This window comes from Enoplosus armatus, chromosome 5 (assembly GCF_043641665.1).
Source record: "Enoplosus armatus isolate fEnoArm2 chromosome 5, fEnoArm2.hap1, whole genome shotgun sequence".
Classification (NCBI taxonomy): domain Eukaryota; kingdom Metazoa; phylum Chordata; class Actinopteri; order Centrarchiformes; family Enoplosidae; genus Enoplosus; species Enoplosus armatus.
Window position 1 is genome coordinate 23560608 of NC_092184.1, and position 141125 is coordinate 23701732.

The 141125-nt window shown below is 42.8% G+C and overlaps 11 protein-coding genes across 16 annotated transcripts; 6 read left to right on the forward strand and 5 right to left on the reverse strand.

The window, feature by feature from the left end:
* Nucleotides 1–11123: 11123 nt before the first annotated feature.
* On the reverse strand, nucleotides 11124–14684 carry LOC139285241 (histone H3.3A). Its single transcript, XM_070905763.1, has 4 exons — nucleotides 14570–14684; nucleotides 13433–13576; nucleotides 13063–13216; nucleotides 11124–12676 (listed from the first exon to the last, which is right to left on the reverse strand). Exons 2-4 carry the CDS (start codon nucleotides 13558–13560, stop codon nucleotides 12548–12550), a joined length of 411 nt encoding a protein of 136 aa, XP_070761864.1. The 5' UTR covers nucleotides 13561–13576; nucleotides 14570–14684; the 3' UTR covers nucleotides 11124–12547.
* Nucleotides 14685–15191: 507 nt separating this feature from the next.
* LOC139285289 (histone H3.3A) lies at nucleotides 15192–18509 on the reverse strand. Its single transcript, XM_070905828.1, has 4 exons — nucleotides 18405–18509; nucleotides 17320–17463; nucleotides 16623–16776; nucleotides 15192–16531 (listed from the first exon to the last, which is right to left on the reverse strand). Exons 2-4 carry the CDS (start codon nucleotides 17445–17447, stop codon nucleotides 16403–16405), a joined length of 411 nt encoding a protein of 136 aa, XP_070761929.1. The 5' UTR covers nucleotides 17448–17463; nucleotides 18405–18509; the 3' UTR covers nucleotides 15192–16402.
* A 589-nt stretch (nucleotides 18510–19098) lies between these two features.
* nop53 (NOP53 ribosome biogenesis factor) lies at nucleotides 19099–25943 on the forward strand. 2 transcript variants are annotated; one of them, XM_070905894.1, is made up of 12 exons: nucleotides 19099–19319; nucleotides 20131–20207; nucleotides 20293–20395; nucleotides 21037–21239; nucleotides 21962–22017; nucleotides 22158–22253; nucleotides 22517–22618; nucleotides 22719–22880; nucleotides 23570–23745; nucleotides 25028–25094; nucleotides 25508–25584; nucleotides 25697–25943. In XM_070905894.1, exons 1-12 carry the CDS (start codon nucleotides 19114–19116, stop codon nucleotides 25755–25757), a joined length of 1386 nt encoding a protein of 461 aa, XP_070761995.1. In that variant the 5' UTR covers nucleotides 19099–19113; the 3' UTR covers nucleotides 25758–25943. The 2 variants fall into 2 exon arrangements, with proteins under 2 accessions (XP_070761995.1, XP_070761996.1); XM_070905895.1 differs by having other exon boundaries at nucleotides 19114–19319; nucleotides 20131–20233; nucleotides 20316–20395.
* A 4325-nt stretch (nucleotides 25944–30268) lies between these two features.
* Nucleotides 30269–49248, forward strand: LOC139285666 (gap junction delta-2 protein). Its single transcript, XM_070906275.1, has 2 exons — nucleotides 30269–30348; nucleotides 48399–49248. Exons 1-2 carry the CDS (start codon nucleotides 30278–30280, stop codon nucleotides 49246–49248), a joined length of 921 nt encoding a protein of 306 aa, XP_070762376.1. The 5' UTR covers nucleotides 30269–30277.
* Nucleotides 49249–74136: 24888 nt separating this feature from the next.
* dmac2 (distal membrane arm assembly component 2) lies at nucleotides 74137–78753 on the forward strand. Its single transcript, XM_070906417.1, has 6 exons — nucleotides 74137–74154; nucleotides 76241–76431; nucleotides 76859–76939; nucleotides 77380–77519; nucleotides 77706–77868; nucleotides 77956–78753. The coding sequence occupies exons 1-6, from the start codon at nucleotides 74137–74139 to the stop codon at nucleotides 78128–78130; spliced, it is 768 nt and encodes a 255-aa protein (XP_070762518.1). The 3' UTR covers nucleotides 78131–78753.
* Nucleotides 78754–79340: 587 nt separating this feature from the next.
* Nucleotides 79341–86410, forward strand: sirt2 (sirtuin 2 (silent mating type information regulation 2, homolog) 2 (S. cerevisiae)). Its single transcript, XM_070905450.1, has 16 exons — nucleotides 79341–79469; nucleotides 79644–79690; nucleotides 79877–79925; nucleotides 80239–80349; nucleotides 80483–80524; nucleotides 80629–80735; nucleotides 81204–81260; nucleotides 81405–81473; nucleotides 81561–81690; nucleotides 81800–81859; nucleotides 82104–82159; nucleotides 82254–82330; nucleotides 82614–82665; nucleotides 82778–82845; nucleotides 84060–84126; nucleotides 84938–86410. The coding sequence occupies exons 1-16, from the start codon at nucleotides 79454–79456 to the stop codon at nucleotides 85076–85078; spliced, it is 1149 nt and encodes a 382-aa protein (XP_070761551.1). The 5' UTR covers nucleotides 79341–79453; the 3' UTR covers nucleotides 85079–86410.
* Nucleotides 86411–87518: 1108 nt separating this feature from the next.
* rinl (Ras and Rab interactor-like) lies at nucleotides 87519–96080 on the forward strand. The gene is made up of 10 exons (XM_070906116.1): nucleotides 87519–87698; nucleotides 90604–90715; nucleotides 91291–91363; nucleotides 91668–91756; nucleotides 91867–91949; nucleotides 92557–92788; nucleotides 93531–94235; nucleotides 94357–94674; nucleotides 94767–94898; nucleotides 95474–96080. The coding sequence occupies exons 1-10, from the start codon at nucleotides 87519–87521 to the stop codon at nucleotides 95917–95919; spliced, it is 2370 nt and encodes a 789-aa protein (XP_070762217.1). The 3' UTR covers nucleotides 95920–96080.
* Nucleotides 96081–105259: 9179 nt separating this feature from the next.
* On the reverse strand, nucleotides 105260–114834 carry meis3 (myeloid ecotropic viral integration site 3). Its single transcript, XM_070905549.1, has 12 exons — nucleotides 114823–114834; nucleotides 110894–111033; nucleotides 110392–110566; nucleotides 110249–110299; nucleotides 110107–110157; nucleotides 109573–109722; nucleotides 109268–109376; nucleotides 108671–108816; nucleotides 108025–108101; nucleotides 107066–107124; nucleotides 106891–106977; nucleotides 105260–105459 (listed from the first exon to the last, which is right to left on the reverse strand). Exons 1-12 carry the CDS (start codon nucleotides 114832–114834, stop codon nucleotides 105260–105262), a joined length of 1257 nt encoding a protein of 418 aa, XP_070761650.1.
* A 7897-nt stretch (nucleotides 114835–122731) lies between these two features.
* On the reverse strand, nucleotides 122732–127786 carry prss16 (serine protease 16). The gene is given in 12 exon segments (XM_070906558.1): nucleotides 122732–122803; nucleotides 123091–123245; nucleotides 123345–123524; nucleotides 123623–123764; nucleotides 123970–124134; nucleotides 124564–124683; nucleotides 124778–124825; nucleotides 125061–125138; nucleotides 126028–126151; nucleotides 126523–126652; nucleotides 127057–127156; nucleotides 127547–127786. Coding segments are annotated over 12 exon segments (1554 nt in total).
* A 3786-nt stretch (nucleotides 127787–131572) lies between these two features.
* On the forward strand, nucleotides 131573–132424 carry LOC139285858 (lysophosphatidic acid receptor 4-like). The gene has a single exon (XM_070906529.1). The coding sequence runs from the start codon at nucleotides 131573–131575 to the stop codon at nucleotides 132422–132424; it is 852 nt and encodes a 283-aa protein (XP_070762630.1).
* A 3800-nt stretch (nucleotides 132425–136224) lies between these two features.
* LOC139285137 (integral membrane protein 2C-like) lies at nucleotides 136225–140532 on the reverse strand. Of its 5 annotated transcripts, none has more exons than XM_070905618.1 (6): nucleotides 140316–140532; nucleotides 138513–138643; nucleotides 138139–138331; nucleotides 137474–137584; nucleotides 136686–136836; nucleotides 136225–136521 (listed from the first exon to the last, which is right to left on the reverse strand). In XM_070905618.1, the coding sequence occupies exons 1-6, from the start codon at nucleotides 140406–140408 to the stop codon at nucleotides 136430–136432; spliced, it is 771 nt and encodes a 256-aa protein (XP_070761719.1). In that variant the 5' UTR covers nucleotides 140409–140532; the 3' UTR covers nucleotides 136225–136429. The 5 variants fall into 5 exon arrangements, with proteins under 5 accessions (XP_070761719.1, XP_070761717.1, XP_070761718.1 ...); XM_070905616.1 differs by having other exon boundaries at nucleotides 138139–138327; nucleotides 138512–138646; XM_070905617.1 differs by having other exon boundaries at nucleotides 138513–138649.
* Between the last annotated feature and the right edge of the window lie 593 nt (nucleotides 140533–141125).

The following is a 141125-nucleotide window of genomic DNA, read 5'->3' on the forward strand; positions in this document are numbered from 1 at the left end:
CTGTAAACAGTACATGTTAAAGGAAGAGAGAGCGGTGTGTATTTTCCCCCGTCAAAACATTTTTTACCCATTTTTCATGCCATTTTCCTGATGCTGGTGTCCCACCATCACTTCACATGTCCCCTCCCTTACTTCACGCCACCTTTCCCAGTGTGCCCCCTTGCTCCCTCCACTCCACCTCTCCTTGCAGTTTGTTATTCTTGCTGATCTAATTTAGAGAATGTCCCAAATCCTCTTAGTGTCCTGCTCCCTCAGCGCAACACTAAGTGAATTAGACAGGATTACTGTCTCCCTCTTCCTCCTTCTCGCCCTCTTCTTCCTCCTCCTCTTCTCCTTCTCTGTGCTGTCACTCTCCCCTCATCATCCCACTTCCCCCTCTTCATCTCTCCACTTGCATGTCCATCTTTCTCTGGACATTTCTCTTTTCATCGGCAGGATTAAAGCCTTCTCCCTCTCCAGATGACAAATTGGTTTCAATGTTCCCCCGGTGACAGATGCTCTCGCAGGCCCAGTGCATCATGGGACATAAAGTATCGTTAATTAAACTTTGACCTCTTGCAAATAAAAATAGAAAAAAAGCCTGACATAACACAGATGAAGTCCACCAAACATCAGGATGTACAGCGAGTACAGGGAGATGAAGTCAGTGAAGAAATAATGATTTCTATTTCTTTCTACTTTCTGCTCTCACAATAAACAACAATGCCAAAGGTGAGCCATGTTTCCTCGTGGTGTTGACTGTCTCGACACGACCTTGGTTGGCCAGCAGGCTGGAGGAACCCCGGGCCCAGTCAGGCCATCCAGTTCCAGTTTCATGCCAGTGTGATGTAGTCTAATCTGTAGTCTGGCTCTTACAGGTTCACCCTGATCTCTGCCGTGCCAGTACAGGGTCACTTTAGGATCCCCAGTGCTTACAAGGACAAAAACAGTGTGATGCAAGGCAGATCACTTTGTTCTGGATCAGGAATCAAACATGCCAAGAAACAATCAAAAGTGGACCACAAAATCAAATGGACCACAAAACTGCCAAACAGCCCTGTGGGACCCTCTGAAAAGGTACAGAGAATGAATACACAGAGAATTGTGCATGAGACGAGCTGAGGTAGTAAAAGATACAAGCAAATGAAAGTGTTTGTCAGTACTCACAGAGGTTTGTTAGTACTCACAGAGGTTTGTTAGTACTCACAGAGGTTTGTTAGTACTCAGAGGTTTGTTAGTACTCACAGAGGTTTGTTAGTACTCACAGAGGTTTGTCAGTACTCAGAGGTTTGTTAGTACTCAGATGTTTGTTAGTACTCACAGAGGTTTGTTAGTACTCACAGAGGTTTGTCAGTACTCAGATGTTTGTTAGTACTCACAGAGGTTTGTCAGTACTCACAGAGGTTTGTTAGTACTCACAGAGGTTTGTCAGTACTCACAGAGGTTTGTTAGTACACATGGAGGTTTGTTAGTACTCACAGAGGTTTGTCAGTACTCACAGAGGTTTGTTAGTACTCACAGAGGTTTGTTAGTACACATGGAGGTTTGTCAGTACTCACAGAGGTTTGTTAGTACTCACAGAGGTTTGTTAGTACTCACAGAGGTTTGTTAGTACAAACAGAGGTTTGTCAGTACTCACAGAGGTTTGTTAGTACTCACAGAGGTTTGTCAGTACTCACAGAGGTTTGTTAGTACACATGGAGGTTTGTTAGTACTCACAGAGGTTTGTCAGTACTCACAGAGGTTTGTTAGTACTCACAGAGGTTTGTTAGTACACATGGAGGTTTGTCAGTACTCACAGAGGTTTGTTAGTACTCACAGAGGTTTGTTAGTACAAACAGAGGTTTGTCAGTAATCACAGAGGTTTGTCAGTACTCAGAGGTTTGTCAGTAATCACAGAGGTTTGTCAGTAATCACAGAGGTTTGTCAGTAGTCACAGAGGTTTGTCAGTAATCACAGAGGTTTGTCAGTACTCAGAGGTTTGTCAGTAGTCACAGAGGTTTGTCAGTAATCACAGAGGTTTGTCAGTAATCACAGAGGTTTGTCAGTACTCAGAGGTTTGTCAGTAGTCACAGAGGTTTGTCAGTAATCACAGAGGTTTGTCAGTACTCACAGAGGTTTGTCAGTAGTCACAGAGGTTTGTCAGTACTCACAGAGGTTTGTCAGTAATCAGAGAGGTTTGTCAGTACTCACAGAGGTTTGTCAGTAATCACAGAGGTTTGTCAGTACTCAGAGGTTTGTCAGTAGTCACAGAGGTTTGTCAGTAATCACAGAGGTTTGTCAGTAATCACAGAGGTTTGTCAGTACTCAGAGGTTTGTCAGTAGTCACAGAGGTTTGTCAGTAATCACAGAGGTTTGTTAGTACTCACAGAGGTTTGTCAGTACTCACAGAGGTTTGTTAGTACACATGGAGGTTTGTTAGTACTCACAGAGGTTTGTCAGTACTCACAGAGGTTTGTTAGTACTCACAGAGGTTTGTTAGTACACATGGAGGTTTGTCAGTACTCACAGAGGTTTGTTAGTACTCACAGAGGTTTGTTAGTACAAACAGAGGTTTGTCAGTAATCACAGAGGTTTGTCAGTAATCACAGAGGTTTGTCAGTACTCAGAGGTTTGTCAGTAGTCACAGAGGTTTGTCAGTAATCACAGAGGTTTGTCAGTAATCACAGAGGTTTGTCAGTACTCACAGAGGTTTGTCAGTAATCACAGAGGTTTGTCAGTACTCAGAGGTTTGTCAGTACTCACAGAGGTTTGTCAGTAATCACAGAGGTTTGTCAGTACTCACAGAGGTTTGTCAGTAATCACAGAGGTTTGTCAGTACTCACAGAGGTTTGTCAGTAATCACAGAGGTTTGTCAGTACTCACAGAGGTTTGTCAGTAATCAGAGAGGTTTGTCAGTAATCACAGAGGTTTGTCAGTACTCACAGAGGTTTGTCAGTAATCAGAGAGGTTTGTCAGTAGTCACAGAGGTTTGTCAGTAATCACAGAGGTTTGTCAGTACTCAGAGAGGAGGGATCTAGAAGTAGAGATGTGGTAGCAAGGTACAAGCTCACCGGGGGGTCAAGGAGTCACAAGATAAATCTGAGGGGTCATGAGATGATTGACAGAATCAGAACCAGAAAAACCGCTACACAAAATTAAGTTTAATCTGACTTTTATCTGAATTGCTTCCATTTTTGTACCAAATGACTGGATCCTTCACCTCTTCAGGCCTCTGAACATGTGATAAAGACAAAGAGCCCTCTTTGGTTAAACAGGTATTTAGGTATGTTTTGATTTACAGCTTATAGATACTCTTCAAAGTATATTACATCTGACAATTTGTATTTAACTCTGCGTTTGCTGGTTGTAATCAACACCTGCATTAAACACATAGATAACTTTACTGTAAGTAAATTGACTTTGGAGCTAAATTCTCAGAACAGTTTTGATGTACTTATACTTTACTTTATTTTTACTTTACTTTATTATTTTCATTTAATGCTACGTCACTCAACTACATTTCAGAGGCAAATGTTTTACTTTTTACTCAACTATATTTGTTTGATAACTTTAGTTACTAGTTACTTTTCAGATTAAGATTAATTTTACAAAATCTAATCAACAAATAAATGAGGATGCAATATTATAGATTCAGGTAAAACTTTATTGATCCCTGGGAGTAAATTCATAAGCTATCCAGCCGATAAAGTACATTCAGTGAAATTAGCTCCATCTTTACATCCTGCAACATTAAAGTGATGTACACATTAGTGCATAAATAAATCCAATAATATAATAAACATTATTCTGAAATGGGCCATTCTGCATAATGAGTACTTTTGGTACTTTTTGGTCATTTTAATGCAGGATCTTTACTTGAAACAGAGTATTTTTACTCTGTGGTATAACTACTTTTACTTAAGTAAAATATTTCAGTACTTCTTCCACCTCTGAACACTGAAAACATCAGCCTGGAAGCTATAAATTGTCTTTAAAGTCTGGTTATTTACTTCACTACAGTTAAATATATGAACCACTTCATTTTCACTGTGTTGCCAAAAACACTTCTTTTTAATATAGCAGCACTGCATGTACAGAGAATGAGAACTTCATACAAAACAAGCATGAAAGCCGGATTTACTGATTTAGTGCACGGTGCATATATCTTTCATCTCCTGCAAAACGATTTTACAAATGTTTTATTCTTACAGAGCTCCACTTTGTCAAACACACTTTACTGCATTTAGAACATCAGACACGATGACACCAAGACCTCTGCATTGTTCAATCCCCCTTTTAGAGTAAACCCCAGCATATCTTCACCCCCCTGCTCCTCTTTCTTTGTTTCAATCTCTCTCTATAGCTCCCATCTCTCTTTTCTTCTCTCTCTTTCTCTTCCTCTCTTCATCTGCAGGCCATCTGAACCCCCCCCCCCCCCTCCCACTTCTTTTCCCTCACTTTCAATAATTCCAGCATTGCCTCTCTTGCTCGCTCGCTCGCTCGCTCGCCCTAATCCAGCTCTGACCTCAATCCCGTGATGTAACGGATCATGTGATGTGTGGAGAAAGAGAGAGAGAGAGAGAGAGAGAGAGAGAGAGAGAGAGAGAGAGAGAGAGGAGGAGGGGGCGTAAAGTGGGGAAACATGGTCTAATCCCTGATGCTGGAGCCACAGACCAATCACAAACTGATGGGGTGGGTGGGAGGTGGTGGTGGTGGGGAGGGGGGGTCAGGGGGTGCCTCCATTAACTTACAAAATATTAGTCAGACACACACTGATGCATTCACACACATACCAGCACACAGGCACACACACACACACACACACACACACACACACACACACACACACACACACACACCCCTTCTGGAAACAACAAGTCAACATGTTTGTTTCATCTCTTTACATGCCAGCAACAAACACATCAACCAGTCTGTTTATGACGGACAGACACACAAATATTTACTGTCTGCCATTAAATATATATATCTTGCATAATGTGCAAATCCTATGGATCGAGAATCCTCTGGATTTACATAAAAGGGCCCTCACAACACAGTGGCCATTTGGCTGATTGTCTAAATATCGTGAAACTTGACACAGACCCACATAATATACTGTGAATTTTTAAACGTGAGCAACTAACTTATATTATGGAAGCACTTTTCACCAAATATGAGTCGTTATGTATAGGTATATAAGATAAGATAATATCTCATAATTATGATATAGTCTTTAAAAAATACTGAATAATAAACTTAGGTGGTGGATACTTGTTTCAGGTGTCATAAATGAGCCCCCATAAAAATTAACATTAAAAATATATATATGTATGAATTCAGCCGACATGTACTTTGAGTTCTTGTATTAACGCCTCAGTCAGACACACACAATAAGGAAATAACATGTTCACTCTGATATATGACTTGGGACTTTTTCAGTTTCACAGGGCCTTTTCTTCCATTACAGTGTCTGACCTGGGCTCAACATTTAAAGAAATATTTGTTTATTAATATTCTTTTAAGTCTTATTGATAACAAGTGAACAATCAGGGGTAATAAACTGAAATGTTGTGCATGTTGAAACGTGTTTGCTCAGTGTTCACTTGTGTTTCTGCTTGTGCCATGTGTGCCTTGTGTAGTGCCATAACTGGTCGTCAGGGGGCGCTGTAGAGACGCGAGCACAGTGACAGAGAGACAGAGAGAGTTGTTGTTTTTGGTAGCAGTGTGACCAGAGAAGCACATGGCCTGCTAGACACAGGCCAGTACACACACACACCAGGACACACACTGGTACAGCACACACAACTCACAGCCACGAACAGCAAGCGAGACTGAACTTTGGAATGACTTGAAATTAATAGAATAGGTCCAAAAAAAAGAGAGTTTTGTTTATTGTTCCTTGACTGTGATGTTCGAGCTTCTCTTTGCAGAATGGTTTGTGTTCAGAGTTTGACGCTCGAAGGCTGTTTTCATATTTATCTGCTGACGGGGGAAAGTACGAAGTGACGATTTGCATATTAATAGATTCTGAGGGAGAAAGATGATTTTTTAACCAGGTTATCAATAAAGTTTTTATATCAGACAAATTGTTATTCGAAGCAGAGATTTCTAATTTATTTGGGAGAGGAAAATAACAAATAACAGTTTGCCAGTATCTTCATATGTTTAGATTTTGACCCCCTGACACCCCGAGCTGACTGGTCCACGTCTGTGGCCGACCGTCGGTGCTCGTTTTGAAATACAGGAATAAAGACGCCTATTATAGTCGATTATAGTTATTTTCATACTGTCCGTTAGCTGTAGTCTCTGTGGTGTGTTCAGGTGCAACTTTTACCAGAAGACCCAAGACACAAAGCATTTAGTCATTTAGCCTTTTGTTGTCAAGGTTGTGTGTTGTGTTTTGGATTTTTACAGTTTGGTACATTTGCATGAGGTTTCACATTTTGCAACCCCTTTACTCTGGACTGAGCTGTTGGGAGGAATGACGAGCGGGAGGCATGTGTCTATTTCTGTGCTGCACAACACAAAAGATCAACGAATTATTTTAGCACATCGGCTAGCTAGCTTGTTTGCCGAGTGCACTTGCATTTAAGTAGAAACACACACTGTACAAACTGCTGTTGTCCTACAAACCCTGGGCCAGAGACACACACTTTGTGAGAGGGTCACTTGCTAACCCTACAAATAGCTCAAAGTGTTAAGCAACTTTTAGCTTGTTTTGGTTTCCCGAATGCGCGTAAACTGTATGGTTACGTCTTACAATATCCCCAACGTCTCGTCATTACCTGTAATTCGTAAACAGGTAAAACAGATAAAATATATATAACATATAACTGTCAGTGTTTTGTTAATAGCTACACTTCTTGTTAAACTGTGTATGTGGCTCCATTGAACCCTGATGTGCTGCTAGTTGACGACCAGGTTGTGCTAATGGCTAAACATGTTTAATCCCTGGGCGCAATTCCCGACTCCCTCCACGACCCCCGCGGCTCCCCCGCTCACCATGTCTCTTTGTGCACTAGTACACTATGTTAATCTCAGTGGTCTGAACCCACTCACCCCCCCCCCCCCCCCCCCCCCCCAGCCCCAGCCCCTCCCACCATGACTGCAACCCCCACCACCCACACAAAACCTCCATGTCTTTCCCATTTACTGCCAATTATCCCACCTGGACTTTGTCCCTTCACTCCGGAGGGACTGGTGAGGGAAACCCCATCAGTTTACTCAGTGCTGATGTTAACTACACAATTATTTAGCTTTTTATTTGTGGCAACATACCACAACATGGGTGTCACTTTGTGTATTCCTTCCAAAGACATTACCTCATGATATCCTTATTGACTTTGTGTTGGTCTTCCAGGTTTTATCTGCTGTCAACATTTGCCCCTTACTTTAGTCCATATCAATTTACTGTAAGTTCATGACTGCAGTGTTGTTTGGTAGGCAGCCCACACCCTTAAGGCCTCAGTATGCTTCAAACAAAGTGCTTGTCTGATCTTCAAACAGTCCGACAGTCCGACTGAGTTTGACCTTCTCTCGACACAACACCATGAATGCCTGCAAGGAGAGATGGGCAGAAAGTGTGTGCTGTTAAATCCTTATTTGTTTGATTGATTGCGTGTGGCCATTTGGGAAAAGTATAAACACTTTTGCCTTCAGACGTGTTTGATGACACTTTGTATGACTCTAGTTAGTTTCAAACATAACCCGGCCTTGAGATCACAAATCTGATAATCATGACCTCTTAAAATACATTTGGGAAAGTAATGAGGGCCTGAGCTTTTTACAAACTGTACATGATTACTGAGTGCAACACCTTCAATGCCTTCAAGGAGGGACTGTCTGAAACCTTATCCACATTTGTGTGATTCATCCTCCAACCCACCTCTGCTATGTACAACCCCTTCAGGATCAGAATCAGATATATTTTATTGATCCCCGGGGGGGAAAATACACAAGTCTTCAAGCGGCCATTTGGAAGTGGTATACTGTAAACACCACGCTTTTAAATGTGTATGTATGTTTGATAGTAAGACCTTGTTTGTGTGAAGCATACTGAGGCCTTTATAACACAGTTGCCTGCACCTGGAGAATAGTTATGTTCACATTCAACCTGCAGTGGAAGATTTCCAGAAAACTTAGGAAGGTGCATCTTCTTAAACAGCCTTGTAAGTCTACCTGTCTCTGTTCCTCCACCCCAAATGTACTCAGCCACGAAAAGTACTACAACTCCTCATTCCACTGAGGTTTGTTAACCACGACCCCCCATCCACCCACCCACCTTATACTGTACATCTGTGCCTCGCCCTTCTTCCCCTTCTGTCCTTCTCTGCTCCATGTCTATAAGCCCCCTGCCTTCTCAGGACCAGTTGTGTACTAATCTGGGGTCGACCTCTCAACCCACCCCCCTACCCACTCCACCCCCCCCCCACCTTCCCCCAACACACACACACACACACACACACACATCTCTCTCTCTTCCTCAACATCCATCCACCTCTCTCTTCTACCCACACCCCATCTCTCCTCACCCATGCCCCCCCCCCCCACCAATCCCAGCACTGTGTTAATCTGGTGCTGGTCTGACGGTCAGCACTTTGAGCGGCAGACAGACAGATTGGCTTTAATCCCCTGAGTGCCACAGATGGAGCGCCACTATGCAGACCTTGGGGAAGGCAAACGCACAGTTGTACACACACACACAAATACATACACACTGAAACACACATGGACGAAGACATACAATTAGAAAAAAATAACCTTGCACGTACCTCAGATGTATGAACATGTACGGTCCATTATATGCTCAAAAGTAGGGCAGCAAACTGCTAAAAGTGGTGCTGATGAGTGGACATGATGCTGTAAAAGCACACTGTCCTCCATGTTTCTGATGAACAAAGCAGATGTACACATGAGAAACAAGAGGGGCTCATGTTGCAATCACTAAAGTTTGGTTTTCTGGCTGGTGATGATAGCTTTGATAACAGAGGCCCCTTATTTTACTTATTCTGAGCTCCACTTTTAAGTTTGCAAAATGAAAACTCTGTGGAAAAGATATTTCCAGGTTGTCCCCACTAAGCACGACAATGCAATCATCATAATTCATAATTATTCAAGCTTATTTGGAACAATAAAAGCCTGACTCTCCTACTCCCTCATACCGTTTCTCACAGTGTTTGGGTCCAAATCCTGAAAGAAACGGTTCTTTGATATGCTGCAATGTAATCCTGCAGTGAGATTAGCTAAGGGTTAGCTGTTTTTTTTATCTTTAATCCAAAGAATGAAATTATTTCATGTGTAATTATCTGGTTAACTGTGAGAACCCAGTTTTCGCTGCAATCTGGAAAAAATGTACGTTACTGAATACAAACGAGAAGAGAAGAGAAAAGAAGAGATCACATTTTATGAATTATTACATGATTGGCTCGTCGTTTTCATATCAGAACTGTAAACTTTCTCAGATAATATGTAATAAATGAAACACCTTTGCAATAAGATGGATGGTGTGAGGCTGACCCTATTTTATAGTATATTTAGGGTCACAGTATCCATGGTAGATGTAGACATGTAAACTTGATCAAACCCAAAAATACAAGTAAAACCATAAGGATACTCAGAGCTCATAGACAATTCCAGCATCACTACGTCTTGTGTGAAAAAACGACTGAAACAACATTCAATAACTGAGCCTTCTTTCCTCAGAAAGATCAGATTTATTTGACCGATTCTATTTGTGGCTCATTAATATCATTTCAACTATCAATCAGAGGTGACACCAAACTGAACTGTGATTCCCAAAACACTTAACCGGATGGAGACGGAGCTGACCCCTCACCCCGAAGAAGTGATTGTTTGTGTGTGTGTGTGTGTGTGTGTGTCCACACCACTGTGGCTGTGGTGCCCATTCAAAACAACAGGATTAAAGGCTGGTGTTTGATTAGATGTTTGTTTGTCTAAGTGTGTTTCATTGTAATGAGTATAGCTGAGGCCACAGTGACATGGGTGAATATGTGTGTGTGTGTGTGTGTGTGTTTCATTGTAATGAATATGGCTGAGGGCATGGCTTTATCCGTTTTAATCAAGGAAGTAGAAGGATGAAATGAAACACTGATGAGGGGAATGATGTCAACCCAGAAAAGGATATTAATTGTAATGCTGGAGTCTCACATCTGTGTGTTTGTGTGAAAGACGGGTACATTATCCAGAAAGAATAGAAAACCGGATAAAGACGTCTCTTCTAATTAGTGTTGTATCATCAATTCCTGTAACAATTTGACTTAAATTTAGTTTAATGGTCAGACATGTAAATGAAGAAGTGAATCATGTTCCATTAGTAGGATAACAAAGGCGGGAGGTGGAAAATACATTTTAGTTTGTGTGTGTTTAAGGAGGAGAAAAGCGAATCCACTCGTCTAATACAAATAACAACACTGTCCTAATTCACTGTGAGCTAAAGCACAATTCAACGTCAGCAGGACGTCCATTCCTCAGCTTGAAGGAGTTTTTAACCAACACAAACATGGTGTTTTACTGCCATCTAGTGGTAAAACTGGCATCACTGTTAGAGCAGGGCTCATAGGAGTTTTAGGCTACAGAAGATACATTAAGTATTTAAAATTATTTACTGATCTGGGATTCTGGGTCATGTTATGGTAAAGGAACCTAAAAGCAAGAGTGCTCTTTAATTTCATAATATTTTGACTGTCTGGGAGGTTGTTCATGGTGTGTGAACATGTACAGGCTTGTTCCAAACCTCAAAATATTCCAGACTTGCTTAGTGGCTCTATCAGAATGTAAAAGTATGTATTATTCATTGAGTTCCTTTTACACAGAGCTATGGCTTAGTGGCAGCAATGTTTCAGCTTTATTTTGTCGTGCACTGTTTGAATTGAGGAACCATTTTTTATGTACGTGGGTCCAAATGTCCGTTCAAGTCTATTGCTGGTTATTTACCTGATCTTTCTCAATGCCAGAGCCTCAAAAACAAACTGTTTTACAAGGAAATAGTAAAGGAACAGTGTTGTATGGCCTTTTTATTTTCAAAACCATTGTCCAATTGTAACTTTTCTCTTAACTGTAAATATCATATTGTTATAGAACATTATTTGTATTATTATAATAGAAGTAGGCGTGATAAAACAGATGAAAGTACTGAGACGGGATTGTGTGTAACATCCATTTATTACCACCTTATATGACAAATCTGGAAATTACAAACATTGTTTAATTGAAACATCATCCTCAACATTTCAACAACAAAAAAAAGAAAATTAAACTGAGCAAAAAAAATAAAAATTAAGTTAAAAGGGTGACGAGTCAACCTGAGAGACGGTATACAGACGATCAACTGATCCGGAGAAAAAAACCCAGAAGCAACGGGGGGACGTATACAGAAAACATGACCAGTATTGTTTGTCATGTAACACTGATTTACAATACATTTTCACATTTTAATCAGTTATTTTGTTTTTAAAAAAATCATTTTCACACTTTGAGAGCTTTTTGCTTTGGAGAACATTACAAACCTTTGTCATAAAAAGGTTCTTTATTAAAAAATGAGCCACTGCTAAAAAAAAAAAAAGAGGATCTGACACCATACTTGAGCTCTCAAGCTTTGGCTTTAAATTATTAGATGAAACCAATTTGAACACCACAAAAACAGGTGAGGTTAAACTCTTCTGTCAGTTAGGAAAAAGAGTGTCTACAAGAGGATCAAACTTTGGTGCCAAAACAAGTCAGTAGCTTCACATTTCAGTAGAAAAATTTGTTTTTTTTTTGTTCTCTGTAGGTGTTTTAATCTGATTTATCCCCCCATCTCCATGTCATCCACAAATAGTTTGAAGTGAGAAAAAAAAATTCTGTGCATGAGACTTTTTTTTGGAAGGAAAAAAAAAAAAACACCCTAAAATGACGAATGACAGCAATGATCAATATGGTAATCGTAAATCAACTTCTCCAAAGATGCTGATGGATTGTATACAATTTGCTGTGGTGATCAGAGCCAACACTCATGCAGACACATACAGGGACAGAAAATCCAGCCTCGGCCTTCACGACAAGAGACTAACGTTGTCGTCTCTGCACATTTCGGAATGAGGCTGGCAGGGGATAGAAAGCAGAAGAGGAGGACCAGGTAAGTTCTTCTAGCACCCTGCTGCAGAAAAGAGACGAGAGTCCCCCAGCAGACAAATACCCATCCTCTCCTCCTGTCTGTCCCTCCAAAATTTGCATTGTTCTAGTCCTTGTTTTTTCCTTATTCTATCCACAAACCATCCTCTCCCCCACAGAGTCAGGTTAGAAACAGTGCAAAGTAGGAGACGTGTGCTTGAGGAGATCTCATCACCAAAGTGAAGTCGGTACATGCACAAAAAGATAGAACCCTAGAAGTCTGCTGCTGAGAGCACTAAGAAAAACACGACTATACACTTTATCCATAATATAATCAGTTTTCCTCTACACACTACTAACACAGGGAGGGAGGGAGGGAGAGAGGGAACAGGTGAGGGGCAGAGGGATGGAGAGACAGACTGGTGAAGGAAGGGCAGGAAGAGGTGAGAAGGAGGAAGACCAAGAGGAGGAAAAACATTTAAGCGCGCTCCCCGCGGATACGACGTGCCAGCTGGATGTCTTTGGGCATGATGGTGACACGTTTGGCGTGGATGGCGCACAGATTGGTGTCCTCAAACAGACCCACCAGGTAGGCCTCGCTAGCCTCCTGCAGAGAAGGACAACGGGACATGCAATAGTTGTCAATAGAGATAAAATGATAAATTGTTTGATAACTGTATTATGGGCAATTGTCATTAGTTTTTCTTTTTTTTTTTTTTTTTACACTTGATTAACTGATCAGTCAGTAAAGAACACCTGCTTATATGGATATGACATACATTTAGCACATTCTGTACATATATATGCACATTAGTAGTATTTTATAACTCTGCTTTTTCTATGTGTAAATGTGCTGTCATCACTTCACTTAAAAATTGTCCAGCCTTTGCCATATCATATTTCACGTACAGTTAAGTGTACACATGGGATTCACTAATTAACAATCATTAGCCAACTCTGAGTGCATAGTGTGGATTAGATTGTAACACTGACCTGCAGAGCTCCGATGGCTGCACTCTGGAAACGCAGATCGGTCTTGAAGTCCTGGGCGATTTCTCTCACCAGGCGCTGGAAGGGCAGCTTGCGGATCAGCAGCTCAGTGGACTTCTGATAACGACGGATCTCACGCAGAGCCACGGTGCCAGGCCTTCACAATATGTTAAAATAAAATGTCATTGTGTGCATAAGATATAGGAAGAATAACTTTTTTATATCAACTACATTAAAAGTCAAACTACACAAAGCAGGACACATGATTTTGTTATACTCTTTTACGTTCTAATAACATTTAAATGTTTTTTTCCTATATAATTTTATCCCTACATGGTTAAGGATTTCTGTCAAGCCTAAAACACTTTCTTACCTGTAACGATGGGGCTTCTTGACACCACCAGTGGAAGGGGCGCTCTTGCGAGCAGCCTTTGTGGCCAGCTGTTTACGTGGGGCTTTGCCTCCAGTGGACTTACGGGCAGTTTGCTTGGTACGGGCCATGGCTACTAAAGATCACCTGAAGAAGATAAGGATAAAGATTTCAGCGGTATTGGTTTAGTATGCGCAAGACATTTCATCATCAAGACTTCCCCTTTTAAGTCTTCTGATTTATTGCACTCTCTTTACTCTGCTTACTAAGAAAAATGCTTTAATTGCAACATTAATGCAAACACAGAAGCAGACAGAAAGTAAAATATTGCGTCCGTTACTGTATTTTGATGATCTGATACTTCTACACTCGAGGTGAAAACCACTGTTGTGTAAGACGCTTCCTAAATAGTGATTATTAACCCTCTCAGAGGCTCTTGTGTTTTAAAATATAAAAGATACGTATTATATTACACAGGATTTTAAATTGGAACAGGCAACTTGAATTAAGTTAACTTTTTGGGGAAGTAAACATACAAGACATTCCCTATCGCAATCAGCCGGACAAATATCAATCAAAGATGAACGGCGACACTATTGGCTGGCAGACAAATACGTCTCTGGAAATATCACGTATGAGCCAATCAGCAAACAGAGTCTTTAAACTAGGCGGACCCTACAGCTGCCTTCCACTGTTGCTGGGCCCGCCTACCCCGCTCTGATGATGGCGGCGGTTTGATGCGCAAACGGGATAAAGACCCAGGGCAGAAGAGCAACGGAGTAGCACATAAACAACTTCAATTTTACAAATATCCGCTGTTCCAGCGTAGCGGAAAACGAGAGAACAACACAGAAGACATTTCAAGGAACTCATAGATACTAATAGGAGAGCTGAACGGTCCCTAACGGCTGCGTAGAACCGAGCTAAACCGGCGCATAATTTGAAACAGAATTTCCCCTCATCTGAACGGCTGCAGTAAAGACTGCATTTCACTGTCGTTTCGACAGCCGTGTTTGTTATTTTGCCACACGACAAAATAAAAGGTTTTTCACTGTTAAATGTGCTTACAAATAATAAAAAAATCAACTTAAAAATACAAAGTTCATTCACAAACACGGTGAGATATTTCGAGAGGCTTACCTAGGGAAAAAGTGAGTATAAGTCGTGAGAAATGTTTCGCTTGTCTCTATTTTCTTCTTCGTATCCACAATGGGAAGCAGCGTCCAGCGGGAAAATGGCCGCCGCGTCAATCATCTGTCCCACAATGCAACAGTGTTCACAACAATTCAGTGGTCACTTTCAAGAGTTTGACACACGCCGGTCAACGCGGTGTAATTAGTTTGACTGCGTTTTATTAAAAGGCCTATTTATAGAACAAGTCGGTGCTTTAAATTCTGACCAGTTTGACGGGAATTGCAGATGTGCTGCTGCTGTGTAGCCGTTCAATATGAACGTGACTATTCGGATAAAACCGAAAGTTTGACATTTGGCGTTGAAAAGTTAGTCGTACATTTTAGTGGTTGTTCAAAAGCGGTTTGAATGCGTTGTAATGGATAACAATGATGTGACAACTGCTAAAAGTATGTTTAGAAGTGACTTTTTAAAATAAAAACTCAGGAAAACACACGAAAGCGATGAATCTTCAAAGATGATTGTTTGCTGACCTGTATGTTGTTTTTTTAGATACCCAACTTATTTATCAGTAATGTCCACAGAAAAGTCAAGTTGTTTTGGATTTAATTTACAATAAAGAGGGTTTCAGTGAAAGTATGGCCTTTTATTTTATTTAAATATCCAAATCAGCCCAAATACTCAGGTGCATTACACAATTGAAACTTCTTTTTTTAGTAAGTATATGTTTATTATAAGGATGCACGATAACCGAAATTTACTATATGTATGCGTAAGAATGTGAATTAGGGCTGAAACTAACTTATTCTTTTGTTTACTTGTGAGAAATGTCCATCATCGGTGACCTCAAATTGTTCAAAACTCAAAGAAATTCAGTTTACGAACACAACGACAAACAGAAAATCCTCAAAACTGGGATTAGGGACTGTTTTACGCATTTGCTTGGAAAATTATAATAGATTATCGAAGTAGTTGCAGATTAATTAGTCCATCAGCTAACCGTTTCAGCCCACATAGGAATAGTATTATATCTTATTTAACCACAAGAATCTGTTTATTATGTTTGTATGTGAATTTCCGGAGTACAAATATTTTGCTTTTAAAAATGACTGAAAACATAAATCAAAGACACAGTAGAAAAAAAATTAGGTTACCATATCAACCTGAGAGAGGAACAAAAAGTCAAAACATTACCTGGACATAATAACGTGGCTGAAAATCAAAGTATGATCAACATAGGTCTGCTACATATATGCCGCTTGTAATCTGCCAAAAATGCAGTGTCATCTTAGCACAATGACGTTTCTAATTGACAACCAGAATCAAACTTTTGTATTTTGATACATTAAACAGTAACAGTAGAAATACACCATTATTGTAAAAAAAGAAAAATCACTACTTTTACAACAAATTTATAATAAAAAGAAAAGGGAAAAAAAAATCAGAAGACCCATTATATCAATGTATATGTCCGTCTGAAGATGAAAATGTCTCAACCTTAATGCTATTTCCTATGCTCAATTAAGATCACACACTATTCTTGGCCTCGCAAAAACACCTTATTCATATGTTCATACAGATAGGGCATCCCTTTGAACTAGCTAATAAGAAGTGAGGAGTGTAACTGTGATTCAAAGTTTCAGACATACATGAAGATATCTCTAAGGAAACTCTGCTACTAGTAGCACCAAAGAAGACATGATCACACATTTTACGGTTATCACAATCATATGATATATATAGAACCTCAAACCAAACTACTAACTAAGTATAGAGGAAGGAAAGGGATAGAAAGAGTGGTGAAGGGACAAGAGGACAGCAGATAACAAATCAGAAAACATTTTAAGCGCGCTCCCCGCGGATACGACGTGCCAGCTGGATGTCTTTGGGCATGATGGTGACACGTTTGGCGTGGATGGCGCACAGGTTGGTGTCCTCAAACAGACCCACCAGGTAGGCCTCGCTAGCCTCCTGCAGATTGCAGAGTCAAAACATTGGTGTTTAGTTGAAGTGATGATAAATGTTATTAGGTTGATAATTTTCTGTGGTGAGTGCTGCTGACCTGCAGAGCTCCGATGGCTGCACTCTGGAAACGCAGATCGGTCTTGAAGTCCTGGGCGATTTCTCTCACCAGGCGCTGGAAGGGCAGCTTGCGGATCAGCAGCTCAGTGGACTTCTGATAACGACGGATCTCACGCAGAGCCACGGTGCCAGGCCTGGAGGGGAGAGGCAAAACTAAACATAAGCAAAATTTGGGTGCAGCTGGATTTGCCTGCTTTTGCAAAAAGCTTAAGTTATGTTATCCTTCTTGGATTTCAACAGAACACATTACTGTTCAGAATCAGAATCAGAAATACTTTATTGATCCCTGGGGGGGGGGGTTAGACTTTCATCTTGTTCACCTGTTTCATCTTCACCTCACACTTCTGCATATTGTTGGTAACTCCAGTCTCAGTCAGTTTACTACTAGTAGGAGTCTGAGAGAGACCATGGGATATGATATCAGCTCCAGTCAACAGTCCAAATGCACAATACACATAGATTACTGTGTTCTGTGACAAAGTTTGCCAATAGAGTTGACAGCATTAGTAAGAGATATAAAATATGTCCCCAAAGAGTTTCCTGGGGCCTGGAGGGAAACTACTGAATCCACCTGTAAGTCAGTTGAGTTGTACTTTACATCCACATATGCAACAAGGGGCATAAAACTGTAGCGTTTACCTGTCCAACACAAACAGAAGAACTATGTGAGCTCTCACCTGTAACGATGGGGCTTCTTGACACCACCAGTGGAAGGGGCGCTCTTACGAGCCGCCTTTGTGGCCAGCTGTTTACGTGGGGCTTTGCCTCCAGTGGACTTACGGGCAGTCTGCTTGGTACGGGCCATGGCTACTTAATATCACCTGAGGGCACAAAACGAAGTTTGCTTTGGAGAAGTGACTACACAGCACTTTTAGGCACATGTTCAACAGAATCAGGGTACAGGATGTGAAGGATAAAAATGTAATTTCTCAATTGTGTTTCATTGAATTTAGAACTTTACATCAGCACGACAGACTCAACTCTTCAGTGAGTCTGAGTTTTACAAATAAATCGGCATTGGAAGCGTCATTTTTTTTCAAACTATATCCCAGGCAGCTTATGCAATGACTGTAGTAGAAAGGACAGCGAAGGAATCGAATCATAGCACAGCTCTTTATCGTGTGAACCAATCACTTTCTTTATATGAGCCAGTGGGGCGGGATGTTGTGAACCTTTCGACCAATCACAGCAAGATGATTGCCCAAAAAACCCCGCCCCTTGCGCATAGACTCTGGGTTCGTTCGTTTCTTCACAGTGTCCTCCCCGGTCGCGTACAAGCCTTGTTTTTTTATTCAGAATAAGCTATTTTGAAGGAAACCAGGCGACCCCGCCCACACCGGCTGCCCGGAGTCCGCAAACCAGCGCACCTAAAGATGATGGCTGGCTGCTGGCTAGAAGAATGTAAACGGGAAGGAAAAATCGTTGTAGCAAACGATGAGGGTGATGATAAAAACGACGGAAGAATAGAAAAACCGCGGCATGAAAGTGGAATATAGTTTTTGAAAATGACACTAGACATGTCAGGGGATCAATTGATGAACAATATTTTGTCAGATGACCCCTCACTTTAGGCGCATTTCCGAGTCAAATTCGACCAGATCACAAATGCCTTTTAGGTCCCCGACTCCCCGAGCAGGCAGATAATAGCTCGACTGCTCTGCGTTTTCTTTTTCACCGAAAATAAACGAAAAAACACGTCCATCCGAGAACTAACACCACATTAAATGATAGATTAGAGTTTTATTGAAATGGTGATACTTACCTTTGAAAACTTAGTGAAAGATTGCAGCTTCAAAATGGGAATTTATTCTTGAGTCTCTAAAGCGTTGTTCTCGCAATAAAATGAAGGGACCAAAAAAAAGGAAAAAGAACATAGGAAAGCAACAGGAGACACGTTTCCCATGATGCATTTGGGAAAAACATATTACATACATGCAGCCACATGATAAACAATTGTATGACCGCATCCACGGGCAATGTCGTGCAACAAGTTTTTCTCAATCTTGATTATTGACAGTTTTGTTAGTTTAGGTGATTATTGTTGGTGTTTTATTAAATGTGTTTTACCTGGAAATTAAAAAAAAGGAAACTGAAGCACTCTCAACATAGGAGAGAGAATATAAAGTGACTGACATTTAGTCTTTCAGACTTTTAATGCTATATTTACACATTTAATTTTATTTATTATCTAATGTATGTAAAAAATAGAATTTAAAACCGACATAATAATTCTCTGCATTGTTCTGAATATCACACAAAACTATGTAAATATACCCACTTTGCTGAAAATAAAAATAATTATCGTATCCCTATAAATTATGATACAATGAGAAAAAAACAAATTTAAACTTTTATTTATATGGAGGCAGCTTTTGTAGCAGTTACACTGTCAGTCCTGCAGGTGGCGCCGACACCGTCACTGCGTCGCTCTCCAGCACAAAAGAAGAAGGAACGCGTTTCTCTTCTCCAACATGGCGGCGGCCAGGAGGTTGAAACGCGTGGCGTCTTCACAGCCAGGTTTTTTAAATTTTAAGTCCACTTCAGACCCTGCAGACTTGCTCAGCAGTCGGAGAAAACGTGTGAACAAGAATAAGAAGAAGAACTGGAACAAACACAGCGACATAAATGATATAGACGCGTTTTTACAAGACGTCAGGCACCAGGAGAGGACCACAGGGTGAGTTGAGTTAGCCGTAAGCTACCGACGCTAACGTTGAACGAAAACTCAAAAAAGTGTCCACCACGAGGTTTTCCTGTGATGCAGGATATTTTGTGGATGTTTTGCCGGTTTACGTCCAGTTGTTTGACGTCGCCTCCCTCACATACGCGCACGTGTATCAGCGATATTTAAAACGTCGCTTGTGTTTATTTTCGGTAGTTTGGTCAGTCCTGTTTGTTATGACATTTTGTTAATATTTTCGAAAAGATGTCGTTCTCGGTGACGGAGACGGTGTCACAGGAGCAATGTGAAATCAGAGGGTTCAAGTTGCTAAACAACAAGTCCAGTCCACTAACGTAGTGCCGAGGCTGAGGGCCAGTGTCCAGACAGTGCTGGTGATGTTTCTCATGAACCCCCAAAATGTGTCATTCATGTTTATTAAGTAGGACTATCAGTACAACTGTTGAAATTATTATTCAATTATTTGACTGATAGCGTTAATGGGCAACAATATTGACCAATCAAACCTTTTTTAATAAAGTAAAAATGAAAAACGTTTGCTTCTTCCACATCAGAGGTAGCATTTTAATATCTTGGGGTTTTGGACTATTGGCCGGACGAAACAAGCTATTTGAAGACGTCACCTTGGTCTCTTGGAACTTGTGATGATTTGTCTGACGTTTTGTACAGTAAATGGTTAATCACAAATTACTCAACAGATTAGTTGCTCATGAAAATAACTTTTAGTTGCAGATAAAACATTGTGAAAAAGCAGCGTCTTCAGTTGTGAGTCTAAATTGTGACATGATGTGATCTGTATGTATTTCAGGGGTCTGCTGTCTGAGAAGTCAGATGACAGTTTGTTCTTTTTGGATGTTGGACAACCAAAGAAAGCTGAACAGAAAGGTAAATATCTAATTACACAACCTTGTGTAAATACATATGTATGTAAACGTGTGCCTGGATCTAAATAATCTGTTTCTCTGTGAAGAAGCAGATCCTGTCGAGGGGAAGAAGAGGAAAGGGAAGGCGTCGCGTCCTCTGAGGATAGACCTGATCCTGCAGCACGACTCCCTCGTCCCACCACCTAAAGAGTCAGTATCCACGGCAGCCCTTTGTGCTTTATCCTTCAGCAAAAGTGTTATTTTCGAGTATGTGTGAATCAGACAGTTCCGTATGTGTTAAGCTGATTTAAAGCGAGTAGTAACTGTGAAGTCAGTGGACGTTTATTTTTTGAACCACAGCCCTACATGCTTGTATTTAAATAAGTCATAGCTGGATATGCCAGTCATTCATTTATGTGCCAAATGTATTGGAGTAACAGGGTTTTATAGTAAGCAGACCACTTCCATCACAGATGAAGTGTTTGTGGGCAAGATGACCTCTGACCTGACTGGAGGAGGAGGTTCGGAACCTCGTGTTTATTTATCTGTTAACTCAGAAGATTTTATTTTAAATATATTGGAAAATCAGCCTATGCATTAGTTTATTTGAATGTTTGAGTGTGTCCAGTGATGATCTCATCCTTGCGCTCCCAGTATTTCCTTCATGGGAATGTGAAGACAACACATAGGAGCTCAGGAGACTGTTGTGTAAATGGTGTCCCGGGATCTGAGGATATGCAAACACGCATCAGTCATACAGGCCTAAACATCTAGTGTTTATGCTTCGACTCCTCTCCATCATTTCCTCCTAACTCGCATAATCAAATCTTGTACCTTTCTTCCCCCCCCAGTGTTCTGGCCTTTCAGCAACCTAATGCCAGGAAACTGCGCCGCATCGCCCAGAAGGCAGAGCAGCTGGCAGCCAAAGGCGTGGTGCCACGGAGTCAGAAACGGCTGCTGAACAGACGGCCGGTCGACAGGACGGTCAAGAAGGCTGTGACGGAGGCCAACAACAACCCAGACAGAGAATATTACGACATATGGGGACAAGAGAGTGAGTTTGGGTGCTGTGTGTCTGTCCAGTGATGATCTCATCCTTGCGCTCCCAGTATTTCCTTTTGTGGGAATGTGAAGACAACACACAGGAGCTCAGGCGACCGTTGTGTGAACGGTCATCTGGGATCTGAGGATACACATGTGGAAGTAAAAGTATAGAGTTCATGTTAAGATTCAAATGCTAAAATAGGGATGTTGGTCATGAATAGATTAAATATCCATTACAATCTGGTAAGAACACATTCATCTAAAATGTGCATCACTTGCACCTCGGGTCCATCCATGTGGGAGTTACAGGCTAAACCTGAGGTGCCCAATCAGAGCCTGAGATATGGGCACGATGCAAGTGGATGCATATTTAAAGAGTTCTTCAGCTAAACTAAGACTCTTGCGTCTGCCAGCTGGTGGTGATCAGGGGGATCCAAAAGAGAAGGCCACCAGGGTTTTATTTTATTTTCTGAATTGGTGGATGTTTATTTGGAGTGCCCATTGCGATACACAAGGCCTGATGTACTCATGTGAAATGAAAAATTTAGGTCACCACAACTTAAATATGCATTTCCCTCCTACAAGTTGAGGAGCCCAATCTTTCTGGCAGCTGTACAAACTGAAAACTTAATGTGACTTCTGCACTAACATTTGCTGCCAAGTCCTGATCAGCTCTCTTGAGCACACTTTAACGCTCATGTTTGAAACCATTTTTTTTTCTTTTTAATGTAGTCAAAGATGCAGCCGACCCCTGGTACCTTCAGCAGACGGGCAAGAAGCGCGTCAAGGTGAGAATGTTTTATTGTGACAGGTTGAAAAAGTACAGTGTGCTTTAATCCAACGAGCTGCCAGCGGGGGGCTGATGTTTTCTGTTGTATGTGTGGCGGTTTGAGTTTGGCTGAAGTGGCTGCATCACTTGTTTTGTCAGCGTCCAGAGAAGTTGAATGAGAAGCCGTCTGTGCTTCCTGCCGTGGAGGTGATCGCTCCTGGAGGATCCTACAACCCAGACTTCTTCTCCCATCAGGTGAGTCCCGACACTACAGCCCACAGACTTACCCATGACAAGGAAAATATACATTGAACAATTCATCGTTACTCATTAACAAGTGATGCTAAAGCTTGTACAACCTTCTTATGACCTAATTTTTTGAGTTTATCCAGTACAAAAGCAGTTAATCAATGCAGATTTATGTTATTATTCATAGTCTTGTTGTAATGACCTGCTCTGACTGTTGATCTCTCCCCTCTCCCCCCTCCCTCCCTCCCTCCCTCTCTCTGTGAACCCAGGCCTTGCTGCAGGAGGCCCATGAGGTGGAGGTCAAGAAACAAAAGGAGGAAGACAAAATAGCGAAACAGCTTGCTGTCAACAGAGAAGACACAGCAACCGAGGTACAGAGGATTATTCCAGCTCGTCCGTTGTCTTTTGGTTTGTTCTTAACGATGTTTGGATCTTTGATTTTTATCTAACGTGTGTCTGTGCGTTCTGCAGGAGACGATCTTTAGAGAGCAGGTCGAAGGCCTGGTAGACGAGGAGAACGAAGAAGAAGCGGCTCCTAATGAGGAAGAGGGGGACGGGGCAGTGGGAGCCATCGTAATGGCAGAAAAGAAGACTGAGAGACAGAGGAAGAGAGAGAGGGCAGACAAAATTAAGGTACATACACAATTCATACTTGACCCATTTTAGAGACAAGTTGAGTTTCTATTCATAGAAATCACTTTTATCTCTTCTAGAAAATCTCGTATTTCTACAAATATAATGAAGAGTTTTGATAAAGTGACTCTTGAAACTGAACAGTGCAAGATTTATTCATCAGGTTAATCAATATTACCTTTTTATTCATATCAGATTTTATGCCAGGAGCATAAGATGTTGTGTTTATGACTCCTGAAGTGGAAAGTTGGAACTTGAAGAGAAGCATGTGAAGAGTTTCTTTAAATTTTGTTTGTCACATGTGAGAGTAAATTACATTTTTGGACAGAACAATTTGAAGACATTTCACTGTTTTCAATCAAGAAAACACGTATTTATGAATAATGAGAATAATCACTGGTTACAACTCTATTTTAAGGAACATTTAAACTTTTCAGAGACCATTTTGGAATTGCAGAGCTTGCGTTTTTGTATTCTTTAAGAGCAAAATGTTTGATAACCTCCTTGTAGCAAAATGCTTTTCATTATTTAGATGGATTCCCAAACTAGTAAACCATTCAAAATAAACAATGTTGTAACTTGTGAGTGTCAATTGTAATGGCTTCCAGCAAGTGCTCTCAAAACGTTGACATATTGTCGTTGCTCCACTGACAATCTAACAATCCCCTTTCTTCCTCTTCCCATCCCAGGAGCAGCGGCGGCTGGCCAGCAGGCGGAAGACGGGCCAGCACCAGCAGCTCTTCCAGCTTCGCTCCATAAAGGCCTCCATCAAACAGCAGGACCAGAAAACCAAGGCCAACCAGATGCAACGCAAGGCCAAGCAGGAGGCCCAGAAAGCTCAACCCAGACGCCTCGGCAAACTCAAGTACACACCTGACACGCTCCTCACACCTGCGTCCACATGTTAAAGGGCTACTCCTGTGATTAAGTGTTGCACTTTCTTAAAGCTGGAGGACTCGCACGAGATGGGTTTAAAAAATGGTCAAAGACTTTTAGTACGAGTAAAGCTCCAGAAATACCTACATTCCCTACCCTCCCTGCCTAAATGTCCACTTCTTTCAAAAGCCACACCTTCAGTTTATAACGCAAGCTTTCTTTCTGAAGCCCAAGATAAGCCTGATGACATTTCTCAGATTTTACAGCTCCCTTTACAGCGTAAAGCATTATCCAACTGTACCGGCACCATGCTGCTGCTCACAGGCTGAACGGTGCTCCTCAATCTGGTGGTGTCCCTTTCACGCTGTAAAACCCACGTGACGTGCCTGTTTTTATTCCCAGGATTATCTTTAATATCTGCTGGGGAAATAAAACCAGCTTCTATGTCTCTAGCTTAGCTGCGGTTTAAGGTTTAGGACCTGTGTAAACCCGTGTTGTCCAGAATAAAAAATCTCATGGTCTGTTAAACTTCATTTCTGTGTCCTCAGAAGCTTAAGTTTAAATAGTTTGGTCTAAATCCAGCTGTGTCCTGTAGAAATCACTTAAACGCCACTAGAGGTCGTCAGATCTGAGGTTTAACTTCTGCACCTACTGCAGGTGTTGATTAAGAGAGGAAGGTCTTCAGTGTGTCAGAATATGATGATATAGAAGCAGCAGCAAGTTGAGCAAGGGTCATGTATTTCGAGCGGTCAACACAAAACAATTCGAGAAGTAACCTTATAACTTATAACAGTATTTGGTTGTCAGAGCTGAGGGGCCTTGGTGCTGAATAAATCAATAAAAAAAATATATATATATATATAAATCACAAATTATAATGGAGCCAAACCACGGAAGGCTTTAAAAGTAACATCACAAATTTTAAACTGAACTCTACGGGGAGCTGATATAATATAAACAGAAATATGTAAGCCTGTTGGGAATAAGAGACAGGATTTGGGATAAAATGTAATTTTCCAGGAGTACGTCTCAGTTTGATGTTGTGCTAATGTTATTTAAACATTTATATTTTTTAAATAATTGACTCAAAAGTTTAGCGTCCAAACTGTTTGTGATTTGTCTTTCACACTAAGTGTGTTCATTGTCAACAATGTTTTTCTTAGAATAATGAATGAATGATGAGACCGTACGCAAGTTTTACAGATTGCAGATCAGTATGTAGATGGACCTCCTTTTATTTATGTTGTAAACATGCCGGTCCTTATTTGCAGGTTCCAGGCTCAGGACCTGGAGGTTCAGTTGAGCGACGAGCTGGCCGGCTCCCTGCGACGACTCAAGGTACTGCTCACCGACTGTTCCGATGTTTGCTTGCTCATCCACTTTGACCTTCGCCAGGGAGGACACAGAGTCTTTATCTGTAATGAGTTTTGCTTCATTTAGTTGGTGTTTTATCTTCAGCACTCTGTATTGTCTTATTCTAAGCTTTATCCTATTCTGTAATACTGTGACGACCCACTTTGCCCCACAGGGATCATTAGTTTCATATGATCTAATTGCCAGTGGAACATTCCCAGCTCTCCTCTCTTATCTCCCGCCATTATGTCTCTGAATAGTTCTTAAATCCGCCTTTGTGGTGTGAATGGGATTTTATAATTTGGGTGGGAATTGAGTCAAAAGCAGAGTGACATGTGTCTCACGTGGATTTGTCTGGCCCTGTCTCTCCCGTCTCACGCAATGCCGCAACTCTGCAGCCAGAGGGCAGCGTCCTCAAGGACCGCTTCAAGAGTCTGCAGAAGAGGAACCTGATTGAACCAAGAGAAAGAGCCAAGTAAGGACTTCAGCCTCTTGCGTAACAGCTCATCAAAGGCTCGCAGTGATGTACAGATTCAGGTGTATATTGATTTTTTTTTAAATGTGCTTTTCTACCCCCCGTCTCTTAGGTTCAAGAGGAGACATAAGGTGAAGTACGTGGAGAAGAGGGCTTTTAGAGAGATCACTTAGCGCCGACCCACGGACCACAGGAGCTGAACACCAGAGCAGCATTTAAAACCACAAACTCACCATAATGGAAGTGTGTAAATACAACTTAATGACTGTTGAGGGCCTGTTTGACCCTTTCAGACGATTACTGCCAACAAATGAATATGTCACATCAATGATATAAACTGAAATGAAAAGTGTTGGGCATCGGTGCTGTGTATTTCCTGTACTCTGTGTGTGTCTCTCTTGCATGTTTGATATCGCTCTCATATTCATATAATGTCGTTTCAGTGTGCATTATGTAACAGGTCCCCGATCAGGAGAAGGTTTTCTAAGGGTTTATAGTATACAGCGGAGGCCAAGTGTCAGTGTGTCACTACTCTGCTCGTACATGAGTAAAGACTCGCAGCTTAGGTTAATAACAGGGTCAGAGCCGCATGAAGTGTTACCATCTACTGTGGGGATATTGGTCAGGTTTATGTCCGCTATCATTGAGCCGGTCTCAAGATGACCGCAACTTCATACATGTAAACTTTACAATCTATCCTAAATGCCTTGGTGAAAACTTTAAGGGTTTGCATGAAAACAGTAGGTAAATCAGCAGGTAATATTTTCTTTCTATGTTCAGTTTTGTCAAGAAATCAGTATTCTAGTGTGATTTAACCTCAAGAGTTTGAGACATCCAGATTATCATACAGCAAAAAGTATTTAACAGTGATTTAAAAGTTAAGAGACAACAGAAAGTAAAAATAAATTCATTTTTTAAATCCCATAATTAGATTACCTGATTGAGTGGAGTTAAACTGAAGTAGATAAATGATTTTTTTTTTGTTGAAAATCTTAGGTGAAAAGAAAGAACCCCCGACAGATGGGCTTGAGGAAGTTGGCATGTGATAATTGATTCAACCCGCTGGCTTAAAACCATAATTGCCTTCAGTGTCCTGCTGGTGTGAACAAGGACGCTCACACACACACACACGTTCGGTCCTGTGGTGCCTGGAGCTACGCTAAAGCTTCTTATCCGTTAATCAGCGTGAAAATGTAATCTTTTACCTTCAGAGTCTGCAGAACCCCCCCCACTCCCATCCACCCACCTACCAAGCTGCCTGAATCAGTTGCTCTCCATCCTTCCTTGCAAGACAAAGTGTGTAGTGGACCCTGGACCTCCCATTTCAGCGGCTTATCAACTACCTGCTGATGAATTAACCGGCAGACTCATAAAGCCTCAGTTTGTCCCCCGGGAAACCCATCCATTACTTTTCTACTTAAAGGATTTAGTGCAGAATACACTGAAACACACGACTGTCTGCTGTAAGGGAGGCTGACGGGAATATCACTAGTTTTCAGATAATTAGTCCTAAATAGTCCTTTGACCTGATGATGGTGCCAAATGAAAAGTCAGGGGATCACAAACATTATCAAAACTCATCATGATGGCGCAAATAGTTAAAAAGACCTTTCACCCAAAACCACAAATGTCGGCCTCATGGTGGAGCTGGAGGAAATGGCAGGGGACCACCGAAGTCAGTAGGGTTCATCCTCTTGGGACCATGAACGTCTGTGCAGAATGTGATGACGATCCATCCATGCCCATCCCTGGAGCCATGCCGCTGGTGTGGCTAAATATGTAAATTCAGGAATAATGGAGAAATTATATATATAAATAAATAATTATGTATAGAGAGCAGAAAAGTCCCCTTACAAGGACATCAGGAGGTCAGAGAAATGTCTTGTACGCTCGTGCCAGACGGAGGCAGATTGCAGCCGAGTTGTTTTTTGTTTGTGTTTTTTTCTCTGCTTTGCCTTTACTCTCTTCACGTGTGAGACTCGGTGCTGCCAGATTGTCTTGGCATGGGGTGGGACGGATTATGTGTGAGTGCAGTCACTCATTACATCCTTAAGAATAGATTACTACTCCTCCTTGGGGAGCCGGGGAGCGACAGAGGAGGCCACTAAAACACTCAGCTGCACTGTGTGGAGATGCAGCAGTGTGTGTGTGTGAGAATATTGTCATGTGATGCCAAGCTTATTTGCTGCAAAGTGACGGCTGCCTAGTGTCCCCCTGCCTGTTCACACCTCTTCGCTGTGTTCACTGTGGAGTTAGGCACATGTAGAGGCACCTGGACACATTTTAGGTTGCGCCGCAAGCTAGCTGAGGTCACAAACATCCCAGCATGCTCCACCATAAAGGTACAATTCATACATGAAAATAGTGCTGACAGTATATCCTCATTTTATATAACTTTTAGACTCTGAAAAAAACAACAACCAGCAAACACAACATCACAGCAGACACGGCAGCATTCATTCGGAGTGGTGTTGGTGTCCACCTGATGGACATAATGCTCCAATATTCATATCATATGTTCACCAGCCAGACGCTTACTTTGTCTGTGTGCCATTTAGTGCTGAGCGGGCGGTGTACAGTCAGCGGAGGACAGCGAGAGAGAACCAGAGGAACTGCAGAGTCGGGTGATGGTTTTCCGTTTATGATCCATTTAAAATATAAAGAATATTCATTATACCTGCTTCAAGTCAGTTATCAAGCCGAACTTTAGTTGGTCCCAGCTTCTCAAATGGGAGTATTTGCTGATGAACTGTTTTTAATATCATTGTGAGCTGAATGTCATAGAGGTTCAGACAAAACACGCCAACTGAAGACCCCATCGTAGAAAAATGGGATAGGAGTCCAAAGTCCACCTATGTCCCTATTCCCCACAACGTCATGAATAGATAATATCATTCAGGCCAAATGTGTTTTTGATTCCAAATTTAAGAATTTAATCAAACTAAAAAAAGCCACAGTTCATAACTTAAAAATAACAGTAATTGTAGATCGTAATCTCCTGCCTGGGCTGTTTACAACCACCAAAATTACCGACAAAATCCTGAGGACATGACCTCAGTGTCCTCAACAGCTCTGCCCAACATGAGGACGAGCATGTTTCACTTTTGTCTGACATTTTATACACTTTTAATTAATTCAATAATCCAAAAATAATGAACAGATTAATCGATAATGAAAATAATCTTGTCCTCAGTGATGCCATGCAATGGTCATCGTTTTTTCTTTAACAGAAAAAAGGTCTTTCATGACTACAGAGTGTGTGTGTGTGTGTGTGTGAGCAAAGTACTCTAAATCTTGATGACTGTCGCTAATGCCATTTCCATCTTACACACACACACACACACACACACACACACACACACTGCCTCTCATGTCTATCTGGATGTGTGTGTGTGTGTAAACAGCTGAGATAATCCTCGTTACAATTGGTATCAATACACACAGACGAGAAGACAGAAGATGATGAAAACAAAATCTTGAGCGGTGTGTGCTGTGAGAGGGAAGAGTGGATCGTGTGGTGCTGTTGGAGCAGTAAGAGATGAAGAGGAGGAGGAGGAGGAGGATAAACAGTGATGGAGAGTGAGTGAGAGGGAGCGAGGGGGGGGGGAGGAGGAGCAGAGAGATGATTCCTCTCTCTAATCCTCTAGACACACGCTCGGTCTGGCTGCCTACTCACAGAGAGAGAGACGGAGGCAGGTGGAGGGAGCAAGCAGAGAGAGAGAGAAACCAAGAGGGAAGGAAAAAACAAGATGAAGGGGAGAGAAGAAAGGAGAGCTGCCTCTCGTAAACCACGCTGAGAGAAACGCAGAGAGAGAGAGAGAGAGAGAGGCAGTGAGGACGAGGAGAAACCAGCGACTCTCGCACGGTTTCAAGCAGAGGGAAGGAGACGGAGCAGGAGGAGGAGGAGGAGGAGGAGGAGGAGGAGTGCGATGCTTCAGTCCAGTGCTGCCTGAACCAAACCAGGAGAGAAGGAGAGGAGGAGAAGCTCGAAACATAGCTGGAAGAGAGGACAGAGAAAGAGGAGACAGAAGGAGGGAAAGAGAAGGAAATGAAGAGGATGGGGGAGCGGAGAACCAGCAGAGACGCAGATCCCCGGTTGCTCCGGCTCACATGAGCGTCTGGACCTGAGCCCGCCCAGAGTTACTACAACATGCTGTCAAAGAACCAGAGTGTGAGGGCGGAGTGATGGACGGCTGCTGCCTGAAACTCAGCAGAAGTAGATGAGCGCCAGTGTCTCTGTGTGCTGGACCAGGTGTGTGTGTGTGTGTGTGTGCATGTGTGTGTGTGTGTGTGTGTGTTTGTCAGTGTGAGAACATATGACAGACCAGCTGTTTAGGAGGTAAACAGGGTCAGGTGCACCCAGAGGAGGGAAAGTGGGAACGTGAAGAGACAGAGCCGGTGTGTGTGCAGCTGACACACAGACAAGCTTCAGTCCAACCGTCTCAGGTGCGGTTAAGGGTGCGTGTTGAGACAGCACCTAAATAAGACGGGAGACGACCGCAGCAACAATGAGGAGCCACTGAGCCCCTTCGAGTCTCCTCTGTTACAAGCCACCTGAAGCCACTCCCTACCTCATCTCAACCCAACAAGTGGACTTGAAGAAGAAGAGAAAAAAAAGGGACTTTAACACCCTGCTGACTGGGAAGCCCCAACCTGATTTCCCGTGACCAGTGGATGCCTCCTAAACCCAACCATGGGAGAATGGACCATCCTAGAGCGCCTCCTGGAGGCTGCCGTGCAGCAGCACTCTACTATGATCGGAAGGTGAGTTCTCGTTCTTGATTGTGGTCTTCAGAGCGATGCTTTGACGTGGGGGAAGTTCTTGCTTGCTTCCATCATGTACACCAGTGCTTTTGTAACGTGTGCATGCAGAATATGAATCCTTCCCTGCTTCCTGTCAGTGATTCCTGGTCCAACGTGGCTGATGGCAGGGAGAGGGGGGCTTTAGCGTCTTTAATCCCTCTGAGTGACATGATGGGAGGGTTAGGAAACTAGGAGGGACGCTATTAGCCCACACAGAGGCTTTGGACATCAGAGGATCCAGAGCAGTGTGAGGACATCGCACCTTAAAAGTCAACAGTTCCTTCATTCAGTTTTCTACTGTACCTCCCTGTGCTGATGTCTTCACTCTCCCTCTCTTTTCCTCCCGCTTTAATGTCAAGTCGGCTTCAGAAGCCATCGCGTTACACAAGCGTGCCTCATTTGAGCTTTCCCACAATCCCCCCCCCCCCACCCTCCCCTCCCCGCTTATCTTTCTCTTTCTTTCTCTGTCAAGTATGAAGTCATTTCACAACCTTACAAAAACGAGTCACTAGCGCGAGGTCACGGAAGTTATGATTTATGCATCCTTCTACATGTCGAGATGTCTCGTATTTTAGTTTGAATAACAACTTCTCGTTGGCCGCAGAATGAGCAATTATTGATGAGCATTTTAGCCACAGAGGCACTTCAGCTCTGTAGATGGTATTGGTGGCATGGTCTTACATCTAGTAAAGGACATAGTCCTGAGTTTGGGGTTTTCTTGGGACATCTTTGAAAACCACAGGTTCAACACGGGTTCATTAGAGACTGTTTGAATTAGCAGTTTAAACCAATCCCCTGAAGCTACTGACTCACTCTGGCTAGTGGTACTCTTGAATTATTGAGTGAATAAATGTCAGCCAGTTTATGAAGTAAAGGATGTGGAGAAATATTCTTTTTTGGCAGTGGATGAGTCGTCCTCTGCTGACAGAGCTCTGAGTGTGAATTTTATCGTGTCGAGTTATGAAACTGAAGTGATTTCGAGTCTTGTTCTGAGAGCGGTCTGTCGGTAGAGTTGTTTCCCTTGGTGTTATGATGAATGATTGGTCAGCATTTGCTTCCCCTCATTCATGAGACACTGGAAGCGGCAGTGTCGCTCATCAACTGGACTAGTCATCCTGGCTGCAGGCTCTCAGCGAGAGCGAGAAAGAGACGATGCAGAACAAGAGGGTTGTTAAGGAGGAAAAAGCGCTAGAGAAAAATGAAATCCACCGAGGCAATCGAGGGAAAAAATTAGCAAAAGAGTTTGGTAGCAAAGTGGAGAGGAGACGTGTGGAATCGACAGTCTTGAGTGTGAGATGTGAGAGACAGGAAGCAGATGACGGAGAAAGAGTAAAAAAAGGCGAGCGAAGGCAGCGAGGAGCAGTTATTCAGAGACAAGCGAGCAGACACATGGCCTCAGTCTGCAGGGCGTTGGTACGAAGCCAAGAGGACTGTCTCGTCACGAGATGGTGCTGCATGTCACGACCTGAGCGGGGCAACCAGGACACCCGGCGGCAAAAAGCCTCAGATCATCTTTGCGCAGATTATATCTGCAGTCCAGACAGTTGAAATGTTCAGATGGCGGGAGGAGCCGGCCAACACTTTTTCAAAATATACAAATTTACACGCAAGTTTTCCAGCAGCCCCCGAACAGTTTCACCTGTGTTTAGTCTCAATACATGTGGTGTCCATTTCCAGAGGCACTTACTGTACAGCAATGCCTCAGATTTTTTTTCTGTTAACCATTGAATCACAGGTTTTTAAATGTTTCCAAAGGTCTTACAGTATCTGCAAGTATCTGTAACAGTAACTGAGGTTGTGCTGTTGCTGAAAGATGGCACGGCTCAACCTAGGGATGGCAAAGTCAGTCCACCTCTTTGGTCCAGACTGAAATATCTCAATATCTCTTCATGGTCCCAAGAGGATGAATCCTAACTCCTGACTTTGGGATCCCCTGACGTTTCCTCTAGTGTCACCATGAGATAGACAATGGTGGTTTTAAGTGAAACATCTCAACAATTATTGGATGGATTGTCATGAGAGTTGGAGCAGACGTTCATGTCCCCCTTCGGATGAATTATAATAACTTTGGAGATCCCTTAACTTTCTATCTGATCTGTCCAATACTTTGGTTTAGGGTCAAATACCCGCACAAATAATGGCCTCTGCTAATTAGCAAATGTTAACATGTTAACAAGTTAAACTGCATTAGTGAACATGGCAAATATTGCTGAACACTGCTAAACATCAGCATGTTAGAATTGTCATGGTGAGCATGTTAGCATTCAGCTCAAACCACCGCCTACAGAGAGTCAACGCACAACAATCATGAAAAACGTGTTATTACAGTTAGTAGTTACTGCAAGTGGAACCTTTTGAGTATAGGCTGCCGTTTCCTACTGAAAGTCTTACTGACTACTAAGAGAATTATTTTCGTGGTTTCCGTGGTAACACACATTGCCAGAAATGCACTGGTCTGTTTACTGGAAATCTAAAGGGTTATTGCTGCTTGTTTCATCCAATAACAGGAGGACATATGACATTCTACTAATGTCCAATTGGAAGAAATGGATAAACAAATGGAGGATGTCATTCATGGTATTTATGTATCTCCTAAATGTTGTTAATCGGAAGCCCTCCTAATCATTTAGTGCTATTACTGATAATATGACAAGAGCCAGTCAACCATTTTTCGCTGTAGTTTCTGTGTGACAGCCTGTACGTTCCCACAGTAAAGTGCCTTCCCTGCATCTGGCTTTTCTACAGCTCAAAACCGTCTAATCTGGGACATCACTGCGGGCATGAATTTTTATAAACGCACACTAATACTCCCTCAATCCTAAAAACCTATTCGTCCCTCCGCTGCGATTTCACGCATCTCATTGGTCAGCGCAGGTGTTGTCCTGCCGGGGAAAGCGTTGGACAGGTTTGCCGTGCCTGAGGCGATGCCAGCGTGTGTTCTCATGAGCCCGCCATGACAACAGCCTGCAGGCCATTCGTCATACATGAGTCACACACACATTAGGGGGAATACAACACTTGTTTGTGTAAGATTACGAACGGCTCTAGAGATTCCCTTCTACGGTCAGGGTTTGTGTGTGTGTGTGTGTGTGCGTACATAAATACTCAGACGGTGTGTGTAAAACGTGAGCTTCTGTGTACTTTCAGTCCTGTCTGTGAGTGTGTTTTTGTGTATTCACGTGCTACCTGTGATTAATTCCTACCATTATGGGCAGAGGAGCGGGTATAAATCGACGTCCCCAGGAGCATCTGATGGACTGTGGGACACCTGTTGGTACACACAGCCTCTGAGGACAAGCCGTGATGAAGCACTGTCTACCTAACTACAGTCAACAACGTCGCTCAAGCTGTCTCTGTGGTCTCGCTCCCATAGGCTAAGGTCCCATCTGTGAGCAGACATTGGTCAAAGTGGGACTGCTAAACATGCAAGTCCATCCTCCCACTATCCTGATATTGATCTCCAATAATGGAAAAGGAAGTAGAGCTTGATAGAAGACAGGGCACTTATTGAAACAGTCTTTAGACCTGTCCATTTGCAATACAAATTGACTCCTGGGTTGCAGAAACTGGAATGTTAAGTGAGTGATTAAAGCTGTAAGTACCTCATTGACTTTTTTTGCCCATTTAAATAAACCATGATAGTAATTAGCAGACCAAATATTTATCCTTGCAATACCTATCTCGACAAGAGAACCATGGTTAAACACCTCGCCAGCTAAAGTGACTCTTCACAATCAGTGTTACTACTTCCAAAGCTGAACGAGAACCATATCCTGGATAACTCTCACTCCTTGAATATCGTATTGACCCGGATATAAGATGACTCTGATTATAAGATCCAAAACTGGCATTTGGAAAAAAGCAAGATTCAAAACACTACAATACTATTTGTCCAAGGATAAGATAGTCCTCATCCCTTTTGTTTTGTTAAAAGATATTTTTTGGGGCATTCTTGCCTTTATTAGCAAAGGGCCTCAGGCTACAATTGAACCTGTGCATAACAGAGCACAGAGCACACTTTCGCCTTCTCTCCTCGAAAGCATTTGTGGTTTTGCGCTCAGTTGTATACACGAAAAGTGACGGAAGAAGTACAGAGTCAAATTCAAACTACTGTCACACCTCTTCACACCAGGCCAGTCGCTGCATACAGTGGGTGTGATCGTAGTCTGTTTTGGAAAGTCACAAATATTGACCGATGCAACCTCCTCGATTCCACTGCCGGAAAGGAGGTTTCAGACGCTGTTATGTGATCCAAGAAGCGCTTTGTTTGAAGCATACTGAGGCCTTAAAACTGCTTTAATGCACTAGATGCTCATTTTAAAATATCGTTGCAGCTGGAGTTCTTTTGGAGCACGAGGGAGAAATCCCTGAAGAAGAGGAGATTTACTTGTATCTCAGCATGCCTCTGCACATGCATGCTTTACAGGAGGTGTAGAAGCTCTATACCTCATTCTTGACATAGGTCAGCATGACTCCTCAGCGTGGCTTCCCGGAGTCAAATGAGTGTTGAGCCGTCAGCTCATCCATCTAGGGAAGCATATGTGTGTGTATGTGCACCCTTTCAGAACAGTGCAACACCAAGCCCAACCAATATTTATTAGTGAGCAGTGTTCGCGCACGACTCAGCTTGCTTGTGTTTGTTGACAGGTTACCGCTCTGTCGTCACATGACCTTTAGATCATTACGCTGTTACTTAGCAAATCCCCGTGGAGCGCTCATACCCCCCCTGCGGAGGTGATGGATGATTTTGTTCGTGTGGAATGAGGCTTATCTAACAAATGTGGGCTATATATTGCAGAAAAAAAGAAGAAAGCCAGAAAGAGGCTGCGATATCGCCTCACTTGCGGCAGATTCCCCTGAGAGATTGTTAAAAAGAGACACTTACAGAAGGCCGAACGACACCTCTGACATCTATTCCCTCCCTCCCTCCCTGTCGCTGCTTTCACACTTCCTGCATCCATTTGTAATGACCCCCGGGATGCTGTCGGCTGTAATGTCAGCGCCTCCTCCATGCTGCCATAAGAAAGTGGTTATTAAAATGACCTCACATGTTCCATAGGGAGATTATGAATCCTGTAAATGAGCCCCGGGAGCAGGAGAGAGCTGCTCTGTAGCTTTTCATGACTGGAGTGCTACAACCAGCCTCCATAGGGACTGCTGGAGATGCAGTTGTAGCTGGGGGGGGGGCGACTGCACATAATTATGCAGCTTGTGTTCTCATTTCTTTCTGTTCACATCTCATATCCACTCCCCCCCATCCTCTCTCTGGTTCTCAGCTGCTTATTCTCCCTCTCTTGATCCTTACAGTCCACATATGCTAAGGTCAGGGTTGACGGTGTCTACAGGCTGATGGATTAATCGATTAAGCTCCTATTGCAAGTGTGTGTGTGTGTTCATCAGACATTATGTTAGAAGATAAACCTCCATCTTCATCCTTAAGCAGCGTGTTAACGCCAATCTATGTAGTGAGGTGTATCAAGGAACACAATGAGGGAAACACTGGCGGATGAAGAAACTCAGGTGAGACTCTAATACAGCAACGTGGTGGTGGTCACAGAGAAGAGAGTAAAAGGGGGATGAATGGGTAAAGATGGAGAGATTAGAGCAGGCGAAGGGGTCAGAGTTGAGACAGATTTCACCTTGCAGGGCCTCGGGGAGAAACTGTCTCTGGCAGGGTGACTCAGTAAGGCTTATAGGTTTAGCGTTAGCACCTCGCTGGAGGACAGAGCAGGTTAGTGTTCGAATGATACTGGAGGGTTAGTTTAACCTGGACATCACCTCACACACACACACACACACACACACACAAACACAGGAGAGCAACCCTGCAAAAACAGCCACCTGAACCACTCATTTAGTCATATGTTCATTTATGAAATATGTTTTAATTTTAAAGCATCAATATAGGACTGGAACATGAACTGAGAGAATGATTGCTATAAAAAAAATGATGGTTGAAAAGACTCATTCTGTCACATCTGACGTGCAAGGATTAAAAAAATACACCTGCCAAGATCTACAGGATGTTGTCAGAAAATCAATATTTGATCATGGCGGCATTAAAAGCAGCCCCTGTTCTCATCTGCATTACCACAAGATGATAACGGTGATGTGATGAATTATTAATTTACATCTCAGCAAGATGATTTTCATACCTTGTTGACAAGACTGTAGTACGCAAGGTAGGAAAACTAGTCAGAGTAAATATGCTGGTTGTTGCGTGTTACATTTTGTGTTATAAACTTTAAGCCAGGAGCCCAAACTTTGAAAAGCTCCTCCCACAATGGTGGAACGAGCTCCCCATCGACATGCGGACAGCAGAAACTCAACACATCATCCGTCGCAGACTGAAAACTCATCTCTCATCTCAACTCTTTGTCTGTCTCTCAGAGTTTCTAAATGTAGCACTTTGGCATATTTGATGAAGTTGACGTACTTGGATGCTTCTTGCAATTTTTGGGTCGTTTCTACGCGTTTGAGGTGCACTTATTGTACGTCGCCTCGGATTAAAGCGCCGTCTAAATAAATGTAATGTTAAAGAAGTGTCATCAAGAGACGCGCTGAACTGGCTGTGCTCGCTGGTGCCGAATCTCTTATGCAGTCAGATGAACAACGCTACCTAAATTATGGGGTGCTAAAATTAAAACAAATATCCAACTTTGATCTTTGTTTGGTACAAAGTAAGGCTGCTGCTTTTGTTTTCTCAGTTGGGTCTATTTGTGTAAGCTCGTGGCTGTGAGGTTATTGTCTTATTCATAGAATCTGCTTTTATCACACATGACTAACAGCATTTCTCTGTAGGATCATAAAGCTGACGTTCTCGTTTTGTTTGATTGATCATTATGTCTGCGTGCTGATGTTCTGATAAACCCGCAGCTCTGCGAGCATCTCTCTCTCTCCTTGTTTTTCACTCTGCCTCCTCGCTGTATCTGCCTCTGTCTCGCTTTTTGAAGATCAAAGGGACGCTCTTCTGCCAATGATTTACCCCCCTCACCCCCACCCGCCCCAACTCCCATCATTGGCTGCATCTTCTCACTTTACCGAGGTCTGTAACGAACGAGCCGAGAGTGTAAGAGTCACTTAGACGGCAGTACATTCATCTCTTTGAGCATGTTTGTGTGTGTGTGTGTGTGTGTGTGCGTTTGTAACTGTTCCTCAGAGGCAGTATCAGCTTCTGCACAGTGTGATTGACTCAACATGAATAAAACAACACCCAACACCTTCCTAAAACACACACCATCTCCGCCAGGACCAACGTACATAAGGAGACATCTGATTCACTGCCCCCCCCCCCCCCCCCCACACAAACGTGTGCGTCAGCAAACCGGCAGCGTGGTTGATATATTTACTCACACATACTGCCAAAACTGTCACAGTCCTCGTCTTTGCATATGAGCAACCAGATAGAGTGTGACAATGCATTCACACATCACCACACACACACACACACACACACTCCACACACGTGATCCCATTCGCAGATTCTTCAATTAAGCTAAATAAAGCTGCAGGGAGTGCGTTTGACTCTCGGCAGTATGCTACATTCACACCGCTCTCTTGGCCAATTATGGGTAGACAGTGAACGTGAAACTCATAGATTTACTTCACAACCTGCAGAATGACTGGACTCTGTCACTGCTGGCTGCTATTTACTGGAAAAAGCTGTATCTCCCAATCAGCGTCGCGTGGTGAATGCCACAGATAGAGCGTCAACATAAAAATACCATTCACTTCAAGAAATAGTTCCACATGGTGCGAGTTATATCTGTCCGTCAAACATGAAGACGGAGCCATGAAAGCGCTTAGTGTAGCACTAAAGACTGGAAACAGGCAGAAACAGCTATTGTGCTTCTATCCAAGTTACTGTGCTTGGAAAAGAAAGAGTGGCGACTGGTTTACTCATAAAATTCATTCATATATATCATTTAATTCATTCATTCACTGCTTGCAGCCTCAGTGTGCTTATGAATCCCATTTCATCAGACATGTATCTAATCAGATCAGTAAAAACACATTAAATCCACATGAAGAGACCACCACTGAAGACCCAGTCCTCCACCACAGTCTACACTGGAACTTTCTACCAATCCTAAAGCAGTTCATACCTTTTCAGTATCTACGTGTTTATGCAACAAAAACAAATGAGTCAAAGTGAGATGTGATGTTTACTGTCTGTTGTAAATAGATAATCAAGACGTGAAGATTTCAGTGTGTAAATTTAATGAAATAAATCATAAAATTATAAAAAAAAGTATAAGCATCAAAATATGCTATACTATATAGCTCGTTTCAACTTAGTACTTCATTTTCTGCTGGGTAGCTTCATAACAATTCATCATCATTTATTAGTTGATTATTATTTGAATTAATAATCTGAATCTGCAAACTAACGCTTGTTGTGGAGTAAGACTTAGTAAAATGTAGTGGAAGCCAAAATTGTATTATTGAGTGTTGAGTAGTATAAACTGAAAATACTTGAGTAAATGTACTACGTTACATGCCACCACTTAATGAAAAATGTAAACCGTGTCTTTTTCAGTCATTCGTGTTGATTTCATTGGAACCACGACGGCGGATCAGAAACACGGTATAAAAATAGGTATAAGAGTATTTTTTTTTCTCCACTGAGTGTGTTTGGGATGTTCCCTGTGCGGCCATGTGTTGTCTGCTTGTGTGTCATGGAGGCTCCCTGCATGTGCCAGAGCGGCTGATTTGAGTTGGGAGGGGGGGGGGCTTGGCACTGGGGGAGTCGCGTTTGGGTGGAGAGTTGGCACAGATGCGACGGCCCTAACTCGGGATTGTCCAAAACCCACCGTTTTAATCCGGATTACGTCCATCATTTCCCTCTCACACTCCCCCTCGCTCTCTGTATTTCCCTCCACTGACCCCCCCTCCCTCCCTCCCTCCTTTCCCGCCCACGCATTCTCTCCCTTCCTCTCTCCTGCTGCTCTTTTTCCTGCTCACGCCTCACCCCTCCATCACAACCTCATAACCTACCCCCCCACACCCCCCCCAAAAAAACAGTGCTCCACACTGGTTGGTCTGTTGCCATGGTGACCACTCGTGTCACTTCTTTTCATCCCTGCCATTGATCACTTCTGAACGATCACTCAGAGTAGATTTTTAGAAAGTCTATTTTTAATGTCTCGGCTCCTGTTTTAGTCTTACTTGAGCGCCTAATCTGTTGCCAAGGTAACTGTGCTGCGGTTATTATCGTCATGGAGACCCTTGGGTACAGTGCACTTACGTACCCGCGCACTGATAGGAAAACGGGATGCCCTAAACCTCTCTCGTGATCAATCTGGTCGTTATTGGTGTTTAAAAAATATCCTTTAATAGTCATTAGTCGGACTGATGGATAAAGGGTTACATCATCTCATTTTACTGAAACACAAAAATACACAACTGAACGTTTGCATGTGTGTGTGTGTGTGTGTGTGTGTTCATGTGCACATGCGTGTGTGAGATACTGTGTTAAATTTGAGTTATTGTCTGCCTCAGTAGGGCTATGATCTTCATCAATTTAATTTATCCTCAGAGCCAGCTAGTCACCTCACATCCATCAACACAACTACCTTGTGTGTGTGTGTGTGTGTGTGTGTGTGTGTGTGTGCATGAGAGAGAGACAGAGAGATGGGTAGATAAGTGAACAGTATTAGAATATGCTATAATTAGATTTCCATTTCAGCAGTTTACAGACCCAGGATTACACACAGAGACTATACCATCATAAATAAAGAGTACTGTCACCAACCAACACAAATATACAGTACTTACAGTACTTACAGTGTAATACAGTGCACAAGGAGGATGAATGATGTATAGCTGTACTTATATTCAGCATTATAAGGAAACATTATCTTTGTAAGGAAAATAATGATGCTAAAAGGTTGTTTTCCTTTCCCACAATAATTAATCTACAGTCAATAAACACACACTGTGTGTCTCCTTACATGTATATTAACACATACTCAGGGGTGGAAGAAGTATACAGATCCTTTAATAAAAAGTAAAAGTATCGATACCACAATGTAAAAATACTTGTTGCTTCAGAAAAGTGTCCCTGTGACTGACATGTTATTATATATTAAATTATTGGATTATTAATACTGTTGCATCAATGTACAAATATCATTTTAATGTAAAGAAACAAACAAAATGATATAAATCTATGGGGTCGTGAGATGATTAAAGGGTTGGTTGTTTGATTCAGACCTGGTCCAGGTTTTTAAAAGACTAAATATAAATACAAAGGGGGGGGGGGGGTTCACAGACACACATTTAAAAAAAAAAAAAAAGCCTGTCAATTAGATATTGTTAGTGGCAATGGTCAAAAGATAATGGAGTCACACCACTGCATATACTGCATATACTTCCAAATAAACCACACTGGTACACGCTGTCACCTGAACCAAACTAAACCTCTGAGATCAAACGCTCCCAGTAAAACCACTATTACTGGTTGGTGTGATAGAAAATTCATCTTCATCTTCATCCTGAGAGGATGAAACTAACATCCGGTCATGTCAGATACAATCGGCTTTGTGACGCCCCGCAACAGCTGGAAGGGTGTGTGTGTGTGTGTGTGTCTCTGATTAAAAATGCGTGTGTGCACATGTGCATGGAGAGGTGTCCTCACAGAATTCGTTCTCTGTTTCATGTGTACGCAACACAAGCACACACTGTATATGGTCTCAGAGTGTGTCGGTCTGTGTTTATATGTGTGTGTGTATGTTGGGAGGTGGGTGGCCAGCAGGAGAGAGTGCAGCCCCCTCACTCCTTCTGTCACTGGCCTGAAGCACCGGAAAGTCCCTTCTGGGTGTGTGTGTGTGTGTGTGTGTGTGTGTGTGTGTGTGTGTGTGCCTCTCTCTCTGAGGGCTCCTGTGTGAGGTTGGATGCAGCTTGGTGCCAGGTGACCCGGCGTGAACTACGAGCTATTGATAAACCTTGGCAACGCAACACACAGACTGAGAGAGAGAGAGAGAGAGTATGTCTGCCCATATTTGATGTGACAGGATTAGATTTGTCAGAGCTGCTGGCAGGTTGTTTTTGACACACAAGAGAGGCAGAAAGCCAAAACATTCAGAGGAAAAATGGAGGAAGGGATCAAGGTTGGAGTAAACACAGGGATGGACTGACTGAGGAGGGACTTTCCTGAACCACTGCTGACACTGATGGCTGAACGTTGCTGCACATTTTGTGTTGCTTCATCGTTTGTTTGCTTTTTGGTATTTGGGTCCACTTGTCAGTCCTGTCCAAAATGACCCATACGAGCGTTTTCTAATCTGGCCTCTGTGTCGGCTGAATGACATCGTTTGTATGCAGGCACTCGTATATTAACGGATGAAGGTAAGGTTTAGTTTAGCTAACTAAATATACACCACAACTGAAGTTTTAGTTGCCTATGGTCATGTGTAAAACATCCCCCTTTCTCTGCGAACCGACCAGGGAAGGGTGATGAAGGGTAGCTGATGCGTCCACCACCCAAATCTCAACTATGTGTCGTGCGGACCTGCACGTCCAGCAAGTTGATTCAACTCCTGTCTGGAGGCGGGTCTGAAGCACACAAGTATCTGATGCCCAGTGCGCATCCGCCTACGTGCAGCCAGGAGAAGCGTAATGCCCTTTTAGGTTGTATATTCATCATGATTTTATTCTTCTTATATTTATTATGTTCTACTCCAGCATGGTGACTAGCTAGGTGTTTACAGTTACTAGGATTTGATTAGATACTAGTTTAAAGTCAGGAGCTAAAAGAGTATTGACTACTTCAAGTAATATTACTCACGTGGAAGACCAATAGTCTCTGTCAATTTCCTCTTTCCCTCCGGGGACGGGTCAAATACTTCAAGGCCTGAAGTGTGATGTGAAAGTCAGTTTGAGAGAGAGACCATCCTGCTTAATTGCACAACATTAGCAAACATTAGTGTTTGCTGCAACGTTTTACTCTTGCTCACATCGCCACCACAATCCCATCGTGCCGTGCTCGCCGGGTTGGACGTGCTGACCTCTGAAAAGTGCTCACTTCATGAAACTTCATGAAATTGCGTTTGGTATGTAACCACAGTGAGATGCTAGCCTCTGACTCGAAGTGAAATGGCAACACAGCCGGGTCATCGGGCTGAGTGGCATACAGAGCAGAGGCACAAAATGGTGAACATTTCAGAGACAGTGGGGTAAATGAAGGCAGGTTATAGATGATCTATAGAAACAAAGCTGGCGCCGGTATGGAAGCGTAGAAAGGGGGGAAGGGAGCGGTGCAGAGGACAGGCAGAGCTAAACAGTGAGGGAACAGGTATTGATGGAGGCTAAAGGTAAGGCTCTGAAAAGGATTAGCAGGTCAGCCGTAACATTGGACTTGTTCACATCAGAGTCCAGAGCAGCTGACAGACTCCTGAGCCTCCGGAGACACAGATAAGAGCTGCTCTTTTTACTGATTATCTGTCACGATTCCATCCAAAAAAAACAGAGACTCTGTATCCATAATTAAAAATAGTTTCTGTGTCCCGTTTCCAAAAGCACCTATTTTTACCGTCTCTTCTTCTTGACGGCTTTTGAACAACACTAGAGGCTGAGTTTCTTTTCTCTGTAAAGGGGCCAATGTGTTCCTGTTTTCCTCACTCAGTTATCTTCTAAGCAGCCTCTACACAGTAGCATGATTTGGTTTGCCTTCCTGACATTTGTTGTTTCGGTGAACTCTTCTTCAGGCTTTTGCATAAAGTAAACTAGCATCAAGCTCTTTGAGGCACCTAAGCCACGCTCTAACTGGTGCAACAAATCTGCAGAAACATGCTGCGCTTTAGTTGACTTAGCTTCTAGTCGGCACACTTTCTCTCTCTTTCTTCATCCCCCTTCGTTTTCTGCCCCTCGCCTGTTGCCGTGGTAACCAGCAGAGGGAAGTTGAGTGGAGGGGAGATTGAAGGGAGAGAGGGAGGGAGGAAAAGGAAAAAGGGGGGGGGGTTGTGTCGGGTTTCTGTGTAAAGGAACAATGGCTGCTCTTCCTCACCCTCTTCTTTTTATCTCCACCACCACATCTTCCAATCTCTCCAAAACCTCATCGCTCCTCATCGATCCCTGGCCAATTACTTCCAGCCCTTTTCCTCCTCTTCCTCATCATCCTCAAACATTTGTGCTTTCTTCTCCTGATCTATTTTCTTCTTCTGTTTTTTCCTTCGTCCACAATTCCTGAATTGTGTTTCTTTTCTCCTCTATCTCCACCCCTGTCCTCATCTCACTGAGGAACATACTGTGTACTTTTCAGTGGACACGATACTCCTCACGTACAAAGTGCCTCGCATCAACACAAGCGTGGAGCATTTTTTTGCAACTCCAGCTACCTCAACCCTACCTGCTGAGCTTCACACGACTCCCACCTCACCTCTACTTCTATTTTTATCCAGCTCATCCTCTCTGATCACCATGTAAACAGCCCTGAAGATTTCATTAAAAGAGACTGGCATCAACCATAAAGGAAGCTGCACTGTGAATGGCATTTCAATTCCTCTGGAAGTTGAATAATGCTGATCGCTGGGACGGCAACAGCATTATCTGTGTGTGTGTGTGTGTTTGTGTACTTCTGTCTGGAGCTAGGCTTCTCCTACCAGATGCAGAAACTATGATTATTTCTCACATTACTGATCACGTTTAATTTTTGACAATTAACTGCACGTCCGTAATGAGAGCTTTGAATGCTTCCTCAGTGCGAGACGTCCAACGTCAGATAATGAGGAGGAGAGAGAGAGAAAGACGGCGGGTCGGGGACACACAATTGCTGGAGGAGGAGAAGAGGCGTTTTGGAGTTATGCTGGCATAATGTTTTTGCATAATCACCGGCGCCTGTGTGGTAACACAGGCAACATATTAGTCAAAGGGAACAACAAACACTGTCTGCCAGGAACAGAGGCTGCGAGTGTGTTGAGATATGTGCTAACATGTCTGCCATGTGCATGTTCGAAGCATATGTCTCCAACGTAGGGCTGAACTGATGATTATTTTCTTTTTTTTTCATGAATTGATGAAACGTTTAATCTACAAACTGTGATAAAATAATACAAAAGAGCCCAAGTAGACGTCTTCAAATTGCTTGTTGCGTCTAACCAACAGTATTCAATTAATGAAAACACGCATTTGAGAAGCTGCAAATAGCAATTTTTTTTAATGCAAACTCAACTATTGTTATCAATAATTGTATTTGTTGTTCAACGAGTTAGCGATTTAGCTAATCAATTCAGCAGCAACAGGAATGTAGTGTTAATGTTTCTACGAGCGTGCGGAGACAATTAGAGAGTGCATTAGATGGACTTTGGATGGAAAATGCCTCCTCTGACTGTTCGCAGAGAAACGAGGCTCTTCATAGAAAACTACAGACACAATCTGGAGATTATTCCTGACAGGGGGGGGGGGTGTGGGGTGGGGGGGCACAGAGCGAGATGAAGGCCACAGCAGGAGCCCTGGGAGTGCAAATGAAAGAAAGGAAAAAAAAGAAAGAAAGATGCTCTAGAGAGGAGAGAAAAAACAGGTGGGGGTTGCTGTGTGGCGTACGATAATCTAAAGCTATTCGATGGCATTAACAACAACAACAAAAAACCTAATGCAAGAATCCTCCCTTGGCCCAGCCACAGATTACAGCAGTGGGTTTGCGTGTGGAAGCTATTATATAATTCATTCTCTATGATGAGATTTTCCTCCATTGCTGGTTTTCCTTACTACCCCCCCCCCCCCTCGCAGTGTGTCCCAGCACTGGCAGGTTTCTCTTTTAATTTAAGGAGAAGATGTCCGAGCCACACTGGGTTTTTTGGTGACTTTATAATCTTTTTATCCCTGTCTGGAACTAACTCATCTTAAACAGCAATTTGACATCTTCTTTCAGTCCTCAGTTTGTTTTGAACAGCCTCCGCTCACTGTCTGGATGGTGTTTTGTTGCATGGATATGTGTGCGAGCGTGCACGTGCGTGGCCACACAGAATACGCGCGTGTGTGTGTGTGTGTTCGTGTGCACACGTGCGCACATTTAGTCTCTCACTCTGGTATTGTGAATTCTCTGCTCACTAAGCTCCTTAATGGAGTCACTACAAGGGCAAAAGCATTTTCATTTTTTTGCATTATTTTTCTCTCTCTACCTCCTTCTCTGTCCGCATGCCAGCTGATCACAGGTGGGCGGATTGGCAATAAGTCTTTTTATTTTTTATTTTGGAGGTCATCGCCGATAACCTTCTGTTTTGATGAGAGGTACATGTGAACCGCACGCCGTCAGACTCTGGAAAGGATTAACTCTGCCCTTCGACTCCACATCTGCGCCACACAAGACTGGTAAAGCCACTGTGCGATTGGTAGATTACCCTTCACACAGCCAAATGCCATCTAATGATTATTTGGCAACGTCTCAGGTGCAGCGGCATGGACCTCCCCCTGGATCCACTGTCCAGTCACAATGGCGTCCAGATAAACAGATTGTACACAAATAGTACTCATTCTACGAAATGCGGTGGATTGTCCTGAGGTGAATTCAGCTGACAGCTACCATCTCTTGTTGATTTTACCGAATAAATGCAGACTTGAGGGAGAGTTGCAGGTAAAAATGGAGGCATGAGGTTAAAGTGGGATTTTAAACAGAAAGCTGTACACTGTTGCGTCCCTGTATAACTGTCAGTCTTGCAAGTGATGTTTGAAGTTTTTAGATCGCAAAACCATATTTTACTATCAAACTCTATGTTGTCCATTACAATCTTTATTCAGTCTTTTATCTTCTGGCATAATACAAATACATCAAACAACAAAATAAGCCAATGCTATGTACACTTTAAAATAATTCCTGTGCTCAAGCGTGCAAAGTGTCACCTCCTTTGCACTTCATAGACAACAACGTCGCACATACGAAAGTTGTATGCTGTTGCTGGCAGCGTCGCTGCCTTTATTAACACTTGAGCCACGTAGGAAATGTTCCTGAAAAGTTACTGAATAGGCAGAATGCCTGAGTGACTTAGAATGACTCAGGGTCCTTTTCAGACACATGTAAAGTTGTGGGGGCAGTTATGATTCACCATTAAAGACGGTTTGTTGTGAAGCTTTATCTCTGTAAATGTAAATTCTCTGTTCTTCACATTGACATTTTCTCAGGAATGAATTGCTCTTCCCGCAGCGTGCTGTGCTGCCCATCAGCACCGCCTCCAAAGCCATTTTTATATGTCACCATCTATTGACTTGTATGCATAAAAAAAAACCCATAAATCCATGATAAATGTAATGAGGTCAGGTTTTGATAGGCTACTGTAATGGTGTGTACTCTGGGTTCATATGAAGTAATGACAGCGATTTGTCATACCCTTATTTATGGGATTATCATTAATAAAAATGGCAGTGATTAGTGAGAGTTGGTCTTACATTATATGCAGAACTCCCTCATATCCGTGGGTCTGAATCAATCAACAGATTAACAGCAATGTCCAGGCAGGCTGTCTGCAGTCTGCAGCCTTGTTCCAGACTTTGTTTAGTCACGGATTACAGTGTGAGACAGTCACCAGGCTCGCACAGACTGCAAGAAGCAAAAAGCCTGCTATCTGAAGTGCCTGCTCGGTCTCAGATCTGAAAAATAAATGAGGGATGAATAAAGTAAGAAAAGAACAAAGAGAGAGAGATGTCTGCAAGACAGCAAACAGAGCAGGGAGGATGAATAGAAACCTGTAGTCCATCTACTGTGTGTGTCCGGCACCATGAAGACACACTTAGTGTACAGACGTGCCGAGTCAGCTAAGCATATGCCCAGATAGACACACATTAACATGCACACACACACACACACACACACACACAGAGTGGAAGACAACCCAATTTCAGCAACAGTATTGTCTTTGTCCCAACACACCCCACACAGGAACCAGGTCCACCTCAGTCTCACCTGTAGATGACAGCAGAGGGAGTACCTGTACGGTTCAGTCAACAACTGAGCGATTACTCTGTATGATTGTGTGTGTGTGTGTGTGTTTGGATGTGTGTGTGTAGAAACGAATCACAGGTCTAGTTTAAGTGAGTCTAATCTGAGGTTGCCATGGTAACTGGGCCTAATGATGCAGAAGACACCAAAATTAGACGAGATGTGTCATCTCACGTCTTTTTACCTGTTAACGCCCTCTCAAAACACGCACACACACGCACACACGCACACACACACACACACAAAAACACACACACACTGCGAGTGGAATTACAGATAACAGGCTGTGAGTTATGAACGCTGACGACACATCGAGGCTCCACTCATAGCTTCTTCTGGAGTGTTTACTCAGGCTGATGAATGAGATTTCTTTGGTTGTTATCAGGAGGAAGACTTAACAAGAGACACAGTGTCCCTCTCCATCACTGGTACAGCCTCTTTGTCCTCTCTCCGACTTCTCTTTTCTGATTAGGTCCTCTCTGAAGCTCCCCGCTCTCAACCTTGACTTATTTATATTCATACTTTGTATACTTTATCAGATTTCTCCTGTTTTTCCTTCCTAATTCTCTCCTCCCTTTTATGTACACATTTTAAGGCACGTGTTGATGTGCAATTCCCTTTTGCTTCTTCGCCTACAGTCCAGTTCCTCCATACAGTCTCATCATTCGTCAGTTGTTTGAAAGGTTTGATGCATTCGCATAAAATTAGTAGGTGGATGGAAAATAAATTTCACTGTGATATATTTGTAATGTTGAATGAATTGAATTAGAATACATTTTGATGTTTTAAATGGGGGTGTGATCAGGACTTAAGGCTTTTGCTTTTAAAAACTAATAATAGTAGTTTTATTTTTACTCTTTTCAAAGCTGATTATACAAAATCCTAGACTGAAAATCTTGTCTCTGTACATTCACATTCATCCTTTACTGGTTCTCTTCATCGTCACTGCTTTCTCGCACTGTCCTCTCATACTCAGCACATCTGTAGAAGGACATCTGAGGACATCTCATCCTTCCTGACGTAGTAAATCACTGTGCGCCTCTGACTATTAACCCCATTTATCTTTCTCTTTCTCCTCCAGGATCCTGCTGACAGTAGTGGTGATCTTCCGTATCCTGATCGTGGCAATCGTTGGTGAGACGGTGTACGAGGACGAGCAGACCATGTTCATCTGTAACACTCTGCAGCCGGGATGCAACCAGGCCTGCTACGACAAGGCCTTCCCCATTTCCCACATCCGCTACTGGGTCTTCCAGATCATACTGGTGTGCACGCCCAGCCTCTGCTTCATCACCTACTCCGTCCACCAGTCGGCCAAGCAGAAAGACCGGCGCTATTCTTTTCTGTATCCCATAATGGAGAGGGACTACGGAGGAAGGGACGGGGCGCGAAAGCTCCGCAACATTAATGGTATTCTAGTTCAACATGGCGGCGATGGCGGAGGAGGGAAGGAGGAACCCGACTGTCTGGAGGTGAAGGAGATCCCCAACGCCCCGCGGGGCCTCACCCACGGGAAGAGCTCCAAGGTTCGCCGGCAAGAAGGGATCTCCCGCTTTTACATCATTCAGGTGGTGTTCAGAAACGCGCTGGAGATTGGCTTCTTGGCGGGCCAATACTTCCTTTACGGCTTTAGTGTGCCTGGGATTTTCGAGTGCGACCGCTACCCGTGTCTGAAGGAGGTGGAGTGCTACGTGTCCCGCCCCACGGAAAAAACGGTTTTCCTGGTGTTCATGTTTGCGGTGAGCGGCATCTGCGTGGTGCTCAATCTGGCTGAGCTCAACCATCTGGGCTGGCGCAAGATCAAGGCCGCCATCAGGGGCGTCCAGGCCCGCAGGAAGTCTATCTGTGAGATCAGGAAGAAGGACATGGCGCATCTGTCCCAGCCGCCCAACCTGGGACGCACACAGTCCAGCGAATCAGCCTACGTCTGATGATGAAGAGAAGACCAAGAGGAGGAGCGGGATGAATGTGCGAGAGAGAGAGAATGAATTAATTATGATTTTAATTTAATGAAGATGGTGTGGAGGTCAAACAACATGACCCCTCCTCTGTGATGATGGAATGAAACAGAATGTAAAAAAAAAAAGACCAAACCTCCAGCTCTATGACTTGGAGAGTCGAGAAATAGACAAAAAGACAATTAAAACGCACAGAGAGAGAGGATACAAGAGGACAAAAAGTTCTGTTCTGCAAATGAACATGATGAACACATTTTGGTCTCATGGGGGGGATACTCCAACTGCCATTTTATACTTTTGTCTCTTTTTTTTAAACTAATTACCTTCTCCACTGCCCCTCATTTCTTTTAAAGTGAGGGATTAAATCCTCAAGGGGCCGGAGAGAAGACGGACGAGAGATGAGAAGAAGAGGGGAAGGGAGAGGGGAACAGATGAGAGGCTGTTTTGTATTCTTTGGGGGGATATTGGAAGATGACGGCGGCGTTTGATGCATCCCATGGTGCTTTTCTTCTGGACTGTAAAAGCTTCAATGAAACAGGGAGGACAGAATAGGGGATGGGACGGGGAGGATGAGCAGCAACATCATTAAAAAAGGGGAACGGAAGAACTGTCAAAGCCATGACGAACTGAAGAACGAAGGTGAGTTTGTGAGAGAGGGAGAGTAGGTGGGAGACACACACATGATGTACCCGAGGAGGGAGAGAAGAGAGGGAACGTGACTCGAGGTAGACCGAAGCCAAGAGAGAAAGAGCTGCCTCTGATCAGTGTCAGCCTCGCCTCTGCTGGAACATCGTCACGAGCCAAAACCAAGAGAAGAAGACTGATGATGTTTATGTTTTGTCTCTTGGCAAAAGATGATTTTAACACAAACACAGCGAGCACCATAAACACTTTTTCCCCCTTTCCTCTCCCGAATCTCTCGCTCTCTCTGCTCCACGGTTGGCAGCTATATAGACCCCAGGGGCTTCCGATGACAGTAATGACCCTCGCTGCTCTCCTTCTGCGTAAACTTTGGAGAGGAACTAATGAACAAATGGACAAACAGCGTGTAAACGTCAGTCTCTCCTTAAGCACAAACCAAACTTCCCTCCTTCCAGCATTCCAGTGTGCTGAGAGACAGAACGAGAGGCGGAGAGAGGGAGGAGGGAAGGGGAGCTTGTAGAGGAGGGGGACAGATCACTTTATTACAACTTTAAACAAATTTTATAAAATATATCACCATGAGTTGATGATGATTTTTTTTCTTCTTTTTTTTTCTTCGAGAAAGCGATGGTGCCATCCTTGAGATATTTAATTATTGTTGAAAAGTTATATAGAGTATATCATGGTAATATTATTTATCCATTTAGAATATATCCAAATAGATTTATTTATCTTTGCAGGGCGGGTTGGTTGGGACATCATGTTGCTGTTTTTTCAAATGTATAAACTGTCTGTCTTTTTTTCATTTTCTGTTTAGTTTAAAGCATTTTCTCACTGATGGAACTGATAAATGACATGTATCGGGCGGGAAGGGACAAGTTTGGGAGCTTTGTTTTGAAACGCATTGAGGCTGTGCAGCTGATTTTTGTTCAGGAAATCTTCATTGCAATTGTTACTTAACTGCATTCAAAATGTAGAATAATGCAGCTGTTACACACAACATCTTCATGTGAGGGCCTTCTTCAAAATTAGCTGCACAGCTTCAGGCAATTAAGGCCTGTGAGCCATTTGAAAAAGGCATGTTTACATGACACGATGTTTCTTGAGCGATCAAGCTGTGTAACCGATGAGTAGTAACTCTCTAGGGACAGTTGTGTTTTTGAATCTCCGTGGTTTTTTCATTTTTGCATTTCTTTCCTGACTGGATTTCAACATGCATGCCTTGTAAGAGAAAAAGAATAACATGAAAGAAAAAGCTAAAGATGACAGAGAGTGTTGCACCTTGATTAATGCAGACAAGTGGGAGAGTGGCAGACTGAAGGAACTCGAGATGGGATTAAAGGCTGTGTCTTTGAACACGATCACACATACACAAGTGCATCATTTAAAACAGGGAGCCTGTGAAACCAGACATGGGGACGGTTCAGTGGACTGCATGTGGTATCTTTTAAAAGAAAATTATTAAACTCACATGAACACAGAGAGAGAAACAAAGCAGTTCAAGCCAAATTTTGTCTGTTTAAACCAGTTCATGTTCATTGATCCTGTTGCAGAGACCGAGACACTGTGTTCAGGTACAGTGGCATTATTGGTTAACAGTGGAAAAATCTGCAAATGCGTCTTAAACCCGGTCTCAGCGTCCTGTAGCAGATCAGTGGTCTGGCATTTTCTGGGTGTATCCATCGAGAAGCTAACCTACCACAGCGGACTGAATGGCCTTATGTAGCTCAACACTGCAGTAGCTTAGCGCCACCCATGCTCTAATGCTAGCCGCACGGCAGACATGTTATACCAATACAACTTCTGCCGCTAGACTGCAGCATTAATTGAAAATGTGAAGAAAACCTCTGTAATTTAATCATTTTTGTTGTATCCACTTTCCTTCAACTTGCCTTATCTGCTTGTACTTCGGTTTGTGATTTCCTACATTTCCCACAATGCCTTTGGAGAACTCCTAGGTCATTACGCTGACGGTAAATAATAGGAAAACTTGCTGCATCAGCACGATGTAACCCCCCTAATGTGCCCCCCAGAAGAGAGGGAATATTTAGTCAGCTTTACGCAAAATAAAAATGCACCCAATTGTAAATATACTGTCAACATTTTAAGTGCATTTCCGTGTCATCAAATACCATTGTATCTGCTCTGGAAAGACCATGACAGGAAGTGATACTGTGTACACAACATAAACATACGTTAGCCAGAGCTACAACAACAGCTGGTGCAGGAGAAGAAATCTCCCCCAACTCTCTGTTTCTCCATTCACTCCCGCTGTCATAATCTCTGGGACTCTTACAGGTGATTATCCCCAGATTTAGACTCCTCTGAGGAACTCTATGACGCTCCATGGGATCGGCGCAGTCTACTGTATGAGCTAGGAAGGACAAATACAGTGACAGGGCACGCCAGAATGCCTAATAATAGAGGTTGAGTCATGGCGTCCCTCGGTTACTGAGACCTTGTGCTTCTAGCGAAGGCTTAACCGCTGACCTTGAGCTTAAAGGCCAAGCCAATGTCCTGTACTATACACAGCTCCTGCTGGACAGTCGCTGCATAGTACAGCACTGATCTAATCTCCACAGAGCACAGGTCGATGCTGGCGGGACGCCTATTTTTAGTGAATGGTAGATACAAACACGCTGAACAACAAGCGAATCTGAATGTGAGAACAGCAGCTTGAGTTCAGTTTTCTCCTCTTGGATTCTGTTGTTATGTCTGGTTTCATTCAGGTCAGAAACGCACACACACACACACACACACACACAGTACAAGGACATAGAGGGCCATAAATGTGTCCTGGTTTTCTTCGGTTTACATTTATCCAGCATTCATTAGTGACTCCTGCAGCTACAGTCAGCAGGTATGCCTCTTTCCAAAGCAGAAGCAGGCCCCAGTTCTTCCAACAGTCCACTACTCTCTACAGTCTACTTTTCTATTTGTCAATGTGTAATGAATTATGCAACTTCTTTTTTTTTTCTTTTTTTTTTCCTCATTTGCTTAATATCTTTTTGACTTGTGGATTCATTTTGTTGTCTGTTGCTCTTTTTTGTGCAGTGACATATCAAAAAAAGAAAGATGTTTTTCTATGTAAAGGAACAAAAAGTTGTTTTTTTTCAATGTGTAAAATCAAGGGTAGAATGTTGAAATATAAGACTAGCAGAAAAAAATACATTATATTTCCTCCCTTGCCAAAGTGATATGCAAAATTTCATTAATTTTCAAAGATTTTTTTTAACTGCATGTGTAATGGCTAGAATAAGCATGTTTCTATGTTTTCTTCAACAGAATCTTTAAAGAAAGACTTTTTTTAGTCCAATCTATGGAGCGAAGCTATTACGTCTTGATGCCAAGTGTGTGTATATTAATTACCCAGTTCTTCAGACGGTACAGAGCCAGGCAGACAATACCAACTCAGTGATGTTAAATCTACCTATTGCAGTTTAGCTGTCTCAGTTTCAACTCCCAAAATACTCTGAAAACCAACTACATACGGTAAATCTTCTTCTCTGCAAATGAATATAAACCTTCATGATCTGTTGTAGAAGATGTTTGGATTTATAAGCCAATCAGTCAAATGATCTACTGTAAAACACAGGGTACACAGAAATATAAGCATACAGGCTAAAGACACTATGAGATGTCAGACGCCAGAACATTCCAGGGTTTAGTCCCCAGCACAATGTGTAATTAACCTGCAATTTACAGCCTCTTTTTGTGTTAAATATGGTTAAACCCTCAGTGAAGCTCCTTATGACGACTCATTGGGGTACAGTACACTGACAGCAGACTCAGGAAAGGAAACGAATGCTGATCTTTTACACCAAGCTTTTCTAGTAAAAAATGCTATTTCTACGTTAACACACAGGAACGCTTTTATAGCAATGGTATTGCAACATGTCGGCATACTTTCCATTTACCACCTTACCTTGTACTGTAAAGCCCACCTTAGAAAATTGTCTTCAAACCAGATAATTTACCTGTTGGTGCTACTGAGGTTGGACTCTTTACCAAAAACATGAATTCAGATACATTCCCTTGTCTTCAGCACACTACTGCCCCACGCACCACAGGTCATGTAGCAATGTAGGTCTCTTCAAAAATCAAGCTGTTACTCTTGACTGTTACTAACAAATGGGCATAATATCATTTCCATGAAACTCGCCACTACCTTTGTACTGCAGAACAGTAGCAAACGATCTGATTCCTCAGGACTGCAGCATGTAATTGAGCTGTTTCATTCATTAACAGAGCTCACTAAACTACATTGCTCTTTATACTGCTGGCAAAAGGACTTTAGATAAAGGTAGTTACCACAATATGTAGCCAATGCTAAGGGCTGGCTGGTGGCCCTTTGAAAGTGCCCCAGTAAGACATTCAAGGGCAAACTAATAAGCCATAGATTTAGAAAAGAAAGAGATTTCAAAGTTGACTTGGCGCTTAACTTTGAAAGAGTACAATGTGCACTCATGGGCCAAGATTAATCACGTTCATATGTAGTCAATTAGGCGATCGTTTTTGCATTTAAATTGAAAATTAGACATCTTGTTTCAAATGGAAAGCGTTTTACTTTTTAATTGAATGAGAGAAATGTAAGTTATAAAGCTCCTTTTATCCAGATGTTCAGCTTCAATTTTCATTTCATTCTGAAACCCCCCCCCCCCCCCCCCCGCCCCAGCCCCGTCTGATACTGGTGCTGCTGTCCTGCGGGCTGGATTATAACTATTTCAGGGTTCAGAGAAGGACCTCTCAACCTCTCACTAATCTGTCATGATATCAATCGTGATTACTTCCTCTAATTACACTGAGTGGCAGATCCAGAGTGGAATTTAAACCACCATCCGGATTTATTTTATTTATATCTGTCTCCCTCACCACCACTGCAACCAGTTTGTGTCTCTAAACTTTCCAGTTCTCCTCCAAGACCATCCCCTCACGGTCAGGCACCAGGACACCTTTATGACATGACGTGTGTCTGTAAACTGTGCGAGAAGCTTGATGTCACAGTGAGAGGGATGAAACCTGTCAGGGGAGTGGGGGAGCAATGTCAAGTTTAGCCAATATTTGGCGTCCTGTAGTGGTAATCAATATTTAAGAGATCAGAAAAGGGAGCACAGTTAAATATCTTAGCCCTAGTAACTTGTCATTCTTCTGCATAGCTTCTACTGTGACATCTGTACGGATGTAAAAGCACGGACTAACAACGGTAGCGATGAAACAAACACACTCACGCTTTGTAATCTTTATCTAAAAATCTGTCGTTTCCGGCTGCAGATTTTATGGTGTACCTGACGGACCTTCGTGGAAGGATCACTGTATATTTCTGACTGGTGTACTGTATGTAAAGACTGAATAAAACCTTGAATGTTACATCAAGCCTGAACTTGCCTCGTGCCTGCTGATTTATGACCTGTAAGCGCGTGTGTTCATGCAATACATGTGTGTGTGTGTGTGTGTGTGTGTGTGTGTGTACAGACAACGTGAGTGGGTGGATATTTGAGCATGTGGGAGTGATGGGATTTAGGAAAAATTCTGAGGTATGATGGAAACCGAACAAAGGTGGCTGCAATTCATATTGGTACAGGTCTATATATAGATGCCTGAAAACAATATTTGCAGAGAGCTGCGTGCAGCCCAGCTGGTTGGCGTAATGACATTTCTGAACTCAATAGGTGACACTGAAACCTTTCAGCAGGATTAAAACCTTTAGACCATGGCACTGATGAGAGGGAGCGTGTGTGTGTGTGTGTGAGACAGAGAGTCATATTTTCTCTTAAACCCTCTCATTGAATGAACAGTTGATGTGCATGCAGCCGTGTGTGTGTGCGCTAACAAAATACTGTATATGCATCTTATTATCAAACCTCTGAGTGTTTCGGTGTGTGCATGTCGTGTGTGTGCGCACGCGCCCTCGTGCATGTGTGTGTCCAACCCCCACCCACCTTCCTCAGCAAGGTCACATGGTGGCTGCGCTGGACTGGGATTGAAGGCTTGTTGCCACGGCGATAAGCCAGCCGGTAATATCTCTAAGCACAGTCAGGATTAATCTGCCGACAGATGGCCGGCTGCTCAGCGTCACTTCCTGAAACACACACACACACACATACACAGGATTCATATTCACCATCATCATCTTCCTCATCATCACTGTCCGCTCATCCTCTAACATTTCCACCACCTTCACTTCTCATGGCATGCAACCACACACACACACACACACACACACGAACAAAGAACATCATCATTGTCCTCACGCCAACACCATTATCGAAGCCATCCACCCTGACTGCATCATCTATAGCATTATCATTACTGCAGCAGCCTTCATCGTCACCATCATTACTCATCATCCTCATCGTGACCATCCTCTTCCTCACGTACCACTACTCTTCTTTTCTTCATCATATCCATTACCACCACCATCATCTGAATCACCGCCGTCATTACCGGAAAAAAAAACGCCTTCGTCCCATAGGGATCAATACACCAGGCAGCGGTTAAATCACCCCGTGTGCCTCTGCATGCGGCCCCCTCATTCATCAACACGGCCTCATGGTTATAGAAGCAGGACCTCAGTTGAAGGTTCAGGGGGTCTGCACCTCATACACACAAACGCTTCTTTATTCACTTTCTTGAGAGTTTCCATAAGCTTAGAGCAGTGAGTGGACAATCACTGTGAACTTTTAACCTGTATAGGACAGCAGTCAGATCTACTGTTGCGTAAGTGTATTGTTTGTGTTTTGATTGTCCTTACAAGCCTCTGCTGAGGGTTAACGAGTTCCTTTATAAAGCAGGCTGCTGATTGGCCCTGTACAGTGTATGATGCAACAAAATGCAACAAGCATCACCTGGGCTGTACATCAGACACATGCAGGGGTATCGTGGTTCAGCCGCGCCTCTGGACCAAATAATAAATAATTATTATCAATATAATTACTACATTGGCATTAATGAAGTTGCTGCCGTTGTTTCTTGATAATAATAAGTGATGAAATCTTTGTCTTCGCCATCAGCGTTCATTTCTTTCAGTTGTGTGTGAATGAAAGTGTCGCCAGTTAACTCCACCTGCTGAAGAAGACCATGAGATACTGTCGAACGTAAGTAGACCGTGAGGCAAAATGTTTTGTCATTTATCAGTTGTTCTTTATTATCAAAAGATCACCAACACGTATAAAAATATTCTGCTTGGATTAATACTTTGTGTCTGATATGTTCTTTCCACAAAAACATTCAATTACATAGTAAATAAGTAAGTAAGTAAGTTCTAAGCATGACCAGGCATACTGCGAAATAAATCAATTTGACAGCTTCTTACTGCATACTACTATGAAAAGCAGTGTCAGTAGTATATAGTAGTAGGTTAGTGCCACTGTAACTGATCCTTGATTAGTTCCCCCAGTCAGTTAATTACCGTACAGCACATTGAACAGAGACACATTTGTTTTTGATTATGTGGTCCAGCACCACACCAGGAGACGTGACTAGCCTCGGACCTTTATAGTGTGTTAAGATTTGGGGAAAATTTTCAAAGCTCCTATAATTTCTTTTAGCTTGAAAAACTGATATTAATGATCTTATCAGATGGCATTAGATAATTTGGAGCCCACACAGAAGCTATTTAACACCGTAACAGGCTAGGTTTTTGACTGAGGTTAGCTTCATACTGGGTGTTGCACATTGTTTACAGTGACAGTGACCTTTAAAGGCAGAGAGACTGAGAGGCAAGTGAAAGGAGCTGGTTTCAAATCAGCAGCCCGACAACAGCTGAAACATTATGAAATATCTTGCTGGACACTTACTTTAACTCCATAAGTCTTTTTGTCTGTGTGTTTTTTATTTAAATGAGCATGAATTTTTTAATTTTAAACTCAGCCACTGCCCCTCAAAATGCTGCTGTACATGATGTGACAGGGCTGTGGGCAAAGGAAGGAGGCAAGGAAGTAATTAGCATAAACATGAACCCATATGTGACACTGATAAAAACTGCACAAGAAAGGAGGGAGGAGATGATGAGAATCAAGGAGTAAATAAAAACTGTAGTAGAGCAAAGAGGAGGGCTGGCAGAGAGACGCCATCCTGTTGGTAGAAACACAGGGGGGAATGAGAGTCGAGGGCTTGAGGGAGAAAGAACCAAGAATGGCCTCCAGCAATGTTTTGCAGGGAAGAGGAACAGAGGAGAGATGCAAAGAACAAGGATAAAACCTGGAGGCAAGAGAAACGAGGCAGAGGAGAAAGGACGGGAGGAAGGAGAAGATGAACGGAAAATTAGGAAATTTAGAGCACACGAGAAATGAAAAAGTAAGAAAGAGAACGAGGATGCCAAAAAACATAATGTGTGCGGAGGAAAATAAAGTACGAGGGTGAAAACGGGGGTGATGGAGAGAGAAATTGAGAGGTTTAAGAGTGCTGCTGCAGCCGCAGAGCCGAAGTAAGAGAACATGGGAACATGCAGGCTGTTCTGCCTGGCTGCATCTGCTCTGTCTTCAGGGAGAGCAGCTGAGGAGGAGGAGAGGAAGAGGGTGAGGAAGAGAGGGAGGAGGAAGGGGGTTGCTTCAGGATTGAATACAGAGCAGATATGGAAAGATAAAGAGGTTAGGGAGGGAGAGGGGAGAAATTCGAGGGGTTGAAGGGGAGAGAGAGGAGAAGAAATGCTTCATTGAGGATGATGAACTGGCTGTCAAGTTGTTAAAACAAAAGTGGTCTTCTGAGAGTTAAGAGGGAGAGCAGAGAGAGACAAATGGACAAAGACTTGGGGGAAAAGGAGCACTATGGTAGTGGAAGTAAAATGGAAAGAGAGATAAAGAGCGAAATGGGAGCATGAGATGCAGGAGGCACTTAGACAAAGACAGAATAGTAAGACAACGAAAAAGACAAAGTAGGAAGGACAGTAAGTCACGAGAAGACAAAGAAAAAATAAGGAGAAGAGAGGGAATCGTGTCAGAGTGATTGTGAGACGGCGAGGCAGTAGCTCTGGGCAGGGTGAGAGGAAGTGATGCGTACGCTAAAAGGAAGGAGCAGATCTCGGCAGCACGCGCCAATCAAACACCAGCCCTCCCAGGCGCCCTCCTTGACCGCCAACACATACACATTACCAGCACGTGCACACACACACACACACACACACACACACACACACACATCCTGGAACCAGTTTGCTTGTACACAGTTAAACAGGCATCTAATAAACACACACACACACACAAACTGTGGATTGGCAGGAGCATCGTGGAACCTCACATGAAGGGTTCATACTCACTCACACACACACACACACACACACACACACACAGAAACAGGTCAGTTGGCAGGCCCTCGTGGCCCTCGGTGGCCCTCGGTGGCATGACACGGTGTCCAAGCGATGTCTGGCTGGCTCCTCGAGCCCCACTGAGCCACAGTCCCTGTCAAGTCACACTCACACATGCAATCTATACAACATACAGCTATTATGTGAGATCACACAGTTAAGAGCTTTAAGTAAAGTGTACATCACACGCAGCAAATGATATGAGGTCACCAAAGTCCACGCCTCAGCCTTTAGGTTTGCTCTGACGGAAAATGTACCTCCTGGAAAGGCGTTAGCTGTAAGCTAACTAGCTTACAACTGTGTGTGTGTGTGTGTGTGTGTGACAGCCTGGACTCTGACTGGTCTCAGAACTCACCAGGAACTATTTTCCTCCGGTCCTTCATTTAGACAGACAGTAGATTCATGAGGCCCTGTGATAGTTTGAAAGATTTTCAATTTATGCGGACACGTCTTCACACCTAATCATGCCCACCTGCATGCAGGGGTGTGATTGATAACATTAATGAAGGCTGCGTTCCATTTAGGTGAGCTATGTCCTGGGTTTGGCATTGTACCAGAGACGGTTTAGAAAGGAGACGGCTCAACTCAGACTCATTTCCTGTATGCGAGTCTCGTGGGTTTTGCCTTTAGGAGACAAGTGGCAGGTCCTGAATCTGTTCACTCCAATGGGAGAAGCGACTGATTCTTTCGTCCCGTAGTCACCGAGGTAAATATTGGACCAATTTTTCACAAGCCACATATCTTATGAACATTCTTACGCTAAAATGGCATTTTTCAGACAAATCAGGAGAAAATTAACTGTGTTCGAAACGTGACTGTCTCAGCAACACACTCTCCGAGACCTGGAAACACAGATATCACTTCTCGCTGCTGGTGCTGACAGTATGTAAAAACTAAGCAATATTTGATCTGGACTGGGTATAAAGGGGGAAGTTAATTTTCCTTTATATCTAATGGTGTCTATATATGTTGCAGCCCAGTATTCATATGCACAAGTACTCCTTCGCTCATTCTTTGAATCAGTGGTTTAGGAATAAAGATAGCATATTACTGTGAGTCATCTGAAAGGTTAACAAAGGCACACGCACCGTGGTATTTTATCCCATGTACACTCGGTGATGTAGAGATCACGTCATGCACAGGAAAACACGTAAGGCAGCTACTAACATTTAGATGTGATAGCAAAGATTGTGTTGGAGACCAAGAATAAACTAAAGGAAGTTTGTGTTGGCAGTCGCAAAAACGTAATAATTTGTGCCGAAATAACGACAGACTCCACTTCCACAAACCGTCGTAAAGATCAGTCAGCAATACACAACCTGTTCATCACGGACCAGGAACCTCGACGTAAACAGAACCCATGACACTTTTTAAACAGTGGATGAGCCACAGATGCTTTTCCTTCTGTTGTCACATGGAAGCCTCGTGACTGTAGTATTTGATATTTTCACATGTTTATATGATTTTTAGTTTAACTTTAACTTAAAAAGTGTATCACAACATTTACATTGCACATGAAAGTCAGCGTTTTGCTTGCTTATCTTATTAAATCCTCTGATGTGACCTTCATGGTGTCATATAGGCTTGAAATGGCAGGTTGTGAAGCATTGCACAAATATGGCATATTCAACCCGACATGCCCTTTAAAGCAGCCTGACTCTAAATGTCTCCAGCAGGCACTTAAAGTAAATACTGTTTAAGTCATGAATGCGAATACATTCCTGTGATTTATGAGCCCTTTTCACTCTATACTGCTTTTAAACGATGGATATCTGACATTGATTGTTCAAAAAAGTGGTTTCTGTGCGATGAATTATTGGCCTTCTCTGAGGGCGTCTGTCTCTTGTTTTAATTTTAGTGGGCTTTACACAATGGACCTCATTCTAATTTGCGCTTACAATCTAAATCCGTCCAAAGGTTATGACTTAATTAAAAAATAAACGCCTTAATGTGACAGCAATTTAAAGCACAGAGCTAAGTTAAATTACAACCATGATTGCCAAATTAAGAAAAAGCTTTTTAATAGACTTTTGCAGTGCCTTTGATCTCTTTTCTTCCCACACTGTCACCAGAGGAGCATTTCCAAAGAGCTCACATGCTGTAATCTTGTTTTACTGTTTCAGATTCTTCTTTTACATTTAGTCACCTGTCAAAAGCTAAAAGCAAATTCCAGCCTTGCATACAGCCCTGCATGTCTGCAACTGACATCTTGATGTCTTATTGTTTTGCCATCATCTTTGTTTTGTTTTGTTGAAATGATTGCGCGATGAAATCCAGGATAAAATCCGAGAGCATGCTTTATAAATGGCCCCAGTGTTTCCTTACATAATGCCCAGGAACAGAGAGACAGTGGACATTAGACAGGAGCTCTTTACAGGGCCACTGGACTGTGTCTGCTAAGTGCTTTCAGAGAGACAGAGGCAGGGTGACTTACACTGACACATGCACATATATACAAGCGTGCACACAGACATATATATCTGTACACAACTACACGTGCATGCACCGATCCCTGCCCTCTTTGAACCCTCCTCCACCTCCTCCTCCTCCTCCTCCTCCTCCACACATACACAAACCACAGAGATCCACCATCCATCTACATGACACACTCTCCTTATATAATCCTCACCACTAGAGATCATTACAGAGGCTTTAAAGCTCCAATCCGTCACTTTAACAGCATCTCGAGCCCCTGCCACTTTGTTTAGGGTAAGCTGAGGGATGTGGCACCGGCAAAAATATCTTGGAAGCTGGTGCTACGGAGCGTGCCAGGAAAGTTGCTCTCATGATGTTACTCACACAGGGCAGTTTAATACATTGCAGCCACAGAGAAAGAACAAAGAGACAAAAACCTGACGGGTATTCCCTCACCACTGTCACAACCTCCCATCAGACCAATCAGGGGGAGGTTTGTTGTGTGGTATTTGTTGCCTCCATTGGATAGATGAACTGACAGGAAACGAGGGGCAGTGGTGGAAGACGTACACAGATCCTTTTCTTAAGTAAAAGTACCAATACAACAATACTCCATTACTTAAAACTCATACTTACTACTACTACTAAGGAAATATCTATACTTAAAGTATGAAAAGTACTCGTTCTGCAGAAAAATGGCCCCTGTGACTGATAAATGATGATATATATGACATTATTAGATTGTTAACAAATGTGTAAGCGCATTTTACTGTTGAAATTGGTCGAGGTGGAGCTAGTTTTAACTGCTTCATATGAAGGTCGGGAGATGATTAATTTTTGCACATACAAGACACATACAAGCGTTTTCATCTGCATCATTTCTCTCGCCTTCCTCAACATCACTGTTGAGGAACAATGACATGATAACTCTGTGGTTTAGGGAACAATAATGGTTTGAATTAAAATGACTTCTAGGTCAAGTTCAGAGGACCTTCGTCGTCATGGTTACAACAATAACCCATGTGGTTAGGGGGTGATTGTGGTCATGATTAAAAGAAACCAGCGTTGACTGGTAGGACTCGAGAAGTCTTCTATTTTAAAGTCTTATGTTTTGTTGACCCTACGTGGACTTTGTCACCTGACTTCCTCCTTTGCTCCCGTCATGTTTACCACAACGAGAAGTCTTTGTCTCTTGAATGTAAACATATGGCCTTTTTGGGGCACTTACTGTGCACAACTGATGCTGTTCTTCTTCTCCAAACTAAACTCTGCTTTTTTGTAAGAGGTCGCGAGCCAAAAAAGGTTGGGAACCACTGGTTTAGTATTTAGCAATATATTGTATTTTATAAGCTTGTCATGTTTGTAACCAGTAAGTATATCTGTCAAATAAGTGTAGTGGAGTAAAAAGTACAATATTTTCCTCTGTAATGTAGTGAAGTAGAAGTACAAAGTAGCATGAAATGGAAAGGTAAGGTTTTTAATATCAAAGAACCAAAATGCATCAAATTCAGAGCAGTGATACCAAAGATATCAAGTTTGATGGATAAACAGTCATAAATTATTAAGATTAGTTCAACATTTTGGGAAACATGCGCATTCCCCTTCTTGCCGAGAGTTACATGAAGAGATCGACTCTCGTGTCTGTGCGGTCAAAATGCCGGTTAGCTTAGCTTACATGTGTCTTGTGTGTAGTGACCATGTTTGTCTCCTGAACGAAGCGTTTTCTCCTGACAAATGTCCAAACGTTAGGACACTAGCTGTCACTTTCCCTCTCTGGGATTTCACAGTTAGTCTGTCGGCATCAGCAGTTAGTCATCTGACTTTGGATGTGTGGCTATAAGCCAAAGCGCCATCAATAATTCTTCCCCTTTAGGGCGATGGAAGTAAGACTGGATAGGCAGACAGATGGACAGATGAGTCAGCTGCCTCTTAAACAGGAAAAAGCTGAATGTCAGGAAGAACTGGGAGAACTATTAATAAGATCTGTGTGGGGTTGAGTCCACGTAGGTCGCTGTCTGTCTTTTTAGTTTTTTTAGTTTACAGTCACACATTATAAACATATTCATCACTTGAATAAAATGACACTGTAAACATAATGAAAGCATTGCATTGCTTCGGATTAGCGTATACAGCACGGAAATAATATAACATGTAGCAGGAGGAAATGATTGAATTTCACAGTGCAGTCTGCTCCAGCATATGCTGGCCTTCCAGCCTCTTCTGAATCACTGGGACACTCTGCAGGCCATCAGCAAGGACAATGCAGCACCACAGTCTGACTCTACTGTCAGTCACAAAGTGAACACCTTCAGCCTGTGTCTGCTCATAAAGCAGATGGTGTGTGTGTGTGTGTGAGGTTAAAGGACTGGAGATGTGGGTTCATATGCATGGGTGCATAAACGAACATGTGCTGTCATCTGTCTGTGCTACTATAGCCACATGATTATAATATTGTTTTGTCATGTATATTTTACACATTTTTGTTACTTTCCAACATCAAATTTCCCCTCGTCATGCATTATTAACAGAAGTGATGTTCGTAGGATTCAGCCGGGTTCATTTTGAAGTCACTGTATACTGACTGTGCTCGTGTTTGACACCAGAAGATACACAGATGAGAGAGAGTAAATCATCTATGAGGTAGTGGGCAGCGCAAACTCTCTTGGCTTATGTTCTTCTAACTGTTTAGACTGTATGAAAGTTGTGTAGACAGGCGCAAGGGAAGAAATGAAGGCCTGACAACACTGAAGCTGCAATATTTAGCTCTTCATTAATGTTAAAATGACAGCAGATAAATTTGATATGTGGTACAGGACCAGTCTGTTGCTGTTTGTAATGCTGTACTTGCATGTGCTGAAATGTTAAGATAAATATCTGCATACCGTGAGGAGAGCTGTCAAGATGAGGGTGGCGGCGGGCGGCAATGAAGGGAAGTCATAGCAGTTTCAGTGGAAAACAATAAGAAATCAATGAACAACAAAACAAGAATTAATCAGTAAAAATATGTTCAAAAACACGAAGTGAAGAGCAGGAAAAGGGGACAGGACTGCTCTGCCGTTTGTATAATGTAGTTTTAAATCCAAGGTTTGATGTACACCAGGAAATGAAGATATCACTTAATCATGTTCTTACAAAACAATTTCACCGTGCGGACACAGAAAATAGGCTTGCTTTGAGAAAAAGCAATTTCCTCTACTAGGTAAATACATTCAGAGAAGGCAAACATCATTTTGAATCTGTGGGGGAGTGTGTGGTTTCCCTTTACTTTTCTGTCTCTACACACACACACACACACACACACACACACACACACACACACACACACACTAAGTCACTTTGAGCAGAATGCACTAGCTTCCATGAAAAAAAAAAAAAAAAGGCTGAGTGGATTTTAGCTCTTAAATCAGTTGATTTACTGTTCTTTAGAGTCCGTAGTCCTGTGGCATATCTCACCCTTAAGGAGGGAGAGTGATTATAAAAGATTATAAATAGAATATTAACAAGAAGAAATAGCAACAGAAAACAAAATACAGACAAATATGAGCGTATTATACAACTCAATTTACTGTTTTTACTGGAGGGATGGACCTTAGAGATAAGAGGGCGAGAAAAAAGGGCAAGAGATGAGCGAAGTGTGAGCCAAGTTGCTCAATAGAAATGTCTGTTTTTTCGGTTAGCATCAATCAAAAGGAGAGAACACAGCTCATTCAATCTGTCCAAACAACCCCTCACACTGTGTGCTCAGCCCTGTGGGGGGGGGGGGGGGGGGGGGGACAGGGGACGATGCTATCATGAAATCAAAAAGTGGATCTACGTTGACCTTCAGTGATCTTCACGAGGCCAATGACCTCAGTGTGAATCAATTCTATTTTACCTTATAAACATAACTCACATAACATACAGTACATAAATATGTCTTCATTTTCTAATGTGTGTGTGACTTATTGTCAGAAAGACCTTTGTTAGGCCAAAGACTGACAGACCAAGAAGGACAGATGGAGGTGACAGAGGATCGTGAAGTACAGCAGAGGAAGATGAGAAAGGTGAGTAGAAAGACTGACGGCTGCAATATGTGCTTCTTCCATTCTGTTGTCAGACTCGCATGACTTGAAAATCATGGCCCGGGCTCTTATTAAGCATGAGCCTCGTTAATTAGCTTTCGACCTCGGTGCTTCAACATGATCAAGTAGGCTCTGATGGCACGCATGGATGGAGGGTGGAGATGAAGAGACAGCAGAGCTGTACAGAGGGGAAAAAGAGAGAAAGAGACGCAGGGAAGGGATTTTGAATTTGCAACCACAGGCCAATTGTTTACCAATTACTCTGAATAAAACTCCTGAATTTCTGATGAATGTGACTGGCAGCGAGAGGGATGAAGAGGAGGGTGAAACAGATGAGTAAGGTCGAGCCGCATGGATGGATGGGTGCACGGTTGGGTGAAGGGGGAAGGAGGAAATTGAAGAGATATTATGTGTATGTCGGAGGGAATAAATGAGCAGAGGAGGAGAGGACAATGATAAAACTGCGAGGGAGGGGTATGAAGGACAAAGACAGACGGATAGATAATCATACTGGCAAAGTGTGTGTGCCACAGATGAAGATTGACTTTGTTTACGCTGCTATCTGTTTGCATGGGGCCGATCACGTCCCACCACCATCATTAGGAGTTAGCAGAGTTGTTTTCATGTCATAATCTCTGTGATCTAAAAACATTAATTTGATGTATTATGTTTGGTGTAGAGTTCAGCCAGCAGTCACACGGAGAATCAGTGCATCATAAAATGACATGTAACACCTCTTGAAGAGAAACATTGCTCTCCTCTTGGTACTTAATACTCTTAATACGTCCCCTGTCCTCCTCACGGTCTGTCTCGCTGCATTAACAAACACAGCTCAAATGCGCTTATTGATTATCTGATATTAATTGTAAATGGCCTTCAGTGTTGAAGCTTTCTGGATTTTCTTCTCAGCTGTGACTAAATTCACCTGTTCACAAAGAGACGGTACATTAGGCCAGTCTTAGTTTTGCTTATGTGATTGAAAGTACTTACCTTACAGCTGTGATTCCACATACAATCAATTCACGCAATATCAATAGACATGGCTATAATATGTTTCATATTTTCAGTTATTCATTACCCGCCTACATTACCCACAATGCAACCAGACCCCCGACAGTTCAGTCGAACATTACTCTTACTTACCTCTTTTTCTGCTTCAACAGGCAGCTGTTTATAGCTAAAGATACACTGATAAATCCATGATATGCTACCTACAGTTAGCAACTAGCTGGTGAACACAGTGGAGCACGTTAGCAGCTAACCAGCCAGATGTTTCCCTCACGAGTTACCTCACAAGAAACCAAAACAGAGCTGAAAGGACAGTAAATATTAGACTTAAATTCATCATGTGGCCAGAAACACGACTCCAAATGAATGCTAATGTTTCCGTCACTGCTGGATGTGTAACTATTACCGACCTTCTTTTTAATTAGCTGAATTAATTGTATACTATACTTACTCATTCGCCCACACGCCTGTTCTCACCTCCCTCATCAGCCCTGCAGTCACCTGCTTACCTGCACCTCGTTCCCTGGAGATCACCCTTCACTACATTAACCAGTTCACTTCCTTTGTTCCTTGCAGTTGGTGTTATGTGATGTGGCTGCGTGCTTCATGTCTTGGTTCCCTGTTTCCGTCTGCCTTCCCAGTGTTTTGGACCTTGCTTTATGGATTGGATTTGTTTGCCTGTGTTTGACTGCTTTCCCGGTTTTCACCCTTGCCTGCCTCACTTTTCTGTAAGTCTTTGTCCCCCCTGGTTTCGTCACATCAAGCATCTCATATCTGCACCGAGCTCTGCCTCAGCTGTCTGTATTTGGGCCCAATTCTCCATGTTCCTTGCCACCCTGATATTGACATCACATCAACAACAAATTACCCCAGATATAGAGAGGCTGAAGTGTATATATAAATAAATAGTTAACAGTCAAGCTATTACTATTTGTTGCTGTAGAGCTACACACTGAGACTCTTCACAGAGCTGCCATATTGTAGAAAACACAGCTGCAGCTAATAAACTAAATTACGTACCTTAATAGGCGGCAAACATGGCCAGTAGTCAGTATTATTGTCAGTGCTTCCTAATTGGTACATCACAGTCAAACTTGCCCTTTATTCGTTTTATCAGCTGCAGCTGCGTTCACCCTGCTGTGACACTGTGAAAAGGGTCTGTGAGTGTGAAGAAGCAGAAGTGTACCGACAACTGACGTTATTTAGGCTATTTATAAAGCCCAAAATCACAAGTTTGTCTCAGAGGGCTTTTATTGACGTCACTTCCAGTCAGTGAGGAGAGGTCTCGCTGCTTTTTACAGTCTGTTTTGGGAATTTTCTGGGGAGATGGTGCGACAGTCACATTAGGAGAAATGGGCGGTAGAGATGGGAAACATCCAAGCAGTTCTGGCTCAAGCATTCTTGCCATCTGACAGCTCCAGATGGTGGCTGCCAGACCAACTCACAAATTTAAATGAGTAGTTTTTGAGCTATGGTTGTATGATGATAGACAGAGTTGGCCATAGAAATAATTATCATCAAACCTGCATCAAAGTAGGGTTTATTGACCTCAAATGATGGACAATGTGGCTGAGATCATTTGACATATTATGTGCAGATTATGTACATGTAGTATGTAATATAAACCTGCCTTGTTAGTACTTCATAATTAATATTTTATGTTATTGCATGCAACAAGTGTTCACTGCTGGGATCTGGGGTTTCTGCCAGTTTAATCTATAAAAACACATGCTGCTTTATTCTGATCATCTCCAAGAATTAATTTGATCTCAACATTAAAATGATTTTGGGAAACCCGTAGCAGGATAATCTTCAACCGAATACTCAGACTTGTGTGCGTGGTAGATGGCAGAGTCGATCAGGATTGGCTCAGCTTCACAGGACCTCCCACTGTGACAGGAGGTCATCTCACTAATCAGCTTATCACCTGAAAGAGCAAAGGGTCCCGGTTTAGGCGAGGGGAGGGGGGGGTTACAGAAGAGAAGGAGACGGAAAGATTGAGAGATTATGTAATAAGTCTCCCTGTGACAGATTCACTGCATTTATCAATGACAATTTCAATATTTTATCATCATTCATTTTCAAGGTTTTATTGTGAAATTAGTATGGTGTGTCACTATCTGTACTTCGAAATATTGTATTAATATATAAAATATTTATATAAACCGTATGTGTGACATGACAATTACTGATATATGGGATACGTCCGAAGTCATGCCTGAGAATACTGCAGTGGTGTACAGTAAACCCACCAGTAGCAATGAAAGGCATTTATCAACTAGATTATATGGGGGCAAACACACTTCGGAGGGAGTTTGGCTGCTCGGAGAGGTTATTTAATCACAGTTTGAATAGAAGCAGATATTGCCTGGTTGACATGCAGCCCGGATTCCATTATCAGCTTAATGAAGCTGCAGCGGAGTAAAAAAGACAGGACCGTGATTGATGACACCGTGACCGAACAGCCAGAATATGAACGTGTTATTAGTTATTCATGATTTGCAGCTGGATCTTGGAGTAATTTTGAATCTTCTGTCTCCTTTTTTTCTCTTTCGCTCTTTTTCTTTTTTGACATGTAGGCCTATTTATGTGTGTGTGTGTGTGTGTGTGTGTGTGTGTGTGTGTGTGTGTGTGTGTGTGTATTTCAGTTGTGCTTCTTATGCACCACAGGCTCAACTCAATATTCTGCTGACAAAGACAGAGAGAGGGAGAGATTAGGGACGAACGTGAACGGAAATGATAACACATGAGCTGTTATGGAGGGGGGAAAAGATGGCTTTGGGTGTGAAGTGCAAGAACAACGAAGGGTGGAGAGGAAGTTAAAGAAGAGGTGGGAAGAGAAAGAACAGACAGGATGTAAAATGACTGAAATGTATAATATATTAACCCTACTTCAGCTACATCTATTTATAGCCTTAATGTAAAATACATTCATTAATTTCTGAGAAGAGTGAATGAATGTGCCACACAGCCCAGTTTGTCTCACATACACTATATACAGGCGTTTTATTTACCTCAATTAAGTGAAATGACTCATCAAAACAACCCACAAACACACACACGACAGAGGTATCATCGTTGTGGAGGCAAGGAGTCATTCAAAAGTCAGAGATGGCAAATCAAGCAGACGTTTTGAGGTTAGCATCGGTTTACATCTGATGTATCATAGCTCGTGTAGCTGCCGTGCAGAAAAAGGCCTTTTATTTCCTTTGCATTATTCATCTGCTGCTATGTAGCTGACACTTGGAAAACTCTCTCCAACCTAACGGGAATACTCACACAGTATGTACAGTCGCTGTCTTACACAGACAGACGAGAGGCAGGAAGGTTTAGAGAGCTCTTCTAACATGATAACTAGAGTGCAGGATTTATACATAGCAATTAATTCATATTAATACGCATGAGTCTAGGTGAGTGTGTGTGTGTGTTTATCAGCATGTTCAAAGGATTTGGAGGAGCCAGCAGGAACTTTTATTACTGGTGTGAAGTCTCAGAGGAAAATCCAAACCTTAACCTCGCTCCGTTTTTACTTTAATGATCTCTAAAACAGTTTGCATCTACAGTATGTCTGCAAGAGCACCAGAAAGATTTGTGTCTGTACAGGACAGCAGTGGTTCTCAAAGTGGGGGTTCCAGGGGGTCCCCAGCAAAAGGGGAATAACTTATTATTTAACACGACAGAATGTATGAATATTTTGGTCACACTTTCTGTAATAAAACATTTAAAGGCAAAGATCCTTTCAGATGGGGGACGCTGGGACAAAATCTTATCAAATGGGGGTCTGTGGTCTAATTTGTGTCAGTTTAGGGGTCCTTGAGGGGAAAAAGTTTGGGAACCACTGCAGTACAGTATGTGTGTTCAACGCCACATGAAGATCTGAGTGAGCAGCAGTAATTTTAGGTGCATCAGTATTTTTTCAGCCTCCCTACGACATGCTCCGCCAGCTAGTGCTATTTTTGGCTGACGTGCTATTCTGAGTGACATCCCCCTACAAGATAATGGCGCTGTATAATTGCCCGGTATGTGTAACGATGGGTTGGGTCGGCGTGCTGTTCCGTCACCATGGTAATTAATTCTGTCAATGGAAATTAGTGCAGATGTGTGGAAAAGAGAGATAACAAGATGATGACTCGATGCTCTTGTGTAGCACACATATGTATGCAAAGGTGTCTAAATAATGAGCGAATGTACAAAAGATAAGAGGACACACATCACATTAATAGTGTCTGTGTGTGTGTGTGTGTAAGACAACTAGGCTATACTGAGAGTAACTTAAGCTTCAGCAAAAGCTCAGTACCTATTAATCCTATTAAATCATATATAGGTGATATCAAATTTTATTCATTTTCAGTTTGCACAAATATAACGTCAACAAAACCTACATATGTCTGAATTTTGATCCTTGATTCAGTCATTTGTTGGTTTGCTCGTTGTGCCCTCCCAGTGATTGTCCTTCAATGTGAACATTAAGCAACTGGCCCAGTATGACCACCTGCTAACGGCTTTCTTCCTGCCGAGGCTGTAGAGATTTACAGACTCCACTGGCCTTATGGGAGCTGGTCAAAACAAAACAACCCTGACAGCCGCTGACGGTCTCGAGAATGCTGCAGCGGTTTGTGCATGTATGTATGTGGAAGTAATGTTTGTGTGTCTTCACCAAATCGCTGCAGAAACAGAGGGAAAAGGTGGGGAAAGAAAGAGAGAGACAATCAGCGGCTAATGGCTTTCCCACAGGGCCATCACTTTCTGCAAGTCACAGTAAAACGTAGGGAGCCACAGGGGAGCAGCTATTAGGAAACCTCAGACTTCATCTGCTAACAAGACAGTGGAAGCACTTCTGCTTCCTCCTGCTCACGAGAAATAAAATAGTTATAGTGATGAGCATCTGACGAGGGCAGACTAAAATTATCTGCTCACAATTGTTGAAGCCTTCTGTTCAACGCTGCCAGTATGACGCCGCCGTGAACTCACTGACAAGCAAGAGAAGGGATCAATCGACTCAATGTAAGGACTGCATTTTAAGGATTTAAGGGGGGCAGAGTAGAGTAGGCTCTAACTAACAGTTACGTTACACTTTGTTGACGTCAAACTTTAAGCCACTGCATGGTTCGCTTTTCAAAAGAAGACCATTAAGGCACAATCAAAAATTCATGAGTATAAACAAACATATGGGGGTATGAATGCAGTGCATCAAACCACATGTAAACGATATGAAAGTTCAAAGAGAACTGCTTCTGATCTGAATACATGAATATTCTTGGGGGGGGGGGGGGGTTGAAAAAAACCCCACAAAATGTCATCTCAACCTGATAAAGATTGATTTGTTTTGAGGCGTCTGTAACCGGAGCTGCATGCAAAATATTTAATTTCTAAAACAGCAAACAGATCAGAATCGATGATCGTCAATGTTAACGTCAAACGCACCTGCACAGAAACACACACACACACACACACACACACACACACTCACACACAGTAGGCGTTTTACAGGCGCTAGCACCGTGAGGTTAATACAAACATCAGTTCTGTTGAAGCGTTGAAATTCTGGTCCAGTAAGCAATCCATCTATCCCACCATCCATACCCTAATCAATTCATTCATTCCCTCTGCCAGTCACTCTTTTCTTACTTCATTGGTCCATCTGTTCACTCAACCAGCCCTTCAGTAATGTGATTTGCACCAGCTCCACACAGACTTTGACTCCCTCACTGTTTGTCAATCTCTCCAACTAATACCAAGGAACTAATGAATTGTAAACAGTTTTCCTGACCACCCACCTTTCATACATTTTGTTCATGTTGGTCATCGCTGCATTATATGGACTACTCACTGGACACACAGTCATGGTTTAAACCACCAGACCTGATCACTTTTACACTAAAACCCTCTGTTTTTCCTCACCATCCACTGTTGCTTCCTTTCCACGCCAATCCTCTGTAAACACGGGAGAAGCGCAAGCCGTGATCTCATTTGCTAATTGTTTGTATCAGCAGGTGTGAGCCGTCTGTCACGTCACACTCGCTGTGAGTATGCATGTGTGTGTTTGTATGTGTAGTGGTGATAGAAGCAGAGTGGGTGTGGTGTCGGTATGCTTGTTTTTCTGGTGACACATCTGTCAGACGAGTGCTGTCTTCTGTCCCTGTGGTATTAAAGAGAAAATCCTTGAAGGAACATTTAATAAAGAAGCAACATTGGCCTGGAGATGAAATACAACATACATGAGCAGCAGACTGGGGCTCGAGGCTGCCACCTTGAGGTGATTGATTCAGTTGGTGCATGATATTTGCTGCACCGATCAAAAATAAGCTGAAATAATTATTCTAGATTAAAAATTCAAAGCGTTATTGTCAGGGGGTGCAGTTAGATAAATACAAACGACATCAAAAAGCCTGGAAATTGCCTGAAAACTGGGAGTTTGTTTTTATCTGCAGTTTTGAAATCTTTCATCATTAGCATTAAGCAAGATATACTGTTGAATAAATGACTGTTTCTGATCTAATAGAGCCTCTCAAGGGCTCTGTTATGGTTTATAGAAGCATTCATGTCATTAAAAAAGTGACCAAAAGAAAAAAAAGTAGGTTTTCTGGCTACCAAAAGAGAAAGGAAAGACAGGAGAGAGAGCGAGAAAACAAATCAGCTGCTGACACAACTTGCCAGCAGTGTTTCAGAATCTGTATCATGTAGCTGCAGGTTCATCGTCACCATCTTCAAAAGTTTCAAGCTCATGAAATGGTTTAGTAAAGCCACTTCCTCTGCAGCAGCTTACACTGAAACGAGTAGTAGTAGTAGAGTAGTCTGTTTTATTTTATAAATGCGTTATGCAACGTTTCTCAAGTTATAACATTATTAACAATAATAAATAATAATATTATAGTGTGGTTTTTTTTTAAAATCAGTTTTATTGTTGTGGTTCCAAAAAATTACTGATGCAAATAAACATTCAGCAGCATCAGAAAAATGTAATAACTTAACATTACAGCCTGTATTAAGTCCAGTCGGTCTGTTGGAGAGTTTTAATACTGGGGCTACCTTTGTTGTGCATACTTGGATTGTGCCTTTACATTTCTAAAGTTTAATTATTAATTTCCTTAAACTTATTGATTACTTTAATTAATTACAATATGACTCAGTGAAACACTTTTTTACTGATGCCCCTGATATCCTCCTCAGATGCGTATCCCTGTATTTAAAGGGAAAGGGGGGCCCACTGAGGCAGCTTGTGTGCGGGGTCCAGATTTTGGTGCTACACCGCTGATTTGGGAGACACTTGTGAGTCCTCGGTTTGTGTTTCAGGTCGGCTCAGGTTCATGTGGTCAGCAGCATCGGAGACGCGGGTGCAGCGACGCTCTGCGGTTGACAAGGTGAACAACAACAGACCGTAAATGCGGACGTGCAACATTTGTCCCTTACGACTTGCTGTTGAACGGCACTACCATGTCGGCTCCCTTCATGGTAAGTTACCCTTCAAACTTCGACTAATTACTACGCTTACCAGACTCATTAAAACATTTCACCTGCTCCTTTTAAAACGGCAGGTTACAGCCTGTAACACGGCTCAGTTGACAGCGTATGCTGTTGTGAGTATTTAGCTAGAAGGCTGCAACGTACTGAATGGAGCTAATATTAGCTAGACTTTAGCTGTATAACACTACAGTAGTCATCCTAGTTTAGTGGGATTTTCATTGGAGTTTGAGTGTGACATATGTATATATATATATATATATATATATATATATATACAGTCATGGAAAAAATTATTAGACCACCCTTGTTTTCTTCAATTTCTTGTTCATTTTAATGCCTGGTACCACTAAAGGTACATTTGTTTGGACAAATATAATGATAACAACAAAAATAGCTCATAAGAGTTTAATTTAAGAGCTGATATCTAGCCATTTTCTATGGTTTTCTTGATAATAACCAAAATCACTTAAGTTCTTACATCAATAGCTATGGCATTGTACTGCCAAAAACAGTGCTTTTAGGCATTCCATGTTTTCTTTTCTGTCTGTTTTAGTCACATGACACACACAGGAGTTAGTACTTGATTGCATAACCATTGTTTTTGATGACTGCAGCCATGCGTCTTGGCATGCTCTCCACCAGCTTCTGACATTGTTCTGCTGTCACAGCAGCCCATTCCTGTTGCACAAATTCAAACAAATTTGCTTTGTTTTTGGGCTTGTGGTTCTCCATTTTGAGTTTGATGATTTTCCACAGGTTTTCCATTGGATTTAGATCTGGTGATTGAGCAGGCCAAGGCATGGTTCGAATGTTCTGGTTCTCCATCCAGGCTTTAACTGACCTTGCCGTGTGGCAAGGGGCATTGTCTTGTTGGAAAATCCAGTCATTCGAGGCAGGAAAGAGTTTTCCAGCTGATGGAAGAAGACTGTTTTCAAGAGTAGCCCTGTACATGACCTGGTTCATTCGCCCTTCACACAATTGCATTTGCCCTGTTCCACCCATACTGAAACAACCCCAGATCATCACTGATCCACCCCCATGTTTTACTGTAGGGGCAAGACAGTCTGGTTTGTAGGCTTCTCCAGGCTTCCTCCTAACCAGTAAGTTGGCTGGAGTGGGCATCAACTCAAAATTGGATTCATCACTGGAGAGAACCTTAGCCCAATCATCAACAGTCCAATCCTTGTGATCCCTAGCAAAGAGTAACCGGGCCTTCCTCTGCCTTTCGTTGATGAAGGGCTTCTTCCGTGCCCTGTGTGACTTCAGACCATCTTCAAGAAGTCGGTTTCGAACTGTCCTTGCCGAACAAGTCACATTTCTCGACAGTGCCCACTCATTTTTAAGGTCCCTGGAGGTCTGACGACGATTCCTGACACAGGAACGGATGAGTGCACGGTCATCTCGTGGGGTAGAAAGACGTTTCCTGCCTCGACCAGCTAGCAATTTGGTAGTGCCATGTTCGGCTTGTTTTTTCTTGGTGTAATGAACGGCTGTCTTGGAGATCTTCAGTTTTTTGGCTACCTGTCTCTCACTCATGCCAATTTCCAGCAGTGCCAAGATGGCTGCCTTTGTGGCTTCACATAATTCTTTTGTTTTAGGCATTATGTGAGAGCTGACAACTTCTGAGTTGTGCTACGGCTTGAATGTAAGCAGGAAACCACTCCAGGCCTTTGCATGTGCAGTGCTGCTTATGACATGAAATGGCCTCTTATATACCCTGGGAATACAATTAAGCTTAAGCATGTCAAATAGGACATAAAGTATTATGTAATCAGCTGCATTTTTTGTCGTGTTCATTGTATTCTTCAGGTAATATACCTTTAGTGGTACCAGGCATTAAAATGAACAAGAAATTGAAGAAAACAAGGGTGGTCTAATAATTTTTTCCATGACTGTATATATATATATATATATATATATATATACTGAGGTTCAGACAAGAAGACAACATGGCTGCTTTTATAAACATCTCGTGTCTCTTGTTTCACATGTTCTCTCAGACTTTACCTGACAACAACTGGAGGACAGTAGTCACTGTTTCCTGTCTGTGTCCGTCCTCTGTCTCTCTGTACAGTCTCTGCACAGATGTTGCCAGCGGTCGGCTCTCCTCGTGGTCGCTAGGCGACCGTGGAGCTCCGGCTCAGCGTCTCCGCCTCCTCTGCACACGAGGCTTCTCCTCTTCCTCACCCAGCGCTTCTACGACGTGGAGATGCTCCTGAGCTGGGGGTCTCAGCTGAGGAGGAGGGGGATTCAGAAGAAGAACGCGTAAGAAACCTTTATGAAGAACCTAGAGATGCTGCTGCTGCTGGTATCTGTTGCTGGTTAGACTCCAGCTGAAACTGGGTGAATGAAATGACAAGCTGCAGTTCTCAGGTGTGATTGACGGAGTCAGGTTTAAAGCTACTGTCCAGTCTCTGATAAATGTCTTTCAGTGTCTAAAATAAAGAGTCACTGCAACTACCACAGAGCATGCCACAAGAAATTACACATATATATTTTATATTAAGAGCTGAGAGTGCCTTTAATAATCTGATTGATTAGTGCTGGTTATCTTCATAATCGTACAATTCTTCAGGCTTAGTGCTCTGAAATAATGGCCGTGACGAGGTGCTTCAAGTCCATTTCAGATTCAGTTTGTCAAGTTACTGTTGATATTTGACCACCTCTGACTTTTCCTTACTGTCCTTCACAGTTACTATGGCTACACTCAGAGGTTTTATGGGCCAGACATAGCAGCTGCGTATTATGTCTTGAGTATGAAGGGAGGATTTAGGTAAGTGCCTTCAAGCATTTAATTCACGTTGGGCTGCAAGTAATGTTTATTTTTATTATTGATTAATCTGCAGATTGTTTTCTCAAATAATCAATTGACCGCTTGGTTTATAACATGTCCGAAAATGGTGAAAAATGTCTGAACAACCGTCCACAACCCAACGATTTAGAATTTACAATTATATGAAACAGGGAAAAGCAGCTGGTCCTCCCATTGAATCAGTGAATGTTTGGAGTTTTTAAATGACAATTAATCAATAACATATACACACAATACTTAGTTGGCCTATCTCGTATTCTGGCAGTTATTAACATATTAAGTCTTTCTTTGTTATATGTTTGCATATAATCTGTAAAAATGCAGCAAAGATGGCAGTTTAATAGTCTCAAATGTACCGCTGTGATCCAGTTTTCTTGTGATCGTCTGTGTTGCGTCCTCAGGTATGTTGGCCAGTCAGAGTGGTTCCGTGCAAACCAGAGGGGCAAATTTAATTGGGAGTTCTTGGATCACAAAGACACACCCCTAGAGGAAATAAACATGAACTCCACACTTATCAACTACACAGGACTGGGCAATCTGGGTAATGAGCTCCAACTCAGCTTTGCTTTTTGGGTTTCTTTCTTTTTTCCTTTTTAAAATCACGTTTATTCTACTGTAACCTCATTTTGTCTGCGTCTTACTCTGTCAGACACATGGACTGTTAATTCAGTTCAACGATATTTAACCTGCAAGTTCAGTGTTTTTGATCTGCTTTGTCCTCCCTCAGAGGGGCAGCGATCTCTGCGGACTCTCTCATTACGAGGATGTCCTGAAGTGGACGACTGGTTCCTGGCCAGGCTCCACATGTTGCAGGGCTCTCTTGAGGAACTGGACATCTCTCACTGTCCACGCATCACTACAGGCGGCCTGGCTGCACTCAGGAACCTCAAGTAATTATCCAAACACTCACAACAAAGCCTAGTTATTATTACCAAAAACACTGCTCTTGTATTAAGTTTGTTTTGTGTGTGTTGCAGGGGACTGCGGCGTCTCGACATGTCGTCCCTCCCTGGGATTTCGAGTCCGGGGTTGGTCATTATCCTGCTGGAGGAGATGTTACCACAGTGTCAGATCACCGCTACTGGCTACGACCTCAACCTGAGGCAGGAGGAAGAAGAGGGGAACGAGGAGCACGTGCAAGGCCAGAGGTAGGGAACGGGACAGATCACGAGGAATCAGAGGAATCAGAGGAATCAAGGGACTCGGTTCAGAAAGAGAGCGAGTCCTCTGAGAGAACTCAGCTGTCAGTTCACTGTAGTCTGACAGAAAAGGCGCTCATGGGACAAAGAGACATGCTGAGGCAACATCTCACATGAGAGGAGGGAAGGCGATACGTCTGGTTTTTGCAGCAATACAGCCATCACAGCTTATTTTCACTGTCCAGTTTGGTTATCACTGAGAAGGTCCAGCATAGAAGACTAAACATTTTTCAGCTGACATCTGCACGTCTTGACACACTCCACCAGTATGAACCAGTTAAAGACATAGTTTGATTGGACACTGGCAACATCCAATTAGATATAAGCATGTGAAAAAGAAAAATACAGAAAGTATGGAACAAAAATGTACTACCTGCTACTAAGTTTGGCATTGTCATCTAAGGTATATGTTATCACCATCTGCTTGTGTTGTTTTCCCCCAGAATCAACTTGTTCTCAAGAGTGAGCACATTTATGATGTAAATCCAACTGTATGCAAACTCCTGTCGGCCTCAAGCATATTACACCTTGTCTGCATATGTGGTAAAGATTTGATTAGCTGAAGTGTAAATATGATTGTAAATGTACTGAATAAAGATTTTATTCTTCAATATTGTGATTATTCTACTTTTTTTTTTTTTACCTTTTATTTGTGAAATCCACAAGTCATGTTTAACAGACAATGAAACCCATGTGTATGAATTCCTAATCTTCACTGTAGAAGCTTATGTGAGGAAACTAAAGCCCATAATCCAGTATGAGCCTTGTACTGCAGCAGCGTCAGACCCCACAGTGGGCGGATGAAGACACCAGTAAGACTGGGGGACAACAGTGAATGGGGATGAAGAAATCACTGCTACTTTTGTATGTAAAGATGTCACCTACAATGATTTGGTTGCCAGTTTTGATGTGAACAGAACTTATTATCTGAGCTACTTCTTCACATGTGGGGTAATACTGCCTACTTTAAAGTTGCAGTCAGAAAACATATATTCATTTTCATGTCACCCATGTTTATTAGCAGTGGGTTTGTTGAATACAGAGTTTTAGGTGACATTTAACAGACCATTAAGTAGTTCGATCTGCGGTAGGAACCAATGATGCCATTGGAACTGGGTCACAACAAACACGGACATTGTTTTTGACGGACAACAACAAGACGGGCCAGTTGAGTGATAGCTGTGTAGTGGATTGCTGTCGTAATTTCGTAAAATCTGGGATTTAGATTGATTCTCTTTCGGACCCTTGTGGTTGAAGGGGTTCAGTAGACGGATAAATGTCTGATGCATCAGGTAGGACGACTGTCTGATGGGAAAATGGAGTTACAACTCTGACAACCACACGGTGCTACACCGCGCTAGCTAGTATGGCTAACTGTGTGGCTAACATTACGAATCACACGAAGAAATGTTTGTTGAAGCAGACTTTGACGAGGTATTTAAATTAGATTTTTTTTTCTTTTGTAGAACTTCCTAAAAACGAAGAAGAGGAGGAGGTTACGCCTGAACCAGAAGTAAGAAAACCAGTTTATCTGTAGTTAGCGAATGTTAGCATGAAGTGTTAGCTGGGTGTCAGTCATGTGTCCTGGTCTGACATAGCAGGTGTTGATAACGCGGATATCGGGTGAAGACAGTAGCCATTCACAGGTCTACTGCACGTAGAGTCTCTGGTTTTAATGTCAGTACTGTTTCCTTTGCAGGAGCAATCCGACGACAGCAGCGAGGAAGAGGCTGCAGGAGACACAGAGAGTATGTGGAAACAATGGCGTATCTGACACATGCGGCGCTGGCAGTGGTGCAAAAACCCTGAATAGAAAATTATAATCTTCTACAAGTTTAGTCGTCCAGTTAATGCCACATCTGCTACATTATTACACTGTTTTATATGTTCTGTTGTTTGTAATGTGCTGTTAATGCATTGCTTTCATCCAATTCATCCAATTCAATTCATGAATTAATCTTTCAAAGTTGGTGCTCCTAGTATTGAACTTATCTGCATGCATAGTATTTTGTTTGTTCTTAAATGTATGGTCATCTGTGTTCTCCCCTGTGTTCCTGCCAGTGGACTTCCTGCGTAACCTCTTCTCCAGCACCCTGGGCCTCGGCTCTGCAGACAAAGTTCTGGATGAGCTGACTCTGGAGGGAGTGGCGCAATACATTAAGAGTGGAAAATGTGAGTCTTTGCCTGTTTCTGTTCTCCTCATCCATTATGGCTGACCATAGTGGATTGGTTTACTGCTTACAGTCCTGTTATAATAATGCAGTAGTTATTGATTTAAGTCAGACGTTTCTCTGCATCCACACAGGTAAAAACATCCTCTGCATGGTTGGAGCAGGAATATCCACATGTGAGTTTTAACATCACAGAACAAGTATTTGAAAGTATCAAACTACTTTCAATAATCATTGTTTTTTATTTTTGTTTGTTTGATTTTTTTTTTTTTTCCCCCAGCGGCTGGGATCCCAGATTTCCGCTCACCGGGAACTGGCCTGTATGCAAACTTGCAAAAATATGACCTGCCTTACCCAGAGGCCATCTTCCAGATAGATTACTTCAAGGTGTGTGAAAGGTGACACACTGCTGTATATATCAGCTTTCTCAGGGGCGTCAAAAATGGCAGGTTTGAATTATTCGAATTTAAATTAGATTATTAATATCAGAACCTGATTAATTAAACTTTAACTAAGAAGCCAAGACTTGTGGATTTCTGTTTTGCTCTAGTGTAATGCCAAATGCCAAGAATATGCCAATTTTAGGTCGTCACTTTTCAAAAAAGGTTCTAAAAGTCATTGAACAATCAAGTTAGTCGGGATCTTAACCTAAACTCAGGAACAAAAACACTGCACATTAAACCTCAGGCCTTTTTTCACTTAGACGGACCAGTAAAACATCATGGCTTCTTGCTTAGTATGCCCTTCTACAGTCATCTGAAGGCCACTCTGTTTTGTGATTTGAGGCAGTGCTTGTTCCAGTTCTCACAGGCGATACAATAAAATCCATCATTTTCTTTCTGTTTTCTGTCTCAGAAACATCCAGAGCCTTTCTTCGCCTTGGCCAGAGAGCTTTACCCCGGACAGTTTAAGGTACAAAACATTTCCTGCTGCCTTGTAGGTGTTATTAATTGTTGTAATTGAAATAAAAAACATATCAGAATGTGTACCTTCAGGAAACAGTCAACTGCCTCACAGGTGTTTGTTCTCTTGTGGTTGTCTTTTATTGGTGTTTAGCCGACAGTCTGTCACTACTTCATGAAGCTGCTGAAGGACAAGGGGCTCCTGAGACGCTGCTACACACAGGTATGAAAGAAACCAGCTCCACATCACATGCTGTACGTTGGATCTTTCTATTTTTGTATTGACATTAATATGTTTGTGTTCATTCAGAATATTGACACCCTGGAGCGCGTGGCCGGGCTCGAGGGAGAGGATCTGATTGAAGCTCATGGAACGTTCTACACGTCCCACTGTGTCAGCTTCTGCTGCCGCAAGGAGTACAACCTGGACTGGATGAAAGGTGTCTTTTGCTTTTGATAGCCTCAACATGTTACAACAAGAGCCTGGGATTATTAAGTTGTTGTGATGTCAGCCATTTGGGACTTGAACCTCCTCCCTCTGTTGTGTAGATAAAATCTTTTCTGATGACATTCCCCGATGTGAAAAGTGCAGCAGTTTGGTCAAGCCAGGTCAGTGGATCTTTGTCTGCCTGTCTAGTTTTTATTTTTGTATTGTTCAATTTAATTCTTTAAGCATTTTCTTACTTGTCACATGTCATTTTCTTATTCATTCCTCTTCCTAAAAGACCCACTGACCTTTCTGCGCATCATTTCATCTCTTTCTTACTTTACAAACATGACTACTAGGTAACCGTGTCGCCATATATCTCTGTATTTCTTTGCACCTCTGTGTGCCCTGCTTCTCTTCACCCAGATATCGTCTTCTTTGGAGAGAATCTACCCGTCAGGTTCTTCACCTCAATGAAGATGGTGAGCACATGGTGGCGGTTTGCACATTGAAGAGAATGTGATGTAACACCTCTGCAGAAATAAACTCCTTTCACCGTCTTTGTCTACCTGTCAGGACTTTCCTCGCTGTGATCTTCTCATCGTCATGGGGACGTCTCTGCAGGTCCAACCATTTGCAGGTCTAGTCAGCAGGTACTGCAGATCAAGTTTCATATTCCTACTGCAGTGATAATCTGGCAACATACTGCAGTCTAGCAGCCAGTGAGACAGTCCTGCATTATGAAAGATTCAGGCTTGAATCCAGCAATAATCCTGTCTTGTTGAGGTGTCTGTGAGGAAGATGCTGAGGACCCACTATCCCACATTTTGGAACTTATTGTAGATTGCTCTGGTTCAGAGCTTCAGCTGAATTACTAAAATATAAATTCTTGGAGTAACTGTCTGTTCTCTGCTGTGTTTCTTTTTTGTCATTTAGGGTTTCAAAAAGTTGCCCCAGACTGCTCATTAACATGGAGAAGGCAGGGCAGGTGAGCCTTCACCCCTCCATCCACCTTTTTCTGCCTGTACCCTCCCTCTTTTTTTCTGTCATAGCTGTCTTCGATCCTCTGTGCAGCATTGTTTGTGTGTGTCTCTCTGCAGGCGGATCCTCTGTTCGGGTTGCTGGGTTTTGGTGGAGGGATGGACTTTGACTCAGAAAAGGCGTACAGGTGATACAGAGATGCTGCTACTTCTTCTCCTCTAATTTATTACTGATATCCTCCCATTGCAGCTTCTATCTTATGTGAAAACAGGTGTGATCTCAGAAATTCAGATCTGATCTGAATGAATCCAGATGTGCCAGTCCAATATCCAGCTTAAGATATTAGCCAATTACACCGGATCAGATGACGGGGGGAAAGTGTTTTCTGAGATGGTGAAAAGTTTTTACAAATTGATAAACTGGGCCTCAATAATCAATTATGATTGACATGTTTTATATTAAACATTCTGTGTCAGTTTAAACTGATGTCATGGTAGTTTACCTTTGCACCACCAGAGGGTGCCAAAGCATTATCCATGACGATCATTCAGTGAGATGCTTCAGTGCTTTACTCCATTTGTGCTATACTTATCAGTTAACTTGTTTCACACTTAATGTGTCACTCAGTCACAGTAGTCATCATGACATTCAAACGTTGCTCATTCATGGTACCAACGAAAAACTGTCAGTCATCACTGACACTACAAGTTAATAAGATCCCTTTAAAGGTCCCATATTATGCTCACTTTAGCTCTATATTTTTAATCTGGGGTTCCACTAGAGCAGCTTTGCATGATTCACAGTTCAAAAAAAGTCCTTCTTTATCTTCTACTGGCTCTTCATGCAGCCCCTCAGTTCACCGTCGGTCTTAAACAAGAGTAGTCCTGAGCAGGGCGGTCGAATAACTTCCACAGACTGAGCGGGTGGATGAGTGTCCCTGTACTTGGTGGGTGGTGCTGTGCCTGGAGCAGATGACCTGCTGGGTGCGTGGCTGAGTGTGTAGTTGTGACATCACAACCTCAAGGAAGTCCTGACGGCTCGTTTAAAGACAGTTTCTGAATACAGGCTGTGTGCATTTCTCTGTGGACTGAGTGTTTTGATACTTTCACAGTATTTATATAACACATAAACCTGCTTTATAATAAAACAAGACATGGAAGTCTCACTTTCTACAATATGGGACCTTTAAAACACTCAAATGTGTGTCTTATGTCATAGATGTAACTTCACAATAAATGCTTTTCAATATTTTGTGTTGATGTGTGATGTTAAATGGGATTTTTACTGGTTTTGACAGTCAGTGTTGTAATCTTGATATGTGCATCAGGTCTGGAAATGAAGCAGTGTTATGCAGCCATGTCCGGGTTCTAACATACTCACCTTTTTTCTTCTTCTCTTCAGAGATGTGGCTCACATCAGCACATGTGATGACGGCTGTTTGGCTCTAGCTGACCTGTTGGGATGGAAGGTAAGCTACGCAATCATCTCTCACAGATCCTGTTCTCGTTTGAGGTTGTACCTCTCGTGTGAGCACCGTTCTTTTACCTCGCAACAGTCGCACACGATTCAGAATATAAATAGCCTCGGAGCGTAGTGCATTGAATACTGTAATCACTTCAGTTGGGAAGTAATTAGGCCAATGTAACAACTGTAATTCACATACAATGTACTATCACTGTTTCCTCATTAAAGTTTAACATAATCTTATTTTTGATGGTATGTTAGTGTTGTGTTAGGTGTTATTTCCTCATTTCCTCTCTCTCTTCTTATTTGAGTTGTCACTTGAAGCACTCAGCATGTCCTGCAACACAGACTGAATGTCCTTTTCGACACAGTATCATTAAAGTTTCACTTAATATAGTACACATGAGAAGTTCCTTTTTTTGTCTATACAACGCAAATAAGTCTTAAAGGTGATGTTTGGCTCGTAAACGGTCCAGTTTTAAGGTATTGAATATCAAGTTATTGGCCATTTCAGTAGAACTCATCTAGAAATATCTGCATGGAAACACACTAAATATACAGTACAACAATTTAGTATCAAGTTCACATGCGGTAGTCACAAAGTCTTGTCTGTGTAGAGCTGCAGCTGAAGCAAACAAGAAGGTGAGAGCTTTTGAGATGTCAGGGTAACCTATTGAACCTCCTGTGTGATGTTGTGACACTGTGGAAGGACCTCTCGTTCTCTTAACAGTCGCGGCTGTTTTCACCGGTTGGCCCTCCGTGTCCGCGTGCATTAGTCAAGTTAAGTCCCGTCTTTTGCTTTCACTTCTCTCCAGGCGGAGCTGGAAGAGTTGGTGAAGCAGGAGCACGCCAGGATTGACAGTCAGGACCAGAAAGAGAAGGCCGGTGAGAGCAAAGGAGCTGCAGCCAAGGCGAGCTCTGCATCAGTGGCACCAGAGCCCAAAAAGGAAGAGTAACTAATTAAAAAGCTACTGTAGTGATTGCACAGTTTGGAGATTATGATACCAGGGTTTTTGTTTGGAAGTGAAGCTTCGACGGGTGTCTGTCACACTCTCATTTTCCATCTGCGGACATTTAATTCTTCTGAACAAGCTCGGAGGGCATCGGACATCCCAGTGCTTTATGCTCCTGTTTATATCAGCTATTTGCACTTTACTGACAAAAAAATCTACTTTCCTAATTAGCTTACATCTGTCTCAGCTGTATATTTCGTTCTGAGGCAGAAAGTATCTACATTTCAGCAACACATCTCACAGAGCGTTGAAGGTGGTACTCCTGGCAGTGTGATTATGTATTTGCTGCATTATAGGCCAAGCTACGATATTGTCTCCAAACCAACTATTGCACACATCTGATGGAGTGATTTGGGCTGAGCCACTTCAACTCCTTTCACTTCAAGAAGTATCTGACTTCAGTTTAAGCTAACCAGGCTAGTCTGTATTTTCATCTTTTCCCTAAACTCTTAAAAGTACTTCCTGGTGGTTGTAAATATAACAATAGGATAATTGCTTATGTGGAACTTTTAAAATGTTTTAAATTAACAGTGTTTTTCTTGTTAACTCCTCTGCTCCTGTTTGAATTGATTTCTGTAATTTCATTTGACACCATGTTCTGAGATAAATAACAGTGACATTGCTCAGGTCAGGACCTTTATCTACCGTTAGGGGATCGATAAAGTGCCACAGACACACAAGAAGGATATTGCTGAAATAATACAAGTACCAGAAGATGTTTTTTCATTGGAAACCATTTGGGTTATCCGAAAGCATGAACTGTTACATCATGAAATGAAACATACACAATTACATTACCATCTTTACAGAATAATGGAAACTAATACAAACAATCCTGCAATAAATTTGACCTTTGTAAGGCTGATAATGTTGCTCAGACAGGAGTTGATTCAACTCTGCGGCCATTCTTCAGTGGCAAATCTGAATATAGTATCTCATTGGACACTGGATTCAAATAAACTCTGCCAACATTTGCACAACCACATATGTTGTTTTACACATAAGCCATGAAGTTATGCCACATTGTGATGGTTCTAAAAAAACAATTGAACAACACAGGATATCAAACATGAGCTGCTTTAGTTGAGTTCTTGTAGGTGATTATGTGAGCTATGAATAAAATAAAAACAGGCCAAAAGTGAATGTGGAAGACCAATAAGAACGGCTGGATATACTGTATGTTTTAAAGCCCCTGAAAGCTTGTATTCAAATCCTAAATATTTCTCTATAACATTAAATATTCATGACTAAATAAGCTACAATAAAAGTCAAAGTCTGGAGGAAAAAACATTTGCTAATTTATTTCATCTGAACTGTGGAAATGTGGTTTTATCACATTTCATTGTCGGTTGTCTGGAAACAGAAAGAAACAGAAAGAAGAAGGCTTCACTGGTCATTGCCGTCGTACAGATCATGGTGATGAAGACATGGTTCAAACAAAAAGCTTGACAGAGTTTCATGTAAACGGAAGTGAGTGACAGTGTGCCACAAAAATGATGACCAGTCTTCAACACCTCTAGCTGCGGTTTCCGTGGCAGGAGTATCGGACAGCCTGCAAACCAACCTGTTCTGTCTCCACTAATGTTTCAGTGTATTAACATTTCTAACTGATGGATTCAAAGCCGAGTGAATGCATCTGTGTGCGCGTTTCCTCCACAACTGCAAGATAACATCTGTAAAGCTGACAGTCTCAGGGCTGTGGTGAAGCATCGTCAGGACAACTTTGAAGTTGTTAACATTCATCATTTCTGAGCAGAAGGCAGAGACGGCGCTGCAGAGAGAAAAAACATAACACAGGTAGCTCTTTAGAGAACATGCAGAGCCGGGTTAACCACATGCAAACTTGAGGGGGGGGGGGCAAAGAAGGCGCCGTGATGAAAGACCAGCTGAGCAGTTTCACTTAAAAAGAAGACAGAAGAAGGCAAACGTGGCAGCCGTACATGAAGTTTGAAATCCGCTTAAAGATGTGTTTCTGAGGAGCATGTGATCTTCTTCTTTTTTTTTTCTTTTTTTAAACCCCGGTTGGTATTTTGAGCTCTTAAGCAACATTTTGCGCCGTGCAGCAAGGAAGAGTTCAGAGAGACGATTGCAACATGTGGAGGAATGTGCCAATAACAGTGTAGAGGAGAGAGGATACATGAACTAACTGAGCCAGACCAACACATGTAAGTATCAACCATTTTCGTGTCTCATTATTGAAAATGAATGTTCCAAATCTCACACTGAACTCCACTAGAAAAATCCAAATTTTAACCTTAATTTTGTCTTCGAGCATCAGTCGCCTTGCTCTATTTCATTGCCAGGTTGTCTACCTGTGACTTACGCACTGATCAGTTTATGTGCGTGCATGCAGACGCTTGTACATGCACATCAACGTGCCCATATGTTTCCGTCCAGGGCGGTTCACAGTCCAGTCAATGGGACGACAGCCATCCCGTGGAGGAGCAGCAGGAGGAGACTGTCGCTGCTGCAGCAGCTGAGGGGCTGTCAGGAGGCCTGGTGCCCCGGGGCACCCTGGGACAGAGAGGGGGCCCATGCTGCTATATGTGGAACACCTGCTGGGGTGAGATGTCCTGAGTCTTACCTTTTATTATGTAACGCAGAGTCTTCAGTATGGTGAATTACATCGACTGCCGTTTTATTTGTTTGGAGAATTCATTGAAGGAAGTCAGATCACTGATCCACACATTCAAGGAAATTTGGCATTTACAAACTTTTAAACTTAAAAATCTGTCAGATAAATGAAGCAGTGAACCGGATATAAATCTCCAGCGTGTGTAAACCTCCAATAATGACTAATTCACCTTACTGGAAAAAGCCTAAGCCTCCACGCTTATGTTTTTATCACGATGCAGTAAATCCCAGATTTGGGATTTTGCCTGAAGCGTACATTATCATTATGACCCCAAATCCCAAATCTATATCATCACCAAAATCAGATCAGCAGATCCTAAATGATCCAGTGGTCTTGTACTTTGTCTACTAGCTCCAGTTGCTACAGTTTGATATATCTTGCAGCAAATTAAATATATTTCCTTTCAACTGTTGACTTGTAGAATTGTACATTTACTTATAGTGTTGTGTTCTTCCATCTTTGATCTTTGATCTTTTATCCTCATCTCTCTGCATGTCCTCTGTCTCATCCTCTCACTGTTCCCCCTCAGGGAAGTCTCCATGCCCTGCTTAAATTTCCTGTAGCATCACAAGTATCACGCACATCTCTGTGACACGAGAGTAGTTCCTTTTTCTATTTGACATCTGATAACACAACAAACGCTTCTTTTTGGGGGCTAAATGCAGAAGTAGTGTTGAATAAAAGCGAGTGCATGTCGGGGGAAAAGACATTACAAAATGGACACGTCCGTGGCAAAGAGAGACTGTGAGTAGATATATCAAAGGGCATGTTTGTTATTTGAATGAATGCAAATGCAAAACGGGCAGCAGCGAGTCATTGACACGTGAGGTCATGTGTCATGGGGAAGGATAGGAGCGTTTGTGTTTTACTGCAGAAACTCTCACAGTTGTTAAACGACAGGGACCCTGTGAAACCTGTAGGCCAGCAGATTTCGTTAATTTGATATGCTGAATAAAAAAGTGAATTTCTTCTTGAGCGGTTTCCAGTACGTCTTCATACGGATCAAATACTTGAGTGACTAAATGTTGCCGTTATGAATCTCCACTGCCCTGCTGCGTGTCTGCGTGTGTTTGAAGTTTGGTGACTTGAAGTGAACTTGTCTCTATTTCTGTGCACACTGAGAATGAAAGCCACTTCCTGTGTGTGCGTGTGTGTTTGAGAGCACCTCTGAATTCAGTTGTGGTGATGTAACTACATGACTGAGCCGTTGGTTTGCTTTGTTTTACCCAAGTTAATTATTTCTCAACCAACTGCCTGTTCTGTTACTGTCACTGTTTCCAAACAAGGCGATGTGATCAGACCTGTAGTTTCTACACACAGCATCTATGCAGCGAAAGCAAAGTTGTAAAATCAGTGTAAAAAAAAAAAAAGAAATGACTGGCATTACATTTTTTTGGCTGTTAAGATTAGGTGGTTTTGGGGGTCACAACAGAAAATGATGTATTATAAATAAGTACATTAGTGTTTATAAAAACACAAAACACACACAGTTAAAAGTTCAAAAACTCAGCTACTCTGCGTGATAAGGCCATGTTGGCGTGGCTTGGTCAGATTTAATTGGCACTGGCCTGGCAGCATGAGCCAACAACCCACTGACTGTCATCTGACTTGGATTTAAATGTTGCTAAACTCTGATTGGTGCATGAAAATACGTGACATCACCTTTTTCCAACTGAGCCCCGCCTACTTCAGACAAAACCAAAAAAATGACTGAAAGAATAACTAAAACTGTTCTAACTTTGGCTAAAATTGCGTGTTCATGTAGCACATAATTATTCTTAACTAGAAGATGATGGAGAAAAACACTTTTTTTTGGCCTGTAATGATTGAGGGATCTTTGCTAATGTATTACAAATTGAAATACAAACTGACAACTGTGTCTGCAGTGCTGCATTAGTCCTTTATGATAGAGAGGCTGCCCATGTGAGTGATATCTTAACGCTAGCCGCACTGTTAGGCCGTACAGCTTTGTGCTAAATGCTAATGTCAGTATGTTAATATGCTCACAAGGACAATGCTAACATGCTGATGTTTAGCAGGTATAATGTTCACCATCTTAGTTTAGCATGTTTGCACGCTAACATTTGGTTTTGTTTATGGCTGAACACAAAGCACGGCTTATGTAAGCTCGCGTCATATTTTGTTTTACGGGAAGAAAACAAACAAAAGGGGTTAAAAGGGAATTTTTAAATTTCATCTCGAGCATCTGTATGGACTCAGAGGTATGGACTCGGAGAAGCCGACCAAATCCTGAACATCAAAGTTCATTCTTGACCTTGGAAATAGCAATTTGATAAAACAATCTCTACTCAAGGTCCACTTACCCGCAAGCTTTTTTCATAGCTTTCAATTGTGTGACATGGTCTTCATCAGCAGATGGATTTGTCATGAAGATGCTTCAAAGCCTGCTGTGAAAAGTGAAAAGCAAAAGCTTTGAATGTATGTGTATGTGTGTAGGCAAACGAATGTTTCAGGCTTTTATTTTAAATACACTTGGAAAACAAAGAGCTATAACACAACGCACTGTGAAAAAGGTGAGGCGCTCTGAACAGCCTCCTTAGAGTCATATCAGCTTCATATGTGGGCACTTATCAGCACTTGGAAATTTGCGGTTTACGTGCGTTTAAGCTGTCATCATGACTCATTTTCAAGATCAAATCAATCCAGTCTTGTTGTAGAAACAGTGACGCAGAGTTGATTCTCACCACACGTTTCTCCTCGCTGCCCGCTTGCCGTGGAGACACGCCAACATTTAAGAGAAAACGTCTTCCTGCTTCCTGCTAGCTTCTGTAACGCCTCGCACACTGAAATGAGTCACTGTGTCTCCCTCCAGAGTTTCCTGGTCGTGCGGGACTCTGCAACGTCTCAGCCCTGCCTGCTGTGTGTGTCTGCTGGAGGAGAGAGTGAAGCGGTTCTTGACTATAATATCGAAAGCACAGGCACAGGTATGAACCAACCGCATGCAGACACCTACTTCTTTCTCTTTCTCTTTGTGTGCGTGCATGATCCAGTCAGTTGGCACTTTGTCACAATGTGCCACTTTTTTAGTTCTGTGAATCTGTGAATCATTACGTCTTCCGAAAAACTGACAGATCAGACTGAAACACAGCGGTAACGGCACATGTTAAGTAGTAGTTATACTTCCTGCAGTGTCATTAGTTGTTGCAGGTGAAGGCAGGTAATCGGACACACACCTCCTGGACGCTTTCAAACTGCAAAAACTGGTTCCTTAAACTGTGAACTCCCTTTTAGTTGATAATTACATCTACAGCTATTAGTGCTACTTTTACCACTCTGCAGATGCATGCAGTACAGCTAAAACCTGCTCAGCATTACAAACCACACGCTATCAGAAAATAACAGTGCTTAATGGCTGGTGTGTGAAAATAAAAGTGATAAAACGGTCACACTGACTGTTCTTTAGAAGTCCCCTTTTAATCTTCAAGCTTCGGTGTGTTTCCAGGAATGTATTTTTTGAAAAAATGACAGTAACTCTGCCCACTCCTTCTCTGTTTTTCAGTCTTCCAGCTGTCTGAGTCTCGTCTTTCTTTCTCTGACTTGGCTCAGCTCGTGCTCTTCTACTCTCTGACCAGGTAAGAACCTGCTGTGTTTTTATTTGTTGTGTGCGATTAATCGTCCATTTAAATATCTTTAATTACATAAATAACAGCCGCATTACAGTGTATGTTAGAGCTAACAAGTAAACATTAGAACCTGGCATTGCTGTGATTATCTGTATGTGTTTTTCTAGTGCTAACATGCTAACTCCATCCTAACCTTCAGTCGAAAGCCTAATCAACAAATGCTTGGACATTGACAGAACTGAGGCCAAACCTGTTGACTTCAAGTCTGTTCAACAAATGTGTTTGATCCCTGTCATCTCTCCCTCTGTGTCAGGGATGTGGTGGCCGTTTGTCTTTCCATTCCTCGCTGGATCTACAGCGTAACCGAGAAGAACAAAGATTGTCTCTCTCAACTTGAACCGAGTGAGTCCTCTCATCTCTGTGACTTTCCTCTCCCAGAAACTACGTCACAAATGCGAAACCAGAAGTATATTCCCAAGAAGGGTCTCATTTATAACACCTCTCTAATGCAGACACGTGGCTGTGCGCACCGCCTGACAAACAGGCTGATGAAATGACCCACGTGGAGACAGGCAACATAATGTGCTCCATACAGGTATGTGTGTAAAAGTACAGGAGATGGTAAGATACTGTATAAGATTGTGTGCTCAAAAGGAAAACAACTTCAAATTTCTTGAATCTGAATATTGTAAAGCTGCACTAATCAATGTTTTTATATTAACAACGATCAAATGAAAGTGGTGATGAACCCACAGAGATTCACCAGTTTTCCTCAGCTCTATGAAGGACTTTATGCCTCGTTTCGGCCCGCATACTCTCATGAGCATGATTTCCCACTGACTGCATGCCCAGCACCAATCGGCCGCCAGAGAAAGCTAACGACTAGCTTCGTCTCTAGTGAACATAGTGGAGCATTTAGCAGCTAAAGAGCCAGATATCTTGGAGTTGGTGGAGAGCAAAACAGAGCTAGAAGGAGAGCAAATATTGGACTTGCACAAATTACGATTCTAAATAAATGCTAATGTGTTATGTTATTGTTGTGTGTTCCAGCTTGTTCCAAAAAATCAATCAGGTAGAGGCTTACAATGAGTTTAAAGCTACATTGTGGTGTACGGATGACACACCATCCTATTTCTTCATGGTGGTTGTGTGTGTGTGTGTGTGTGTGTGTGTTTGTGTGTGTGTGTGTGTGTGTGTGTTAGCTGACTTCCACCAACGGGGCCCTGTGTATCATCAATCCCCTCTACCTACATGAGCATGGAGATGATTGGCTGACCCACAGGCCGGCTGCTGCACAGAGCGCCACACAGCCATCGCAGTACAGACGAGAGCGACGCCTCAGCACCACCAGAACATGGGCGGGGGCAGGGCTACAAAGTAAACGGGCCGTCTCACTGGACCAGGAACCCTCTGCTGCCAGTCTGGAGAGTTCTGGTCAGGACTTGTCACTTTTATACATGAATTAAGGATTTACTTAGAATGCTGCTGCAAAATCACAAAAAAACATACTTTCTCAGTTGCTTGCAGTGGTGTTTGTAGTTTTTAATATCACTTTCCCAGGTTTTGAAATATCTGCTTCCCGATGCCTTTTTTCATCTCATCTGTGATCAGTATATAGGAATCGTTTGACATTTTGGAAAATAAGCTTATTTGTCTTAGATGAGAAGATTGATAGATAGATCTCTCCGTTAAAAATCGAAGTGTAACAACGACACATTGTGCTTTTATGGGGGGGGGGGGGGGGGGGTTCTGTGCCGGATTATTTCTTGGATGGGCTTTACGTTTTTATTTGAGTACAAGTTAAACAAACGAGATATAACCTGTTAACTAGAGCTGAGCACTAACTTTGGAGGTGCTGGATTTTGAACCTTGAAGCTTCATATTAGGCACACGGACTTGAGGTTTTCTCATGTAACTCTCAGTAGTGAAGGAGTGCGTTTCCCAAAATGTTGAACTATTCTTTTGATAGGGACTATTTTTACTATATTTATTCAGTATTTTATTCAATGCAGAAATCTCAGAGATGGATATCTCAAAACCTCTACCAGGGTTAGGTTGAAAAGTCTTTTTGTAGTTTGTTGGAACTGACCCTTTAAACACAAACTCACTCCTTACTGTGGAGCACAGGCTCCATAATGTGATTTTAAAGTTCATAATCCACATTTTCCTTGTCCAGGTCTAATCAGAGCCAAGTCAGCTGATTCACCACATGGCCCCCTAACCCCGTCAACACCAGCTGCTCCGGCAGGGGTGGTTCTCAGGAGGCCCAGTAGAGATTCTGCCTCCAGCCTCCCTCACAGAGCGAGTACAGAGAGCCTTCCTCCATCTACTCCCTCCACCCCTGGAAGTTTAAATAGCTCGTTGTTCGAGCTGCAGTACCATGGCAGCCCTGTACCTCAGTCCCCTCACAGGGTGTCCTGGATCGAAGATGGAGTCTGGCTGCCCCCGCCCAGGCCTTCCTCTTTGCTCCAGCCCCCGTCGCTGGAGCTGGACTCGCTGTCAATCAGCAGCATAGAGGAAGAGCAGGAATCCCAAATGCTGAGCCCTACCCCGCACCACCCGTCGGCGCACCGGCTGGCTGACAAGGTCATACATCGGCTCTCGGCGGTGGGTCAGGCTCTCGGCGGGCTGGTATGTCCGAAGAAAAGACTAACCAATCGCGTGCAGGAGCTGAGCGAGCGGAAAGGTGGGGCGTTTGCAGAAGCCGTGAAAGGATTTGCCGAGACGCTGAAGAGAGGGACTGATCCTGACGGGGTCCGAGGGACAGAGTTCTTGCAGGAAGTGAGGTCATCGCTCACATCACTGAGAGAGACACTGTTGGACTATCCAGACATCCAGACGTTGTTGGACAGCATTACTGACTTAAATGAGTCAGAGATCGGTGAGCGAGCTGACAGTGAAGTTTGACAACAGACTAATCAAAATGTACATTTCAATAAAGTGTTTGTTAACATAATTGACAGAAAGAATTTCTCCTCACTTACCTTCCGACCCTCCTGTAGACTCCCTGGTAGAGCTTTCCCTCCACAAGGTGGCCCTGAAGCCCGTCTCCACACATCTCTACTCCAGCATTCATGCCTCCCGGATCGCTGACGGCAGCCTCGAGCGTCTCCAGAGCAACCTGCTTGTGCTGGAGAGGAAGGGGATGGAGGAGCTAGGGGGTTCGGTGGAAGTCGGAGTTCCCGACTCTGTCACCATGGAGCGGATACAGCAGAGGTGGACGAGTATGCACGAGGCCTACTCCCCGAACAAGAAGGTCCAGATCCTTCTCAAAGTCTGCAAGAGCATCTATCACAGCATGAGTGCTAATGCTAGCTCAGGTAGCCAGGCGTTCTTTTCTCTGTCTGGACTGGCACCTTGTTTTTCCGTTAATTACCATTTTAATTTCACATTCTCCTCTCCTCTCCTGCAGGTACAGTGTTCGGAGCAGATGATTTCCTGCCCGTCCTGACGTGGGTGCTGCTCCGTAGTGACGTGGTCACCTTACAGCTAGACATAGACTACATGATGGAGCTGCTGGACCCCACACAGCTACAGGGCGAGGGTAAGGCAGATACAATCAAACACACTGCAGTGGACAGGTTGGCTGATTCATCAGCTGCCATGTTTCCTGGACCTGGCTGCACCGGCACTCCATAACTTACATATTAGTTGAAACTGACTTGACAATGAAAGATAAAACATTAAAGATTACAGCCAGAGGATGAATTGCATTTCACAAAAATAACACAACATACCTCAAATGACAAACTAATGCAATAACTTTTAGATAAAACAACATCAGCTCGGTTAACGTAATCGGATGTTTCCCCACTCATTCTAAACTGCATGAATACTACTAACTCTAAAACACAGATATTTCTCCATGTATGCACAAATAAAACAAAGTCATACCTATATTTCTAAGATCATACATTGCTTAAGTTTGCGTAAGCTTGTGGTCACTCATCTTGTGGAACTCTGGAAGGACTTGAAGCACTAAACTATGGATCTCTGAATAGCTGGTGCAACTCAAGGTGTGAGTTTGACTCCCAGCTGTGTGTTTAGAGATGTAGGTACTGTTTAATTATAATTACAAGTCACAGACCGTCTCCCTTTCTGCATTCCCCACATCAACAGGTGGCTACTACCTTACAACTCTATACGCCTCTCTTTACTACATCAGCAGCTTCCAGCCACGCTTGCCCGCCCGTCAGCTCAGTGTCGAAGCCCAACACTCTCTGAACCAATGGCATCGTAGGCGCACCCTGCACTGCGACCAATCACGCCGCAGAAATCACAGACGGACCATTCGCAGGCAGGCCGGTCGGGAGAGGGCCGCGCAGAACTCTGACACGGAGAGCGGGAAAGAATCGGACACTGTTAATGTTGACGAGTCGCAGCAGCTGACGGAAAGCACCGAAGAGGCTCTGCAGCCGCTGACGGAGGAGACGAGGAATGGAGGAGGAGCTGAGGACGAATCACAGACGTCCCCTCCAGAATCAGACTGTAATCAGCACGACGTAGCAGGGAGCAAACAGGAAGAGAGACAGATCCTATGTACGGCAGGAGAAGAGGATCATTGAGGATGTTAATGAATGGCGGCCACACGTTTTTGATGATTAGAGAAAGTCAAATTAAAGTTTTGTGGGTCAAACTCTCCTGAAAGCTGCCACATAAACCACCTGCATGTCTTTTCTGTAGAGGTCAAAGATAGCTTCTGATTAGTGTCATTAGTGGTTGCCAACCTTGGGGTCTAAGATAAATGTGAAGGAATTGTATGAAGGGACAAAGAGATATTTTTACTTGTCTCAGATTTTTCTTACAGAATACTGGATATTTTTACCTCTGCAGGAGTCTAAAAACCTTTCAAATGAAAAATTCAGGGAAAAGCTCGTTAGTTTAACTGATCACACCGTCCACGCTGATGCCATGACCTGGACACTGCTCCTTTTTAAGGGGTCATGTGTCAGAGAGGTTGGGAAGCGCTGACCTGAAATAAGTCAAGTTTAATGTCATAGTTGTATTGTGAAGAAGAGAAGAGGTTCTACAGAAATGTGTTTATTTGGGAATCATATCTAAATGGATCAGTGTTCCCTGCTGATACTTGAGTTTACATCTAATAATTGATCACATTCATCAATTAATAATGCCACCAGCCATCATTTCACCTTCTCATCAGAAATGTGGTAAACGTAAAGACGGAGTTTTGTTTGCAAGGCTTGTTTCCACTTTTATCAGCTGGCAGCTTTCATGTCTCTCATGTATTATTATTGCAGAAGGTCGTTGAACAGCACAAAACAGTGGCAAGTGTTAAATGACCAGACAAAGCCAACGGAAAAAATAAATGACAAAGCTAGCGTCTAGCCGGTGAACGTAGTGGAGCTTTCGCTGGCCAAATATTTCCCTCCGGAGTTGGTGGAGACCAAAACAGGGCTGAAAGGAGAGAGAATACTGGAATTACATTCATCAGATGGACAGAAACTCGACTCCAAATGAATAATAATGGTGTTCTGTGTCGGCCAGATGTGTAAGTAGGCAGCTGTTTGCTAACATGTTAGCGATAACACATTCATTATGTGTTAGGTTTGGCTTTTCTGCTTGACTTAGCATTCTTCTGTCCCCAAAATGGTCAGAAAATCAATAAATTAAGCTTTAAAAAATCATTACCTTTTTTTTTTTTTTTTTTTTTTCCCTGATTTCACGGCACCCTTGTTTATCAGCCTTTTACCACAAGGGCATGTCCTTTATGTTGTTTCTCTTCTTTTCTATCTCGATGAAGACTGAATACCTCTTATTTATACGCTGTTCCTGCTTTGTGCATCAGGACTTTACAAAGACGAGCTCACCTAGTGCCTCACAAGAAATCCCAAAACATAAATATCTGTCTTCCCGTTGGACCACTTGAGGGCAGCATTAAACCTCCTGACATACAGCTTTTACCCTGTTAAAATGTTTTATTTACAGTTTGCAGAAAACACCCAGGTTTCATTTTTTAATTGATTAATTGATGGAATAAGGCAGCTCTGTATTTGTACTGGGGAATATATTAAACAGAAAAAAATTACTAAAATCTGGATTTGATTATGCAGTTTTCAAAAATACTGAGAAACGATGTCACTGCATGCTCAATAACTGTCCATGCACACACACACACACACACACACACACACACACAAAACGACATTGCATACATTAATGAAAATACTGTACATGTGTAGTGGGTTTAAGGCTGCCTCGAAGTGCCAGTTGAAATCGAAGCGGTTACAGAAGTTTAAGTGGCTGCAAAGGTTTAAGCACTAAAAGGAGTTGAAGTAGCTGAAGTTAAAGCATCAACAGGAGATAAGGATGAAGCTCTTGAAAGGTTGAAACGGCAGCTGAAATTATAGGACGTGAGTTGAAAATTGATGGACAAGAGTTGAGCAGCAGCTGAACATTAAAAGGAGTTGAGGTTGAGGCACTTTAACGTTCCTCACATTAGCACTGACAGCTGAAGTGATGAGAATTTTAGGAGGTGAAGTGGCCAGAACCCTAACCCAGTGACAGTTGAAGTCGAATCACTAAATCTTGTTGGAGTGGCAGTTAAAGCTGAAGCACTGAAAGTTGTTAAAGTATTTGAAGTTTAAGCACTTAAAGTAACTGAAGTTGAAAAAGTTACTGTACAGGAGCTGAATGACATGTTTATTATTTTATCCCCCTCCTCTTTTTAAATGTATTTTCATATTTTTATTTATTGTCACATTGTCTGCTCTTTTCTCTTCTTTCTTATATGAAAGGTGCTGGATAAATAAAGGGGAGATAAACTGGTGGTTGAGGTTGAAAAACGTAATAATTGAAGTGGCAGTGAAAGAAACTGAAGCACTTATAAGTGAAGATGAGGCACAGAACGCATGCAAAGTTGCAGATGATGCTTTAACTAATTTAATTAACAGCTGAATAATGAGCACATTTTATAAGTTGAAGTTGAAGGCAAACGATTTGAAGTTGCAGTTGAAGTGTGGCAGTTGAAGCGACAGCAGAGGTTAAAGCTCTTAAGGAGTTGAGTTAGCCGTTGACACTGAAGCAATTAAAGGCGTTGAAGTCGTGACTGACGTTGAAGCAGAAATTGAGTGACAGTTAAGAAACGATTGGCAGTTGAGGTCGACACTGCACAAGCAGCAGAAGTGATGTTAAAGGAGTTGAAGCGGCAGTTGAAGCTGAAAGTTGAGGTTGATGCACTCAGAGCAGTTGAAGTGGGAGTTAACGTGGAGGCAGTTAAAAAAGTTAAAGGATCTGTAGACGTTGAAGCACAAAAAGTGCAACAACTCGCTGTTCCATTTCAGAATCAGAATCAGAAATACTTAATTGATCCCCGGGGGGAAATTAAACAATTTATTTTACTTGATTATTAGTTTTTGTAATTTCCTATTGAATTAATTTTACACAGTTATTATGTAGTTCTTTTTTTTTAACAGCCTGTAAATTCAAATACCAAAATAGTTAATGAATGCACATACATTGGGCATGTACACATGTAAATAGTTACACGCAGGGCCTCTTATGTAAATGTAAACACAGACACACACACACACACACACACACACACACACACACACACACACACACACAGCTTTATGTACACACACATATGGAACCGTATCGTTGCTGCATTCTAAATGACCGAGCCAATCAAATTTGCCTAATGAGACATCTGGCATTCAGCCTACATGTGGATGTCAAGCTCAGAAACAGCTGGGCCTTTACACACACACACACACACACACACACACACACACACACACACACACACACACACATTCCCGTTCTCTTCTCATACTTTATCGGTGCTGTCAGATCTGGTGGAAGAAAGAAACACAGTGATACAGGCTGGATCACACATTTATTGGGAAAACAAACACACACACACACACACACATAAACACACACACACATAAACACACACACACATAAACACACATAAACACACACACAGCAACATTTAGGGAAGCATTGAGGAAGGAGTTGTGGTCAAGACTATTCTGGCCAACACATAGTGTCACACACTCGTTCTCACACACACACACACACAGTTCTTTCACACATGTGATATATTATGCATACATGAGTGTGTGTAACGCACTCACCACGGCCATAAATTAGATATATGGCTGGCAGTGGTGGCGGCAGTGGAGGAGGGGGTCCACAGAGAAGAGAAGAGGAGTGTGTGTATTTGTGTGTATGTGAAATGAGGGGGGGGGGGGCACAGATGGCTGTGGCCTGAGGCAGTCGAGGTACTGCAGCTAAACATGGAGACTGCAACACACATACACACACACACACAGAGGATTAAGTGTGTGTGTGTGTGTGTGTGTGTGTGTGTGTTTGCGCGCTCACATATACACTTAAACATGTATTGCATAGAAGGTGAAATAGGCGACAAAGAGCCACATACAGTACAAACATACAGTGTCACTATTTCCAATATATATATATATATATATATATATATATATATATATATATATATATATGTATATAATTATATAACTACTGAGTCCTTAAACCAATAAAGAGACAACAATATGCAGATTTTGGTGAGAAAGATCTCAGAGTATATATATATTAATTGTTGGTGCTTGTCTTCAGTGGTGGAACTTACTCAAGTACTGTAACTTGAGGTACTTTGCTTGAATATTGCCATGTCATGCTACTTTATACTTCTACTCCACGACAATTCAGAGTTAAATACTTTGTACTCTGCTACATTTATTTGACAGCTATAGTTCCTGGTTACTTCAAAGATGTTAGGTACTGTATGATGCATTGTTATAGTTTAAACTACAGTAAATAAAGTAGCTCAAAGAAGCTCCACCTCGACCAGCTACAACAGTAAAATGCTGCTTGCACATTAATGCACATGTAATAATAATAATCCAATATTACAGAATAATATATAATATGATAACACTCACAGGAGCCATTTTTCTGAAATATGAAGTTTCAATGCAGGACTTTACTGTTTTAAGTTGTTGTACTTGTTTAAGTTTTAAGTTCCCTTTTTTTTTTAAAAGTATTTTCATACATTTCTTACTTTTACTTAAGTAAATATTTTCTCCACTAATGCTCTTCTTGTATTAATTCCTGTTAGTACAAAAGATACTAACATAAATTATTTATAAACTAACTACAGAAAGCATCATACAATGACAATAAGCATCAGCAATACTGATACTATTAGTATTAATATTAGTATTAGTACACCCCCCTCAAAAAAGAAAAATCATAAGGACTACTCCGTTTTTTAATTACTTGCAAGTATGTGAGCAAGAAATAGAACCATTACAACCTATTAGACATAAAATAACAGCTTGATTTTGTTTTTCATATTAAACCTGCTTTTAATAATCGTCATATTCTCACACTGCTTTGCACTGTTTCACTCAAAGCTCAGAAATCCCCCTCAATCAGTTTTGGATGAAGTCCGATGGAGTTTGACTGCATCTTTACTGCCTTGTCCTCATCTTTCACTCGTCCGCTATGAGACGTGTAAGTGTCTTTGTCTCTACTGAGGCCTTTCAGAAGCCGTGGCCGTCCGGCAGCTTGTCCGTGTCACGGCTCGTTCACACACTACAACATAATAAAACTTTCACCCATTCTCTTTCTTTCTTTAACCCTTCTGGTCCTTTTTCATTCCTCCTCATTCAGTTCCTGTCTGCTCTTCCTCATTTCCCTGCTGCATTCCTCCATTACCCCCCCCCCCCCCTTGTCTGAACTCTGACAGGTGTGTAATTGAATGATTAATGACCACCAGAGTAACCCACCCCCCCCCCCCCCCCCCCCCACGACCACATACAATTTATGCTAAAATATATTTATGCACACACATTCATGCGCCGACACAAGCAGGCGTGCACATTTTCACATTACACATGTGTATTCATTTTGCTTCAACAGCCCAAATGGTCAAATTCAAACCAGCAGGACTCTTGAAATGATAGAGACATTATAAGGAGTGCAACGTATATGAATCATCCCGCACAGGGCCAACGCCGTAACAGTGGAGCTCATTTGAAAGGACAATCACACTGTTGTCATTTTAACAAAATGTTTCAGCTCATGTGAATTTGATGAAATACATTTCCCACAAAAATGTCTTTTTCACAACTCAGCCAAAACCTCACACCTCTGATTTGTAAAGTTGTACATCTAAATCATCTGCTGCGGTCTCTTCCAACACCGTACACAAACATCGAAACACAACGCAAAATGCATTCAAGCACTTTCCCCCGTCTCCTCTTCATTTGTCAACGTAAAGGCAGATTTTATGAGGTGTAATTCCCACCATCTAATGGAGTCTGTGTTGGTGAGAAAAAAGACGGGCAATCTATCTGAACCAATCACAAGCTGAGGCTATGAGCATGAATTACACTGTGTGAGTGAAGGCTGTCCACCGACGTAAGAATAAAATATGTGTTGTTGATTTTTCTGATTAGATCCCTGCCTGGGCTGGAGATAAAAATGTAAGTTCTGATACTGATAAAGATATTCAAACCTATCTGCTGTACCTATTTTGGCAATTACGTTTTGTAGGGAACAGCAACTGCTTCCTGGATAATGACAATGTTTTTTTCCAGTGAGGGAAGTGCTACATTTTTATATCGGCCGCATGTTGAAAGGAGAAGTTTGGGGTGAACGGTGGGTGCACAAAACACAGGACTTTGACACCAGAGAGCACTTTGGTTGGGTTTGTGATTTTGGTTTAATGTTAAAAAGTAAACTCTTAATGTCTTTTGGTTCAAGTCACTGTTGACATTTTTCTGTATTGAAACTTAAGTACTTCGAGCACCTAAACAGAATCATAACAAAGTGTCCTAATGCTGTACCTGTGTGAATAGATACTGTTGGAAAACAAATGATATACGTTGTCAGTGAACATTTTGTGACGTGGCAGTTATGCTAATTGAAAACATTTCCTCATTTTGTTGAAAAGGACGTCATTTCTAAGGGACAGGGTTTGAAAGTTAGTTTTTAGCCACGCTAGCGACGTGGCGATAGGTAAGTGAGTTCATTTACAAATACTAACGTGTGTGGCGTCTGTCTACCACTTTGGTCCAGACTGAATTAGGTCAACAAATATGAGGTCGTTGATGGAGCCCAGTGAATAACTTTGGTGATCCTTTTCATCTTTTTCATCTAAACATCATGATGTTGGGTATAATGTCTTGACAACTATGAGATGGATTGCTGTGAAATTCGGTCCACACATTCATGTTCTCCTGAGGTCGAATCTTAATGCTATCAGCATGCAGCTGTTACCATTCAGCTCAGACTCTCTTGTTTTAACATAAATGCATATTTATCAATAGGGCTCTATGTAAGTAAATTGAAACTTGAAATTGATATTGAAAATGACTTTTGCTTCATAAAAAAAGTCAGTGGAATTTATATTTTCCTGCTTTCTTTTTTGGTCTGAGGAGAGATTTGAAGTGAAGTCTTAGAAGAGATGGCAGAGTATTGCTCTAAAGCAAAATACTCAACGGAACACAGATTATGGACGGTGTGTGTGTTTAGTCTTGCAAGTGATCGAATATCTAAGGAAGTAGTGTTTTTATCATGTCATGAAAAATAAAAATGAAACTTTACCCATGTCCACCCAAAAAGAGCTTTGTGGTAAACCAGAGTTTAGCGCCCAACCGTTGGAGCTTACTGGTGTAGAAGTGGTTTAGATTGAAATAAATTGCACTGTTTTACAAGACATGTTACATGTTGTGGAAAAGGAGGGAGGTGGAGAGGCAAAAGAGTAAAAAAATGAGGGGCCCATCCTGACCAAGACGTCCTGGGAGTGAGCGTGAGGAAGGACGAAGAGAAATGAAAAGTGGAGCGGTGCTGAGGTCAGGACCTGGGTGCCAGGGAGAACAGCCATTTCCTGTTGACCTCTGTTTGCACTCTGGCCCCTGACCCCCCCCACACACACACACTGCTCCAGGCCGAATGGGGGCAGGGTGTGTGTGTGTTTGGGGGGTGTATTCAGTGTTTGTTGTGTGTTTGGGGTGCTGTGGGTGGGTGTAGGGTGGCAAAAGGTGGAATTATGTATGGCTGTCTGACGGTTAAAAGGATGTAGATCAGAGATGAGGTGAAGGCTGTGGATAGGACACGGACAACAGGAGCTGCAAGGGGAGCAATTACACAAATGTAGAGGTTGTTCAAGTTTTGGTGTTTGTAGGTGTTGAACCATGATTATCCTTAATTTAGTTGATAAACAAGTAGGAAGGAAGGATGTGAGCAAAAGATCTACACGAGCCACAAGCCTCCCTTTTGGTAACCAAGGGGGTACCACAAGGTTCTGTGCTTGGTCCATTATCATTTACAATCCACATGAACAATATTATTACTCCAACACTTCTAATATCCATTTTTATGCAGATGACACAATGATGACACTCTCCAACTCAAGTCACGTCTAGATTACAGTCTGCTTTTCAGACATCTTTGCACGATCGATAAACGGCACAACCAACTAACTAATTAATTAACTAACAATGCTGTTTTTGCATTGAGTGTAATAAATTAATATACTTTACATTTTATACTAAAAGAAGTGATACTAAATGAGTTAGTTATATTTTTTATATCTTATCTCTATATCTTTATTTGGTGCAGTTTCTATCAACAGTTTTTATTAACTGCACACCCAAAAATCAAGTAAATGTATGCATGCTGACTTCTGTGAGTATGAATTTAATTTACTTACTACAAACCTGTTAATAAATATACTATATAGTACTGCATTTTCAGTTTCAGACTGTTGCTGCTCCTGCACCAGAGCTATAAACTGGCAGAATCAGACACAACACACAGATGACCAGTGACAAGTCTTACAAAAAAAACCATTTTAATACTTTAACTGTATTTCCCATCGTCATTCAGAAATGTTTCAGCAGTCCGAGCCGAGTGGAGAGGGAGCCGAATGTTTCAAGAGTCCTTTGGCTGCAGCTCCCCTCACACTCCGCTGTAACAGACAAAAAAATGTACTAGAAATGCTTACAGAAGATCGTGTGTGTGTGTCTGTGTGTGTAGACATGGCTTTCAGTGTAGTGTGTGTTGCTATGTGTGTGTGTGTGTATGTTGTGTGTGTAGGAGAGATCCTAAGGTAACGGACACCTGTTGGCGTCTTAAGGAGGTCAGTGGTACGAGAGCGAGGCAGACTGGAAGTCATTCATAGTGTTTAGCTTCATGCTGAGGAAGAGCACTAATAATTCAACAAGCTCACGTGAAGCTGCGTCCTGGAGTGGCACACATAAATACAAAAATAGAATAAGAAAAAACTCAAATCAGCTTTAAATAAAGTGTGTGTGGAGGTGTGTGTGTGTGTGTGTGTGTGTGCGTGTCTTTGACAGTCATTGTGTGAAGGAAGACAGGGAGTAGTGAAGAAGGCGTGTTCACAGGATCAGGTCCCATCCAGTAACGTCCATGTGCTGTTGCCAAGTCTGGGGTTATATATTCATCCGTCTTCCTGTAGTTCAGCAGGCATGATGGGAAGTGTAGTTTAAAGCATGTGTCTCGCCCACAGGACACAGTGGAGACATTTGGAGAGGAGGAAGCACTTCTACTCTGAAAGAGGTATGGCTTAAACCTGTGGGTCCAGACTGTGTGTGTGTGTAATGTTTATGTCTACGTGTGTGTGTGTGTGTGTGTTAGCGAGTGGAACAGCTACATTGAGGTCAGTGTCTTTCAGTGGGGAATGTAAACTTTCAGAGCAATGTGTCTTTTTTTCTTTAAATAGTGTTCTGTATGTGTCATTACACATACACAGCAGCACACACACATATACCTCACACAAACACACACACACTCACACACATTCATACAGTAATTTGCCCTCACACACACACACACACACACACACACACACACACACACACACACACACTCCAACTCCCCCCACAGCTAGTGCGCATGTATGTCCAGTCCCTGGGCGAGGAGCGGCTCTGCAGGGTGTGCGTGGGGCGGCGGGTGGAGCAGCATGGCGGGGTGGGGGTGTGGGCCCGGGTACGGGTGGAGGGAGGGTCCCGGGTGGGGAGGGTAGCCAGGTTGGGACAGTAGAGCGCCGGGGTAGTCGCCCTGCAGAGAAGACATCCCCTGGAGGCCTGGTGGGGAGACGCAGAGGACATTTTCAATGTGGATACAGAGGGACATGTTGAGGATTTGGCTCCAGTGAAATGGATAAACTCATTCAGGGTATCGAACCATACAATAGTCAAGTGTGGACGTAACAGTGGACATCAGTAACAATCAGTAACTTTACTTTTGCTGAATCGTGTGTTGCACTGGGGAGCATAACATTTGTAGGTTCTCCTTCATTTTTGCACTGAAACTGGTAATTAAATCCTTTATTTATCTATTTAGCTTAAAGATGAATATATAATATATAAGCATGCCTTCCTGAACTTAATCTGTATCAGATTTTTCCAGGTTTTAATTGATTTTTCCTGAAATTCTGATTTATTTGGGGAGGGGGGGGGGGGGGGTTGGAAACTTTCAGATTTCTACAAGATTTCAAAATAAAGTTCTGTAGGTTTTGAACAATGTTTGGCTGCACGGTGTGAGATTCACTACTTTGTCTACTGTCATGTATTACAGTAAAAGACTTGTTGAGGGTCCAGGTTCTTGGTGGTCTGCTGTCCTTTTGTTCACATTTAAATCACAGATTGTTTCTTTAAAGCTTCAGTCCATAACTTCCTACACAGCGCTGCCCTCTCCAGCGTGAGGAATTGAACATGGTGATAAAAATCATCGATCATTAAAATGATAGTGGAGTTGTAGAAGTCCGTACAGAAACTGCATTTGTCACTAAACAGTACGTGAGTCACTCTTTACTTATAAATATTTATATTCGTAGTATTTAATGAAAAGGCACAGTGAGGATTAAACAGAGAGTATAAATATTTATATCTTTATTTATCTGCAAGGTACTCAGCAGAGTTCTGCGATCTCCTTTTGACTTTTCCTTAATTGGACTTCAAGGATAAACCTGGTGATATTCTATATTTTCTTATTGTCAACAAATCCTATGAAAAGACCAACACGAACAGTGTGATAGTCCCTCTCTTAATACTTTTCGACTTTCCATCTGTGGCTCTCAGCCCTGGGCCCATTTATGGTTTAAGTTTAGTTCACAGAAACAGCTGCTCACTGTAGTTTTTAGCAAACGTGACTCAAACAGGAGGAAATAGTGCATTTCTTGGGGACTATTTTCCGCCGCGGATACATTTGGTGCTCTAGTGAGTATTTGGGGCAACAGGACGGTGTATGTGGGACTGAGTCAAAATAAACTACAGTGTGTGTGTTCATAGCGATGAAGGAACAGTGTGACAGTGTTGCTCATTGATGTGATTTATTAATAGTTTCTGGACAACAATGGAGCTCTTTGGCTCAGAGGAAGAAGATATATCAGACTTTGGATAACAGCATAAATTCATTGTTGGTTTTGGTCTTTTCATGGGATTTGTTGGCAGTAATAATATGTAATATATCACCAGCCTCATCCTGGTGCAGTATCACCCTACAGGTTACTGTACCTGCTGTCCGAAGCCCGAGGTGGGCCTGTCCGTCAAGCCCGTAGCCCCCGAGAGCTGCTCCCTCTGGACTATAGGGACCACCCTGACCTGTGGGACAACACACACCGTCAGACACAAATACACACACAGATGTTTACAGAGCGAGCGACCAGCTGACTGACTTATAAACACCGACCTGAGCGATTTGACTGGTCAATCATCGGCTGAACTATTCTCCTCCTGGCGTTGATGAACCTGCACAGGGGCGAGAGACATAGAGAAAGAACAGAGAGAGAGAGAGAGAGAGAGAGAGAGAGATGGACGAGGCCACCCGTTAATGGAGAAAAAGGCTGACCGGGAGACTATTAACCTTTTCTATTTTACAACCACTTAACCCTTTCAGAGGGCAGAGTAAATCAACGTTAGGCCAGAGCGGGTATTGATCGCCCTGTGATAATTGATTGATCGGCATTGATCGGGTCACTCTGCGTGTGTGCTGCAGCAGGCGTACAGATAAAAAAACATGCACATTATCAGATTACAAAACCTATTGTTTTAACATGAAACACACATTTTAATTTGGTTTTGTATGTTTTTTTCTTTTTTCCGTATCAATATCTGACGCACAGATATTGAACATTCAGCAACATGGAAATGTGTGTGTGTGTGTGTGTGTTCTGTCTGCACAGATACATGTGTGCCTGGGGAGTGAATAGGGCAATAGGGAGCAGTAAAACCATCTGATTATTGGATATTGATTTTCTATTCTGTTTTATGAACATAGAGCAAATGGATTTTACTGCGCTGCAGCTTCAGAAAAAGAAAATGCTTAGTAGGACATTTGTTCCTCTGTTACAAGCTTCTCTCTAATAAAGTAGATCACAGTCTTCTCTAAAAGTCTAGTAAACGTGCAACCTTTCATTTAACTGACATTTATTCTCACAAAAAGTGCACAATAAAGAGTTACTGAGCAAGAAATGTGACTGAAGTGAGGTGTAAAATATAGACACTCATTCACTTCTGCAGCAGCAGCATGTCATTGACGTGGCGACAGCCGTGTTAATAATTTTCATTTAAACATGACAGTTTAACTGATTATTGATAAGCCCCCGGGCTGGAACATTAATTAGCATATTGATCTGAGAGTGCACTGACCAGTTGTTGACCTGTAAGATGGTCAGCCCTGTGTCCTGGGACAGCTGCTTCTTCTGCTCCTCAGACGGGTACGGGTGCTGGGAGAGGACACACAGAGCTGGGGTTAAAGAAATCCAAACACACCCGGCTCACATGAGAACATTTACAACAAGAGAATAATCTCGAGGCTGACGCTGACATAATAACCTGCAATGAAATAACGTATGTGAGAGAAATCTCAGCGTGAATACTGATGACCTTCCATCTGAATTCACATCTGCACTCAACCTCACACACACACACACACACACACACACACACTGTAATAATTGGAGTGAAGCAACATTTGACCTGCTTCATTTAGTAGCTAATTACCTCACTAACAATTACTCACCCAATTTCTATCACTTCCACAGTTATTCAATAGCAAGCATATTCACATAATCACTTAATCCCCCGATTTTTCATTTAATTTAATTGACCTCCATTATACGCTCGCTTCCCCTCTCTATCTATTCTTGTCAGTGATGTTTTGCCTCACACTAAATCCTCTCTTTCATTCCTCTCTCATGCGGCGTTACAGTAAGCTTTCTTTGTTTTGTTTGTGGCTCTGCAGGGTGGTTTTAATTGTTGTAATTTAACTCTGTTGATGAAAAGGCTCTCTCACCGACAGGTGCTGGAAGAGCCACGCTCTCATGATGTTTGTGGCCACTTTGGGGAAGATCCCTCTCTTCTTGTTGTTCCTCCTGTCCCTGTCGGACTCGTCCTCCTCTCCTGTACTAGGGGACGCCATTCCTCCGTCCAGACCATCTCCTGCAGGGATGCACATTTCATATCTCATCATATCTCTGTGAGTGTCTATTAGGGTGCAACTGATAGTGTGTGTCTCTATAAGTAAACACATCTACGTGCAAACTCACTGTAACAGTATTAATGATGAAAACATTAATGCATTCTCGTGTGTAAAATGTGATCAGAATGTTGCATTGCAATTAATTACAATTACTGATCGATCAATCATGCTACAAATATATAAACAACCAAACTGTATCCTGTCCGCAACAATTAGCTGATGAGATGGATGTTTATGGTTAAACTTCAGACATACTTCCTCGAGCTGTCTCTGAAAGTAGGTAAGTGAGGAAGTTGCTCCTCATGTTTTCCTTTGTGCATCACTCTCTGAAATATGCTATTGTTTACAGTGCAGTGTTTCCTCACACGTACAGTGTTTTCACTGTGTGTGTGTGTGTGTGTGTGTGTGTACCTGTGTCGCTACAGTTGTCTGCCGTGCTGAGCGAAGGCAGGCCACAGGTGCCTGGTGTCCCCAGAGGAGTAGTGGCACATTCATCTGGCTCCCGTAACCACGATGCATTCTGCAGGGAGAGAGCGATGGAGAGGAGGTTGGAGGCAGAGTAATGGGAAGAAGAGGAATCCCCCGGCAGGTGAGACAACAAGGAGCCATCAAACACATTATTCAGACATCCAGTGGGTGCAGCTGGACAGGTGGATGTTTTGCCGCAGTGTTACTGCATGCTGTTTGACATTCTGAACTTTGGCAGCTCGTCTCACCTGCTCCGACAGACTGGAACAGGATCCGGTGAAGTCCTCCATGTCGGACTTGGAGCCGCCCTCCCGGTCATCCAGGATCAGGTCTGTGGGCATTTTGCCCTTCAGACAGGTGATGTAGCGATGGCAGAAGTTATCACACAGGTCGTGCACCTTCGGAAACAGATTTACATTCGTCAGTGCATACTGTCAACACCACCTCTGAGGTCAGAGTAGTGCTGTGAACATTTAAGGATAGGACAGTGTCTTTTAAAACGACACACACATGCCTACATGATGTATATCAGAGCTTGGATCATTCCTCCTGTTCATTCTGGCCATTAAAAGAAAGATTTTACTGCCTGATCGAATTTTCCTTCCCGGGTTTACAAATTGAAACGCAAAGATTCCCTTAAACCTTCTCAACATAAGTGGTTTGATTAAACTAACTTTGTTGATGACAAGCAGCATATGATTGTAGTGCACATGCACATTAACACACAGTGTCCAAACAAAAAGAAAGGCCTTAAAATGAAAACGTGCTTCTCTCCCACCAACCTTCTCCAACTCCAGCAAGTGAAAGCGGAGGACCTGTATGGCCTGGATCATCTGCGGAGAGGAGAACGTGCGTTACTTATCAACACACATCCCACAATGCATGTGTGCAAAAGGTGTGTTCATGTTTCAGTGCGAATCATACCAAGTTGTCCAGCTCAGGGTTGGAAGAAAATATGGGCTTCTCCGAACGGATCTGCCGCACAAAATCGACAAATTATTACAAATCTGAAAACTGGCTTTCATCGACGTCTGCTCTGTGATTGGCTCTCGCGGCTAGTCCCTCACCTGTTTAGCAAACATGGCGATGTCATCGTTGAAGGACTCAGAGGAGCAGACGTCGCTGTGATTGGTCATGCCGGGGAGGTGGGAGGTGGCTGAGAGGGAGACCGAGTCTCGAGGGGAGCAGGTGGCGAGCTCGCACTTTTCAAACACTAAGGCCAGCAGTGGAAACAGTGGGTGACTGCACACACACACACACACACACACACACACACACACACACATATATATACACAGTTAACATACTATACATAAACACAGTAACAGTTGACATAGTGTACACACGATACATTCACAGAAGGTGTTATAAGAAACTTCATAGCACAGTATTTATGAAACAGACAGCTGTAAACACTCCACGTGTATTTTTATATTCAGTGTACAAATATATACAGTATGTTAATCTGCTAAAAGTACGAAACTATTTTCTAGCCACTAACAGGCTTCATAAATCATTGTTTCCACCACATATAGGGTTTCAAACACACACACACACACACATGCTCACCCATAGATCTGGTCTTTGTGGTGTTTGAGGGAGTCGGGGATGGTGGGTCCATACTGTGGGGGAGGAAATGGTCTGACATCGTCCCCGTACCCCCCCACCGACATGCCCTCCGACCCTGAGTAGTGCACCAGCTCTTCATACTGAAACACAATTAGATGGAAAGACAGTAGACATGAGACACGTTCGACATCTGTGCCCGTCGGACATCGAGTCTTACAGTGATTTTATTATGTGGCTGCTTCCGTGATCTGCAGCCGTGTTTGTGTCTGAACCGCTGCGCCTGTTTGCATGTTTGTGTGTGTGTGTGTGTGTCAAGGCTGCAACTAACATTCATGTTCACAAATAAAACAACAGACAAAACACAAATACATTCAATTCACCATCATAGAAAACTAATAAAACCAGCAAATGTTCACATCCCAGAAGCTGGAATAATAAAGAAAATACTTAAAACAGTTAAAATCTAAATAGTTGCTGATTCATTTTCTGCCACTAACTGGTGAATTGTTTCAGCTCTCGTGTGTGTGTACATGCACATGTATTTGTGTATTTTAGTGACAGTAGTGTTGAAGTAAAACACTTACATCATTGCGAGCAAAACAAACACAGAAATCAACAAAGATCAACAGTCAGAAAAGCTTCAACTTCCTTAGACTCAAATCATTCTGTCTAATGTGTGTGTGTGTGTGTGTGTGTGTGTGTGTGTGTGTGTGTACATTATTAGAGCATTGTCCCTGCTGTGTTGTGTACTGTACAATCCACATTCCCTCATGAGAAACCTGATGATCTCTCTGCTCTCACTTCAGCTGGAGGATCACATGCTGCTGAAGAGTCTCTCTGCACTTGGATAACCTCAGAAATGCAGCAAGTCAAGATTTAAAAAATAAAAAAGAAGAAAGGGAGGAGATGAGAAAAGATGGAGATGAGATCCTGTAGCTGCTAATATCGTCTCCTCCCTCCTAAACTCAGACGAGGCGGGAGCCGTGCTGAGACGTCCCTCGCAACCCGCTGCGACAGCCTCACTGGGGCCCGCTCACACACACACACACACACACACACACACACACACACACACACAGGCACAGATACATAGCATCATGAATATACATGTCTGACTCCCTTGCCCCCCCCCCCCCCCCTCATGTTATGGAGCTAATTTATGCTCCTCTGCAGCTTCTGCCTCTGAGGCGTCGGTGCTCAGGTCAGCAGATCTGCTTCTGTTTCTCTTTCTGCTGGATTAAAGGGACTCCGGGTTGCAGTCCCACAGGGCTCACCGGGATCACAGACAGACAGGCAGACTGCACCTGCTAGGTGGCCTGGCCTGGACACCTTTCACTTCTGAGCCATAAAAGTCACGATCTGCTCAGCCTAGTTTTCCTGTGGAGACGTTTCCCCAGGCGGCCTGCTATAAGAGGCGATGGTTTACTCCAGAAGTGTGTGACTGCTTTATATTTGTTCCTTCAGATGAGTAATAACTATATTTCAGAACTCCAAAGGCTCAAAGACGGCCAAGATTTTGGTCCAAGTGTGTCCAATTTGAGATGATTTTTGTCATTTGTGAAGTGCATAAATAACTAGAGTGCAACAGTGACAGCCAACATGAAAGCAGTTATTCTCTCTGTGTTAACCTCTGGGAATGAAATAATACAAATATTAAATTGTCCCTCTCCATGTGCAAGCACTGTCCTCCTGCAAACCCCTCTGCGGGACCCCTGGAGGTCTCCGGACCCCACTTTGGGAACCACTGTCCTAAGTGGCTTATCAAATTGTTGTATTTCAGAGTCCCATATGGCCACCGGGATCACAGAAAGCACCTGCTCTGAGGCCCTGGCCCGGGACACCTTCTAGTTTTTATGGAGGCTGGCTATTAACACAATCACCGCTATCGGATTGCGCGTCCCTCTTTACGCACGGCCCCTATCGGGTTTCTGTGCGTCCAGCGGATCAAAGCGCACAAGTCGAGATGACAAATTCCGCGAATTTTCCCTTTTTTTTAAGTCACGGAGCTGGTAAACAGGCCTCAGATGGCAGGACAACATTTTAATCACACGTTTTAAATGTGTTATTTCCACAGAAAAAGTTATCGCAGGCCTGACGGGCTGCTTCTGCTGCCTCATCCTCCAGAGCCGACAACACGTCACGATATGCAGGAATTACATCATGCAGCTTTGCAGAACTGGATTTATATTAGACTGAAACGAGACATTGTGTAAAATAAAAAGTAAAAAATGAACTGAGTTTCGTCTCATATTTTAGACGCTCTTAAAAGTGTGACTGAACTAATAAACATCCTTTACTATTTAAAAAGAATGCGCATTTAACCATTTAACTTTGTAAACATCTACATTTTATTTTAGTATAATGGCTTTTATCTAAAACCAATTCTCTTTTCTACATTAAAACAGAATCCTATAAGAAAGCAAACAGACTCGTTTTCTCAGTGCGTCGATTTAGAAAAATACAAGTGAAACGTGAATCTGCTTCAGGACTTCTTCACCTCTACAAATGTTCTAAATGTCCAACAAAAACCTTGATGAATTTGCTTCGAGTTTCGTAGTTTTCTGCGCTTAAATAAACAAGGCTGAGAACAACAAAAAAGTTGGAACAAACTATAACGAAACGAGCGAAGGCGGCCATAAAAACAAAGCGTTTAGAAAGTATTTGTTAAAGTTGCCTAAAGTTACAAAGAATCGTTGTGGCTACAGGTAGACGTCTGGTGTCACTCCTGTATTTAAAGCAGATAAAAACACACATATCAAACTGGACCTGCTACAGATCTGAAATCAAGTTCTGCCTTCACAGTGTCATAAAACAACTACAACTTTTTTTAACCACCAAACTCCATTGGATTTTCTTACAATTTTGCCCTAAGAAACTCGTGTTTATTATACAAGGCTGTGCCCGTGCGAAACCGAATAGAATAATATTATAAAGTATGTGTGAAGTTGAATGGACCAATGAAATATAAATGTTAACACCCAGTAAACAGCTTACACGGCCTGTGATGCATTTATATTATTACACAAACAGCTGAAAGCTATTTGATTGTGAATGTCTTTTTTTATTTAGCTTTTAAATTGCTCTCGATGTGTGTGTGTGTGTGTGTGTGTGTGTGTGTGTGCACTGTACAGCAGGTGTGTGTGGACCTTTCCTCTGCTCTGTTTTCATACAGCAGTGATTTTCTGTCTGCACACTGTACATCTCTAATTGCTCTCTTCCACTCAGAGGTCTCGGTCTGCCTGCTGCCCGTCAGCCACTGCCTGTTTCTCCTCCACCACCACCACCACCACCACCACCATGCCTCTGAATCACTGTAGCAAAAAAACTGACCTACTTACCGAGTTGAGGAGCTGCATCTCCTCTCCTCTGCCTCTTAATGACCTCCCCTCTAACCCTCATGTGCCATTCTAACGCCTGGCTGACATTACGCGACAAGAAAATCCATATTATTTTAAGGAGAGGATTAAACATTAGATCCAAAATCAACAGTGACATCTACGCTGCAACACAACCTCCACTGAACTGCATTTCACCTTCTGAATTGGGCAGTATGGCTGGTTAAAGGTGGAGGGTTTAGAAGTTGTTTATCAGCGCATTGCAACGTTTCTTTTACAGTACAACAAGGGGGTCCTGCTGGCACGTCCTTCTGTTGTTTTCCCCTAAACATTAAGCCCACGACAGTACAGCCCACTAGCCTGTTTCCAGTGGGCCTTGTGTTTTGTATGGCTGGCTGCTAAACCCGACCAGAGACCCAGCAGTGCAAAGAGGATTCCCAGCCATATGCTCCCATTATGATGTCTTTCTAATTACCCCCTTCTCCTTGGCGATATAAAATCGGCTATCCCACCAGGCTCTGGTCTGAACCCTTCTCATCAAAAACACAATAGAATAATAATAATAATAATAATAAAAATCAGCAGACCACCTACCCTCTTCTCCATGCGACTCGACAGCCAGTCCCACACCGGAGATGATGATGCGCTGCTCGGCTAGTCCAGCGAGCTTTGCTCCCTTCTTCTGTCTCTGGGCTCCTGGAAATAAAAGTGTTTTTTTTAATATATATTCATTAACACTGAGGTTGTAAACATCATGCAAAAGCGGCCTCATGAGGATTAAACGAACACATAATGCTGTGGGTAGAAAACAGTGGAGACCTGCTCCGTGTGTGTGTGTGTGTGTGTGTGTGTTTACTCCGAGCCCATCGCCTTTTATATTACAACATTATGACGGGACTGGAGCTTTTATGGACGTTGCGATCCTTGTCTACGTTACGTTAAAGCTTTATTAGCGGCAATAAAGCTCGCAGCCTGTTAAATGCTACCGGCTGAGGGTGCTGAGTAATATGCAGGGCTCCGGTAAATGGTGTAAAATGTCCCACCGAGACGTAAATAATCGCTGTATCCAGTCCTGTTCGGGGCACCGTGTCCGGTGTAGTCCAGAAACCCGGTGAAAGGGAGCAGCAGCGGGTTCCTGCAGCGCCTCGCCTCCGCCTGGTCTCTCGCTCCGGCTCGCCGCCGTCGGGATGCTCGGTGTGCCGTGGGAGACGGAGAGAAAGCGTCCCTTCCTTTTTGGCTCCTTGTGCTCGCTGTCCGCTCAGCATACGGCGACAGGCTGGAAAATGTCACGACTGGGAGTGAGCGATGGTGCTTTCACTCTCAAGAGGAGAGAGGAAGGAGGAGGAGGAGGAGGAGGAGTGGTGATGGTGGTGGTGTGCGGTGCGCGGGGAGGTTTCGGAGGGTCAAAACACGGCGGGGTCTCTTGCCCCCCCTCACTCCCTCCTTCCATCCCTCCTCCTCCTCTTCCTCCTTTACTCCTCCTCCTTATCGCACACACAAAACGCCAGAGAAGAAGAAGAAGAAGAAGAAGAAGACCCCGTCGATCGTTTTATCTCGGCTCTCCTCCGACCTGATATCACTCCTCCACCATCCCTCCATCCTCGCTTATCATCTCGGGATTCTCTCTCTCTCTGCAGCGGGATGCAGCATGTTTAACAGAGTCTATTCAACTCTGGACAATCAATTAGGGTGATAAGAACAGGCCATGTTGGGCATTAAATCCCCTCCACACGAGTGTCTGCAGCTTGCAACACATTGGGGGGGGGGGGGGGTATGCACTTTTAAATGCTTTCAGCAAACAAGCAAAATGCATGAAAATGTTGTTTTGCCTGCAGGAGATTTAATTTCAGGGGTCATTGCAGTAAAAGTTTTAATAAAGTTGCTCCTCATCCCGGGTCATAAATAAGTTTGAAGCGTGCTGGATGACAAGAAAGTAACTGGCTGATAATAGCTTTCAAAGTGTTTTATTGTTTCTGTCGACGTCCATTGTAGGCCGGCCTTTTGACTCTGCCCAAATGTCCCCCTTTGGCCCTCTTTGTTGATTGAGAGAAGTGAGAAAACAAAACCATTATTGTGAGAAAGTTTAATTTTAACCAGAGAGAAAAAAAGAAGCCCTTTCACGTGTTGGTGGAATATCTAAACCCCCCAGTCTTGTGTTGTAAATGACACCTAAGTAACATAATAATTATTCAAAACGCTCCCCTTTCCCGGGCCCCGCTGCGAGGGGCCAACAGGCGGCTGCACTTCAATCAGCAGCGGCCTGGCGGGGAACAGCGGGCCGGGGCAGGCGTCTCCGTGGGCGGCATGGAGTTTGACCGTGGGGCGGCCTGTGAGGGGCCCCGCACCGTCCGTCCAGCCAGGGGCCTTTTAACTCCGCGGGGCGCTGGTTTCCTACAGGGGTGATCACAGCGCTCAACCCCCTCCTACACTGAGCCGGTAATACAGCCGTGAAGCAGCGCCAATGGGCTGGAAAAGACCAATCCGAGGCTTGTTTTTCACTTTGTTAACAGGTTGAATGAAAAGGATTAACAGCGAAGTGTGCACCATCTGAAGACTTCATGTTTTCGGGGATTTAGTCACAAGTTATAGCGAAAATATTAGAAACTGAAAGGGACTTCTTGAGTCAGTGTTTCCCTTCATCTTGGACCATAAATCTCAAGTCTCTCAAACATTTATCTAACAGCCTATTATTTAAACATTTAGATTACACTCATTTACACCTCAAACACCACAGGATCTGTCATTTCTATCACTTCTCCTTGTGTCACACACCTACCTTACTTTTTTCTACTTTATGTTAATGACAAACATATGTTGGTAAACCTGTGCTGAAAGGTGACACAACTGCAAAGAGGGCAGGCAGATGTCCTCCAACAACACACCCACATGGAGACAGAACCAGGTTTAATCAAAATAAATAAACTTATATAAAACAGCAGGGTAGAGTTAAATAAAACACAGAGAGAAATAAGTGTAAAGTAAGTCCTTTTATGGGAATTTCCTAAAACAAATTACCTTTTTGTGTTGTTTTATTTAAACCTTGATGTTCTGTTTGGAGTTTGATGTTTCAAAAGTAATGCAAACATGATTAAATACAATTGATTTCCATCTGCTCTATATCTGTGATTTGTGCTCCAGCCTCCCAAATCCCTAATAAGTCTGTCTGGATTTCTGTTAGAGAGCTTGTTCAGAAGAGGCCTGAGAGAGCAACGCTGGAAGTAAAGTAATCTGTTCCTTCCTTTTGAGGTCGTTAGAAGATTTTCTTGCAGCATGTCCCGTGTGTTTTGTTGATTGAGCAAACGCACGTGTGGCGGCTGATTAAAATATAAAGAAATGGCTTCTTGTCTGAGAGCTCGGTGAATTCTCTCGCTGCAAGAAACGGACCCTTTTCCTGCATTACACAGCTGAATATCAGTCAGGCAGGTTCACCGTGGGACCATTCTGCATGTCAAGGCTGCTGCAGTTATTTGTCACTCCCCGTCAAGGCTCAAGTGCTCGCTCCTCTGCACCCACCAAGGCCTGTTGAGCGCATGTGCATACACAGTGGTATGTGTGTGTCCGTGGCTTTGTGTGCTTGCTTGCTTACTTGTTCGCTTGCGTGCCGGAGGGTCAGTGTCAAGGTGCTCCTCTTCTAAGTTGGGCCTCACTGCAGGCGATGCCCTCGGCTAGAAAACAGGAAACAACAAGCAGAGAGGGGAGCTGTGTTTATGAGGGTGTGTGAGTACAACTGTGGAAATGTACCTGCAAGATTACATGCGTCTTTGAGTCTCCCTGTGTGAAATGAGAAATAGAGTTGGTCACTGTAATCCCGCAAAGTTCTGACTAGATTGCAAACAAAAGATGGCAGACTCTGCTCTTTTACTCTTGTCCTTGTTTCTGCTGTTGGTGCAAACAGAAATGTGACATTGGCAGCCTGTTTAAATGGTAATGCATCATCTGCAAGGTGAAAAGCAACCACCTCTGCCGTCACCTCGCCGCAAAGTCTAGTTTACTGGACTCCACCAGGGAGAGAGATGGAGGGAGGCAGAGGGCCACCCAGCCTTGTTGACTCCAGTGACTCCACCATTAAGAAAATATGGCTGCCGTGACCCCTGGCAACCACACACAACCACCCGAAACATCAGAGAGCTGTGACCCTCCACCGCCTGCATGAGAGAGAGGGAGCGAAGTGATGGAGGGAAGTAAAGGGAGAAAGAGAATATGAGGGAAAGAAACAGAGAATGGGGGGGGGGGCGCAGAGTGCATTTTTATGAGCCAGTGCCTCTCCAGTTTCTGGGTCGTCTGGCTGCATAGACATAAACTTTCACGCCCTCCCTCCCTCCCTCGCTCCCTCCATCTCTCCTGCTTTCTTCTAAATCCTCCTTTATCTGCCTGTTTGCAAACTTTCCCTCCAGGTTCTCTCGTTCTCCCCCAGCCGGGTCATTCCTCTTCCTTTATCTTCCCTGCTGTTTCTACCTGTTTGGGCAAGGCCTCTCACTTCAGTCCTCCACCATCTCTCCATCCTTCTCTCTGCCTTCCCCTCTCCATCTCTTTTTGTTTATAGTAAGCCAACACTACCTTTCCCCCTTCTGTTACTTTCTTCCTCTCCTCCTCCTCCTCTTCCCTGCCTCCCCTCCCCCCTCTTATAGATGGAGATTAACTAGGGAACGCTGCGCCATCCGTCCTCGTGACTGTTTGTTGTTAAGGAGATGGATGGAGGCTCCCTCTGCCAGCCCCACGCAGCCGCAATTACACCATCCGCCATGATGGATGGAGGGGAGGGAAAGGGGGGGGTGGGGGTGGGGGTGGAGAGAGGGAGACACAGAGAGGGGCATCTATCACGCCCCTTAATCTACCTGTCACTGCAAGGGGTTGGATGGAGGGGGGAGTGTGTGAGGGGAGGAGGTGAGTCGGCTTCACCCTGACTGATGGTCAAAGCTTTATTTCTTTTCTTCACACTGAATTTGTTTCTTCACTTTTTGGAGAATTGGGCCTGCAGGGACCGGACTCATTAAATGTCCTGATCACTCTAATTGATTTCCACGAGCTTATTGGGTTCTGTTGAACATACTCGGTGTGTGTGTGTGTGTGTGTGTGTGTGTGTGTGTTTGTTTGACAGGCATCAACATCAGTGCAGGAAGGGGGTTGCTGGGGCTGTAGAGGGAAGCACAGTGGAAACATCATTTTAGGATGAAGGATGAATATCTGTTTTTCCTACTTAAGTATCCTGGCGTAACCCTAACCCTGGAAAAGTAGTGAGAGTTAGTTTTCTTAGTTGGTGTTTTCTGACGTTGTTGACACAGAATCTCAGTGTCTTCTTGAGGGTGCAGAACAGAAACTGACCCACTTTCAACCTGCGGAGGTGAGGAGGTAAAACCACTGACAGCTGCTGATTCTGAAAGTAAGTGGTAATCAGTCCGTACATGTTAAGTCTGTAGGTTTAAGATTGTTTTCTTCTTTCTTCTTTTCAGTTTTGCAGTTTTGTCAACAGGTTGCAGGTTTTAAATATCCTCCATTACATGGATCATAGTGTTTATTCTGCTGTGACATTATTCCCAAGTTTCTGATTTAACTCTAGAAAATATGGTGCGTTTGTCAAATCTTTATTCTAAACATAGATGTATCGAGGGCAGCCCCCCCCCCCCCTCCCCCAACACTCCCAGGCATCAACAGGTAATAAGATGCAGTTTCTGTTGCCCTTTTGCAGAAATGCAGGCTTTTCACAGACCCGTTTTTGCATAGACCTTATTATGGCATATACACATACACACACAATACAACACACACACTCCCACGCTAAGTTGTTTACCATCCCATCTGCAGTTATTGCCTCTGCACCGTCGCCCACACACACTCACCTCTGCAGCGTCTTCAGCTCATCCTCATACCTGTTGAAGGTATCAGAGCAGTGACCTATCATCTAGTAAATCTGCATACATTACCTGTAATGCCTCTGCATTTTTTCCGACCACAATGCTACAGAAATATTATGAAAAGTAATCTGAGGTCTCCTACCCTCTACCCCTCCTCCTCCTCCCATCCCCATCTCCCTCCTCCACCTCCTCATCTGTCCAGAGGAGTGAGAGATGGGATGGAGGGATTAATACTCTTCCGCCCAAGCCAACCCTGGGAATGATAGATGGACAGATGCAGGAAGGGAGCGGAGGAGGAGAGAGGGAGAGATTAAAGGAGAGAAGTCTGAGGGTTCATAAATCCAAAGTGGGAGACCTGGTCCCCATCACACACTAATAAGATCTGCAAGAAATCCATGATGAGGGAGAGAGAGAAGGGGGGGGGCGGAGATGGAGGGAGGAGGAGAGGGAGATGGGAGCGGTGTAATAGCATTAGATGTAATCTAATCATGGCAATAAGATGTGAATGGATGAGTGTGAGCATGGTGATTATGCAGAAGAGGGATGGTAGTGTGTTGATGAAGCTTTGAGGCGCGTGGACAACAGATCAACAGCGTTACAGTCTTCACCGTGAGGGAGCTTTCTGCTGCGAAACCATAAAAACTCTGTGTGTTCACTACAGTTTCTGTCACCCCAACTGTCACCAAATGAAGGCAACAGCAGCACAGTGGGTGCTACATCGTGGGTGCAAAAGGCCTCAATTTGATGTAAATGTGAAACGGGATCAAAGTGTGTGTGTGTGTGTGTGGTCATCATTATGTTGAGAATCAACTGTAAGTGCATAAAGTGCAGCCGTGACCTGACTCGGATCAGATAGAGTGCTCCTTCACCCCCCCCCAAACATCCCTCCCCAACCTCTCCTCCATCCACCCGGCCACATTTTTCATGGCCCAGCTGTCGGAGGGCCATGATTGGTTGGCTCTGCAGACAGATAGCCGATAGGCTCTGATTAATAGTTGAGGCCCAAGAACTTCCTCATTGATCAACAGGACAGGCTGCAGGAGGAGGAGGTGGAGGAGGAGGAGGAGGAGGAGGAGGAGAGAGAAAAAGCATGCCCTGTCGCTCTGCAAGTGCTGGCTGATAACCCTGATAGTGGCTCTTAAAGTGTGTGTGTGTGTGTGTGTGTGTGTGTGTGTGTGTGTGTGTGTGTGTGTGTGTGTGTGTGTGTGTGCTTGTTTACAATAGCAAAGAGATGAGGGGATGTTAGAAACAGGATGAAATGGAAGCACTGCAGTGAAGAAGTGCCTCAGGTTTATTCACTTTCTCTCCATCTTTGAAGCTCTGTCTCTGTGCTGAGGTGTGTGTGATAGCATCTGTGAGTTTGCCATGAATACGAAAGCATGTGTGTTATCAAACAAAACACACACACACACACACACACACACACACACACACACACACACACACACACACACACACACAGAGCCTATCTGGCTGGCTGCAAATGTCTGAGAGGCCTTTATGCATGTAATTGTGTGTGTGTGTGTGTGTGTGTGTGTGTGTGTGTGTGTGTCTGTGTGTGTGTGTGTGTGTGTGTGAGTGTAGCTGAAATATACATGAAATATATTTATTGATATCTGGATATCACCAGCAATCCACAAGAGGAAGTTCTATCCTGTTCTTTTGTATCCATCATACTTCATTCAAATGTGCTTTTGATGTAATTTATTCAAAGTATATGTATATTTGTACCTTTATAGAGTGTATCTGTTACAGTATCTAGGTGTGTGTGTATGTGTGTGTGTGTGTGTGTGTGTGTTTGTGTGTGTGTGTGTGTGTGTGTGTGTCCCCTCCTGCTGCTCTGTCCAGCCTCTAGTTGATTGATGATCTCCACTCCCACAGGGTCAGCAGGGTCATGACCTCCCACTTTTGACCCCCTACTGAGAGGGTCACACACACACACACACACACACACACACACACACACACACACAGCAGCCCATACAGAAACAGATGGCCTTGGAACAACTGGTGCTTCCTCACATAAACACTCTCCATCAACATACACAACAACACGGCATCACATCCACAGAAACACAACACTAACTCACCAACAAATGCCCCATAACAACAGAAACGGTCACAATAAACACATTGTGCTGCCTTTTATTAAGAACAACAGAGAGTTTTGATTCCAGATGTTTTACAGAGAACGAGGATCAAGTTTGAAACACGTAGAAATATCACACCCTAGTGATACTACAAGGTTATGACAGCTGATGAATATTGTAAAAAACAAACCATAACCTTTTATTCATACAAAAGCTAATGTGTCGGAAACATCCATTAAACAGTTGTTATTATTATAAACATTCAGTATGTTGGCCAAACTAAAGATAGCAAGGGAGAGGGAGCTTCTCTGCATTCCCAAATTAATAGTAACTTTAAAAACATCTGTAAAGGCTCACAAAAATATCCTTAAAAACACCCAAACACCCAGTTGAAGCGCAGTGCTGGGAGACAGTTATGGATGGACAGTGAGGAGGAAGAGAACAGGATGGGCTGAGGGAGGAAATGGAGGAAGACGAGGACGATGATGAAGCAGTGCAGCCGGGCAGCACACCAGCTAAAATTAACTGTACAAGAGCTCATCAGGTTATAATGCGATCTGATCAGACCGTTCTTTTCTCCATCGTCTGCTGGGCAGCCATCTTCAGCCAGCTGACCACACGTTTCTCAATCTCCTGAGAGGCAGAAAGACGGGACGACAGTGTGTTAGGAAATCACCACACATAAACACTTCATGTTCTTTTATAATGAAGTAACCATATATGAGTGTCACTATGGATGGAGCTTAAGTACATCACTGTGGTAAATATTGTACTTTTTACTCCACCACATGTATTTGACTGCTACAGTTACTGGCTGAAAGCTCCAGAAAGCGTCCAGTAAGTGGACCTTGTGCTTGTCAAATATATGAGGACTTCATTATGCAGATTACACAATCACGTGTCACTGAGGCACATGTAACCTCTCTGGCTCTCTTGAGCGAGCGGCGGTCTGTGACTCTTCGACTCATCATGTCGGCGCAGTGAGCCGTGTCCTCGATGAAAACCGTCTGGGCTTCTTCTCCTTCGTCGGTCCTGTCCTGGACCACCGACAGCTCCTTCCATGGGTCGACTCCACCTGTGGCAATGACAATGTTTCTATTCCCTCACCTCACTGTCCCCTGACTCCACTTCACTTCACTTAGTTGAGTTTTGTCTCTAGTAAACCCGGTCTCACCGTTGACATAGAGGACCCTGAGTGTGTGGGGGTTGTCTCCTCCATAGTAAGTGTTTGTGAAGGCAATGCGTCCAGGCAGGGTATGCTGGGAAATACCAAACAGCATGAGACAGACATCAGTCTGGGCCTGCAGGGTCAGCATCCCAGAGAACGGACACGAGGCATCCTCACAAGTCTGGTCTACACACACACACAAATAAAGGGTGTCAGGACACAGAAAGAACAATAGTTGACTTCCTGTGTGTTGCTGCGTATGTGTGTGTGTGTGTGTGTAGTACAGAAGCCAAATTCGGTGCAGGTCTGGTAGGTCCACTGTCTCGCTGCTCTCCCCCCTGAGTGGAGGGACGTGTCCATCAGATCCCTCACTGTTTTCTCATGGGAGATGTCAAGACACGGTTCCTCGCTGGTGGCCTGATAGATCTGCAAACAAAGAAACAGAAAACATAGAAAACTCCTGCCCTCCTGCTGGCAAGAGAAATCCCAAATGGTTGCAGGTGGGGACCACAGGCCCGTCTCTGATGAGGAATTCATGAAAATGGCTCAACAGTGACATCTGGTGGTTATACTGCGACATACATGATATTTGAGGTCATCCTCGTGCGGTCAGAGAGTGTGTTTTTTGTACCTGTGCAAGCCTAACAAGGCGGTTGTAAGCCTCCACCTCGTCCTCACGTGCCTCGCTCTTATTGGTCATAACACCGCAGAGCTCATTAATAGACATGAGCACCCCTTCTTCGTTGTACTGCACTGTTCCCATGACGATGTCGGCCAAGTTTTGCATCAACTCAATCTGAAGTACAGTTGTCAACAAAAGAGCAAAATGTGATGAAATTATCATGTAACACATGTAAAAACATTATGGAGAAGCTCAATTCATTTGAATAGATTAGAAGTTATGATTTGATTAAAAAATATATACACATATGCACATCTGTAACACCTGAACATGTGTTGCAACTGAGAGTGTGTGAAAACTAGTTAGTAATCAATGAGTGGTTGAAATAGAAAGTTAAAAGTACTGTATATACAGTCCAAATAGTTGACTAATAATTATGGATAAAGAGTTGAAATAGTTGGATAAATGGTTGAAGCTTCTGCTACTAGAACAAATGCAATTGTGCAAATGCAAAAAAAAACAACCTAAAAAAGCCCAAACGAGATGCCACAGAGGGTACTGTAACAACCACTAAGTTTTTCTCATAAAATCCAAAGCCGTCACCTGATCATCGAGATCCTTTGGGATCTGGCAGCAGCCAAAGTTCGTGGCCACCTGGCTGGCGTTGCCGCCCATCAGCGCTGCTTCCACAGCAGCAAAGGCTTCCCGCACACCGGCCAGACACTGCAGAGAGAGCATGAGGGTGAATTTAACACATGTGACAGACAGGAATGAAGTGCCTGTCATATGATGCATAGACATGCGGCTGCTTTCACACCTGTTTGGAGCCACCGACTGCTGCATTCATGAGACTCAAGCCAACAGTCTGAAACAGAGGAAATCACAGATATCAGAGTGAGAATGTGGTTATTTAAAGGAGGCATGCATCACTGCATCACAGATACATTAATTAGTGATAATTAGCAATTCTGCATGTGTAATATGCAGGGCCGTGGGTACAACTGAGTCCACTCAGGTCATGTCCGTAATATTTCTGGGAATGTGGGGAGTATTTTAAAAATCCTGGTAATATGCTAATATTGTGACCATGGTCAGTTTACATTGGTGTAGGCAGAGAAATCCAACTTGGCCTTGACAGGAGCAGAGGAGGCCACAGCTCCGAACACCAGGTGGGGAAACTGCAGCAGGATTCAAGAGGAACACAGACAGAGGAGTGACAAGAGCCAAAATTATTAACATGTAGGTTGTTGCATTCATACAAGAGTAGAAAAAGCATGTAATGCCTTTCACAAACTCGGGGATACAAAATAAGATTTAAAGGGTGCTATTAAAGGACACATCTGGCTATATTTTTCTTTCTGTCAACAAATCCCATGTGACGATCCAAGTGTTGTCTGTGTAGATAAAGCCTGATATGTCATATTCCTCTGTGCCACAGAGCTCCAACGTTTAAAAAAAAAAAAATGAAATGACATATTTGTGGTTCATGTTTGGTTTTGTAACTCAATGGGCTCGGCGCTGAGAGCCACAGACAGGAAGTCAGAAAGTACTGAGGGACGGACAAATACATTGTTGGTTTTGGTCTTTTCATATAGATTTTCAATGATCTTACTGCAGTGATCACAAATCAGAGCCATGTGTTAGTAACACGCTCAACATCTTCTACTTTTAGTTACTGGACTCTGTAAGGATCTAAGCGGTAGACATGATAGATGGTTGTAAATTCACTAAACGATAGGAAAGCAGCTTCAGTACGTCCTTTCTTATCTCCTGTAGGATGTGAACAAAACAGCAACATTCATGACAGGAAAGGAAATACTGCTTTCCTGCAGTTCTACAGCAGTACTCACATTGTGGCCTTTGACCAACTGGTCCCCCCCAGTGGATTTTCATACAAAGATTCTGGTTTGATATTTTTTATAAAATTATACAGAACTAAGAGAAATCTCCTCATAAATGCTCTCATAATCATGTTGTCTGGCATTAATTTAAAAATCTGTTTTGAAGAATTATCATTTAGAATTTAAGCGTGTGAGGGGACATTCACATCCGGGTCCGGTCCTGCACCTTTCCTCTGAACCAGGCGGACAGAGCTCCTGAGTACGAGCCTCCAAAGCTGATCCAGGTGTTCCTGCGGCTCAGGTTGAAGCTTCGGCTGATGTACTGGTGGAACGCGGCCAAGTCAGCAAGCCTGGATAAAAGAAGTTTGGAAACGCCACAGATACATGCGCAGACATACAAACAAATGGGAATGGAAAATAAATTGTGCCAAGGTTACTTCAATCTGATTGGCTCAGGAGTACTTGTTTGTTTGATCATTGTTCCACCTATTTTGACCTGTTACGTAACGGCAAATCAAAAACACATACACACACACACACACACACACACACACACACACATAAATAGAGAGCGAAAACTGAACAAACAAAAAGAGGCACATGCACATGTATGTGTATATGCAATGAGGGAGAGGAAGTGAGGTGAAGACACACACATTTACAACACACACACACACACACACATTTACAACACACACACAGGCGGGGATTCAACACTAACGCCTGCTGGCTGCTCAGGTCTGCCAGGTTCTCCGTTTTGAGGCTGTCAGGGTTGATGCTGTCACCATAGAAACGATGCTCCAGAGCCAATAGCAGAGCCCCGTGCTCTTCAGCCATGTCAACATGGTGACCTGGGAAAACATAAGATGCAGTGTGTCGCAACGTCTAAGTCTTTTTATAAGAAGAAATACAACTATAGTGTGAGGGGATTAAACGTTTTAAAGACTGGGGTGATGATGCACAGCACTATCGCCCCCCTACAGGTCTGTAAAAGTCATTTTTGACAGCGCAGACAGTGAGCAGGGCAGGAAAGATAAAGTAAAGACGAAAGTGTCATCTTACAAACACGCGATACGATGCTTCTCTCATTGTTTACGCTTTCATTTGCAAATCTGTGAGGGCGTGTCAGCCAGTTTCTTTGTTGATTCTTTTTTTATCTGTTCAAACAATCTGCTGTTTGCAAAGGTGTGACAGACAGACAGACAGACAGACAGACAGACAGGTGAGGACACGTGCTGCATGCATCCTGCTGTACCTGCCAGAACATCAAACTCAAAGATGGGCCCTTCTCCTCCGATGAAGAGGAACACTGGACCATCAGGACGCTGCCAGTGCGCCTCGTTCACAAAGAACCTCTGGAAGAAAGACAGGCAGTGAGAGCTAACTGAAGCTAAAGGTTAGGAAACGTTGTCTTGTCGGTGCCTGCTGGAGTTGGGGAGGTGAAAAGGAGAGCGAACGCTGGATTTTTGCTCTTGTCTGTTGGGCCACATTAAAGCAGCACAGTTCAGTGGGACATTTTTTTACTGCAGCTCTATTTTCTGATTTAAGCTGACAAGGCAGCTGTTTTATCAGCTTTGCTGCGTTGGAAAAACACTGAAAGATCCTCCTGCCTTAGTGTGGGCTTTGAGATCACAGAAACTTGCTCTTTTACCATCACCAAAGTGTATAATTGCTTGTTATGATTCAAGTGTCAGGCCTTCATGCCGGACTGTAAATATTTAAAGCACTGTTTGGTCTTTCTCTACCTGAGGGAAGGTGCTAACGTCTTGGCGGTTGAAGTGGTCCAGCTGCTGGTGAATCCTGCCCTCCCTCACATGTTGGAGAGGCTGATGACCGCTGACTGTGAGATGCTGCTTGGCTCTCTGCAGCTGGAGGTTACGCACACGCTCCTTGATCTCCCTCAGAATCCGTCCTGGCATTTAAAAAAAACAAAACAAGAAACCAAGTAGCAAGGAAAAGAGAGAAGGACATGTGTGCACAGTCATGGACATAATGCACACCTCAATGGTTTGTATTAGCTAACCTCGAGCTACTGACCTGCTGGGCTCCATGCAAAACCAGAGCTGAGAAGAGCTGCCTCTCTGTCAGCTATTTGTTTGATAAAAACACCTGAACAAATCTGCAGCTACGGGTTTATGTTCATGATGAAAATACTTAAAACACTTCCTACGAAATCTGTGATCTATTTCAGGAACAATCAACATCCAACGTTAGCTTCTGTCACCACCAGCATCTGTTCCGTTTTTACTTCCAGCTCAAATTTGACAACTGCAAATATAAATAACCTCCATCTGAAATGATGAGCAAAGATTGAAATATCACTCGATCACCTCGTCACCATATTTGTGCTGGAAGTATGATGACGATAAATCCTGATATGAGTGAATTTAATGTATTTTGTAAATCATCGAGCTGTCAGGTGATATAAAATCAAACATGGATCTGTGAGTAAACCTGTTACCACATTCAGCAACTCACCAGCATCTGCAAAGTTCAAGAGGAGTAGAAGGATGAGACAGCGGGCAGATGAGAAAAGCATCTTTACCACCAAATCAGGACACTTTAAGCTAAATGTAGTGAGTGCATGTCCAATCTGCAGGACTCAGGAGGACCCCCACCACTCAGCAGCTCCCTTTATAATCCCTGGAAGGGGCTGCAGTGATAAGCACCTGTGGAAAGTGTGATATGACCTGTGCATTATTACGATCTGCGTGTGTGTGTGTGTGTGTGTGTGTGTGTGTCATACATAAACTGCTCAGCAAAATAGAGCATCAGCTTGGTGATGTAATGAGATCGCTCTGCCTTGTAATGGCTTTTTCGGAGTGGTTTGAGTTACAGGAGCAGTTTCTGTCGTGCTTCAATGTGTAGAAGCAGTGAGAGAGACTGTCCTGCACACACACACACACACACACACACACACACACACGCACACGCACGAACTGATGGATTAAACAATGACTTTTTATTCAAATAACTTCTTAGATGATAAAAATATTTAATATTTTCAAGCAGAGGAAGAAGACAACACAACTTATGTAAAGACAAAGTTGGTTTCAATAAAGTGGATTATTTCTAAGTGTGAGAAACACTGTCATCACATTACATTGTCTATAGATGTGATCCTGAGACCTTGTGCGTTGTGCGTTTACTGCCAGTGTATTAATACTCTGTGAATAAATAAATGACAATTCACTTTCCATTGTGTGAACCTCCTGGACCCTCTCCCCTGCATACCACAGTGTGACTTTTAGTATGAAATTAAATCTCTGTGAGGACCCCTGGTGACCTCTGGGTTTAAGGCGCCTGCCATGAACTGCAGTGTCATACAACACCACACAAAAAGTACCACAAAAAAAAACCCTCAAAACTGCAGAATTTTGTACCAGAAAGAGTATCTTTGAAAGATAACCACTTGATTTGTCCAACTCAGACTGCTGAAGCCCAAGCCTCTAAAAAATGTGAAACCACCTGTGAAACCAGTTTACCATTTGTCTGCTGCAGCGTCCCTCCACCTAGTGAGTGGAAGAGAGAGAATACTGCATCACATTAGCACAGCTGATACTGTTACTCCTGAGTTCGGTATCATAAAGGTGATCCAGCAGCATGTTTTTCTTCTCAGTGCCGTAATGAGACACGTCGTAAAGCTGAAGAGAAAGCCGGAGGACTCCCGTGGATCTGAATGACCCTGCTGTGAAAGCAGACATCCTGAAAAAGGCGAGTCACCAAAATCCACCCTGAAACTCTTTTAACGGTTGAATTTCAGGGCCCGTGTTTTTGTTTGGCTGTGTTTCTCCCTGGTTTCCCTGTGGATAGCTAGATTATCCAACAAATTTTTCAAAATGGCTACCATTTGGAGTGGAGTCATTGGAGTCACCCTGGAGAGGAGGGAGCAGCCTGATGGGAAAGTCTTTCACAAAGAGGGAAAAAATGAAAAAGACTGCTTTCATTAATGCGAGCACATTAACGTTTGTTTGTTTAAATGTTCCATTTTTATCATTTTTATATTGTTTTCGGGTGTTTTATTTCCATTTTATTCTTGCAATTGCCTGATTTCATTTCATTGCAGTCCTGGTTTTACCACGTAAAGCACTTTGTAACTTTGTTTTGAAAAGTGCTGTGTAAATAAAGTTGATTATTATATATACGATATGCAAGAATTGGGATCATAGTGAATAACGAATGATTGTGTGAGCACATACTGTACTTCAAACTGCACATAAACTGATCTCTTTCAGCTCCTCCTGTGGGAACTGAAGCGAAACACTGACCTCTTGTGTCGTCCTGTGAACATTAGAAGTTTAGTCAGAGCATAAAAAACAACATGGCTGTCTTCACTTTGACCTGATTGTTCCGGTCAGCTTGCTCTTGTGGTTCCTCTGTTCCACCTCACTGCTCCGATTTGGACGGTCCAGACTTCAACCATAAAAATGGCATTTACTTCAGACTTCAAATCTGCCCACATGCAAACTCATGTGCGGAGTCATGCCTTTGCTCCATCCATCTTTCTATTCAGTCCATGTGTGAAACAAGGGAGAGAAGAGTTAGTTCAACTGTCAATAGACAGTAACTTTCTTGTTTCTCTCCCCTGCAAATCGTTTCATTAAGACAACCATTAAGAATATTCAGTCTAACAGGAATAAACATTCTCCAGTTTACTTAGAACGATTATCTTTACTATCACTTTAAATCTTCATGTGCAGCCTCTAATAAACTAACAATCTAACCCACATCCTGAGCTCTAAATAGAGATGGCTATCTGTGTGACAATTCTCTGTTTCTTCAGAATACCAGGTACATCTTATCAACTATAAAGACCTTTGAAGAATTCAGGGAAGTGAATCTGGTGACACCAACCAGACATGTGCGAAAGTTGTTCTTTGATGTGGGATCAGTTGATATAGAAGCAGTTTAGTTCAGAGATTTTATTTTTATTTTTCTAAACTTCCTGTTGAAACTATTAAAGAAACTGATTTCAGAGTTCCTGGTTTAGAACATGTTGTGCACACAGAAGAGAGAGGGGAGAATGTGAAAAGACTGAGAAGTGTTTACTGTGTGCTGTTTACAACAAGCTGGTGAACACAGTGGAGCTCGGTTCGTCTTAAAAAGTGATGCAATCTCACTGTTGTATTTACAGCTTGTTCCTGCTGCCGACAAGTTTTCCCAAAAAGTTATTGCAGGTTTAAAGCTGCTGCATCTGTTGATTTTTTTGGGTCATTTAAAGGCAGCAGAACAAGCTAAAATACACATTTGATGTGTTGCCTATTGACATGGAGCAGTGATTTGATCCATTATTAACATACCAATATTGTTAAGTGCAGCTGCAGTGCAAGTTGATTTAAATACACTGCGTAAGAGGTAATGGTGAAGTACTCAGTACCCAGAACCCCTGCATGGGATAATATCAATTTACAGTAAAAATCATTTCCCTGGTAAATGAATGTTTGCATACAATAAACCTGTTTTTTTTCCTACTAATAATTTGCACACAAACTACAGCTGTGTCACTCTCAAGTTGCTTAAAACTCACACTGTCACAATACAATAACGTGCATGAAAGCCTTAGTGTCTCAGCTTTATGTTAACACTTCATGTTATTGTAAAATTTGAGTCAAGCTACTAGAGTCACTTGAGTCACTTCCTGTTACATTTTCAGCATCTAACCTCACTTCACACAGATAAAGAGCAGAGGGAAGAACTAATGTTGTGTGTGTGTGTGTGTGTGCTCGACCACAATCTTCACACAGAAACATTTCTTTCCTCATCAGGCAGACATGAACAACACTGTGGAGAATAGCCTTGAGCCAAAGCTGGTTTATGCTCTGGTCTTTGGCTTTATCATGGCACTGGGTCTGCCTCTCAATGCTGTGTCACTGTGGATTCTGCTTAGACACCACAGCCTCAAGTCCCCCACTGCCATCTTCATGGTCAACCTGGCCATCTCAGACCTGCTGCTCGTCATCTCCTTGCCCATGAGGATCCACTTCTACGCCACAGGCACCTGGACACTGAGTGCTACAGCATGTATGTTGACCACAATGCTCTTCCGCAACAACATCCGCTCCAGCGCCATCTTCATCACCTTCATCAGCGTGGACCGGCTGCTGGCTGTGGTCTATCCTCTGCGGTCACGCCATATTCGAACCTCCTCCAACGCCTGGAAAGCTGCTGCGTTCGTTTGGCTGTTTGTGTTGATCTTGAACATCCCAGAGAGCGTAAACTTCATGAGATTTTTGAACAACAACACCGAATCTACCTGTTTTGAATTTCATCATCCTCTTGGAAATCCATTGATTTATTTTCAGCTTGTGCTAGTGCTCACCATGCTGGCAGTCAACGTTGTGTCCACCGCTCTGGTGTCTTGGACTCTACACAGACAGCTCAGTGACTCTGCGAGGGTCAACAACAAGGTGAATGTCATGCTGATTTTTGTCATGAGCTTGGTTATGTTCACTGTGTGTTTCTTGCCTCTGACGATTGGTTTTCTTATAACTGGGACACCTGCGGTTATGCCTTTAATATGTCTTACTACATTTAACTGCTGTCTGGACCCACTGTTGTATTACTTTTCTCTAGATGCGTTCTGGAAGAAAAAAGAGGATGCAGATACTGCAGGAGAACGGTAGACATACTATTTTCATGAGATGGCATCAGGTTTCCCTTGTGACACAATGATTTCCTGCTTTTTTGGCAAAATAGCTTAAGTTTTATCAAAAACACAAAAATTATCGTCTCTTTAACAAATTGTTTGTGGAGAAAAGCTAGACTTGTAATGCAAAGGGTTTTGTGCTTAATTTGTACTTATGGACTGTAACATCACAGCTTCATGTCCAGAAAGAGTCCAGGCAGTTTCATGATGTATGATGGGGTTTTTTTGCAAAATACACTTATTTGCTGAGGATTTGCCAGGAGAGGGTTAGCTCATTTAGCACAAAGACTGGAAACAGGGGGACACAGCTGGTCTGGCTCGGCTCGAAGGTAAAAAAATAAAAATAAAGCAAAGAAATAGTCTACATAAATGCCAAAAAAAGATATAACATGTTAATTGTTGAACTTTGCAGATATTGTTAGGCAGATGAACAGAGCCAGGCTACCTGCTTCCAGTCTTTATGCTATTCTATGCTAAGCTAAGCGTTTCCAGGTTGTACAGACATGAGGGTGGTATTGATCTCGTCATCTAACTCTCGGTACGAAAGCGTTTGTGTTTTTCCCAGAATGTTCCACCATGTTGTAGAGGTCTGAACGAATCTTGTGTCATGCCTCCTCCTTCAGGCATCAGAACTAAACTCTGAAGCCTGAAGCCTGAAACATTTGTGTGTTTGCATGTTTAACACCCAAGCTGGTTCTCTAGCAGTGGCGAAACAAAAGATATATTACTCTCATTTTAGCATCATCCTTTCCTTATCGTATCTTTTGATATTTCTATGTCACAACACTGTTTGACTCTCCGTTGTGTTCTGTATGTTATGAACAATTTGATGTGAGTCAGGCTTTTGTCTTCTTTGAGAGCGTCTCAGTCACGGAGCCAGCAGCTCTGGAGTCCTAAACCTCACCAGATGGAAGGCCATCGGTATAAGCCAACAGCAGACTGTGAGGATCTACATGACCTCATCTGTAGATTTGAAATGATCCAAAAGTAATCGCTGCAAATGCAATTAGCCATTTAGGATTGGCAGAGTAGCCTATAGCGGATATCATCTCTGACTGGCTTCATGTTGACCTGAAAGTGTACACCACCCTTTCCAAGGAGGCCACCGATGGAACATGATGCACATCCTTGTTATCTGTTTGAATATCCAACCACATAGATGTCAAGAGTGGAAATATTATCGGGGCATTCAGACTTGCTGTGGTGTAACAGAAGGGCGTGATGTAAGAGCTAGATAAGGATGATGACATTTGACATATGATGAAAACAAGCACAAATTAGCTACTTGATGCAACACTGTATGAAGCAGAAAACCATTTCACAGCACAACAACAATGAAACCTTCATCAGAACGAGCAAATAAATGAATAGCTGTGAAAGTTCTGCTTCATTTTTCATTCATGGTTAACTTCAAAATCTTTGATGTGGGGGGCCAAAAATGGACACACTGGAAAAGCTCCTTTGTGCTGAACACATGCATCAACCAGCTCCATTCATTGATGATGATGATGATGATGACCGTGAGATATGGACGTTTCAGTCGAGATTATTTTGTTATCTTATTTTGATCTGATGGATTGACACCTTTACTTGTGCAGGTGTTTCATTTTCATTGAGATTATTTTGTCACACGCACTTGTCGTGCTCCCAGGAGTGAAGCGTTTCAGCAGGAGCATCATGAATCGGTGTCCTCATTACTCTGGATGGTTCCATTCACCTCCAGTGTATTTGGGTGGAGACAGGATATCTCAAAGGTCAGTAAATCAACGCACATTCTCATATTCTCAATGTCAGGATTCGCCCTTTTATTGGAGGACAAACAGGAAATTAATAATTAACTTCAAACTAAAGGATTCGTACTCTATATAACAATTGATTCGTAGTTGTGTGGTTGAAAACTGTTTGCCCTTTAGCTTCCGTTCACCTGTCCTAAATCTACTAACGGGCAAACCACGCCCACAGAGTACGTCACACTATCAGGCATCAAATCACAACAATAACAACAAACAAAACAACAAAAACGTCAACACGGGACATTCCAACACACAATCAGCATAATTCACCTGGACATATTAAACCAAAGCCACCTGCATGGTTAGATACTACTGGAGGTCATTTTTATTTTTTGTTTTTGTAATTTGGGTAAAAAGACATTTAAGACAATTCTGGGTTATAAAACGTAGTTGACTATTTAATGGTTGAAAGACGTGAGTTGTTTTGAGTTAATGGCTTCAAACACAGACAAACAAATTTAAAATTGAGTGTCAAAAGTTAATTTTTGACCAAAGTAATATTAATTTGAGGGTCCACTTACAAACTTGTTCTGGAGCTTTCAACTGCATCTCTAGGTCTTCATCAGTGGATCGAGTTTTCTCTGTTGTCATGTCGACCGTGAAGGGGTCAAAGTCATCGACCGGGAGTTTCATACTCAGGTCCATTCATTGACGAAGACAGTGAGACATGGGTGAAAGCTCCAGAAAAAGCTCATAGTGGACCTTGAGTTAGGATTATTCCGTCAAATTTAAATAGTTGTTTAGTACTTTAATATGTTTTCTCAGCTTAATTCTGTCAAACATACTCCAAAAATCATCACAAACTTACATAATAAAAAAAACAAATAAACAATTGGATCATTTAAATATTTCTCAGTGATCAATATGCTCAAATTAACTAATTGAAAAGTGAGGAACAGACATCTGCTGATGTTGCAATGTCCAGTTGGTGGCGCTGCAGGTTCTCAACTTAAAACTACAACCATAAATATATTTATATTTATTATATAAATAACAATAATAAAATAATCGCAAAATAAAAAATAAGACTTGAAACTATATCGGCATGTTAAGATTACAAGGATTGTTAATGTATATTGCATTTAAAACATAATGGCTGCAGCATAATGATGGTTCATTTAGAACAAATAAATAACGCATCGACAGAGAACTAGTTATTTTCACTAATTTATTCACAGACAGATTTCATCAGCAGACAAAATATACAGGTCAAAGTTGGTTTTGTTTAACTAACATACCATTAAATATGCTCCATTTCAGTATTATTGACTTTAGTCCAGTCTCTGACTCTGGGCTAAGGCTTTAAACGTTGTTTTATAAAACATTCTAACAGAGCTGTTTTTCTCTTATAGATAACACATGCAAGGGAAAGACATTATTTGAAAATGATTCACAAAAGCATTGATGAAGAGAGCGCAAAAAAAAAAACATGACAATAAAAAGAGAAAAGTTGAAAAATGAGAGCATAAAAAATAACTGCACATCTTCAGCAGTTTCTATTAAGATGGAATATTATACAAAAAAGTGAATGCAGTCTAATGCCCAGTGCAACCTTCTCTAACTTCTACTGTGCGACAATGCATTTGAAGAAGGACATGAAAGAAAGCAGAAAGGAAGCAACAGGCAGGCAAGAGGTTAAAGATGCAACGCAAGCAACTAGTCATCAGCTGTTACATGTTTACATTACAGGGAACATGAGAACCAAGTAATGACTGAAATCTATGGATAACGTTTGCTCAGGAAAGCAAGGCTTCATGCTTTGCACAGATGACTGTTAGTAGAACTAAGAGACACAAACCTCCAGGGCAGGAGAAGAAACAAAAGTTCAGTCACCTTGACGACATACAGAGACAGTCATCTCCCCCAACGACAGTAACCATCATACAGATCCCCAGAGGACGAGGTGAGGTCTTGAAAGTAGAATTCATTATTGGCTAAAGGACTTTGCTACGAGGAAAAACCTGTGATAGAACCAACAGCTCAGTATTGCATCACATATCGGAAACAGAACGAAACAGAAAACAGGCGGGTAGTGAAATAAAAAAAATCTTTTACAAAAAGACATCAAACCAAAATCACAAGTAAAGTGCAGCTCAGACATGATCAGATCCACAGGAGGATGCTACAGTGGCTGGGGCAGGGACTGGAGATGTGCCTCTGGGTGGGATGACACGGATGACGGGTCGTTTTTACGCTTCATCGCAGATAACCGTCTCCACCACAAATGTGTTCTCAAAGTGACGGATGTGGTGGCAGTCCTTCGCCTCGCGCTTGTCGATGCCTGAGAGGGAAACCGGGTGAGACACGGGGGGGGCGGGGGGGGCTCAACTTTAAATCTCATCACAACAGTTTAAAACAATAAAGCTTGTTCTATACCTTAAACAAAAACACAGACTTCTATCAGGTGACTAAATGTTTTTGATCCCTCCATTAATCCCAACTTACGTCTGTGGGTGACGCGGCGGTTCAGGCGGTAAGTGTCCTTCCCATTGCACAGGCGGTAGATGAAGGGTCCCAGCTGACGCATGTTGTGCACTTTGCCCGTCACCACCATCTCCTCATGGATGATGTAGGTCTGAGGCAAGTATGTTCCCTTCTGCAAGAGACAGCAACAACAAGCTCACTGGGATATGTTTTCCAACAGAAACAAAAGGGCCGTCTGTCTAAACCCAGACTACATTGAGTGTCTGCACTCAATAACTCCACAATGCTGACCTTTGAAGGAATGGAGAGTCCAAAATGGAGGAAGCCATCATAATTTAATAGCACTTTTATTTAACCTCCTCTGAGTATGACAGCTACTGACAGCTAGCCCCTCTTCAGTGACTCTAAATTTAATGAAATTATGTACAAACCTGAGAACAAAACACCAAGAAAATAGAAAGAAGCTTAAAGAGCTCTTCAGGCTGACTAGTGATAGCATCTTCCAGGCTTGCTAGCTGCTAGCTAACTAGCTACTGTGGTTCTCCAACTAGCCCTGCAAGTAGTCACTACGTCACAAAGATGTCACGAAGATGCTTGGGTGGATTTCACTCTGCCACTTTCTGCCGTGACCAGGCCTCAACTCTTGAGACCAGATCTTAGTTTTCGTGGGGTATTTTGTTACATTTATTTGTACGTTAAAGTCATTTGGGAACATCGAAGGCTAAAAGTAAAGCCATTCCTTTCTAGGAATTCAAGAGAAAACGGTGCTTATGAAGACATCAAGTTGACTAAGATTGCAGTTGTGTCACCTTGACGTTGATAAGAAGCTCCCAAAGGTTGCGTGGAGGCATCACGATGGTGGTGTTGAGCTCAATAACGTAGCACTTGTCCAGAGCAATGTCATGGTAGGCAGTCAGTCCCTGGAAAATAAAGCAATTTATCAAAGACCAACTCTAAAGACCAGTGATTAGATTCCTTTTTTGTTCCACTTCTTGTTATCTGTTGGTAATTCTTTTGTGGTAAAATGTGAATAATTTTAGCCATGTTAACGGTCAGGCTCTAGAGATGAAGACGTCGGCTGGATGGTCCGTCCACCATTTTGGTTGAAACTTACCTGAATAAATATTGAATTGATTGCCATTTAGATTTTGTACAGATATTCATGGTCCCCAGAAGAGGAATCCAACTGACTTTGGTGATCTGCTGTCATCTAGCGCCATCATAAGGTCGAAATGAATTAGTGTTGGAGCCATAATGTACTTTTTCACTACAGTTTGCATTAGGCTCAAAGCACTGCTGTGCTTAAGTAGCCTCAAAGAGCCGTTAGCATGGCTGTAGACTGCTGCCTTTTTTATACTAAAATGTTCTATTCATATTCCTTGTCTTTCTGTAATTTGTTTGAAGTGTGCCATTTAAAAAACAGCACTGTTATGAGTTATGAGTATATGTCAAATGTGTGTGTGTTTGTCCTCACTCTGTGGAAGTCATGGATTATATCAGCGGGGTCGCTGCCTCCAAAGTGAGGCACGGGCACAGTGATCTTCTCATAGTTGTCGGCCAAGTAGATGCCGACATTTTCCTCCAGCTCCTGACGCCCACGCAGCGGGGCATACACCGAGTCTTCATAAAGCACTCTGCAGTGGAACATGTTGTCCTCTGGGATCTGCACACACATACACAAATCAGCATCTAGATCAACACACCAGCTGGAACGCACAAAATCAAGTCTGTAGTACAAACATCCTTCTTATAAACTAAGGACATCATTTAATTCATGGATATAGTATTTGATGCAAAGACCAACCTGAGACACATATAGCACACAGTACAGTATAATCAGGTCTTACATGAGGTATAAAGTAGTAGCGGTAGACATAAATGGAGGCAAGGACCAGACCGGCCATGAAGACAACCAGGCCAAATGTCAGGCAGCACAGGCCGTTGAGGGGAGACTTTTTGGGCCGCAGCGGCAGGACCAGCTCCTCCTCATCCTGGAAAAAACACACACAACACACATATTAATACCGCAACTGGGCACGGAAAAGCATTTCCAGGCAGCTTCAATCCAACTTTCAGCTTACTCATCTTCACCGTGACGAGCAGCTGAAAATCACCAGAATTAACTAACTGCTAAAATAGAAGCTCATATAAATGCCGATGCCGCATTTCAATCAGGAATTAGTAGCACCGAGTCTGGCCAGGGGAAGGGATGACGGCGCGCTTGGTGATGAAAACTTGACTGAGATGGTGAGTAATCTTCCCAGACGCCTCCAGTCTCGCAGCCCATCTGCCGGTGCCACGCGCCCAACCTGTCTTTGGCAGGGTGGCACTACACACAGATAGTAGCCATTCACTGTGCTGCTTCCATTTACACAGATAATGACTGACAGAGAAGTGGCTCAGTGCTCACTGCTTGTGGCAGGTAAAGTGATCTTCTGAAAAAGTGGCTCTGTAAAGAAACAACAATGGTTGCTATTCTTAGCTGGAGCCATGAAAAGAGAAAAATGACAGTGTGCAGCATGGGAAATGGCTGTTGTGAGAAACTTCAAAGAAAAAAAAGATGACAATCCTGTGTGAACATGTTCCCTCATTTTAAAAAGGGGGAGCTGACACAAAAAGCATGAAAGCTGTGCCTCGTCTGTCTGCAGAATACGCTGTATATTTATTGCACCTAATACAACATTCACTTCACTTCAGTATACTGTTCTTTCTGGAAGCATTTGGAAACAGAGGGTGCGTCAGGACAAGGCGACAACTGTGTATGTGTGAACACACACTTCTGTGAGAGTCAGTTTTCACTTTGTGTCCTCCCACCCCACTGAGAGAGACAGAGGCTCTTTCACACCAACCGAGAGCGTGACACACCATGAGGCCTGTCTGTCTCCTGTTCAATACATTTGGATGGAACAGATTTCAAAGTCACACAGCCTCTCCAGCACTGTACTTCTCCAATATTCACTTTATATGCATGCCTGATGTCCTATCTATATTCCATTATGGTTCATCATCTCCGGGGCTCAGTCATGTATCTTTGATAAGGGTTGAGGCGATGCTGGCATGCTGCTACGGCAAAGTTGAGGACTCCGCTGTTCTGCCTCCTTTTGAGCTGTGAAAAATAATCTTGCATGCGCTGCAAGCCACAGCAACCCATCTGCCATTTTGTCAGCCAAAGCTCATGCACTTCTTGCATTGTATCTTGCATTTTGTTAAAGCTGGGGAGTTGTTTCAATCTGCGCTGAAGAACAAAATCGTCAGAGGCCATGCCATTTACTTAAGCAAAACCCAATACATATAGCCTTTATATTAAATAGCGTTTTGCTTGCAATCCTCTACACAGTCCTCAACAAAGAGCATGTATTTGCACACTGTAATAACTTGCATCAAGCCTTCAATAAGCGTACTGGCGCAGAGGAAACCGTCACAGCAATGACATGTTTTGTGTCCAACCAAATGGCGATAGATGCTGTCAAAAACCCCCTGCTGTTGATGGCTGTGTAGGTGCAGGCTGCCCTGCAGACCCACCAGGCAGGGGAGTCTGGGCACAGCAGGCATCACGTTACATAAGTCTCATATTAAGACGACAACGAGCAGCGTTAGTAAGAGAATAATATAACACACGAGAGAAATAACAATAAGCGACGCGTTACTCACCATTTGATGGGGAATGAGTATTTCGCTCTTGTCGCCATCGTTCTCCTTCTCCACTTTCTGTCCCGCGACAGACTGGAAACTGATCTTCACCATGTCTCTGTGTCACTGCTGGTCTGTCTGACCGCCGCTGGTGCCTTCGCTCTCCGTCTGTGTGCAACGATAGCTGGCCACCTTTCTGAAACAGGTCCCCTCACCTTGTCGACGGACCGTCCTCTTCTCACCGCTGGGCTGCTTCTCTGTCTGTTTTTGTCTTTATCTACCGGAAGTGTGGTGTTTTTTGGTTTAAAGGACCAGTCCGCTGCTTTCTGTTTAATGTACCGCTGCGAAGGGGACGAACTCCATTCAAAAAACACATTATTGTAGCGGCTCTCATTTAATTAGTATGACATTCACTGTTGAAATTCCGCATGCACCCAATTTGCCAATTAATAGGTTATCCTAGCCTAAAAGCTTAATCTTCCTCCGCTGATGTAACATTACACAAGGTATACAAAGCTATTTAAACACAGCTTGTTATTGTGTCGTGGAATTGACGCTCTGTGTTGCTGATAGTGATGGATTGAACCTGCGGCCCCTCTCTACTTTAAGTTTTATAATGAGTTTCAGCTCATTATTTAAGTGTCTGGCTGCAACTTTACTGTTTTCGTTCACTGTCATTGCTCTCTTAGTCTTTTTCGGCCACAGCAGGGGGCTATTTTCAGTTCAAAAGCTCTAAAAACCTACTCTACACTAGCAGCTCAGCACCAAACGGCAGGCTAACTTAGCTGCTGCTAGCAACCATAGACTACAGTCTATGCTAGCAACTAGCTT

Excerpts from the sequence above, each read along its gene's own strand:
- LOC139285241 (XM_070905763.1), bottom strand. The coding sequence starts at position 13,560 with ATGGCCCGTACCAAGCAAACTGCCCGTAAGTCCACTGGAGGCAAAGCC. Across the intron at positions 13,217-13,432 it reads AAGAAGCCCCATCGTTACAG|GCCTGGCACCGTGGCTCTGC; the intron begins GTAAGAAAGTGT and ends CATATTGTGAAG. Across the intron at positions 12,677-13,062 it reads CAGCCATCGGAGCTCTGCAG|GAGGCTAGCGAGGCCTACCT; the intron begins GTCAGTGTTACA and ends CCTTCTCTGCAG.
- LOC139285289 (XM_070905828.1), bottom strand. The coding sequence starts at position 17,447 with ATGGCCCGTACCAAGCAGACTGCCCGTAAGTCCACTGGAGGCAAAGCC. Across the intron at positions 16,777-17,319 it reads AAGAAGCCCCATCGTTACAG|GCCTGGCACCGTGGCTCTGC; the intron begins GTGAGAGCTCAC and ends TCTCCCCTCCAG. Across the intron at positions 16,532-16,622 it reads CAGCCATCGGAGCTCTGCAG|GAGGCTAGCGAGGCCTACCT; the intron begins GTCAGCAGCACT and ends TGCAATCTGCAG.
- nop53 (XM_070905895.1), top strand. The coding sequence starts at position 19,114 with ATGGCGGCGGCCAGGAGGTTGAAACGCGTGGCGTCTTCACAGCCAGGT. Across the intron at positions 19,320-20,130 it reads CACCAGGAGAGGACCACAGG|GGGTCTGCTGTCTGAGAAGT; the intron begins GTGAGTTGAGTT and ends TATGTATTTCAG. Across the intron at positions 22,619-22,718 it reads GAGAAGACACAGCAACCGAG|GAGACGATCTTTAGAGAGCA; the intron begins GTACAGAGGATT and ends TGCGTTCTGCAG.
- LOC139285666 (XM_070906275.1), top strand. The coding sequence starts at position 30,278 with ATGGGAGAATGGACCATCCTAGAGCGCCTCCTGGAGGCTGCCGTGCAG. Across the intron at positions 30,349-48,398 it reads CACTCTACTATGATCGGAAG|GATCCTGCTGACAGTAGTGG; the intron begins GTGAGTTCTCGT and ends TTTCTCCTCCAG.
- dmac2 (XM_070906417.1), top strand. Across the intron at positions 76,940-77,379 it reads AGTATGAAGGGAGGATTTAG|GTATGTTGGCCAGTCAGAGT; the intron begins GTAAGTGCCTTC and ends TTGCGTCCTCAG. Across the intron at positions 77,520-77,705 it reads CACAGGACTGGGCAATCTGG|AGGGGCAGCGATCTCTGCGG; the intron begins GTAATGAGCTCC and ends GTCCTCCCTCAG.
- sirt2 (XM_070905450.1), top strand. Across the intron at positions 80,736-81,203 it reads TCCAGATAGATTACTTCAAG|AAACATCCAGAGCCTTTCTT; the intron begins GTGTGTGAAAGG and ends TTTCTGTCTCAG. Across the intron at positions 82,160-82,253 it reads TCTTCACCTCAATGAAGATG|GACTTTCCTCGCTGTGATCT; the intron begins GTGAGCACATGG and ends TCTACCTGTCAG.
- rinl (XM_070906116.1), top strand. The coding sequence starts at position 87,519 with ATGTTTCCGTCCAGGGCGGTTCACAGTCCAGTCAATGGGACGACAGCC. Across the intron at positions 90,716-91,290 it reads TATCGAAAGCACAGGCACAG|TCTTCCAGCTGTCTGAGTCT; the intron begins GTATGAACCAAC and ends TCTGTTTTTCAG. Across the intron at positions 92,789-93,530 it reads TGCCAGTCTGGAGAGTTCTG|GTCTAATCAGAGCCAAGTCA; the intron begins GTCAGGACTTGT and ends TTCCTTGTCCAG.
- meis3 (XM_070905549.1), bottom strand. Across the intron at positions 110,300-110,391 it reads TCGCCATGTTTGCTAAACAG|ATCCGTTCGGAGAAGCCCAT; the intron begins GTGAGGGACTAG and ends TTTGTGCGGCAG. Across the intron at positions 110,158-110,248 it reads ACCCTGAGCTGGACAACTTG|ATGATCCAGGCCATACAGGT; the intron begins GTATGATTCGCA and ends TCCTCTCCGCAG.
- LOC139285858 (XM_070906529.1), top strand. The coding sequence starts at position 131,573 with ATGAACAACACTGTGGAGAATAGCCTTGAGCCAAAGCTGGTTTATGCT.
- LOC139285137 (XM_070905614.1), bottom strand. The coding sequence starts at position 140,408 with ATGGTGAAGATCAGTTTCCAGTCTGTCGCGGGACAGAAAGTGGAGAAG. Across the intron at positions 136,837-137,473 it reads AGCTTCTTATCAACGTCAAG|AAGGGAACATACTTGCCTCA; the intron begins GTGACACAACTG and ends TGTCTCTTGCAG. Across the intron at positions 136,522-136,685 it reads CCGCCGCGTCACCCACAGAC|GCATCGACAAGCGCGAGGCG; the intron begins GTAAGTTGGGAT and ends TTTCCCTCTCAG.